The following is a 101,022-nucleotide window of genomic DNA, read 5'->3' as shown; positions in this document are numbered from 1 at the left end:
GTTTTGAGGATGGTTTTAAAAAAGGCGAGGATGTGGGCAGCTTTGATGTGAGCTGGGAGTGAAGTTCTGTTGGCCAAAAAGGCGACATGCCGCCAGAAGCATTGCAGCACCTTATGGACAAACTGGCGATATCATAGATGTAAATGTATTGCAAATTTGTGAATTTATTACTATTATATGCATATAATATATAGTTTTTATATACTGTATGCAAAGGGACCGCAAAAGGAAATGAGCTTATGTAAATCTGGAAAGCAAAGCATCTTTACTCTATATATAAAGTAATTCAACAATAAGAGCAGAGGGTAACATTGAGGGCAGAATCCCCGGAACAGTTTGGTGTTCAGAGCACATCACTCACTAGTGTTGGTGGATGCCATATAACAACCCTTGATTTATACTTGGTTGTGCGACGTCACGTGTGGCAAAATAGACGATCTACAAGCGTGCTGGTGTCATGCAGTGCGACAACAGGTCGCACTGCATGACACCAGCACGCAGCTAAGTATATATCACCCTTAACTGTGGCACACACCTCTCACCAGTCGCCATACTACAGTATCCATCAGTCTCAGTTTTACCATTACTGTACCTGGTTGCTGATCAGGAGGATCTTTGGGTAATGTAAGTCCAACCAATCCCTCCTCTACTGGGATCCCTCCGGATGACTTCCTTTGCTGAACCTCTGGAGGATTGTCACTGTTGGGAGTCGGTGAGAGGTTGACACCTGGGTGTGGGCCCGGCATGAGCATGGCTGAGGCACCAGGGTCTGAAGCCGCTGTGTCTGGAGTTTCTGCCTCCGGGCTGACCTCAGAAAAAGATGACAGGTCAGGGTATAATTTTTCACCATAGCTGCCATCTGCCCGTTGCTGTATGGCAGGGCCAAAGTGGGGCATGAGTGTGAGGAGAGTGGCAGGGGTGATGGATGACACAGCCATCACTTTGGGACAAGTAAGCGCTTGGGGAGATGATGACGACCAGTGTTCGAGGCTCGGGTAAAGTGAGGTAACTGCTGGCTGTTGTGTGTTGGCGCTGTGGCTCCCAGTCTGGTCTGCTGAAACCATCCATGTCAAGTTGGAAGTAAGGACACAGTCATCAGAGGGTGAGGGTGTTGGGGGAGTCAGAGTGCACACATCATTGTGGTGTTCCTGGGGCTGAAGGTGTGTTGCCTGGGCATCGTGTGTGGGACTTGCAGTAGTACTCTGGCACGGCTCCCCAGGAGACCCGCTGGCTATTGGATGTGGCTGAACTGGAAGGAAGGCCCCAGAGGCACTGTCCGAGCCTGAAATGCCAGCACTGGAAATGGAAGAGGTAGTTCCCTGCACAAAGAAACAGGCGTAAGTCCAGCTTTGATTGTGACAGAACTGGACTCTTTGAGACATACTTTTTAAACCTAATGTTTTATTTGTTTAGGTAGTGGCTCATACCCCGATGCATTGCGCGAACATGCAGAGCAGAGCCAACATGAATCCTGGTTGTGTTAAATATTTGCATTTAGGCATTATCTTAGAGATGGTTAAGTGTAGGTATGTGTTTGGTGTGTGTGGTTAGGGGTTTGGAAGGGCTGTTAGCCAATGAGATTGCATGATCACAAACTTCAGGATTCAGGGCTAGTTGAAATTGAAAATTGACACTGGTTCAGAAGCCACAAGTTTTTATTTATGTCAGTGGCATGGGGAAGTAGTTGCAAAGAGGATAACGGTCCCTTAGAGTATATTCAGAAACTCACACACACCATTTCTAAAACACTATCTGAATGATATAATTAAACAGATACTTAATGAGATACACAAACAACACAAATGCCCACTTACACTTCAATCTGGGCTATATTTTGAATAGCTCTTACCTGAATGTCAGCCATGATTTGCCGATTTGAGGGATTATACAAGTGAGTCTTCTCTCCTTAGCACGTCAATCCCATAGCAACAGTTATCACCTTCGCAGAATTGCCAGCAATTTCATCAATCAATAATCTGTCAGTAACAAGGTTCCAAAAGACCCCTCTTGTCCTGATGCATCTTTTAACCAAGGACATCTATTCTGTCACCACAAATCGATCTTTGCTCCAGCTATTTTTCATTTCGTCACTTTTTCTCTGTACCTGCACACCCTCCCCTCCAACACTTCGTCCTTGCATTATCCTGCCACTATACTCCCACTCTTCCTTCTACCAGGACTCCTTCATCTCTCTACTGTGATCATGGTCTGTGGTAAAGGGCCGTAATGGATACGCGTGTCCTTGTCATCTGGGACCCATGAAATATGCATGGTGATAATAGTAAGCCTGGGTCAGAGTTTAACAACAGAGGGTAATATATACCACGATAATGGGTCACTCCCATCCACAGGTACCCACTCAACCTCATACTGTACACATAATGTACAGGCTGGCACACATACACAGAGGAGAGTGAGACAGAGCGCCTGTACATGAACACAGCTACAGTATGTGTGCAGACAATAAATATATACCTGCAAGCAAATACAATATGCTTGAAATGTATACCAAATTATCACACCACATCCCTATTGTAAAAACAAAGACGCCTAATTGTGTGGGTGTGTATATCTGTGTGTGTGTGTGTCATGTTTCCCCCAGCAAGGATATTTGTTCATCCTATCACGTTACAGTATGGTATGGTGTTGCCAGCAGGTATGGCTGCCCAGTAACTGTAGCGCTTTCCTCATCTACATCTTCATCTACAACTGCTCCAACGTGCACACACACACACCGTTTGGGAGGCATCATCCCCCTGTTCACTTGCATATCGATTTCCAATCCTTGTTGTAAAGCTGAGCCATTGGTTCCTCCCAGCTATCGAAACTCTGCCAGTGTTCAAATTTCAACATTAAATAGTGTATTGCTTTATATTGCCATAGCAGCCAAGGGAGTGTGGATTTTGTTTCAGTGATGAGGATAAGTAAGGATGGCACGTTAGGTACACATGCAGTACATGTATACTGTATACACACACATACGGTATACTGTACAGTATGTTAATTTTGTGGAAAATCCCATTCATCTGGCACTGAAGTCTTTTACAACAATTATATTTTAGGACATTTTATCAATTTCACTCTATATGGTGTTGTCAACTAGGGTCTCAAAGTAAGATAATATAAGATAGAACTTTATTCACAGAGGGCAATGCAGGTGTCATAACAGCGACAGCAGAGAGAATGAAACAGGAGAGGTGCAGTACAGTAAGAGTAAGAGTCAAGAAACACAACAAAACATTTGAAAATAAAATACTGAACTGCTGGCCCAAGGTATACTGCACTGGATCTCTGAATGTGTGAATGAGTGAACATTATGTACAGTCTATCAATAAATATAAATGTACAGTGGAAATACATCTAGTGAATATATGAATGAATATCATGTACAATGAAAAATGAGTATACAGGTAGATATATGCATGGTCTATTGTCTATCACCACTGAGTATAAGAATGAATATGTACAATGAATATGAGAATTAATATTAATTTTCATATCAATTTAACATCAACTAATCACTTTCTGAGAGTAATTTCCAGTAAACATAATGCATAGCTCATTTGGGAATTAATAACTGGCACCAACACTGTGTGTGTGTGGCCATAATTAAATATATGGTGAAAGTGACTAGTTTGATTAATTATAGTATATAGTTTATTACCATGTACAATAATTGTTCTTTGTCTAACTGTTAATAAATCAAGTAATAAATCTAATGAAAATCTTTGCTCCAAAGTGGCAATGCCTTGACATACAAACATGCAATTGAATTAGAATACTATTCGCTGTCTGCCTGATGATTCTGTGTCTACTAATCCCCAAGGATTAAAAAATGTGGATTGAGATGCAGCCTTTTGGTGTTGTCTTTTTTTGCCTTGACAATGTCCCAGCCATCTGAGAAAGGCAGGCACGTACAAATGGATAATGCAATGCTGTTACAGCCAGGTTCACAAGAAACCACAACAGAAAGAAAGTCACACTCATTATATGTGCAGTCCCTCAGTTGATGTGCACTAGAGAGGCATAGATAGAGTCATCATATTCTCCCTCATCAGATCGTGCGCGCGCGCGCACACACACACACACACACACACACACACTTTCATATCCTAGCCATCTATCTTTATATGTCTGGCTGGTCACACAGCAAAATCCTCTGTGTCAATTTAAATTGTAGGATGTCAAACCTGACCCGAATGGAAACATGAGAGTTAGATTTAAGGCCCAGTACACTCATACAGGTATTTTCAGTTGCTCTTGTGAATACACCCAGGGTTCGATTTGCTAAATTTGCACAAAATCATAACTTACTTTCATCCACTGTCTGTATGTTGTGATATCAGTCCAACTGCTATCTTTTTATGTACGCCACGAGGCAACTGAAAAACTTTTTTTCAATGGTAGTGGATGGAGAGAGAGGATTTTTGTCCAACCAAGCAACAGCAACAAATGGGCACGAAGAGGGGCGGGAGAAATCGAATGTAAATTATCATGTATTTTCTCTGTATTCTACTTTTTCTGACTCACTCATTCATTCGTCCCTATGATTGTCAATATCGGTCCACCGACACCCACTCTCCTCCCGCACCTTTTCTGTGTCTCTCTCAACAGTGGAGAATCTTTATGAAGGCTTTACGGAATTCGATGTTGAAGGTGGTGTAAATGACAGGGTTGACAGCGCTGTTGAGGTAGCCCAGCCAGGTGACGGCACTGTAGAGCGAGGGGGAAATGCAGCAGCTTCCACAGTGAGCCTTCAGCACGTGGGTCAAGAAGAAAGGCAGCCAGCAGATGATGAACACGCCTGGGAGGGTGGGCACAAAGAACACACACAGTGGATTGAGTGATTAACCACTTTCAAACTGGGCGTCTCTATATTGGGCATGTCATTATAGGCAGCGGTGGAAAAAGTACTAAAATGTTTTACTTAAGTAAAAGTATCAATGCTGCAATGCAGAAATACTCTGCTACAAGTAAAAGTCCGGTGTTCAAAATTTACTTGAGTAAAAGTACAAAAGTATTGGCAAAATGTACTTAAAGTACCAAAAGTAAAAGTACTCATTATGCAGAATGTCCCATTTCCCAAGTGTTCAAAATGTATAAAAATCTTGCGTTGTGAGCTTGTAGATCGGTTATTTTCAAATAGCCAAAGTATATAGGGATAAAGTGGTTAATGCAAGTTTTAAAATAATTGTAGTGGAGTAAAAGTACAAAGGTACAGTACTTGAGTACATGTACTTAGTTACTTTCCACCACTGATTATAGGTGACAATCTCCAAAATGTCAACATTTAGCTAGCACTCAATTTTCAGAGGTTACTGTATTTTAGGATGAACTAATAAACAAACTAATACATTATTTCACAGTTCCCTCCATTCCTTTTATGCTGTTGATTTTCCTCACCCAGCACAATAGCCAGCATTTGCGTCGCCTTCCTCTCCTTCTGCTGTGACAACCGTCCTCTCACCCTCTCCTTGGTGATTCCCCCTTTGTCCCTGTCCCTGTGGCGATCCCTCCACCCCTCGCGGCCCCTCATGCCGTCCTCCAGGGTGGCGGGGCGAGGCGTTAGGGCCGATCTGGTCACAGTGGGGGGCGGGGCCGGGGTTGGCCCCACTGAGATGGACAGGGAGATTCTGGCCCGTCCCAAGTGGGAGGCCGGCGGGGGGGCCGGGAGAGGGGCCAGGCTATCCTCACCCTGGGGCAGGAGTCGCCCTGGCTCTATCTCCAGAGGGTGCACCACCGCCTCCTTCACCAGCGTCTGACAAGACCGGAACAGAAGGGAAGGCAATGAGGGGAGTGGGGGGGGGGGGGGGGGACAAAGGGGGCAGGGAAAGGTGAGGAGATCACCTTGGTGAGCGGAAGGACAAGTCAAAAGCAGAGCATCATGGAAAAAGGCATGCTCGTTTTGAATGAGCAGAAGAGGGAGAAGTGGCAGGCGTGGTAATCTTGCCCTTAGACTGAGTGTTACGTAACTAAAAGGTCTTTGGTGTAATCCCTCCAAGAAATCACATGTCCATTAACCACTTTCAACCTGGCATGGCACTATAGGTGAACATTTAAAAGAACGTCAATAAATAAATAAATAAAATACAATTAGAACCTCACAATGTATCACAGCACGACGTAGATAGGCTTGTAGATCGGTTATTTTCACTATTCATCATACGATGAAGTATAAAGGGCTTAAAGGAGGAGTTCACCCAAAAAATGACTTATTTTCTATCAATTGCACACCCTATGAAGCCTTGAATCCATGGATTCTTTTTTGTTTTTGTCGCATTCCTAAGCTAATAATTTGATTCCAGTCTCCTACCGGCTAATGTATCCGGTAGGAGACACAAAGTAGATTATTTGTGTCTCCTACCGGAAATACACACGGTCATCAAATCATTGTCTTAGGAATGCCACAAAAACTAAAATAAATCCATGAAATCAAGGCTTCATGGGGTGTGTAATCGATAGAAAATAAGTAATTTTATGGGTGAACTCCTCCCTTAAGGGGTTAAGAGCCATGTGTTCTTCCTTGAGCAAAACAATGAATGACTTACTTACTACTTATTCATTGTTATGGATAAGAGCATCAGTTAAAAGCATGTAAGAGAGTGAATGAATCGCCAATTAGCCATGAGCATGACTGTCCTCATCAGCTTCCTGACTCTATAGGCTCTGCTATCAAAATAAAGCAATGATTACATGTGTGTGTGTGTGTGTGTGTGCGCACTATTTAGTAATACCTTGCAACATATAATGCCATTATGATGTAGATTGGGAATACGCACACACACACACACACACACACACACACACACACACACACACACACACACACACACACACACACACACACACACACACACACACACACACACACACACACACACACACACACACACACACACACACACAATTCCAAGTGTATATAAGCTATATAAGGACTGGCCCCTCTCCTTTATACTGTATCTGTACACTATAATTATTCCTTTTTATTCCTTTGTAAAGCGATTTGTTTTCAGAGTGCGACAGCAGAAGAGTACTGTACACTCACCACTTTCTTGCGTTGCGGGGCAGCAGTGGGTGGTCTTAGAATCATAGTGCACAGCTTTACATCCTCTGGGTGTGTACACTTATTCTGACAGAGAAGAATAGGAGTGATGTTATGCATCTGCTCTACAGGGACCAAAACGTACAAGTCAACATGACACAATGGAAATGTGTCAAGAGAAAGGCTTACACAAAGTGATTTATTAACAGAGGTGGACAGTAACAAAGTACATTAAACTTGAGTACTGTACTTAATATATTCTTTGAGTATCTGTACTTTACTTGAGTATTTGTATTGTTGGATACTAATGACTTTCACTCAACTACATTTCAAAGACAAATATTGTACTTTTGACTCCACTCCAAGGACCTTATGAATAATCACTTATGCCCTATTTCAAATAGTTTAAATAGTTGTAGATCTGTATGTGCGTGTGTGTGTGTGTATATGCATGCATGCAGTGTATGTGTGTGAGAGAAACCCTTTACTGAATGAAATTTTGAAGAATCATCTAGGCTACCCTTGTTTGTAGGGGAATTTCCGGGGTCACTACCTTCCTGTGTCGTTGCCCCTCTGCTGCCTCTCCCTGTGGGTGCAGGCTGTGTCTGCGAGGTGGGGCAGTGCGTCGGCCACGCCTGCGCAGCACCACACAGATCTGTGCATAGACCAGCAATGTCACGATGAAGGGAACGTAGAATGAGGCCACAGACGAGTACACCACAAAGGCTGGGTCTGCGAGGCTGCATTTGGTACCCTCCCGGCTTGCTGGTAAAGAAGGAAACGAAGGAAAAATATGATAGTGACTTGTTAGGGAGAAATACACAGTACAGGTTAGCTGTGTGAGGTGAGGAGTTGGAACCCCTTATCTTCCTTCCTCCAGAGATGGGGGGGATGGAGAGCTATTGACTTTGAATGGCCATTTATGCTAAAAAGAAAAATAATTCCCCCAGGTTATTGTATACTCTGACTTTCCATCTTGCTCTGAAATAGATTGATTCGTCCCGAATCCATTCGTGTAATATGGCTTCTTCTTATAAATAAATCTCTCATTAACATTCAGTCAGGACTGACAGCTTGCTTTTTCCCTGACAGACTGCTGGAAAGTGGACTGATTAAAATGAACAAATTTAAGTAGGGAAAGTCGCCAATATTTATTGAATTGTGAAAAGTTACTCCATCATTAGTTGGGTCTTGATCAAAGACATTGCTTCTTAATTGATACCTGGAACGCATCTGTGTCACTTTAGATGTCTTTGGCTATTCAAAAATAGCAGATATACAAGCTCATAGCGCGGCACCGAGTGCCGCGCTATGAGCTTGTAGATCTGCTATTTTTGAAAAATCTTGAAAACATTTTTTTTTAGATTTTTTTCCAAAAACTGTTATGATTTTGATTTTTTTTAAAGAATCGCCTCAGGTCTTAATGGGTTAAGGTCTTACATGAAAGGGGTTGAAGGGAACAAATATTTGAAAGGCAGACAGGCTCTCAAGTCAAACAGCAGAACACTAGAAAGCTCATTAAACACATAGCCAATTCATTAGTACAGAATGTCTTGGCAGTCCACCTACTTCAAGAACTTCCTTTTACCGTACAGGTTATGGAGAAAGGTTCTTTTAACCACATGAACCCTAGCGTCCGCTATTCTGGGGAAAAGAAAGGAGCCTACTATAGATCCCTGGGGGACTTTGGTCAACCAAGTATAGGGTTTAAAAGATTAATTGCAGTCTTCAGAGGAGCTATTCCTTTTTCTCTCCAAAATTGTCGGAGCGAAAGCATCTTTGAATTGAATGAATTGTTTTTGGGTGTATGTATGAGTGAGATGAATATTACATCTCATATCATTTGCTAGCCACTTCAGATCAAGTGGTTGCTTTTCAGCTCGACACACACACACACACACACACACACACACACACACACACACACACACACACACACACACACACACACACACACACACACACACACACACACACACACACACACAGCAAGTGCCTTCATTAAGCAAGGGGCTTAGGCACTGAAAACCTCAGCTATCATTTGGTGCTTTGCGACACGACTCTTCAAGCGAGATGAGGTAAGTCAAGGATTATGTGTGCCCACTTGTCCACTGAGTCTCACAGACGCAGGAGCTGCTGCTACAGACAGGCATCACATGTCTTTCAGGGGACACCTGTTCTACTGGAAGGTGATGAGCAAAGCATATGGAGCCAAGATATGTTACTGAACACTCTCTGTGCTTAGAAACATCTATTATAGGGCTCTAATTTGCCACACAGGCATCTCGAGTGAACAGATGTATAGGATTGATTATTCATTTAGTCTCTCACCAACAGATGATAATCTAATTCAGGGCCAGCTGGGCCAGGATATTGTTGATGCCATGTGCATATCATGCCTGTGTGTGTTTGTGACTGAGTACATGTACGTGTCTCCAGTTTTATAAACACGTATAGTCTTGAATGCCAGGTCCTTTAAACTGCACATTAGTATTGTAGATCGGCTATTTTCGGCAAAGAGATTTAAAGATATTTTTGGGGCTTTTCTGCCTTTCATTGATAGTGTACAGTGGACAGGAAACAGGGAGACAGATTAATCAAAGGTGTACTTTTTATAAGTAACAGTGAACTTTTGCCTGTATGATTTCTTATTAATTCTGTTTGCCACCATAGATCCCTTTACATGACAATACTGAACTGAATATAATTGAATTAACTTAAACGGAATTGAATAAATTGTACAATATTGAAAAGAGGTGACCGGAATCCTGCAGGGGTCTATAATAGGTCCCCTCCTTTTTTCCCCTCTACACCTAACTAGCTAGTATCTTCGTCTACAGTATGTCGTCTTTTGGTGGAATGTTCATGTCAGTTGGGACTCCCTCTTTTCAGGGTGTTTTGACCAGGGACTGCCTTAACCTCACGAAAAATATGCCTAAACCTAACCTCAAAACCACGCCCGTCCCAGGCGAAACACCCTGAAAAGAGGGACTCCCATGCATGCAGGGATGTCGGCCGGATGGAGCTGCCATACCGGTGTTATTGAGTCCAAACAGTAGAGGGCAGGAGATGGCGAAGGAGAGGAACCACACCACAGCGATCATCACTGCCACTCTCCTCCTCGAGCTGTATCTGGTGTTATACAGCAAGGGCATGGCCACCGCTGTGTATCTGTAAGCGCACGCGCACGCGCACACGCACACACACACGCACACACACACACACACACACACACACACACACACACACACACAATACGTTTGTATTACTATTCTTGTGAGGACATCAACATTTTAGGATGGCATTTTTATGAATGGCATTTTTTTTAAATGTCGGCATTTTTAAAAGCTGACAAATAGCCACGTTGTGAGCTTGTAGATCGTTTATTTTCGGTGGATGACATCAGCACGTAACTAAGTATAACTCAGGCATATATCCAACACTAACCCCTAAACCTAAATATCTAATCCTAACCTGAATCTTTTCCTAATTGTAAGCCAGGATTTCAGAGGCAATTATGCGGGCTGCGGGTGAGCGGGTCAGCCGCTCTCACACGCAAAAAAAAGAAGAAAAACCATATGCTCTTGTTTTGTCTTTATTCCTAATAAGAATAAGAATAATAACAATAAAACAGTTTGAATACACTTGGGGTGTATACTTGAAGACTATTTTCTAACCTTGATTTTACAGAATTATAGGTACGACCCGCGGGGCTCAACCCGCCCCACGAGTTGAGCCATAGATTTATATATGGGTTCGCGGGGCATCACTACTAGAAATATATATTTTATACCATCAAACCATTTCTCTTGTGAGAACCAGGAAAATGGTGCTCACAATGTCTATTGATCAAATTCTACTATATACTTGTGGGGATATTTGACCCCCGGCAAGTACTGTACACACACACAAATCACACTCGCACACACACGACATGCACACAACATAACATACAGTACACATAGATAAACACATATGTATGTACAATATGTAAGCAAATACACAGGTAGAAGCATATACAGTACTGGCGTATATGCATACACTTACCCAGCACAAATTAACCCATTCAATCCGAGAATGCATCTGTGTCATTTTAAGATTTCTTTGGGTATTCAAAAAAAGCAGATATACAAGCTCATAGCCAGGCAGCGAGTGCCGCGCTATGAGCTTGTACGTAGATCTGCTATTTTTGAAAAATCTTGAAAATGTTTGCAAATCTTTGAATATTTATTTTTCAAAGCCAACATTTGTAACTCGAATCTTTGCGTCTGGGGGGTCCCTGGAATAAAATATTTTGAGATGGGGGTCCGTGGCCAAATACATATCTAAAAATGTTTTCTGAATCCTAACAGTGTGTTGCTATATCAGTGGTGCCCCAACTTTTCCATGTCAAGGACCCCCAAAATGATATGTATTTGACCGCGGTTCCAGGGACCCCCCCAGAAGCACAGATCGGAGTTAAAAATGTTCGCTTTAGAACATATATATATATTCAAAGATTTGAAAAAAAAAATCAAGATGTTTAAAAAAACATAAGATATACAAGCTCATAGCTTGTATATCTGCAATTTTTTTTATAGCCCAAAGAAATCTTAAAATGACACAGATGCGTTCCGGTCTTAATGGGTTAATGCACCATCAGACATTAGCCCCAGGGTTCACACATATTGAACCCAAACGTACAAATTGGCGCCGTCAGGCAGAAACCTTGTATCTCTACGTTTAATGGGTTTTGTCAAACAACAGTGTCACACAAAGGTAGCACTAGATTTTTACAAATTTCGAACCAATGAAAAGTATGAACAAGAACGTGTGACTAAATAATAATCAAAAGATCCATTGGAACACTCTTCCCCCCCTATTTTCTGAAAAGTAACGGTTCCTGGGTCATCTTGACCATATAGTGAAGACGCTGCAGGTGTCTTCACAACAAATGCCCATTACCGGCAGCAATGTGTCAAAGCAACAAATGCCCATTACCAGCAGCACCGTGTCAAAGAAAGCCTATTACCGCAAAATGTTCCCGTGGTAAAAGCACAGGTGTGAACAGTTCTCTGCAGGAACAGACACTTTAATGAGCAGGAGAAGGCAGAGGGGTAGGGACAGGGACAAACAAAGGGACAGAGTTAGGGGGGCTAATGGCTTTACCCAAGGGTCCATACTCATTCCACTCACTTTACCATTAGACAAAAGTCCTATTAACTCTTTGTTGGTACTGGGAATATGCATGAAGGCTGCAACAGTATTGCTTCATGGGTATTATTTGCTTAACATGGACTAAAAGGTCTGTGGATCACGTGAGGACCGAGTAGAGGAACAGAAGACTTCAAAGAAGATTTTTTTTTCTTAAAGATTTAAGAAACACAAATCACATTTGTCAAAATTCTTACCGAAGCAACAAACATACCAGAGCAGCAGTATTATAATATCAAACTGTCTCATCCCATGTAATTTCTATGCTTTGACCAAAGAAACAGCATACAATTACCCAGAATCAAACTAGAAAAGGGCGCTCCGCGGAGCACATATCTCTGCCAGGCTGGGTTGCCTAGCCAGGGCTGTGTAAGTTGTGAGTTGCAGCCATCAGGATGCAATTATGTTGGGGAGGGTAGCTCTCCATCAAATAAACTACTACAGATTACTACAGGTTCGAAGGTGTGAAAAAGAGTTGCTGAATGCACCTGAGAGCCGACACCGACAGACGGCTACTATGGTGCTAAAATAGCCTATGGCTTGATGTATTTTTCAACAACAGGCCCGCTGCTATCGGTCGGCTTTCGATGCTTCGCTACAACTTGCAACCCGACGCGACAGTGTACCCACCGCCCATTCAACAGCAGATTTTCGTCTACCGACGCTTTCCAACATTATCTTAAATTATCTTTGTTTGAGACCTGTCTGTGTCAGCAACACACTTTTGCGTGATCTACCAACATTGATCATAGGTCGTTTATGAGATCTGACCAGGCGTGGATCCAGAACGTCTTTGTGGGGAAGGCCTGGAGACCTCATGGTAGGCCCCAGGGGGGCCTAAATAAAATATTGATTTGTTTTTACACCTTTTAGCTTTAATATTAGGCTACAATACGCTTTGGGATGGATAACTTATAACTTCTCCAAACAAATGTTCAGGCTTTAAAGCATATATCAATCAGTGTGCCACTCAGGCAGGCTAGATGATGTAGCCTAGTAAGCCTACAGTACATACTTATACTACATAATACCTTTTACGAATTAAAAGATCAATCAACATACAACAGGCAATACAAATTTGCCTAGACAGGGTAAAAAACAACAACACTAAAACAATAATAGGCAATACAAAAAGTTGAAATCCCTGATAATGTAATCGCAATCCAAATAGTGTTCTTTTTCAAATGAGAAAAGTATCAAGTTCAAGCGACTAGTCGAAGTGATCTCAGGCGCGTCTGATTCTGTTTGTTGCGGAGAAAGTTCTCTCAACACAGCAGAATGTTAGTGGAGGATTATGACAGTAGTGGCACGTTTGGATTTTTCCCCGCAGGACAGATGTCCAGTAGGCTATTCAATTATTGTGGGGAGTTCATTCCTGATCCGTTCTCCGTTGTTGATGTTATCGATTAACCAAGCATGTTGTTCAGCTTCAGTGATTACAATCCCATACAAATCACATGGATGGACCATTTTGAAAGTTCTTCCATGCCAAAAGTGTTAAATCCAGGTAGAAAAGAGGCCAATGCTGTCATAATTCCATGGAATTATGAAGCAGCAACGGGTGCCTCTTCTATCTCTCCCAATGCGGGGTGGTGGTCTTAACTCTATGGTGGTGGTGTGTTGTCCCTCCACCTGGACAGCGGAGACGTTTTTTTTCCAGCGGCGGCATTGCGGTGTTGTTTCAAGAATCAAAAATCTAGAATGAGGGACCTTGTTGTTGTTTGCTGTTATACCGCGTGTGTCATAACATTGCAAAACAGGTTTGTGAATGGGGAGACGGCTAGACACCTTCGCACCTAATGACAAAAGAAGCTCAGAATACACAAAGACAAAGACACCCAAAAGATTCAAGACAATCCACCAGACAGCCGTCGGAGGCAACATGCAGGCTGTCTGTCGGCCTTGAGTCAAGGGGCTTTTATATCAAATACACAAACATCTGCCCATGGCTGAAGGAAGGCACAGCTTCACTCAGGTAAGGCCTGAGCCTTACTGTGCCTACAGTAGATCCTCGCCTGGATCAGACATAAAATTGTAGTCATGTAGGGTGACCACGCCCACTTATGAGACCACAAATGTGTACCATTTCGTACTAGTGGCGAGGCATGGTATCTCTTGGTAATCTTTGGTATGAATCTGCTGGGGATTGAACCCTGACCTTCCAGTCTCAGGGCATGTATACACTATAACCACAAGGCCACTGAGATAGTTTTATAGAGTTTTTTATTTATTTATAAAGGACGTGTTAAACATCTCATCTCAAACCCCCCAGCCCCCCGAAAAAGAAATGCAAGTTGAGAAGCCAATGCATCGGATGCGATTTCAAAATGTGGATGTGCGTGCAGTGCACACTACTGTATTATGCACGTTATCCCATTAAGATCTGAGGCCGTTTCTACAAATGCCTTCTAAATTCCTAAACAGTTTTCTGAAAAACGCATGTTGCAATATACTGTATATGACACAGATGCTTTCCCGGTTTTATGGGGTTGTTGTTTACTGAGTGTCCTGTGTCCATCGATCATTCTGGATTCTCAGCAAGAGACAATTACCAGCACCAATCAAGAGCCACATATTGGCCTGCCATCATATTAGTTATTATGGTCTTCCGTAAATCCTCTAATAGTGACCTCAATTCAATGACCTCTATTCAATTGAAAACCGGGCCTCTATTAATGACCGGGGACGTTGTTGAAAAAAGCAAATACAAGCCGGTCTGCTAATACAAGCCTTTTTTTAAGTCTCAAGAGGGCGCTCCTAGCGAGAATACAGTATATACTTCACCCCGCAACGGTATTGCGCGCAGAGAACAGCTGACATACAAGCTCACATCGCGTTGCGGATACAACCGTTGTGAGCTTGTAGGTCTGCTGTCCTTGGCCGTTCTCAGCACGCAACACGTTCGCACGGCGGAGCATAAATTAGGTTTTAGCTGATACAGCTGAGTGATCAAGCAGTCAAGGAAAATAAAGCAAAGGAAATCTACCCAACAGTGAGTAATGAAAAGTTAAAATGACCAGTGACCACCTGTAACTGACAGAAAATGTTGATTTATTCGTTCTGATCCGTTTGAAAAATAGAAATATAGGCCTCTCTCTTATACATGCCTCCTTTCAATAAAAGCCCGGTACCCACTACAGTTGAAACAAATACAAGCCCGGGTCACTATTAGAGGATTTAAAAAGTCAATTTGTCCTCTCTGAAGCCATTAATCATTGACAAAGATCTTGTCTTGCTGAGAGGAGTCTTTGAGGAGAGAAAGAGGTACAGGGATTAAGGGAGGGAGAGAGTGAAAAAGAGAAATAGAGAGAGAATATTTATTAGAGGATATAGTATACTGTGATGTATTAACCCATTTTGGGCGGGAACCCCTATTTGTAACTATACCTTTCAGGACCGGAACCCCTTTTGAAGTTCTTGTTGGTACAGTGCAACATACATTTGTTGTAATTTTTGAAGTTTCTCAGAAAACTTAGGTCAGGATTTTTAGAATCGGCCCCAGGTCTAAAAGGGTTAAAAAGAAAATAATTAATGAAACAAATGGTATCCAAAGCATTTTACAATGTGCATTACATTCACCTATTCTCACACACACACACACACACACACACACACACACACACACGCACACACACACGCGCACACACACACACACACACACACACACACACGAAGGCCCCAACCTTTTTTTTACAGCAAACTATTAATAAAGTATTCAATCAATTCAATCAATCAAGCAATCCTGCTCATCAGGAGCAGTTAGGGGTTCAGTGTCTTGCTCAAGGACACTTCGACAACGCCAGGGAGGAGCCGAGGATCAACACAACCAATCGATAAAAAACAATAAAAGCTGAGATGAGATGAGAAGAGGAAGAAAAGATGATGAACAATGACCCAGAGCCATGATGCATACCTGTCGATGCTGATGGCACAGAGGTTGAGGATACTGGCCGTGCACATCATGACATCCAAGGTCAACAGGATGTCACAGTGGATGAGGCTGAAGCGCCACTCCCCCACCACCTACAACAAACCAACAACACCCGCCATGAAACCAGGATGTTGTGTGAAACGCATGGCATTCCATTTCCAAACGATAATACAATTTTGATTTATGGGTAAACACTAAACCAGGGGTCTTCAACAGGGGATCCGGGACCCCTAGGGGTTACTCCAGGGGGTCCGCCAAATCTTTGTGATAGGATTTTTTACATTAACCATTTGAACCCTAGCATCTCTATTCTGAGGAACATTAGCCGAAAATAGCAGATCTTGTGCACTTGTAGATTTTCGGTAAAGAGGTTTGGCGTAGGGGGGGAAAATGAGCAAATCAAGTACCAAGTATTGAAGGTGATTAAATGCCTGAAATGAACAAAATAACATTAATTTACACTGATGATAGTCAATAAAGCTATATATGAAATCTGTGAAAAAGTGTAATCTGCAACACAATTGTATGCAATGTAGTGGGTGGGGGGGGGGGGTTCCAGCTTCATCTCTCTCTCAGCTAGGGGGTCCTTGGGCTGAAAAACGTTGAAGACCCCTGCACTAAACAGTACCTCAGGGCTAAACACCTGTAATTGAGAAATGGACGACGCATTGTACTAATCATAACGCATCAATCTTACTGTAATAATAATGTGAAATGACAATCGATTCCCAAACATTTAAACGTCAAGAAATGATTGCATGAATTTTACTTTACCATTCCTACTGCTGTGCGTGCATGTGTTGTGTTATATACACCCACACAAAAATACACAGATATGCAAAACGTGTACACAAAACAAACCCACACACCTCTAGGTAGACGCCCCAGGGCATGACGAGAGTGGCCAGCAGCAGGTCCGAGACGGCCAGCGAGACGATGAGGTAGTTGGTGGTGGTCTGCAGGGCACGCTCCCGCGACACCGCAACGCACACCAACACGTTGCCAAACACCACGCAGAAGATGAGCAGCACCAGCAGCACCGCATAGAAGTTGTACGGGGGCGAGGGCAGAGGCGGCGCGCCGGAGCAGTTGGACAAGGAGGAGGCAGAGAAGGAGAGAGGGGAGGAAGAGGATAGGGAAGGTGGCTCGTGGGCGAGGAAGACGGACAGGTTGGGCTCCAGGGGGGAGAAGGGAAAGGTCCCGTCTGTCTCGTTGAGCAAAGACATGGCTTCGCTCCCATGGACTGGAACACTGTGGAAGGTGACACCGCAGGACAGAAAAGGAGAGAGGAACTGTAATGATGCCCCAGTCATCCATTTGAAAGTTTGGCAGTTGAAATACTTGACAGCATAACTTTCAAACTGTCAAGCTATTCCATCATTTCACTTTTTCTTTTCTTTTTATTCCAACCTCTATTTATGTGCGGTTGTCCTTTTGACACCCAGGGTCTCATGTCTATGACCTGGTCAAGCTAGCTAGCACTTTTAGTATACTATACACTGTATAGTAGTATGATATACACTGTATAGTATACTATAAACGTAAAGTATACTATACACTGTATAGTATAATATATTATACACTGTATAGCATACATCAATTCTTCATTTCATAAGGATGAGATAACTAGACAAGAATAAGTGAGAGTAGAACAAAGGAGACAAGTGGCAAAATATATCCATATCCATATTTGGGTATCTGCACTCGCGGCCCACCCATCTGACCACTTAACACAGCAGCCGATATTGATTTTAATGGTCAATCAGCTGATTGTGTTCCGGCTTGGATCAATGGAAGGTCACAGCACTATCACAATAGTGTTTTGACAATTATTTAGGGGGCCGCTTGCAATACCCTCGTGGCTCACCAGTGGGCCCCGACCCACAGGTTGTGAATCACTGCTGTAGCCTAGCGTTCTTCAGTAGAAAAGCAGTGCAAAAACAACAAAAAACTACTGCCAACTTGGGCAGGGGATATAACTAAACTGCTGAGGCTAACTGTAAAGTACAGCTGCAGGAAAAAAAAATAACAACTTAAACAGGAATTACTCCCACAAGCAATGAGAGGCAACATATGATCATTAGGTTAGAGCGTTATCTGGTCAATGATTTTCCAGGATTCCGTAACAATGACAGGGGAGACACATAGCACAGCTGATCATAATGAAGGCATGACTGATGAAGAATTATCTCATCTTCCCCAATTGGTCATGCATTCCCACTCTCGGTAATCCAACATGCCAGCGGGACAGATGGTGTCCACCAACTCCAGGATCAGCACACCGGAGAGCGACATTGGTCTTCAACCTTACTTTGTCGTACGACAAATAGTGAAGAAATTAGATCTACAAGCTCACTCTGAGCTTGTGATTCTGGTGTAAGCTCCAACATGAACAATATGGAGACGCTTCACTGACAACTGAATTCAATCGTTTCAACTTTCTCATCCATAGTACTGTACATGATATATTAATACATTTTTAGCCTATGTTTTTTTGTTTGCTTACAGTATGGATTTTCAACTGTTTTTAATTTTTTTTAATGGAGCTGTATATTGGCATATCCTGGTTATGGGAAACAATAGTAATTGTTCTCTGTGACGGTATTGGATATACAAATTACTAAGGGATCGATGACTGTTGGTCAACTGTAGTCCAATTGATTTTCTTGGGTCTTGAGTCACATCAAATCGCATTGAACATTCTGTTACAGTACATGCTTACATGCTTCTGATTTTACAACAAGCACTTTCTATTGGGCCCGGGAGTTCACTGAAACACCATTGACTTTGTTACATCAGCTACAGTGTCACCTCTTAATCTGTGTCTTTATCTGGAATAAGTTTTTAAGGAGCTGGCAATTGCAGTGTTGCTTCTTCCATTTTATATACAGAATGTGGAGGTTTTAAGGTAAATGTGCTTGCTGAGTATAACTGTATTGCTTGCCATTCTTCAAAGATAATCAAGGTGAATTAGAGGTTGAGGGATGACACAGGATTTTAATTGCTATCTGTTCATCAGCATGGTCCTTCACCTCTATTCTGCCAGTACCATGCAAGCAGAATAAAAACAAAGATTTTAGAGATAAAGAGTCATTTTTGGGGCATCATGACAATCATTTCACTATTATGTTGTAAATGTCAATACGTGTTCCTTCTGACGAAAAAGAAGGAACGAAACGAAAGTTTCGGACCAAACTAGTTCGGAGTGTCAGGACATCTGGGGGTGTGAGAGTTGTGAGACCGACCGCCCATCAGAAGTTATGAATTACGTCAATTTGTAGTTACATCACCTCCCTTTCCAAAAACTTCAGGAGGAGCATGTATTGTAATGTATAGCATGTACCCGCACATACATCTGTTATTCTACAGTACATCTTCCTTCCTGAGATATACCATTTGTGTAATTTTGTCCATGACCTGGATTTTGACTCTCTGACCCCTTGACCCCATCTGTTTTTGCTAACAGACAGTCGGACAGAACCAATTACAATACCATGTGGGCAAGGTAATGCATGAAGCCATTACCTTATTACCATATTGATTGTAAGTTTGTACGTCAGACTGAATGATTGGCTTCATTTCGGGACTCTAGCGATGAGATATCAATTCAATTTCACACATGGCTGCAAAGGCTAAGCTACATAAACTCATCTACATAGATACACCTCTTCACTACCTGAAATGACATTTGAATAGGACATCTGTTACTGCATTTTCTTCATTCCCAAGGGAAGACAGACTATGCATCCACTGCACACAAAATGTGGTGGAAACAGAGCTACACTTTCTAACTAAACGCATGCCCACTATAAGACACCCGAGACACATACTTCCCACAGATTACATACACTCAAAGTGAGTTTGAAAACATGACCAACGACAAAAAACTCCCATACCTACTGAGAGAAATACAACAATGTGCGAACACAGCAGCAAGATTTGTGAACTGTTGCGATAAAAGAAGGTTAGCCAATCCCAACTAATACAAACGCAAAGTGGTTGGACTTCCGGGTCATCTGGGTAGGACCCTCATCTGGGTAGGACCCTACATTGTAGCTATGTTCTACTAGCAGACCACGTGTCCAATTTCCTACACATTTCGCCTAAAATTTGGGCCATATTTCGGCTCAGTAGCGAACCACTCTGATGTCACGCATATTGTCGCCCCGGAAGGGAAAACAGCCCGCCCCTCCTGTTTGTCGCCATTAGCGATAGCACGCTAGCGCAAACCACTAACATGGGGTTTCTCATAGATGATGATAACTGGTTGTAAATCGACATGAAAATATGAGATAAATGCATTAATGTGTAACTGAAATCAATCCGAGAGATCGCAGAGAGCAAGCCAAAATAGCTAATAGTAAGCTAATCATTTTGCACTTACTATCTCTTTGCAGTCAATCGCGGTAATGTCCGTACTCCATTACTTAACGGCCCGAGTCACGTTAATATTTCCGTACTTTTCGTGTCATGTACATCCCAAAGAAAAAAATATTAAAAACGTTATTGTGTTATAATGACTTGATTTATAAAACAACATTTTTGGAAAGGGGATACGTTCCGCTAAATTTCTTTCTTCTTGTAAAAAGTTGAGTCTGTCTAGCTTCCGATCTGTGATTGGCTAGGGCTGATCAGGGGTTGGAAGTGCATCCTTCAGTTACACCACATTTGGTTACCTATTGAATTTAGTTTACGTTCCGTCGCGTCCAGACATTAGAAATTCAAATTATATTATCCTATGGGCTATAAAGGTGAACGAAAACCACAGGTGATGTGATGTGAATCAATGTAAAGTAGGCACCTCCTCTGGAGATACCTCAGTCAGATGGATGGATGAGGGACAGACATGGTCTGGAGCCAGGCTAGGACAAACAGCCCGCACATATATTTAAAATCCTCGCCCCATAATAATAGAATATAGCCTATATTCTAGGCTACTAGATGTGAGGGCCGCGTAGCGGCTAGTGGAATACAACCACCCTAAGGATTACTAACCATTGAGTGTCCCTCACTATCTGTACTGAGTAGACCTCTAGATCTACTGCACATATAAACAGAGCTGCTTTTTGTATACTATTTAAATAGTTTTGAGATAAAATGCTGCTAATTGCCCCAAAGTGACTGCAAAAGATTGCTGCTATTAGTTTCAAAAAGCTTTATACCCTGATCATGTATATAACGACACAATGTGACATAGCTCTGTTTAACACAATGCTGTAACCCCCCCAACTGTATATACTTTCCCCATTTTCTTAAACGGTTTTCTTTTTATAATATTACTTTCCCCATTTTCTTAAACGGTTTTCTTTTTATAATATTGCTTTGGCAATGTAAACGTATGTTTTCTCATGCCAATAAAGCTCCTTTGAATTGAATTGAAAACATACATTATATGCACATTTGCACATACTGTACCCTACTACAGGAAAATCTTTGAACACCATATAATAATGATACAACAAAATGTTGGCTTTGCATAGAAAGTAAATGAATGTAATTAGAGGTGCAACAGTTAACACAAACAATTGATTAATCTGTCTCAATAGAAGACTATAAGTTTATATTTGGCAAAAGAAAAGAAAAACAGAAACTGCATCATTTGAATTACTGGCTTGCCCCTCTGGATGCAAAATGTCAGGAGGCAATTTAATGGAGCGATTCAAATATCTATTACAAATACCCTTTGTTAAGACCTATAGGTTAAAAACAACACAAGATTCCCCTTTAACGAGAAGTCAATACACAAGAATTCAGAGAAGACTTTCCAACCTACATACTGTGACATGGATTGATTCACCTTATTTACAACTTCCTCCCAAAACCATTTTGATTGTCTGAACCACACAGAAGATTCCCTCTCTAATTCGGTCTTATGTTGTTTTCTTTTCAAATTCAGAATGGAGAAAGCCTATCCTATACTGGCCTTTGATAATAGCACTTGCCTGTCCTTTTCTTCCCATTTTTCTTATCTATTTCTTACTTCATCTAATCTCCTATTGCTCCAATCTGGGGACTCTTGACAGGTCTATTACATCCGTGGCCTTGTCTGCCCCCAACGCTGTCTTTTTTTACATTTTGGCACAGCTACGCTCAAGGCACAAGCCCAAAGCGCCATAAATCTTTGAGTTCTTTCATTGAGAGGCATGTATAAATCTTGACCGCTGGGAATGATGGGCATATACTGAGGCAGTGATGGCACTGTGTAATCGGCACAGCTGCTGTGATTTGGTGGAAAAACAAGCATTCAGCATTGTCACGCATATCCATGTTTACCGTAACGCCTTCTCTTAAGCCTATTTTATCCTCCATTGCAATAGTGTAGCCGATTTTCAAGCCAACAATGCGACACATCACTTGAACATCAGTTGTATATTCATCTCTATAACATTCAAACGTACAATCAAGTCACTTACAGGGATGCTTTGTAAAGCATGACTCACACACTGTCCCAGTAAGAGTTACACTGATTGCCCAATTAATCATGAATGGTTAGACTATAATCAATCAAGTTAATGTTGTTTGTACATACTGTAGATGCATTCCTCTGCTCTCTGGAAAGTGGTACTTCTAGTGAACAGGGACTAATTTATACTTAGTGGCATGACTGTGTAGATTGACAAAATTTGAAAATCAGTTATTGTTGTCCAGAAAAATGGTCATACAACAAACATGAATTGAAGCCAATTGGTTAAGTGAACTGAACGCTTAAAACTCTTAAAATGCCACTTTTGTTAACCACTTGCACCCCAGCATCCATATTCTGGGGTGAACATTAGCCAAAAATAGTGGATCTACAGTTCACGACAACGCAATGCAACGCAACGTGTTATGAGCTTGTAGATCTGTTATTTTTGGCAAAGACATTTGGTGTAGATGGAAAAAAGCAGAAAAAAAAGAGCCAACACAGGTCCAGTGTATGACGGACAATTTCACAATAAATTTAAATCTCTGCGATATGATTATTGTGAGCATTTTTTTTATCGCGATAAACAATAATAACGATTATCGTCCCATCCCTATACAAGATAACTTGTACAGCAATGTTTTGGTTTACATTAAGGTAACCTACATTATACCTTACACCCACTGTATGGGAGAACAGGGTAAACTGACTCAGTGGGTAAGTTGACCCACCCCATGTATCTAAAAAACTGTACACATGTTTTGTCCTGAGACCTTAAATTTAGTAAGCAGTGCACCCATCATTTCTAGCTGGCTGTGAAGTTGGGATGCACATTGGGAAGGAAAGCGTTTTTTTTACACAAAGTATTTTTCTTTTTGCCTGTCAAAGCACATTTTCTGTCAGGTATAATGACTGTCATGTCAAAGCAAATGTATCCAGGTCTAAAAATGTTTTATACATGTTGGTGATGTATTTACATATGAATCACTTAGCAAAAAAATTGCCTGAAATATGATACTAAAATAGTCTAAAATAGTGGCTGTGGGGCAAAATGAGCCAATGGTTCAACTTACCCCTAATATTAATCACTATTTTTATTTGTATGTCTTTCACTGAATATCAAACTTTATTTGGTTGGTTTTATATTGTTTAAAGTTACCTTTAAGAAAATAAATAAGACATTTAGAAATTTAGATATTTAGAAATGGGAAATATGTTGTTAAATTATGTTTGATAAATGAGTACAATATATATATTTTTTAAAGTTTAAACTTGAAACATTTGAATATCAGAGGGGTCAACTTACCCCTGGACCTGGATCAACTTGAGCCAGAAGCCATATTTTTACGCATGGACAGAAGACATCCTGAAATAAGGGTAGATGTTTAGATTTTACTTCTGTCTCATTTTTCCTTGCCTCAAGGACAACTTAGTAAAACGTGGCTCATCTTACCCCACTCTCAGTCTCCCCTAATATAGTCTGTACTAATAGGCTAAATGAGTAATCAAATCAACCCATGTTAAAATAAAATGCATAAAAAAATGTTAATATTATTCTCTAGATCATCAGTGAAAAAAGACAAACACAATCATAATAGGACATCCGTGGATCCAACAATAAGAATGCCACTTACCCTCACTCAATAGTGGTGGTGACGGGTTGGGGTTCCCATTCCCTCATAAGGACAACGATGAATAACCAATCGGGGTCAGCTGTCTGTCTGTAGCACATCCACCTCAGACTCAATGTAGTATGGGTTAACGGGCAGCACACTTCGCTGCCTGCGCTTCAAAAGAGCAGCCCCCCCCCTCACACACACCCTCTCCCTCGACGTCTCTGTGTGGTTGGCGGTGCTCGGGGGGTCAGAGCAACTGAACAGCAGCAGACTGAACAGCAGCAGTCTGATTGACGAGCACTGGCCGGCGAGCCGTACATTAAAACTAGGGGAAAGCAAGAAGGGGGGGCTAATCCATCACGGTAGCACACTTGTCCTGCAAACCCATTACAAGACAGAGAGGGTAGAAGAGAGTGTACTGTATCTGTGAAAGAGTCAGAGATAGAGAGGTGCATGTTCAAAACAGTGTGTCCTGCTCTCTTTTCAATTTACATGTTACCCCCTTGGCTCACTATGTGCTCAGACGTCATAACTTAAGCTTCCATTCCCATGCCGATGATACTCAGCTTTCATTTCCATGAAGTAAACCTCTCCACGCCTGTCCTCCTTCCCTATTATTCTTTTTTCCCCCTAATCCCAGCACCTGAAGAGCAGAGGCCCCAGTGGCTCAGCACAAAACAGGAGGAGCAATAAATTAGAAATGCAATGAGAATGCTAGGGATGCAAGATGGGTGTTCAAAAGTGGCTCTTGGGCAAGAGAAACCAAAATAGAAACACAGGACTGTCTGATAAAAAACCTCTTTAATTTGATTAACAATAAGAAGGCTGAGACACTTCCATCTGACAAACCACTTTCAGACTGCCTCCATTGAGCATTTTGGAAAGCAAAACACTGTGATCCTCACAGCTGTTGTGCCTAGTTCTGTAGCTGATAAACAAAAATAAAATAGAAAGTGCAAACTATTAGTCTATCAAACTCTACTAATAGTACTTTTAACACATGGCCACTCACGGTGACACCTTTCACTTGACTTACTGCTGCTCTCTTAATAGTGTGCCCACTAAACAAGGAGTCTCATCAGTGGCTGTAGCCGTCATCACAGGTCATTGGAGTTATTCATTTTGAGCCAGACCCTGAGATAGCAGGAGAGCAACGCCAGACTGCAGCCCAGAAAGCAAAGCGTTTTGAAAAGTCCTGAATAAAAGAGTATGAGCTTTGATTATGGAGCCAAAATGAAAAGACTACAGCATACTGGCTGGGGTTGTTCTTTGGCTATGCACCATCTTTTTTAAATGAATAATTTATTACAAATGGACTGTCTTGTTAAATATTGAAAGATTTAAGTACATCCCCATTACTTACAGGAAGTTTTTCTCGTGTCCTTTAATCGTGGCATTACAGTTGACGAGAGCTTAAAATGACTGTACGTCTCAATTGAAAAAAAAATGATAGAAAATAGTTTTCAATTGATTCTGGTACCTCTAGGCATGCTTACGAACATTTTTAGTATGTTAGTTAGCATTCCAATAATACCAGGATCCATTAAAAAACATTTGGTATCAATCCGTTTGGGGTTAAACCATATATTGACCCGTCTACTTGGGGAATTCAGTCTGTAGTGTGAATCCAATACTCCTCTTCTCAGATTAAGTGGTCCCTCTCCCTTACTCGTTTCAAGGGATTCACCACCTCAGTGTCATGAAGCCCCAGCCAACATCATGTTCTGTGGCACTTAAAACTCCTGGCTACCGTAGACTTTTCATCCTTTGGTTTTACAATTCAAAAAGATAAACTACATACGTAGTTCTACTGTACATGATATCCTCTCCCTGATATATTTTTTCCTGTGCGAGTCTCCTTTAATCATGGCATTACATTTGACACGGTTATTCCAGGGAATTCCCTGGTGGACTATAAATGCTGAGGGTGATCTTTGATTATCTGGCAACGTGAGGTTATGCTGGGGTTGTATACATATATCATTTCTTACCAACATAACTCATTATTATTAGCATTTTTATTAGCAAAAGTGGGACCAGTTAAAAGGCATTTCCCATCGCATGAAGTACATCAAAGTAAGTGCCAATGTTTCTCAACTATGTGCTTGGTATACTGAGAGAAAGATGAAAATGTGGTGGACAATACAATCAATTAATCACTCGGAGGGTAGGAAGACTTTCAGTTAAGGAGAATAGTTCTATGCCCTTGGCTTGTCTTCTACAAACCCGGTACTACAAATTCTCTTCAGTCTCAAAAGTTGACAGTACAGTAACCCTCTTTTCAAGCTAGATGGAAGATAAGAGCATGATAAGACTATCCATAGAAATGCCCCGTTTATGAAGGTAAAACGCATTTCAAATCTAAAATAATTATTGGTAGCAATCCTACCACCAACCCAGCGGGAGCGGACTGGTTCTCTCCCAACAACACCATATAATATTAGAGGCCTCCAAATCCTCTTTGTGGGGTACATTTGTGTAAACACTTCATGGTGCATAAAATAAATGTCTTATGCCGCGTTCACACCGGCGTGAAGCTGAACAATTAATTGGCTTATATTTTCAATGTTATCTCTATGCAAATTGGCGTTTAAAAAAATGTCATGAGCGTTTAAACGCCTAAATGGAAAGGCGTGCTTTTTTTCTCCCTAGACCCGAGGTTTGAAGCTTTTTTTTAAAGCTTTGAAACTGTAGCCGTTTTAAAGCTCAATTCTAGCCAATCAGAGCACAGCATGATCTGAGTAGGCGGGGATATTATGGATATTTAACTGTATCGAGTGAGGAAAGTCTGCAGCATACTGGCTGAGCTTCTTTCTGGCTATGCACCTAAGAATTAAGAGCTGATGACAAATGGACTGTCTTGTTAAATATTGATAGCTTTAACCACCCAAACCCTATATACTTCATTGACCGGCATATCCCAGGGGTCTGTACTTTTCCCCTCTATACCAAATCGCGAATATAGCCGATCTACAAGCTCACAACGAGACACATTGCAAGCTTGTAGATCTGCCATTTTCTCACCCATTATGACATGCTCAAAATAGGGATGCTAGCGTTCATGTGCAAAGGAGCCAGCCAGGTTTAAAGATGGGATTAAAATCCCCATGTTTTAACAGCTGCTGACAAAGTAGGCTACTGTCAGCACAAATACTGTGTCCTGGCGAAAAGGAGTCGGACACGTTTATATTAACTAGTTAGTTTGCTACTGTTTGCTTCCTATTAAGGTTGAAGCTCAGGTGACCTGACCCAGCACTAATAATCTCTCCTAAAGCAACCATAGAAAAAAACTGCATCCTTGGTGCAGTGCATGTAAGTTTTGAAGATACAAGTTGCATTTCTTGAGTTTGTAGCTTGGCCAGAAGTAGAAATGTATTATATTTATTATTATATTATATTCTATATCAAATGAAGACAGGAGATATGCATGTATGAACTACAGTATAACTTTATTGCTTCAACTGAGTAATTCAACTGGATGTGAATTGGGAAAACATAACAAAAAAAACACCCATAAAAAATAGTTTATGGCTTTCCCCTTTCCTTGTATCATACTGTACTGTATGTATGTATGTTTGTTTGTGTGTGTGTGTGCACTTCTAGTGTTCAAGGGACAACAGAGTATGGCTGATAGGGCAGCATCTTTTGTCGATCATTGACTGCATAAATCCATGTCGGTTTGACAAAACACAAATTGCCATTCTCCATCAGTGCCTGCAAATGAAAAAGGGATAAACATGATAGTGATGTGAACATACACACACACACACACACACACTTTGTCTGAACAAATGAACCGTTTAATTTGGACGTTAAGTAAAACCTCAAACCAATTAACCCCTTCGCTGTTAGCCTGGGGAGCGTATAGACTACCAAGTGCCTCCTTCGATACATCTGATTATCTTCTCCTGACAGTGAGGAGTTTCACCGAGAGCGTAATGGCACCGGTTGATGCCATCTCCCCCACTAGCGGTCTTCATGGGTCCAAAATGATGGACCCACACCCTAGTTTGTTCCAAGATCCAGATGGTTCTGATATATTCTTTAAATGACGAACCCAAACCGTAACACCCGGGAAATTCGTTCAGTTATCAGATTGGATCCGATATTTTTTATTACCATCCCGGTAGATGTCGGAGTGGATTCAGAGAGATTACTGGGATGATTTCAGTTTTGTATCAATCCCTTTCCCAAAATCCCCAATTTTTTTTTTACAACTAACCAAAACAGGTAAGTTCACATGGACTTTCAGTAATGCAGCGTAATGCATTCCAAGTAATGCAGCGACGCAATCCCACACCAGCTTCCCACCCAAGAAAACACTATGCATCAACTTACATCTTCAAAGGAGTCATGCCATCCTTCGCTGGTCAACACAAACTGCACTTTTTCATTCATGTACTCCTCCACCGTCCTGGAGGGGACACAATGACCAGAATGAGAGAGTATAGAACAGTAGCCTTATGTGTTTGTCAATATAACATTTAACTACTAATCAATGTACACTGTACAGGGAGGTGACAATGACAACTTTCTGACAGCATTTCCTTGATAATATTTTTTGGCTTCAAAGTGAGCTGCAGTTGTTCTGCAAAGAAAACCTCAAACGTCCTCACCCGTTGAATGCGACGATGTACCGTAGAAGGAGGCGTCTCTCATTGTTTGGGAACTTGCCGTAAAGGAAAAAATGTTTTCCTGTCAGGAAGACTGAAATGAACAAAAAAAAAAATACATAAATGGGGGTAGAGTGGTACAGTGAGAATAAGACTAGGTGTACTGTACAACGAAGAAAGGTATTTAAGAAAGGGGGAAGCGGGCTAGAGAAAACGGATAATTCTACACATTTGACCTTTAGGCTGCATGTCTAGCCACCAATTACATGCACACACACACACACACACACACACACACACACACACACAGTGCCTGCATTAACTGCTGTAGCTACTATCATCAGCTGTCCTTAAACTATTGCCTCGTGTGTACATAATACAGAAAGGGTCCATAGCATCTGTATTCTATCAAATTTTGTCCATAGTTAGTTTTTTGTATCATTTAAATCTGTCTTTATTTTTTATCTATATTTCTGAGAACTTGCTGTGCAATCATTTTTTTTTGCTGTTATTCATTGAAATTCTGCCGTTATGTATGCACAGTATGCATTGGCGATGTAGTAAAGTTTGGTCAGTCGGTACTTCAGGTGATTATACATGAGATATCATGTGCTCACACAGTGTCAACAGTAATGTATTACTCTCTAATGCACAACATTAGACATATCATTAGGCCTGTCACAATTATTACATAATCGTCTAATCGCAATTATTTCATATAATCGCAATTATCTTTGCATAATCGTCATAATCAATTCCATGTAAAAAAAAATCATATTTTCAAATAAATTCAAAAATTGTGGAAATAGCAGATCTACAAGCTCAAAACGCGTCGCGATGCGACGCGGTTTTAATTATCAACGACAGAAACAATTAAATCGTTAATCGCAATTATTTGAGTGATAATTAATCGTCAACTTAAATTTGTAATCGTGACAGCCCTACATATCATGTAAACACATACAGTGTATATGTTACAGTATGATTGGAGAACCAGTACGATTGAAGAAAGCGCGCTCGTTTTTACCACCCACCCAGCACTAGAGGGAGCCACAAGCCAGGCTTGTGCACAAACATATATGGCCACACACACACACACACAGTCACACACACACACACACACACGCGCACGCGCACGCGCTCATGCTTTTTTTGGTTTATTGAAAGCAGGACTGTTTAGATACTTTTATTGTGTTCTGGCTTTTGTTTTACTTTCTCCCTGACACACACACACACACACACACACACACACACACACACACACACACACACACACACACACACACACACACACACAGTGATCCATGAAAAGAACTATTATGTCCCTATCGGTTTACAAATCAAACGGCGCTGAGTCGACTAGTGGAGCGTCGGCAGGTCAGCGCGGGCACTCGCGCCTGGAGGCGCGAGGGCGCGCTTCCTCTGCCTCAAGCTCCACTAAATCGGCGCGCCTCCGTCATGGACAAGCGTGTGCGTGTGAACGCGTGTTCAGCGTTCCCCTCATAGATATAATGGTTCCCCTAGCGTAGCTTCCTGGTTGCTATGTGGGGGGGAACAACAAAAGACAGGTCCGCTCGGCGCATCAAAGCCCCGCCTCTCCGCGTTCTCCTTCTCCTCCTCGGAGGAGGAGGAGAAGGAGAGAAGGAGAGGACGGGACGGTTTATTACGCGAGGAGGAGGAGGAGGAGGAGGCTCCTCTTCCTCGCGAGCCTCGCGTAATAAACCCATGCCTCGCAGTGCCGCGTCCTCCTTCTCCTCCTCACGAGCCTCGCTAATAAACCCTGTCTCGAAAAGCCCCGCCTCGCCCCGAAGGAGCCCCGTGCCTAAAAACGAGCGCTCTGTCTTCAATCGTACTGGTTCTCCAAACGTACTGTGACATATACACTGTATATATTATCTATACAATATAACAACTTAAATATAAGACCTGGTAACTCTGGGATGGGGTAGTCCACCTCTGCCTCTGCGTCTGTGTTCTCATCCGTCGATCCCCCGTATGGATCCTCTTCTTTCACTCTGTGTTTTCCAGTCTCTGCTTTCTTGTGTCTGCTCTCAGTCTCAACTCTGTCAGGTAGACAAAGACAAGGACACTTAAGTGCTTCAGTTCTAAACGGTCACAAATTTCTAAAATATTTAACTGATGTTATTTCCTATATACAAAAACCATGGATTCTAGAATGTCACAATTTTTAAAGCTGAGAACTTGACAAATATTAAAATTTTCCACATCAGCAAGGTGACATTGTATTAAATGTGGACATCTCACTTTGACATTAAAGTTGGTTTTATCCAAAAGGTATCTTTGAGAACACATGCAGCATGGGGCTACCTTGAGTAAAGGAGCCTAGAATTGACAGGGCCTGTTTGAGTGATATTTGACACTTGCCAACCCCATTCCTATTTCTGTACTGCCACTCTCCGCTGTATAATGTAATAGCGCTCAACTGCCTCAAAATATGATGTACGTATTGCAAATAAAGACTGAAACAATTTATCTAGAGTTTAATGTCAATATGCACAGTCACTCAGCCACCAAAACCAGGCTTACAAACCACCAGGATGAGGTGGGTGCTATGTGGATTTTCAGCATGCAGCTTTTTATTATAGCCATATTTGGGTCACCTTGTGTCCATCTCTAGGGTTGCGTGATATTGTTACGATAATATATTGTGACTAAAATATTTTTGGGTACTTTTACTTGCAACAATGTTGTAAAATGTTACTTTTTTTTCCACCACTGCATATTACGATATCTAGTCTCATATCACAATATCGATTTATTGCCTAGCCTGCTCTACTACAACTCTACTAACAGCACCAGCATTGACATGAACCATAAGACCAAATCCTGACATCAGTTGCAATCTCTAGGTTTCTGTCAGTTAAGTTTAGTTTATCACCACCAACATTTTTCCACTAGTAATAAACTTTCAAGAGATTTATTTTTTATTGTTGCACCCATTCAAAATAGGCTACTGGTGGAAAGACAACCACTAACAATACTAGATGGGAAATTACAGTGACTGACACTTCTGGAGATAACTGAAGGCCAAAGGGAATCTATTCATGGCCAGTTTGAGCACACAACCCAATGAACCCATCACAATCAATATTAGAGACATTTGAATTTGTCTTGTTACCTCTTCAGCTCGTCCTCTGTGTCCATGGCAGAGTCATCATCGTCTCCTGGGAAATTGAGTGTTCATTTGTAATTAACAAGGAAGTTAAGCCATCTTACAATGTGTTGGGGGCAATATCAGGTCTCAACATTGCTTTGTACTTAAGAGCCTAATTATTGAAATTACAATCACTGCACTCTAGCCCAAACCACAAAACTAATGAGTAAATTGATCAAACTGATGCATAATTCCAACTTTACTGATCTCTGTGGCCTCCATCACATAAATACATGTGCTTTAAACTAAAGCTTACTCCCTTCAAACAGATCTTTCTCCAATGGGTGTTAATATATTTCAAATAAAGGTATCAGTAACAACTGCATGGCTGCATCACCTTGGTAGCTCTGACTGTTACGCAAACATGTTTTGGTGAGCAATGCAAAGTTGGGCTGATACTTAAACCCAACATTTTACCACTATATTGAACTACTATAGAGCACCGAAGTCTGACGTAATTTACGCATCCTACCTGGGTCACGTTTTTTTTCCTCACATTCAGAATTCCCATAGACTCATTTAATATTGCGTCAAATAAGAACTGTGTTACAAGAATCAACGAATGAGCCTGGCGGTTTGACTCGTATGGATATGAAGCATCAGCTGACGGCGAGAAAATGCTAATGTTACTGCTGCCAAATTAGTTACATTTTCGTCCGAAACAGACTGTATCAAATATGAGTGACTGACTATCGTAAACGATACAGAGCCAACTCCCTGACGATATCGCCGGGACAATTCGTTTATTTTTGGACCACAATTCTTATATGAGACGATTCTAAGATGACCCAAAGTTATTCTCCATAGAGAAATTACTTCCGTGACCCAAGGGGTTCATCCCGTCAGGACTTCGGTACTCCATATGCATGCTCAGTTTCATCATATGAGTATCCTTGCACAGAAGTGCACATTGTTTGCAGTAGCAGAAATGTATTAAATGTGGTCTTGGGGAAAGAGCCTGAAGTGGTGGCCTATCTTCTCATGTGCCCACTGCCTGTGGTCACATTTAGCAGTGGCACATAAGAGGGGGAGAGAACCATAAAGTAGGTACTCCATTTCAATCAAACAATCAGACATATTAAGGGCTTAACCCATTCAATCCGCAAAAGCATCTCTATCATTTTAGATTTCTTTGGCTATTTTTGAAAAATCGTGAAAATGTGTGCAAATATTTATATATTTTTTAAATGGAACATTTGTAACTGTCAAATGTCTCAACAAATGTCTTGATTTTTCTGAAAAACTGTTGTTATATCAGTGGTGTTTTTCCCAATCAAAATATGTTGTTCCAGGGACCCCCCAGAAGCAAAGATTTGAGTTAAAAAAAATTGAAACAATTTCTCAAAAATAGCAGATCTACAAGCAAGATCTTGCAGATCTGCTATTTTTGGATAGCCAAAGAATAAAAAATAATGGTTATACTGTAGCTAAAATCCAAAATGACACAGATGTGTTCCCGGAAAGAATGGGTTAAAGGACAGAGGTCTATCGATAGCTCCTTGTAAGACCATTATGCTTCCATCCTATTTTATTCAAGGAAAGTGAAGCAAGACAATGAATGCTCTCTGTAAGTATATCAATCCTTATTGAGGCTGACTGGGATGGAAATGGGTTCCAGCCATTTGTACGCAAGTGCTGTCATGTTGCCTTACTAACGCACCTTGCCACTTTACTCCTGGCCTCACATTAACATAGAAATGAGAATCATGCACAAGTCCCTTCACGGTGATTGTGCCTCGGCTAACCTTCATTCCTCCGTTCCTCTTAAACGTCATCACGTGTTCCGTTTCCTTTTCCTGGTAGTGCCATCAATCCATCCAGCTCTGCCAGACCTTCATAAAAAGTAGTCTCTCTCTCCTCCAATCCCTTCACTCTCAAACATGTGCCTTTGCCCCACTGAATTCATTTATGTACTTAAGCTTTTTCGATACAGTATGCCCTCCCTTCCTCTAAGTTATTTGAGTCTACAGCGGCACAATCACTACCCAAGCCTCACAGCCATGTACAAAGAATCATTACCAATATGAAAACAGTCAACTTGTTTTCTTATGTAAGTACAGCAACACACAATTAGTGGGCAGAAGGTTTTGAAGGTTGTTGTGAAGAGTCAAGGTTTCACATTTTCTCAAAGTTTCTGTCAAATTTTGGAAAGAAATAGCAGGTTAAAACAAGACATGACTCAGTCATGTATACCAGCTTGCTTTCTGTTTTCTCTGATTTGTCTCGCAGAATCTGGCAACACTGCTAGTGGCACCCCATTGGCTTAGAGCTGTTGCTTATTTGTTATAGAGGCGTGTCTAGTACCATAGCTTGGGAGGACGAGACCGCCCGTTCAGAGTATGGGAATGCATCACCATTGGCTTAAAGGACAGCCAATGATGAAAAAGTGTCGAGAAAGTGTTGACTAGACTCAGTCTCTTCTTAGACCAGCGTCCTTTGCAAGCTGGTAAAAAGAAGGCAGCAAGAACATGGCAAACGCCAATATTCCACAAAGAGCACATGGTATCACCTAACCATAGGGAGTTGCACTGTTGACACTACTGTATTGCCCATCTACTTGCACTGCAGCTGAACTCTTATCTTGGCAGTCAATCCTTCAAGTTGTGCTACTGTTGTCTTTCAAGGGTAAGTCTGTCCAGTTCTTTCTCTATTTGTTTTATCCTCTCAGGACTCAGGTTATCATTCAAGTGAAAAATACAATCAGAGGCTCTCAAAGCCCATTGTCTCCGTTTCCCCCAGCAAACCGACAGGGATTTCCAGTGCAACAGCCTTATAAGACAAGTCTGGACGGTCAATCTATAAATGAACCAAAGCTGTGAACTCACCTACGTAAGTTTCAATTACATAGACATGACCCCATTTACACCTGGGATTATCATCCGTGTCCTGGATGATCATGCAGCATTATTAACACATTGAGTGCCAGAGGTTTTTTAAAACAGGGTACAGCCAGTGCCAGTGTCTTTAACGATTTTTTAAAATCGTTAAAATAGTCACAAAATATTTTCCGTGATCACCGTCCTTACGGTGATCCCCTCATTATACACACACACAGGAGTCTCGTAGAATCGGAATATTAAAAAACTATAGCCGTTTTTGGCACTCAATTTGTTAATTAAGTGTAAATGGAATGTTTCTACAATATCTGCATACAACATGACTAAGAGTCTAAAAGCAGCACTAGCAATCCCTAGAGGCAGTGCTGCTCCAACACAAAACCGGACCAAAGCAGTTTGAAACAGCAACTCTGCCCTCCGCACTAGCATAAGACATTTAGCAAAACGTACATTTTCCTCTACGTTCGGGACTCTCAACCACACGCAAAACGGCGGCTGTTTTTGGGGCGGTGAAACCGCCCCTATATGTGAGGTTTGGACATCTGCACCCATTGCACCCAGTGGTGTGTTCTACCGTCAGATGCTGTGTACGCCGTATACCTTGAGATTTTTTTTCGTCGCCACCGTACACCTTCAAAAACTGTTCAAAACAGCGTATCTGTGACGCCTGATACGCTTTGATACGCTAACTGCCCAAGGCTGGGGGGCAGCATTCTTGTGTGGGCTAACTCTGAGTTGATGGCTTATCATGTGTGAAGCTATTGTCCTTCAGTCCTTGAGGTGATAAGTAATGGCTGCGACGGAATTCACACATTAACAACGACGCGAATACTAATGAAGTACTTTAATCAGGCAGTGATTAGAGTGCTTCATTAGTATTCGCGTATGTGCGTCATAGCACAGCATAAAAGGCAATGAAATGTTGTTTTAGTTCAGTCTGCTTCTGACTCTTGGAAACGAAGATGGGACCACCACGACCACCGCCAAAAAAGAAGCAGATATATTCAACCCAACAGAGTTTGTGAAAACATGGGTGACGAGGCATCGTTCTGCCACACAAGTAAGGAAGCCATGCACACCAAAGAAACCTATAGAAAGAAAAGTTTGGAAAGTTATGGGCATGTTGTAGTATTCCATCAAGCTTGTGGGTTAAAACACTATGCACAAGTATGCATAATTTGATGATGTTTAGTGCCATTTATGCTAGGGCACTTTTTTTTTTTGCAAATGCAAACATTTTTCTCACTGCTTGTTATTGCTGCTGAAATGTGTGAGGAGCCCATACAAAAGATACAAAGACAGATTTTTTTTTGAGTGTACATATGGGCCACTTTTTTTGCACATGCATTTTTTTCTTCAGTTATTCGTATTTCTTTATTATTGCTGCTAAACCAAAAATAAAATAATGTTAACTCTTATGTGGTTGTATGCAAGACTTACAATAAAAACAATCTTAAATCTTCAATACAGTTTGTGTCTTCTATGCCAAGTTAATACTATTCTGTAATAGATACATGAATGCTTGCTGTTAACACTGCTATTATGTCTGATAAGCCTAATCAGCAACTATTTATAGAAATCCTTGCCCACTTACATGGTAATAATCGTTGCGTTGCATTGAAAATGCATCTAAGCTTGGAAGTGGTTGAGCTCAGGTGATCAGACATCAGTAAGAAAAATCAGTACAAAAGAAAAATCAGTAGCCTACAAAGCATAAGCATATTATATTATTATTATTATTTAACTATTATTATTATGTCTCTGTCTCTTTCTCTCTCTCGCGGTCTGGGTCGAGTTGTCCGGTCAGGTCGACCCGCTTTCGACCCGCTTGGTGGAAAGCGGGCAAATTTTCACATTCAATATTTTTGTGGGCCACACGCGCGCGCGAGGCCGTGCGTGTGGGAGGCAGGGAATAAACATAGTATACCTTCATAAAAAAACTAGAACACAACACTGATTGCACCCCCCCAACCCTGCGCTGTGATTGGCCACCAGTGTACCCCCCTAACCCTGCACCGTGATTGGCCAATCACAGTCTATTCAGGACTGTGATTGGCTAGTGAAACATGACACATGTGCATAGCCCTATAAATAGGACTATGCACTTAAAAAAAACACATTTATGGTTTAAAAAAAACAAAACACATTTATGTTTTTTTTTAAGTTAGGGGTGTACAATGGTTGGTCCACAATATTACTTTTCTTTAAGTGAACTTCCATCACTGTGATGACCACTGTGACCACACCGCCCACTTCACACTGGTGTGATTTTTTTCTTCTTACTTACTTTCTACAGCTTGTGCCGAATTTAACAAAAAGGCGCATTCCTGCTGCTGATTAGTAGAAGTTATTGGGGGAGGAGCTCAATTAATTCAAACCTGGTTCATCTATGTCTGTGGAGCCGCCATACTCGTCTTCCTCAGCCACCTTTGGATTCTTCTTTGGGGTGGCTTTCCTCTCCTGCTCTGTTGGAGCCCGCTATTGGACAGGGCATAGGAAAAAAAAACAATGTTTCGGTTTTACCCATTCAATCCGGGAACGCACCCGTGTCATTTTAGATTTGAGCTATAACCATTATTTTATACTTTGGCTATTCAAATGATCTACAAGCTCATAGCGTGGCACCGACTGCCGCGCTACGAGCTTGTAGATCTGCTTTTTTTTTATCGTGAACATTTTTGCAAATCTTTGAATATATATATATTTTTAAAGCGAACATTTGTAACTCAAATCTTTGCTTCTGGAACAACATATTTTACAAATGTTTGCTTTAGAAACATATATATATATTCAAACATTTGCACTCATTTTCAAAAATAGTAAATCTACACGCGTAGCACTTGGTGCCGCGGTATGAGCTTGTATATCTGCTATTTTTTTATAAAAAGAAATCTAAAACGACACAGATGTTTTCCCCGGTCTTAATGGGTTAGTTAATCCTTACTTTTCAGCTAAATAACAAATGAAGCTAAAATAGCACATTTACCCTGGTGTCTCTCTCTTCTTCGCTCTGTTCATCCATCTCCATCTCACTCTCTGAGCTGGACTCTGCTCCATCCATCAAATACCTGGTGTTAAGGTAAAAGATAGACAGATGAACAAACATCAACGAGAAAAACACTGTATCTTGCTATCTTGTCTTAAGATAATGTCAAAAGGTTAAGACAGTGGTGTGCACACAAGGTCTCAGTTATCAATATGTTTATTTGACAACCCTATACCTCAGAAAAAGTTATACTGCACAGTTTCTCTGGAAAAAATAAATCAATCCCGCAGAAAGATTGCATGAATGCTAATTTCACATCTGTTGCCGTCTATTACAGCAACACTAGAGTGAGAACTAGCTGCCAGTCCATTAAAGTCAGGTAGGTAGCTGTTGGTTAAAAGGAATCCATGGTTACATTAATGTTGATTTATTTAACCTGGTTAAACTGGTTTCTGAAAAACGCATGTTGCTATATCAGTGGTGCTCAAACTTTTTCATGTCAAGGACCACTCAAAATGATATTTGGCTGCGGACCCCCTTCTCAAAATATTTTTGTTCATATCATGGTAACCGGAAGAGTGGGCACCAAAGAAGAGTGGGCAGTAGTGATGCGCGGGTTGACCCGTGACCGCGGCGCGGGTGGGTCGAGTCAGAATTTCAGAGGCAATTATGCGGGTTGCGGGTGTTGCGGGTCATCAACACCACTCTCACACGCAAATAAAAATCACATTTAAGCCTATTATTAATATTTGGATAAAACTACCATTAAAACCCATCATAATTATTTAAAGTTTTTATCATGATCTGACAATGTCAGTGTGGTGCTGCTGTGTCTTACAGCGCTGCAGTTATCCGATAGATCAGCCTATTCTTCGTACAACACCACCATACGGCGAAGCACAAATTAAGCTTTACACGGCTGCATCTCCTCCTAATCAGCGCTGCGTACGGGAGGTTCGCTTGGGTGTAATGATAAACAGAACCGGGGTCCCGAAGTGATAGAATATGAACCAAGCCGGACCCACTTGACGATAATAAAACCCGTTAAAACCAGAACTCGTATGGGTCGTAGATATTATGCAAGCAAGCACAGTGACTGTCTGTCTGCAATGGATAAAGTGTTAGTGGCGAAAGTTGGTGACACATTGCAGGCAGCCAGGCAACTAAGGCAAGTAACCTCCCTTGCGCCATGATCATTCATGTATAACATTAACAAAACTAAACACAAGTTGTAGGTTTTGCATATTAAGGTTGCTAGATGTAAAGGCCAAAACATATATTAATTTGTTTATACTGATGTGCGATGTAGGCTACGGTGTCGCGCAGCAGTTCACTCACACTCACTCATGATTATCTTTTTTTTTCATCGCGGGTCGCGGGGCGGGTTGAGTCGTTGATTTATACACTGAGGCGGGTCGCGGGTTGAGGCGGGTTCGGTTCCGGGGCGGGGCGGGTCATGAAAAAACCCGACCCGCGCATCACTAGTGGGCAGTCTAGGCACCTTAATATTGGTTAAATTAGATTTGGAAAATGGTCGTAGGTAATGTAAAGCATACATCATAAAAGTAGAACATGATTAAACATTCGCTAGTTAAGGCCTAATATTTCTACAATTAATTAAGACCATTTTCTTTATTTTTTTACATATAGAAAAAAAAAAAAAATTTACATTGAGGTGCCCACTCTTCCTGTATCCATCACCACCCGTCACATTGTAGGGAGAAATTAACAGACCCATGCTTATCTAGTATCTCACATGTTGCGGCCAAAAGGAAATTGGAAAATGAAAAAGGAGAGGTTGTTCTTTGGTAGAGTGCAGACACTGTTGCCCGTGGCAACAGAGGCTTATACCTACAAAGCAGACAGACAAGCATGATCTGCTCTAGTGTCAATCACCTGGGTGAATGACTTTAGTATGAAGTGTCCAATTACTGGGAAAGATGCTGTGGTGGTGTGCACAGTCATCGTCAGTGAAACATCTCCAGGCTTGTCACTTGGTAGGTGATGGATTTGTATTTTGCAGCAACAAAAAAAAATCATATCTCATCTGCCCATAATGATTTTTCTTCACTATTTATTATTTGTGAGAGCAACGCAAGTCCAATTGCTCCTACGTGAACATACCCGGCAGTCAATAAAAGCTTCAGGAGAAACCATTCACAGATCTACATTGAGCGAGGTAAATTCAATTTGTGGCACAATGACCCTTTCCTGCCATAGAAAAAAAATAAGCAACAGTAAAAACCACTGTATGTGAAAATTACTGAGCACATAAACTTGATATTGTAATCATTGTTGAATGGCCTAGCTAGAGATGCCATTAAAGCACACAGTGGCTTCTTATGAGTCCAGTAACCTAGAACCAAGGTTAAGATCAGATCCTTTATCACTTGGGAAAAAAGTACAGTCTTTCTTCTCGTCGTGTATGACTCTACACTCTTGAGTTTATTCTAGACATTTCTACAAGGCCAAATACAGACTAGAGAAGAATGAGAATTGGGGGGGGGGGGGGGGGGGGAGTTTATGAAACGTCAACAGCGTTGCGTAACCAACGGCTAACTTTACTTCCCCCATATCGAACAAGCTTTTGAAGTACATCACTATCAATCATGTTTTTAGTTCAAACGGTTATCATCACAGTTGGCAGGCGCATCTGCTCCCTGTGAGATTGCCAAAATGCGAATGTGAAATGTTTTCACCATGCTCTCTGAATGCTACAACAGACTCTTCACATTTTAATGAGAAATGTGTTTACTCTACACGACTTGAGTGGAACGTGGAAGCCAGAGACACTTTTCCCTTCTACTCATTTCAGTCCCCAGGTTTTCTCTGATTGGATAAAGACTATTGAGAGAGCATTACGGAGGTGCTTAGCTGATGACGAAATACCATAAAAATAGATAACATATGAAGAAGCATTGTGCCCGACACAAAGGCATTATTTGCACTGGTCCACCATGAGTGAGGTTGTGCATTTACATACAAATGTGTGTGAAGGAGCGACAGAGAGAGTGAGTGTGTGTGTGTGTTCCATGTCTGTGTGTGTGTGTGTGGGTACTTGTCATCATCAAAGTAAGTGGCTGGTTTAATTACACATGGCAGATGCAGCTTTTAAATAAGGGATAAATCATCAAAGCTGCGCTCTTGCACAATAGAGAGGCTAGGCGATGGCCTGAGTTCGTCTGGCTGGGGGAATGAGAGAGGGGAGGAGAGAACGACAGATAAGGGGGTCTCTGTACAATCAGATAATGACTTCAGGAAATGGGAGAGAGAAGACAATACACTGCTTATTGCTACACTGGTCTTTCATGACATTTATTGATATATGGACTTTAGATATGATCTTTCTTTTATGAGCCCAGATGACTGTATGCTGCCCACCCATATGCTTGCGTTCATTGAACAGTTGGCCGACATTAGTTCATTGAGTTATTATTGAATTTTGGCGCGGGCAGATTTAGCCGTTATATCTTTTTTTGTTCAGTTTTTCTGGCTTTTCTTGCCTTTATTAATAGACCAGAGTGTAGAGAGACAGGAAAAAGGGAGTAAAGTGCATCATGCAGCTGGGCCCGGGAATCGAACCCGGGACTTGCTGTCACTCGGCTCCTGGTGTCCCCAGAGTTGCTGTTCAAACACCATTTCCAACATTTATATCACATATTTATTGTTTATGGTAATGCTAAATTATAACAAGCACTTTTTTTCACTTTATTAGAATTCCAATCATTTAAAATCTGTTAATCTGCCTTTAATGCTTCCAGCCCACAGCTAAACTAAGTGACAAGGAATATAAACTAATCTTATGTGTACAGTATGTGGATGATGACATACATGTGCCACAAACCATACTGTAGGTGAATAATCAATACTGTAGTCCGACAATCTATATGGATACAACTATTTTTCAATGTATTTGTTCCTTTTATTTAGATCCCTTTACTTGTCCTTTGTCAAGGACAAGTAACGACATGCATAGTGTCTGTAGTTAAATTTCTAAGTTGACTTGATATCGTACTGTATACAGGAAAAATTGAAAAGGGGGAATTTTTGTCACAGTACATTTTGTACATACGTGAAATTTGGCCTCTGCATTGGTTAGGTTTGGTAACCTTGGGTAAGCCAAAAATGAGTAACACCTAAGGCATGGGGAAATCTCACTCCTCAAGACAGATGGCATAAAGTGAAAACCACAATTACAAAGCCAATAGTTTTTTTAAAAGAGGAGGGGGGAAACAAATACCCTTCAAATTAACTCGAGCCTTGATCGGGCCAAGATGTGTACTATCCTTCATTATTTAGGAGATACAGATTCATAAATGGCTTGGCAGGGCCTTGGCAAAGCTCACACTTTAATTAGACATACTGAACTCCTGGAGGTCATCTGGGACTGAATGTGGAGATCAGTGGCACGCATCAACCACTTATTAAGGAAGGTCCCAGTCATCTCAATGTGAGTCAAGGACAAGGATCAAGATCACATTGCTGTCACTGCTGAGGTTTCTTCAGCTTTGCGTTTACATGTGTCAAGTTAACAAAGCATATTTTCTGACAGTTTATACGAATTGGAATAATAATATCAATTATAACTGTTATCATTAATACAAATATATCAATAATAGTAAAAAAAAAAAAGAAGTGGAGTCAAAAGTACAATATTTGTCCTTCAAATGTAGTAGAGTGAAAGTCAAAGGTATCCAAAAATACAAATACTCTCAAGTACAGATGTACTTTAATATAATAAGTACTCGAGTAAATGTGCTTATTGTCCACCACTACCTATAAGGAGTGAGGACTATATATGGATATTACGGTACTTCAAAAACCCTATGTAGTGTAAGTAGAGCAAGTGACTTCTACAGTAATAGAGGAGTCAGCACTTTTCATGCTACTGGCAAACCCGTGTTTAAGTGCAGCGTGTGCAATATCAATAACCCCTTTTGTTTTGGTTTAGTTTTTCTTTTCTTTTCTTCTTGTATTGGGCTATGAGTAAGTTATAAAGTTGTTGATGATAACAAGGCGCTTTCTTTTTTTTTATTTGTGGGAAAGTGATGTTTTTCCACACACACAGCTTTACCGTTTAAAGGAGATCCTCTGTTTCCTTTTATGGCAGTCCATCACCCATTCCTTCCGTACAATGATGCCCCCTGCTGACTTCACTTGGCTGTACTTGGGGGTGTTGGCAAAGGCACAGCTAGACACAGATAGACCGAAACAAGACACAATCAAAATGACATTACCGTAGACTAGAGACGTCAGAGCTGAGATGTAGACATATAGGACGCCAGAGAGACAACATTTTGTAGCAGCAGGCATTTGTCAACTCAGGAAGTTGTGTGTCATATTATGCATTTTACAAGCGCAGTTACAAATATTGTAGCAACTAGGGGTGGAAGTGTATTTTCACTGTCACTCACATAAGGTGTGTGGCGTCAGGGGTCCAATCAGGACGGTACTTTGCTCCCATGGCCAGTGCCTTGTCCCTCATCTCCCCTCTGAAGGGGTTCTGGAAGCCACTGAGGACAAACACCACGCCCTGCATGATCTGGTTGAGAGGCACCTGCTCAGGGCTCTGTGGTTTGGCTTTGTGTGGTCTGGGTTTAGGCTCTGGCTTGGACTGGCTCTCTCGTTTCTTGTCAGTGGTCTTCTGAGCTGTTGAGGCTGAAGCACAAAGAGTATTGTATTAATAAAAAAGACTGAATAATAATGTGATTCTTCAATGTATATCCCTCAACTTTATATATGACATGCAGTATAGACAGTGGTTGGAGCGAGTCTAGTGCGTGTGTTGTGTGGGTCACCTTTAGCAGAGCTTGGGCTGGGGGTGCTGGCTGGGCTCGGTTTAGGCTTGGGTTTAGGAGTGGCAGCCTTCAACTCGGGTGACCCTGAGGGACTGGTCTTCTTTGAGATGGATGGTGCAGGTGAAGACAGGCGATCTTTACTGAACTCAAATTTTTTCTTTACCGGAGGCTACGAATTAACGGAGGATATAAAATAAGAATGTCATTTGTCCTTAGATTCATCAAGTCACAGAAAAGTGACAGAGGCAATTACGATAACACACAGCACAGAACATGCAAATGATTAGCCTTCACCTATTACTTTTTGTTCAGACTTTCCTAACAATCTGCAGGGGAAGTCTAAATATTGCGCCACTGTCTCATTTCATATGACTGCCTGACAGTGTGGGAGGTGTGATGTCAACTGTTAGTCGACGTTCACAAGTTAGTATTTACCACATTGGTTTGAAAGATGACCGCGTGATTTTGTTCTTCCAGTCCTAGGGGAGTAGACTGGCTATCAATTTGATGGATGATCAAGTCAAAGAGTCAGCCACAGACTGCAGACATTGCATAATACCACCCCAAATCTTCATCTCCAATCTGATACCCAGAGCTCTGGCAGCAGGATGGGGAAGCTTTGGCAATTTTGTGCTTTGAGGGGTGGCTGAAACGGTCTAAAACGCAATGGCAAATCTACGAGGAGTAAATTATAAAAGGTAAGAGAGAGATTGTCACAATCTATAAGGTCAGGGTAGGAGGCAACATTTTCAAAGCTTTAGTAGACTGTATGTATACAAAAAGGCACAAATGTCATACAAGGCGTCTTAACTCAGTTGGCTTCCGTTCAGTTGGGTCACGTAAACATTGACACAAGGCTTCTTGATTGTTGGTTTGGCACGCCTCAGAATGTCTCAATACAAACTAACCAAACAAACGGAAACCTCAAGAGTGTAGACTGTCCACTCCCACATTGGAAAGATCCCGACCTCTTGGTATAAAAACCCTTTCAGAAGTGCTGCTGTAGACTGTAATTCTGTACCTGTGATGAGGTGGTGCTAGAGGGGGAGGACAGTCCTGAGGGCAGGGAGGCACCACTAGACTGCAGGGTGGCAGCTGCGTAGCTCAGCTTCTCATTCTGAGGAGAAACTAAAAAGGAGATAGAGAGAGGAGAGAGAGGACACGTGACACAACACTCCAATTGTTTAAAATAAAGATGAAACTAACCGTGTTCTGCTGAAGACCTCTACACACCTGATACAGGCCCGATTGCCCGTTGCCGGGTAATCGGGCCATAGATTATCGTCTGTGCCGAAATCTTGGTTGTTTAATCCGCGGTGTATCACGCCATCGGTGGTAGTCGGGTATTAGCGGGGGCCGAGCACCCAATCAGTACGTTTAATTAGTGGGACATGTTTGTGAGGGAGAGCATTTCACTTGCATTTGCCCTAGTGCAAACTAGAAAAATAAGTGTTGTGATTGAGTGATTAGAAATGGGTTCTAAAATTCAGTTCTCCACAAAATAGTGCCCAGATCTCCCCCCCAAATATTAAAAGCTGTCTCATGTGCCCAGTTCTATGGGTTACAGCATGTGGAGGCCTTAACAAAAACACTACTCAATAAAGAGTGTTTAAAAAAAAAGAATTCAACCTACAAATAAAATATTATCACTGCAGGGTTTTTCATTCTCAATCACTGCTCATGTAATAGCCTCAACGGGAAAAAAGGTGGTGTTTTTACCTTTGGGGGTAGGGCTGGTTTTTGTTATGTTCTCCCGGTTGAAGAAAAGGTGGCCAGGCTGCAGACTGGGGCCTGCCGAGGGAGATTCATCCTTCACCTTAAACTGGCCCAGTTTCGTCAACTTCTGCCATGGGTGAAGAATTAGCCAGTTTGGTGTCAAAAATATGAGTCAGAGATATGTGTCTTAGTCTCTTGTAGCCAGACGACCAGATATCTCTGCCTATTGATACGTCTGGTGACATCTATAAGGTTGGAAACTTCAGAAATTCTAATAACAGGCTCAGCATCGCAGAACCAATGCAAAGACTATAGGGTGGTCGTTCAATTTATGATGCCGACGGTATAAGGATTGTTTTTAGGTGGGGGTCACCATTACTGAATCCTTGAGTGAATATTTGAGAGGTGAAAGACCCCTACTCAGTTCCCTGACGCTCGCAGCAGTGTCTTTTAATCACTTTTCTCAGTCGCACGCTCCACAGTTTAAATTCATTGAATACTATAGGCTTAGATTTCCCCAGGCGTATCAGTAGGCACTAGGCAGAGGTCTCTGATCGTTTGGCTACACAAGACCATTATGTGAATTGAAAGACCAAGCACCAATATCTTTCTCATAATATAAAAGCCCATATTTCAGTAACTCAGAGACTTTTCAATCATAAGCCAAGTTCAAATCCTTGAAAATCCTATCTGCCGTGCCATCCTACATTAATGGATGTATTGAAGATGGCCTACTGCCATTATTTTTAATTAGAAAACAGTCTCTCCACAAACCAAAACGTTTTTTCGCATATGATAACTTTTCCTTGACAATAGCAGAGGTCTGCATTTAACAACAATGACTATCATATGAAGCGAGAGTGTTGCGGGGATACATAAGTAAATAAGGCTTATTACTTAAGAGTCAAATGGAAAAGAGTGAGCCCTCCTTACCGGGGATGCTGCTGTTGGTGGATCATTTTTATCTGGTGGTGAATGAAACTTCACAAAGGCAACTCCATATGCTATGTTCTGATGAGTAAATGAAAAGAATAGCAGATAATAACAGCAACAACAATAATAATATCAAATTGTATCTGCAGGATAAAAGTAAGTAATACTTGCTTAAAAAGACACAAATCTGTTATAAAGATGTCATAGATTATCATTTGATAGACACCAAGTCTCTATAGTATAACTACATCATGGTGCGCTGGTCTAATACACTTGTCTTCTCAAAACTCGAATCTGAACACATCACCATTTTGAATGCTATTCAATGGTGTGTGAATGAATGCCAACAGATGCTGAATGTTTACATGTTAGTGTATTGTATAGTCATGGTCTAACAAAGTCCTTTTGCAGTGCACAGTATGTTAGGCCCTGCTATCACATGTACTGTACTATCACTGTGACATTACAAGCGATCAATGGGCCTCATTCACAACGTGTTGTGAACTTGTAGATCGGCTATTTTCAATATTTTTGATGATTGCCTCAGTCTAATCCTTTCGTTTTATTGTATTTAACCATTAGTTGTCTTCGATTTTCTTTTTGACTAGCAGTGGCAGGCGTTATGCGATTAGTACTGGCTCAGTTCCTTTTGTAGATTGCTGATCCAGTCTGGGTATAGGGCGGATACGGAAACGGTATGTACTTGTACAGTATGAGGGCCTGCAAATTATCCAATGTAGTCTCTAGACCAGATCAGACTGTTCTTTTGGAACAGAAACCAAGCTTTTCACAGATACTCTGTAAAGCCTGATAACGCAAGGTAATATGTGATAATTTTTCAAGCTGGAGCCATTTTTTCTAACCTACTGAAAAGAGGTAGAATATGCACAGCCCCACAGTTCATGGAAAACGTTGCTGGAATTATTCAAGTAAAAAGAAGGGAATGTCCGCACTTGATAAACTACAGCTCTCCCAAGCTTGATTTCATTAACAAACACGAACAACTATTGTCCATGCAAGGGCTTCATGTGGTGTGGACCTGATGAAGCAATAGATTGTTTAACAGACATCTTTTTTCTTTTCTTTTTTCGTTTTGACAAATGTTGGGCACAAACCTTTTGTTTAAGGTTGGCACTATTGTAATTGAATTACTTTTTTGCATTAAAAAGGTTTAAAATAAGTGTTAAATAGCTCTATATTCTGATAGTACTCATTGCTATAGAGTGTTTAAGGAGTCTCCCATGTCTCTCCAGCTCTTTATTAAACAGAAAATGCATTTTCAGTGCTCTCTCCTGATTGGCTTAAAAATGTGTCACCTACCTGAAAATGTACTATGTTCTGTTTAATAAAGAGCTGGAGAGACCCCTGTGACCGAACAAATGCTCTGTAGCAATGATTACTATCAGAATATAAGAATAAGGCATTTTAAATGACGTCTCAGATGTTTTCTGTCACGTACGAGTGTCTCAAAGCAGACGTGGGTTTCTGTGTACCCAAAGTAAGAAGAAGGATGGATCAGACTACGCTTGTGACAACACTTGTATGAACGATTTAGTAGTATCAAATCTGATCATACAAATGTTTCGCGAATGAGGCCCATTGTCTCTATGATTCAAATTTATTTCAATTTATGCAAACATACAAAGACAACCCTCAGGGTGAAACCTCACTCACCTTATTGTAAGGCTGACTGCACACAATCTTAACACGGTCCCACTTCTCCTGGGCTGTGGTCTTCTGCAGCTGGTTGGACCCAAAAAAACGCACCCGGTTTATGTTGGTGCTGTTGCGACTCTCCGTGGGAGACATGAAGGATGACGTAACCAGAAGAACCTGGAAAAATGGAAATGACCTTGAACTATAAAAATGACTGAGAGATCTTCTGACAAAGGATGCAGTCTTTATTAAAAGAGTACTTCTCCCCCAAAATGACTTTTTTTCTGTCAAATACTTTGAATTACCTACTATTTTTGTTCCATTCCTTTACGGTGAATGAAGGGAGTATAATACAAGTATTTTGTATCAACTCGTAACATCATTGCTTCAAAAACAGTTTTTTTTCTGAATATTTAACTTTTTATTTCACTATCAATTTGGGGCTCAGTTCACAGCCGTGCGTCATTCGCGGATGAAATGATTTAACCCGCAAGTAGGCTAATTTTAAACGATAAATATTCTGCAAAAAAGCAGTTTTTGAAGTAACGATCGATGATACTTGATTATACTCACCTGTATTAGCGTTTAAAAACAGTTTTTTGCTGTTGTTAACCATGTTCCCCTATATTGTTGTTCAATTCATAAAGTATTCTCTATTTTCTTCTCTCATTTTTTGATTCTTCATTCACCATAAAGGAAGTAAGGAACGCAACAAAAACAAAATGTCTCCATGTATTCAAGGCTTCACACAGAGTGAGTAATTGACAGGGATGGGTCATTTTGTTGGTGAAGTACTCCTTTAAATATGAGAATGATCACTGAGGTATATTGGTTTTCATACTAATTAATACCTCATAGTCCTGGTCTCTGACAGCTGATGAGTTTCCCACCAGCACCTCGATGAAAGCTGACCCTTCATTTCCGATATCTATGCTGTGCATTTGCTCCTCCTTCTCGAGCTGAGAATATGAAAACAACACAGATTTAAAGCATGTTCCAAGGTGTGGGCTATTCATTAAATGGCTCTTTATTTAATGGCTGAAAACTTCAGTTGACCGGCATGTTTTAACCCATTAAAACCGGGAAAGCATTCTGTGCCATTTTAGATTTGAGCTAAAAAGCATTATTTTATTCTTTTGGCCATTAAAAAATAGCAGATATACAAGCTCATAGCGTGTCACTTTGTGCCACGCTACGAGCTTGTAGTTCTGCCCTTTTTTTGAGAAAATGTGTGCAAATCTTTGAATATATATAGTATCGGCTACGATGTTTTAAAGAATAGGGAATTGACATACTCCAGACATATCAACTACAGGCTCTTTTTTTTTGTTGCACAAAAACATTTTCTAAACAAAAGCACAATCCTAGGCATAGGGGAATACCTGTAGAATGACTGAGGTTTGTTTCTCTCCAGGTCTTGCTGCCTTCCACTTCCTGTAGGTGTCAGAGCTCAGCAAGTTTTCAGCCTTGTGAGTCTGCAAAACAATACGATTGATAAAGAATGTGGCAAATGTGCATCAAATAGCTGTAAATAGTGAGAGAAAAAACGAAACAAAAAAAACAGTAGTTGTTGAAAATCTAACTAATTATGATTGAAAACACTTATTTTGGGTACGTGCATAAATACACAATTGTAGTGAAAGTAAAAGAATGACAACTTACAGTGTCCTCGCTGCTGCAGGACACGACGTGCTTGAGTTGGATTTCTGGCATTATGTTGTTGTTGACACTAATAAAGTAAAAAGGTAAAATAAATTACCTTAACTAAAATAGGGGCTTGCGTTTTTGTGCTGTATCACGATTGGCTTTATTAATTTTTAAATTTGAGTTAACTCTAGTTACTACAGGTTAATGTTGTAGTTACTAGTTAAGGTTTGCAGACAGCAATAAAGGCGAGCTAACGTTTCGCTAGCAAACAATGAGAGTAATGTGGCTAACTAGCTAGCTTGGTTAAAAGAACACGTCTAAAGAATCCTTTCATATGATCGTTTAGAAGAATTACGCATGTGGATCATATCTCATTGTTATCCTGGTAGCTTTGCATTTCAAGGAATACCAGAAAATATAAAAAACATACTTTAAATTAAAAAGAAAGCCAATGATAATACCAACTCAATTTCGCACCAAAACTGACGTTGACTGATGACGTAGTTTCCGTCTGTCGGTATTTTCAGCCAATTAGATTCAGCCGTTTTCTTCTTCGATAAGCCTGCTGGTGACAGTGTTGCCATATTTTGTGAGAGAAATAAGGAACGAGGTCTAGGAAAACAAGGCCAAAAGAAGCAACTAGGCCACATGAGCACTTTAAACCATCGGCTATTTGAAAACATTCATGAAAATATTTGAGAGCCATTGGTTATTTTTTTTATATATAGAAGCAAGCCTAAATAAGCAAGTAGCTTACACTTTAAAAACAAGACCAAAAACTGCAACCACCAATGTTTACAAGCAACTTTACAGAAAAATAAGCTCAAAGTTAGCCTGATCATCAGACTGAAGCTGCGTGGAGAGAGGCAGCCAGGCAGTCCACTCAGAGAGTGGGCGGGGTCTATGGTCTGGAACCAGGCTAGCCCAAAGTCGCTTATAATAAGCAGACATGGCAACGCTGGCTGGTGACGCGGGGTTTGTCGCCCCCTACCGAGTTTAAGCAGGAATTGCCTGGACACAACCTCCTGTCTGAAAATAAGTATTATCTCTCAATAGTGACACTGATGTCATTATTTTAAAACCAGAAAAAGATGATGAACTAGTGAAACAAAGTTACAGATTGGAAGTATCTGGATGAACATGCTCAACCTTTATAGGTCAGATCTCCAGAGCCTGAATTGTGGGATGAGAAGGGGACATAGAATCACCTCTTAAATTCTTTTGGTGTAGTGATTAACATCCGCTGTCATTTTCACTGCATCTCACAGTTTTTTTCTACTTGACTTTCTACTTCTGTTATCTATCTCAATAACATACAATCCTTTAATAATACTCAGGGGAGTGAACAGCCTTTCTTCTTTCTTGTTTCATGCAGCCTAATGAGGCTGCATGAAACAAAAGAGCAGTAAAAGATCATTTCTCCATTATAGCAGGAACTCATTTTACAATGGGTAAAGTGTACCGTACCATACAGTATGAAACAATGAATGGGATACTATGTAAACTCATACTAGTTGCAGCACTTCAATTCCTAAAAATGGAAATGGTTCAAGAGATACGAGTGTAGATATGCTATCAAAAATCTCAGACACACAGTACATTTTTGTAGAGAATTGTATTACAATTATCAAACCACAATAAACACACCAGTAGCAGGTGTAAGGGTCAGTCTGGCTGAAAGACACATCGCTGTTGATGAACACATTGATTGTTTTAGCCATCACGGATCCTCTGATGTAGCACTTTATTAAATTGTGATGTAGTAATAAGCACTTTAAACCAAAACAAGAACATTAACAAAGGGTAAATGTGTATTCATAGTTGGGTATGTGACATCTCCTGAGTGGGTCCGTCCGAGCTCAGAGTATCTCCAGGTAGATGGCCGTCTCAGTTTCAGGTGTAGTAGTGCTATGTGTCTCTCGCGTAGCTCTACCCCGGGAACCACCTTGTCTCACTCTTCTTTCTCCTCCTCTCCTCTCACCCACTCGTCTCTCCCCACCCCTTCTACCTATTGGGCGAGTCTGGATAAGGGACACATGTAATTAATCATCAGGGAGGCACAATTATGATTTTTCTCTATATGGCCTCTTTCTGCAGCCAGCTATAATGTAAGGTCAGCCATATACTGTACCTGTTTAGTGCGGACAAACAGAGGGGTGCAGTTCTGGTATACAAGCTGATAGCTGCCATTGGAGTAGATATGGGTCACTTCTGTGCAGTTAATGTAGAGGGGCATCCGATCCTGATAGATCCCCATTTCTCCTGGGTAGCCTGCTGGAGGTCTACTGAGGACATGTCTGAAAGGATCAATACAACCAATTCAATTCACAGCCCAAACCTGTGACAAATGAACTGTGATGTACTACAGTACAGTATTGCATAGCTCCTTACTTTCCAGGCTTCCTTCGGCAATACAACAGGACCAGAAATGAAATGAAGAATACGATCAGGCTGATGGCCACGGCTGCTATCACCAGCCACAACAAAGAGCCCATCACTGCACGTTGACAACAAAAGAAAAAGTGCACAGTGGATCAGCATGTTGTTGTCAGCATGTCTTTTTTTTTCTCAATATAATGTAGTTAAACTTGAAAAATATTTGTCTTCCCCATACATACAAGGTAGCCTACAGTATGGGTTGCCTGGCAAAAAAGTGCTAGAAAACAGTATTTAATGATATGGTTTAATTATTATTCTATAGGCTACAGATAGATAGATAGATTTTGACAAAGTGTTTGACTGTATGCTGTTTTTACATTTCTGTCAAATAAAATATTAGATAGATAGATTAGATAAATATGGGGCGGCCATAGCTGAGTGGTTAGTGAGCCCGCCTAGGGAACCAGAGGCCCTGGTTGCCCCAGGTTCGATTCCAGGCTATCCCAGCATATGTGCCGATGATATGAAATTTGTCCCTGAGCAAGACTCTTAACCCCAATTGCTCACAGGTTCTCATTGGAAACAAGACCGCAAGGACTTTCATGAACGACCTGTTAAAAGGAATTATCCTTATTTTATAGATAGATAGATAGATAGATAGATAGATAGATGAACACACCTTCTTCTCCCTGCAACAGGGCGAGAGAGTCATTGCCCAACGCATTCACTGCAAAGCACACCACCCTCACAGGTTGGTCCACGTGGCCCCTCAGTGTGGCTGTTTGAGTTCCATGATCAGATGTCACTGACATGTTGTAACCACTAGGGGGCACACTCCCATTAACACTCCAGGTGACCGCTGGCCTGGGATAGGAGTCAACTGAACACCGACATTGCACCTCCAACCCTTCTACAGCACAGGTGGATGACGGATGGAGGATGACTGGCTTGTCTGGGAAGAGAAAGTACATGAGAAAGAGGGTGTTGTAATTAGCTCAAAACTGCCCTAAAGAAACACCTTCAGGAGGCCGCTATTCCAAACTGGCCCCTGTCAAAGTCTTAACCTAACCCACTACACCCCCCCCCCCCCCCTCCCCGAACTCTTTTCTTTTTTTTCTTGTACATATTTCTTATTTTTCATACCAGTAACATGTAAGCTGATTGTATGACGTTCTGTATAGTAGTGTATATCTGTCTGTCTCTTACTATACAGTATGTCATCATGATTTGTGTGCGTGGGGATCTCATTTTAAACAAGGTTAGTGCTTTATGAGTTATCCAGTTTAGTAGACCTTGTATTGTGAATTGTACTTCAATGTACTGTTTATCATGTCTCACTAAATAAAGTACCAAAAAGTACCCAGTATCAATCAATCAATCAGTTGTCACTGATGGGGGAAATATATTGCTTTAATCAGAGGTCTTCAACGTTTTTCAGGCCAAGGACCCCTTAGTTGAGAAAGAGATGAAGCAGGGACTCCTGACTACATTTTGTATAAAATGGTGTTGCAGATTAAACTTTTGTTGAATTCTGTATTTTCACACATTTAACCACTTACACCCTCAATACTTAGTAAACTTGACCTTTCACTCTGTATTTGGTCTGCTCTTTTTTGTTTTTTCCCTCTACACCAAACTGCAAGGCGTTGTGAGCTGGTAGATCTGCTATTTTCGTCAAACGTTTTCGTCAGTATCGGGATTCTATAGGGTTAAAGTGGTTAATGTAAAAAAAAGAAATCCTATCACACAAAGATTTGGCGGCCCCCCTTTAAGTAACTCGGAGGACCCCCTAGGGATCCCGGACCCCCTGTTGAAGACCCCTGCTTTAAGTGATGCCCACCACACCCTCTAAAAAGAACCAGCCTCAGTAAAAACATTTTTTTCAAGTTTACTGCACTTGAATCATAGGAAGTGATGAAAAGCTGTGTCACTTGAAATCATCCGGAATCAGTTTGTGTTTGGTGTCACCCCACTTTGTGAGCCACTGATTTACTTGAAAGCCCTGTTGGAAATATTAAAAAGGTACATGGAGGCTTATGTGACTTATTGAACTGTATCGTTAGCCTCATAGCATAATTGCCTAAGTCATATTTTTTTGGTTTTCAAGACAGAATCTAGTTGACTTATGCAATCATGAGAAAAAAACAAAATGTATATCTGCCTTTATTTATATCTGCCTAATAACTCTACTCTCCTAACACAGCTGATTCATCCTGCCTTATTGTCTCCGCCAGGCCGAAAGGCATGGCGAGAGAGTATGTTTTACCCCCTGTCCGTCCGTCCGTCCGTCCGTCCGTCCGTCCGTCCGTCCGTCCGTCTGTGTGTCCGTGTGTCCATCTGTCTGCGGCCAGCTAATCTCCGAAACTGTGCACACAGACTCCCTGGATGCCAATTCAGAACCTCTGCCCCACATTTTTCACATGGGCCTGTTATAGCGCCACCAGGAGGCCGATTTGTGCAAAACACATTTTTGGATATTACTCATACAGATTTTATCCAAACATCACGCAAATCGGTACACAGTATCTCTATAGTCATGTGATCAACACGGATCTGTCCGATTTTCCATTTTCGATCTTGATTGGCTAAAAATGGCTTCCAAAGTTTGCAGGAGTGCTCCGTTTTGAACAAAATGCCTCAAATCATGAACACAGCATGCAATTCCGATTCGTGTTTTTACCTATAACTGCACCGATCTGTATAAAACTTTCTATGCACATTCCCTAGAGGTCAAGGAAAAACCTTTGCCCTGCATTTTTAACATCTGCCTTTTATAGCGCCACCAGGAGGCCGACTTATGTAAAACAATTCTTTTTATATTATTCTTTCCGATTTTATCCAAATTTCAAGCAAATCGGTACACATGATCTCTATAGTCATGTGATCAATACGGATGTGTTTGATTTTTCATATTCCATCCTGATTGGCTAAGATTGACATTTAAAGTTTGCAGTAGTGGCTTGTTTTGAACAAAATGCCGCAAATCATGAACGCAGCGTCCTATTGCGGTCAAACTTTGCACGCACATTCACACTATGTTCAGGAACAAATGCCACCCTTTTAACATTGGCCTGTTATAGCGCCACCAGCAGGTCTAATTTAGCAAACCAACAGAACGCCTCAAATCATGAATGCAGTGTCCAATTGCCGTGCCAGGCCTAAGAAGAAATGGCACCCTTTTCACATTGGCCTATTATAGCGCCACCAGGAGGCCACAATAACCTACTTGACCTGGCGGAGACTTGTGCTCCGAGGAGCACTTTTTCTAGTTGCCAATGTTCTCTGCCTAATAGAATGCTTGTTACATTAAAAAATAAATTACATAAGTTGACTTAAAAGCACTTTCTGCCTAAAGTCATGTAACAAACAATAAGGCACAATGAAGCAGCAGTGTTAGGAGAGTAGAGTTAAGGGCCATTCACACTGAGCACTATAACTATAACTATAAAAATATAGTTTTAAAATCATTCTAAGTCAAGTGGATGGCAGCGTTCACCGACTATAAAATGGTGAACTCACTGTACGATATACAGGCAGTTATTATCTTTATTGTTATGGTGTTCAGTGTGAATGGCACTTTATGCAGAAATGTCAATTTGGCCCAAAAATGAATCATGCTATGAGGCTAACGGTACGTAACCAAGGTACTTACATTGCACGTTCAACGGTGTAGGATGGGACTCTCCTTGACCAATCATGTTTCGAGCTGAGCAGCGGACCCTTATGTCCCGGGTCACGTTGTACAAGCGGACCATGTGTGTGCGCCGGTGAAGCTTCACAGTGACACCATGCTGGGTGTAGGACCAGTGGTAGTCTGACGCAGGGGGGTCAGCTTTACAGGAGCAGCTCAGCAATGCTGTGGCGCCCTCCAGGACTGTCAAGGTCTGAACCTGAACCTTCACATCTTTCGGAGGAACTAGAGAGTATGCAGAGGTATTGTATAAATTCAAAAAAATATGTATATATATTTTCTTTTTTTATTAACTGCAAATGTAAAGTTATCTGCAATAATATTTTACACAAATTAATTGATAAAATTACACAAAATAGTAATCAAAATGTTTACATGTTATGTGAAGATCCTTTAAAGATGATTTTATGTTGTTGCCAGGGTAGGTGGCCTCACAGCGGAGCCTGGGTTTTACCTGGTATGAGGCGATAAAGGACAAAGAAGCCACTATCATAGGATTGGGCAACTTTTCCCCATGATCACTGCTATTTCCCTGCGGGACTCCTCTTTCCCAGTGCCACAAGAGTGCTGGAGGTTTCATAGGACAATAATTGCTGACGGTGCAGTTCAGGGTCACCAACTGTCCTTCTGTGGCTGATTCCACGCCATTGATGACAGGAGGCTCTGGGGTTTCTGTCCATGACCAGATTGATTCCATTATTTTCATATTATTATTCTATTATCTATTTAAGGTTAAATTCATTGCACAGCAATTACTTAAAAAGACAGGGTTGACTCAGGGAACAGTGGGAATGCATACGCACTGAATTTCAGGTATGAATGCATAACTAATAAACATGCTCAGCTGTAACAGAGAATTTACAACAGGCTACCACTTCAATGGTCATTTTCTGCCCATTGTTTATTTAACATGTTTATGCATAACATTTTATTGTAATCATATATTGTTTTTTTTTCATGCTGCAAAGCCAATTTGTCTTTTTTTCTTTGATTAAACTGTGTGTGTGCGTGTGTGCGCGTGCGTGCGTGCGTGTGTGTGTGTGTGTGGCGGGGGGGGGGGGGCTTTCTCCCACTCACCTGAAACTTCCAAGATGAAGTTACTTGGCCGCCCCCAGAGCAAGTCACCTCTTTCTTTCAGTGCTACCTCAAAGGGGCGAGAGTCATCCAGGCTGACCCTTTCTATCTTCAGAGAGCAGTCTCCATCCGCCATGCGTCCGTAAAGGGCTGTGCGGCCCTGGAAGTCCCTGCTCATTAGACTTCTGTCCTCACTGTTGAAAGCTGTGCTGCGGAGAGGGTATAAGAAGCTGCCACCTTTGAACCTCATCCTGACATCCACCCTCCCCCTGGCAGGGTAAGGAGCTAGAGGAGTAAAGGAGCAGGGTATGACCACGCAGGAGCCCACCAGGGCATGCACACGCTCAGGGACAGAGGGTTTCTGGGACAAAGCCTGGGCGCCTGTCCAAAAGGCTGCTGCTATGACAGAGAGGAGACAACCATAATAAATGTAATGTTTGTATGACAATAAAGTGGACATGGACACATAGTACATGGAAGTACTATCACATGGACATGAAGCAGATTAACACTACTTGACAATTTGACTCATTAATTTAACCGCTTAAGCCCTTACATTTTATACTTGATGGTGTCATATGAAAATAGCTATTACAATGTGTGAGTGTGTATACAGTAAACTATTATACATAAAATAGGGCTTAAGCGGTTAAATTAATGGGTCAAATTGTCAAGTAGTGTTAATCTAATGTGACACAATGAAATGTTTCACAACAGATGTATTTTTAGAAAGGAGAAACAGCATCCTCTTGACTATGTGATTCGGCAGCAACTTTAGCATGCATGTTTTGTTTTTTTACACTGGGTTATGTGCAGTGCCTTATTCTTTATCAAAATAAAAATAATTCTCTTTGAAAAAAGAATAATCGGATAAGTTAATTAATTAATAATATTATCTTAATAAAGAAACAAGTGTGGACCTATCCAATGAGCAGAGTGTACCATACCTGTGGATATACTTAAAAAACCTACATCAAATAATTAACATTCTAGCTTAGACAAAAATACATTATTCCCCTACATCTCTTACAGTACATTTCATTGTAGCATGATTTGTATCTGTTGTAGTATACAGTTAAGGACAGTTAATAATCGGCATTTTCAAATTGGTTCTTTCAGACTGACACAAAGAATATCCAATTTAATTTAAATATTTTAAAATTAAAAACCAATAGGTTGAACACACTCACCAAAAATCACAGGACATACAAGAAACATTGTGTCCAGATGCATGACTGCAACACCACTCAGCCGACAGACAGGGAAGGATACAAAGACGCTAGAAGAGGAAGTTGGATTGGTTTCATTTGCCTCTGTGGATAGGTATCTTCTGGCCTGTTCATCTGTCCTCTTACACTTGGAGTGTAATGTACATACATTATTTAGATTATTTAGAAATTAATTCACCTAATTTAGACAGCATTTTCCCTTCTTTTCAAGGTCAGTATTTCAATTGATAGAATTATCCAAGGTAACAGTTTGCAACTGAAAGACAGACTACAGCAGAAATGTGAGATAACTCATGACACATGAATGAGTCATTCTCATGCCAAGGTTTTTCCTACTTGCCCAGCTATTAGCAATTTCTGTGACTGAATCCCTCTATCGAAAACCTAACTGCTAGTTGTGTGACATTCATTCTGCTGAAAATATTTTATTTATGACTTTTCAAAAGTCTCTTGTGCAGAATTTCTGCTTTTGTCTTTACAACCACTATTTATTACGGTATGTAGGATGTTTAAAAAAAAACAATATTAATGCAAAATATTAAAAAAGGTCATGACATAAGTGTATAATGGCATTGTATGCTATCTGGCGAATTAAACAAATGACCCAATGAAAGACTGTATAATCAGGGTCATACAGTACATACTGTAACATATTTGAACTATGGACTCTAAACCATTGTTGAATTGGTGTCCAAGCCTTGACACTCCTCCTTCCAGCACAGAATAAATAATCTCTACTACAAGCAAGACAGGCAAGTAGCACACATAATATGGGAGAAGTGGATGCATTACCTTTTCTAGTTAAGTATGTTAAACACATTATTCATTTGTGTTTTCTCCTTTATTTATGGTAGAGATTACATTCAGGGTGTATGTCTGTAATGAGGTTAAAAGTTTTACAAAGCCTCCGACAGTTTAGTTCTGCAAGAGATTACTGCCTATAATAGAGGGACTCTGTAGCAGATTATGATGCAAAGCAAGTTTATTCCTATTTCTTTATGTGTGGGTTTTACTTATTAGCCTAAACTTCTTCAAGCAGCAGATTGTGCCATTTTGAGTAAATTTGTTACAATGTAGACAAATCTCTCCCACGGGAGACAAAATAAAGTAACCTTGAACCTTGTAATCAACGTTCATTCTTGACAGTGACAGCGTTCCTATAAGCCATGAGCTCAACCCAGCAGCTACTCCGGTCTCAGAGAGACTTGCTGCTGAACTGGACCCGTGACCACCCGGCACCATTGCTGCGTTGGCTACGCGACGCCGACGTGCTCTCCTCCGGTCTCTACCTGTCCCTGCTGGAGCGGTCTCCTTCAAACGCTGTGGCGCAGGCCCTGGAGGCAGTGTGTGCCAGCGAGGAGAGCAGCCAACGTTTCTTACAAGTGCTGAGGGAGGTGCAGGATTATTACTGCGAGGACCTTCAGGCCTGGGTGGAGAGACACTGCAGAGATGAGACAGACAGGAAGCCGGAGCCTGTTCCTGTTCAACTTGAAGGTACAGTAAGGCTGCATGAGTAAGATCTATTTATGATCTCTGCACCTATTAGGAAAAATGTACAATGTATATGTTACGTTTTAACACAAAGACAAATAGTAATGTTTTTCAGAGCCAAGCAATCAGGACACAGACTAAGGGATTGGAATTGAGCCCAGGATTTACTGCATGAGCAGAAGAAGGTAAATTATTGACAGAATACAATTCATAAACACTCTGATGTCTTGCCAATTTCTCTGCCATAAACCCAGCAAAGGCGTTATTGAGTTTGTGCACTATGCACCTACAGTCTCTGGATCAGATATTGACTAAGGTAGTTTTCATTATGAACAACAATGATATAATACAGGGTCACATATTCTTGAGTCTTATCAAGAAAATCAGGTTAAGTCCCTCACCTATTGTACAGTAACACCCAAGAACCACCTTTTAGGTGTTGGCTAGCACTTGTACTTGAGCAAACATAAAATAGGCTCCAAAATAGGATCACTAACATTAGAGGCAATCAATGGTAAGTAAAAAATCGCACCCTGTGTGAAGTGGGCGGTGTCTTGCTAGCTAATCACAATACTGAATGGAGTCAACCAATCATGTACAAAAGATAAATACATTTATTGAAACACTCTTTATGAAACACTCTTTATGATGGACGAAACCATAACTTTAATCGTTTCTTATATAGGGCTATGCACATGTGTCATGTGACACTGGCCAATCACAGTCCTGAATAGATTGTGATTGGCCAATCACAGCGCAGGATAATTGCACAAATTTCCAAACCTCACTTATAGGGGCGGTTTCACTGCCCAAGATAATTGTACAAATTTCCAAACCTCACTTATAGGGGCGGTTTCACCGCCCAAAAATAAGTTCTACAGTACAAGGGTAATTGTCATAATGCCTAAACGATGTTTCTCTGATCTGAGAATGATCATGTAGGAAAAAAGCTCCAGGACAAATTAAGATAAAAGCCATGAAAAGGGATAGAAGGACATTGAAATGTATACGTCAAGATTAAGGAAGATACATTCCTGGGTTCTTCTGACCCATTTGGTTCATGCATGTCAATCTCAGAGGGATATTGCATGTGAGGTTTTGAATTATACAAGCATACTGTACATGTTTATAATGGCAGCTTAAGGTCCCTGCATCTTATTTCCTTAATATTTTACTGCAACATAGTTATTTAATGATTCAAAGATTTTTTTTATAATTTCATAAGCATACAACATCCATTCCACAGACAAAAGATCTACAGGCCTAATTTCTAAGCTATTCAAGGGGAAGAAGAGTAAAGGTTTCACCGTAACCACTGAAGGTAAATTTACTTTCTCATCAAAACCATCATGGAAGATTGGTTCCTAGTACCACTATACAACATAACTAATGCAAGACAATTCAGATATATATGTATAAATGAATTCTTCATATTTATAGAAGAAATTTATTAAATATTGAATTAATTATTTAGAATTACATTTAGCATTTTTGCTTTTGTATAATGCAGTTAAAAAAGAGCTGAAACCTGGCAGGAGCATAAAGTCAGCCAATATCAGAGGTATGTAAATATATTTTTCTCCCAATATTGTCTTTGATCAGAACTGCTTGGTAAACTAAATGTGAAAAATGTTCCCTTGACAAAATTTGCTTGTGATTTTGTGTTGTCAATTACAGTTCCAATTTCTGCCCACAAAACGACTCTTCTGAAACGCACAGAGCAACTAAAATGCTACTCTGAGGGCGAGGGAGATGCTTCAAACTCTGCATCTCATATTGAGATCCGCTATACAGACCTCTTTGTGACAGAAGACTATGAATTAATTGACAGCAGCCAACATGAGTACTTTGACCTAGCCAGTCGACGAGCGCGCATCTATGTCCACCAGGCCTGCCAGCGCATCCGGCCATGTCACCTCTTTAGCCCCCAAGAAACAACAGGAAGGCCACCGAAAAGGGTTAAAGTGAAAGGCATTGCTGGCATCGGAAAGAGTGTAGCAGTGCAGAGACTGGCCTATGAGTGGGCATTGGGGAAGAACATGCGCAATTTCACCTGCGTCTTTGACCTGCGCTTCAGAGAGCTAAATCTGACAAATGACAACCTCTTTGTGCTGTCCTTCATCCCCCTCTATTGCTACATCATCTGCACGGCTATGGCCGAGTTTTTCACCTCGGGGAAACAAGATTGCGCTGATTCAAAGTGTCTGGAGCTGAACCCACCCAGAACAGTCAGTGAAGTTTACTTCTGCTACCTGTTTACAGCCGTGAAGCACCATGCGCTGAAGGGGAGGGCAGAGAGGAGCACCCCAAAATCAGAGGTCCTGTCACTGGCTAGGCAACAACTGACCAGCCTTGGAAAATTGGCTTATGAAAACCTTCTCAACAGAAAGATCCTGTTTGACAGGGCAGATCTGGAGAAATACGGTATTGCACCTGCTGAAGTACAGAGCACCTTCCTCAACATCCTACAGCCTCTTAAAGGAGCACTTCACCCCTGGAAGAAGTTCCAGGGGTGACCACAGGGGGGACCACAGGGGGGACCACAGCGTATCACTGCCTATAACTTCAACTCCCAGAATGCTTTGGTGCCTTGTGGCAGGGGAGGTTCCATGTGGGTGTGATCTCCAACAATAACATCCAAACAGCATGCCAGTGTCGCCATGTCTGCTTATTATAAGCGGCTTCTTTCTAAAATGTAGTTGATATTTGGGCTTGTTTCCAAATGTTTTGATTGCTGTTTAAACCAGTGGTTCTCAAACATGTTCATGTATTTTTCCACAGACCCCCATCTGAAATTATAATTTGTGGCAGGGAGCCCCTAACAAATATGTGTCAAAAATATTCCACATTTTGAAAAGCAAATAAAAATATTTTGCAAAAAATCCACATTTTGGACTTTTTCCCCCTCAAGATTTTTTTGTAAATAGCAGATCTACAAGCTCACAATGGGTTGCGAAGCGTTGTGAGCTTGTAGATCAGCAATTTTCAAATATATAATATCCCATGTCTAGGTAAAGTGCTCTTGGCATAGTTATTTTTCTTTTGGGCTTGTTTTCATAGACCTGGCTGCTTATTTCTCTCACAATATCTGGCAACACTGGCTGTCCTCGCAAACGTTCATCAAGTTACATATATGTCCAAGGATTCGTTAGTGATGTCATATCACTGGGACATATAAGTATCTTCATGCAGTTTCACTTCCGTGTCGCATAGTATTGACATCACTGTCACATCCTTGGTATTATGATCCTAGCCTTTCGTGACGGTGTTTGTTTACCAGCGCTGCTACTCCACGCTGTATTTTTTTTTTCAAGCTTGCGCTTATGAAACACTACACAGGATTATTATTTCATGTCAACATTCAAGTACAACTATCAGAAGATAACTCAGGTAAAGTAATGCCTCACTATACAAGGGCCGCTGGCCGCAGCTAATGGGAGTGGCCGAGTGGCGAAAGAAGGTTGAACAAAGTGTTACGGACACCCCATTGGGGCTGTCTTTTGAGATGGTCTGACTGAGACACGCCGAGACATGTAGTGCGGAAAGGAATGAGACCAATCTCTCATGATGCAAATAACGTCACGAATATTGCGAAGATTACTAGATATCTAAAAACACAGATTATTCACAAAAAAAACCCAGGATCTTGTTTCTTGACTCCTAAACTTCATTAAAAGACCGAAAACTTCTTCCAGGGGTGAAGTGCTCCTTTAAAGAAGAGACAGCTGAGATGTTTTCCTTCTTTCACTTGACTGTACAGGAGCATCTGGCTGCCCTTTACTGTGCAATCAACCTTCACAACCAGGAAGATATAATCCAGGCTCTGGATTTCTGGTGTTTTGGTGAATCACCCCCCACTGCCGTACCTCTACTAAACAAAGACCTGGATGTGGACAAGCTGGAGAGCCTGCACATGTTCACACGTTTCTTCATGGGTCTTCTCCGTGCAAGGCTGGCAGGTCAGCTGGAGGGGTTGGCCCTTACCCCCATGGGGCAACAGGACGGCCTCCCCAAGAAGCTAGGTTTATGGTTCCAGGCCCAGTTTAAAGGCAGGGTACTGGAAAACCAAACTGCCCTGAATCTTCTCCACTGTCTAATGGAGTTTCACATGGAGGAAGCTACAAGCACTGCAGCACCTGAGATCAAGAAACTGAACCTGTTTAAAATGAAGCTGAGTGTGGTGGACTGTGCAGCAATGCATTACGTGCTGCAGTTCTCCCCGCACAAGTTAGAGGAGCTCAACGTAGGCTACTCAAACATCGGAAACAGAGGACTCAACAGACTGGGTCCAATCCTTCATCGCTGTGAATCTCTCTAGTAAGTGTGATGATACAATATACAATCATATCATATAATGTGTGATTATACAATATGCATGACAAAAATACAAAGATAATAACTAACTTTTACACCACATGAAACACATTCTGAAATGGATGACTTACTGTAGGTAACACAGATGATCTCTTTCAGTTTGAGATACAACTGCCTTGACAGACAAGCAGCCATTTTAGAATCTGCCGTTTTGAAATCAACCGAATGCCAGGTGAAGAAGCTGTTGTAAGTAACATTAAGTAATATTGAATGCAAAGTAAATTTATCAAGCAGCCTGAAATATACTTGACTGAAGCATTAATTGCTGTGCTGTTATTGAATAGAATTACTTTGGTCCTGCAGTATGTGTGGCAATAATCTGGGTCCAGAAGGGGCTTTGCAGCTGTGGAATGCTCTGGAACACAACACCACAGTGGAGGAACTTTACCTTGACATCACTGGCATCACTGAGATGGGCACAGAGAATATTGTCAACTGCCTCGGCAAGAACACCTCTCTTAAGACACTGACGTAAGTACAAAGACTCACATACATTGTTCACAGCTTTCAGAAACATGATCACACTGCCATGCCATCTACTGGAGTGTGGGGTGAATGACATGTCCATCGTTTTGTTTGTGTTTGATCAGCATTGCGGGGAATGACATCGGAGAGGGAGGAAGGAGAAGGCTGAGGGAGCTAGAGCGACGAAGGCCGGATCTCCGGATTATTGGAAACTTTGTAGATGACCTTGGTTTACTTCAGGCCTACCTGGACTGGGTGGAAGAGATCCGGGCTGACCGGGACCAGATGGACTCGGTGAAGAACGCTGATGCCTTGCGGTCTGTCCTGAAAGGTCTGCAGGTAATAGAGGAGGGAGAGAATGCAGTAAAGGCCAGGGAGCTGAAGACCAAGATTCTGGAGTTGCTGAAGCCTTCTATTGTTTGAGCTGGTGGAAAATGACCATATGATTATATGTATATTTAGGGGGTGCAGTTCGACCTAAAGCAGTAAGCTTGAGAAAAACAACAATGAAATAAATAAAAAAAAAAGTTGTTAATATGTCACATGTGCTGATGACTTATCTTTCCTATTAATATGTTGGTTCATGTTAATGTGTATTTTCAGACCTTTAACCATAATCCCTCAATACTTAGTAAACTTGAACTTTGTACTTTGTCTGCTCTTTTTTCCCTTCTACACCAAACCTCTTTTCGGAAAATAGCCAATCTACAAGCTCGAAACACCTCGCAGCGTGAGGCGTTGCGAGCTTGTAGATCTGTTATTTGCAGCTAATGTTCCCCTTAGAATAGGGATTTAGGGTTAAAGTGGATAATGTAAAAGAATTCTGAAGTTCCTAATCACACAAAGATTTGGCGGCCCCCTTGTAGTAACTCTGAGGACCCCCTGTTGAGGACCCCTGCAGTAAGGACTAAAAGACTCCACTTTCCTTCATCCCAAGTGCTATTGATACTGTATGCTTAATGAAAGATAGCACTTTGATAGCTTTCCTTGCACAAACTTGTATATTGCACACTTGTTTTCATTTCCCTGTATGGCACATTTGTACTTGGTATGAATTAACTCCATTTGCCTGTACTTGTTCTGTTTAAATATTTGATGTTATTCTTTTTCTATGCAATCATGTTTTTTATGTGAACCCTGGCTGCAAAACATTTCCCCCCTAGGGGACTATAAACAATCCTGTCCATTGGGATATATTTCATATGGCCTTTGCACAGAGGACCATAGCTTAAGCTACACCACTGTGAAACATGTTCATTTTAATAAGGTCTTGACATCCTATTTTTTTTTTTTAACATTTACAATTTAATAAGTCATAAACATAGTTGAAAATATAATTTGATGTAACATTTTGAAAATCAGACATGTTGCGCCAACTATACATTTGCATACATTACATGTAGGTAGGCTATGTTGGAAATGTCAAACCTTTTCAATTGAATGCATTGAATTCAGCTCCCCCCTGATACAATGAACTTTCATGGTATCAAGGCTCTTTGCCTCATGATTCATTTTCAAACATTAAGTAATCTCAGTTATGGAAACAGGCACTCCGATCCAAGGAATTCAGACAGTACAATTCAGTGCCGTCTAGCCTACCAGATGCAGTCTGATTATATCAGGAGAGTTTTTGCTCAAACGTTCAACAAATCTAAATCATGCCAAAATAAAATGACAACTATTGATTACCGATTAGATATGAAAAAACAGTTTAGTTTATTGTCATGGAAGGTATCTGTACAATCTACACAGAATCGAGGCGCTTGTGGTAAAAGGTAAGCTTTACGTGTTTTCTTTTCTTCTTTTTCCTCTTGCTCGTACTGAGAGACACTATCTAGGCAGACCTGGTGCTCAGTTTCAATTATATTTAATAAAATATACAGACAAAGTCAGTAGACATGTCACTAATGCTCAAGTACATATTCAGATAAACATGTTTGGGTCCATATTTACATATACCATTTACACAAACTTACACAGCTTTATCATGTGATTACAGGTGTGCATGTAGGCAAACAGCTGAGACATGCCTAGTACCCCGAAAATAGGCCATCTACAAGCTCACAATGTGTCACAAAGCGACGCCCAGCGCGTTGTACTGTGACGCGTTGTGCGGTGGGTGAGCTTGTATATCGTCTATTTTCGGCATGTGACAACGTTGTACGATATAATTCAGACTTCAAGTCACTTAATGAAATTGCATTGTACTCATCATGGCAAAATGTATAGTGCAATACAAACAGGGACATGAATGAATGGCGTTTGAACGTATTGCATGGTAAGAATGTTGGTGCTCTGCACCAGGTTGTCTATAACTCCACACCACATTATACATGTACCATGTGATATAAAATGCACATAAAAGACGGGACTGGCCCTACGGGTCTGGAAGATGGCTGCTACAAGACAGTGTTTCTCAGTACTCCACCGAAGTGTACTTCTTGCCTGAACAACCGCTGGAGTCACAGTCTCAAACAGAGGGATTAGGTGGATAAATAGGCTTCCGCCGCAAGCAACCAGTCCTCAGGGTAAGCTTATTTAATGATGTCCATTTATTCACCCAGGACTCCTGCAAGCGAGAAAGAGAAGGGAGAAGGGCGATATGTCATCAGCACTCAGACATACAAGTTTTAACTGTAACATTTGAATTAGTTTAATCATGAAACAATAGACCATATTCACATGGCGGACACTTTACTATTCTATAGTCTCTTTTGATTACATGTCTCATCAACACCAGAAAGTAGGGATGCTATTAGGATTTTAGGACCTATCACTGATCGGGAAACCATTCGGTAAAAAAAAAACGGAAAGAAATTCCCCTTAGTTTTTGCCTCTGGGGGTCCCACCTCCTTTTTTGTGTAGAAACGGGAACTCGTGTGGCTCCTCCCCTTTCTTAGTCCCCTTTCTAGGTGCTTCGGTGTTTATTCCTACTAACAACACTACATGTTTAAGGCAGTGGTGCTCTTGAGAGATTACTGATCACCTGAAGCTGGATCGGCCAGTACCGATCACCGATTTGATCATGTGGGAGGGCAATATTTCTAAGAATGTATTTTCTTTCTTTCTTTACTTAGTTACCGTGTAGAATTATTTGACTATTTTGTAGCAATAACAGTAACTATTCCTATTGTTTAAAACAATGATAAAGACCAAAAAACTGGCAAAAATGTATAATTACCTGATTTAATAAAAGGTGTAGTCAACAAATAAAAGGCTGATTGATTTTATAATGGTTAGAGGTTGACTGCCATTAGAGTCACGCATGTAAAATAAAAAGCATACATTTAGTTATTGAAATAAACAGTTTCCTTAACTCTTTGACTGCCAGAGTATTTTCATAAAGTACTCCCCCATTGCCAGCAATTTGTGTTTTATTTTTATATTTTGAAAATTTTCATGAAAATAATTGATCAGACTGTTTTTTAAAGACGGCGCACAAATCCGCCACTAGAGAGCAGCACATGACAGCTAGATCAGCTGTCATGACAGCTCGCACTCCACACACAGTGTCAAAGAGATAAATACATGGTCCGTGGTCCATGTGGTCCCAGATTGTCCGATCGACAAAATTACGATGTGATACACGACGGCGATGACTGATCGTCACCCAGACCATAGATTATAGAAGAGAACCTGTCCGTTCGTTAGTTATACAGTGTGAAAAACCCTTTGTTTACCTAAACTGGACGAAAATGACCGGGGGAAAAGAATCAAAAAACGGAAACGGAACCCAGGTCATGAAACCGGATGCAGATGTGGGTGAAGTAAGTGGAACTCGAAAATAACATTGAATTTTAAGCAGCATAGTGCGATCAGAGATTAAACAATGAACGCGATTCCAACGCGTCAAAGGCGTGGGTGGATTAAGTAGTAATTGACGCGTTTTCGAGTCAATGGCGTTTATAGAGTTAAAGACACGACAAGATAGCAGCAGACTCATATTGTGGTTTGCCTGTCCCGATTTTAATCGGCCTGATCAAAAGCTACAATTCTTAAGATTGCAGACGCCAAAGTTATTGTACAGAACCTTCAAATGGCAAAGTTATTGTACAGAATAGAATAACACATGTGTTATTAGTTAAGATACTATACCTATGTTGTAATTATTTATTTTGGGACCGCAATGGAATTAAGTCTTCCAACTTTTTGTGCTATCCGGGTAACTCTACTGAACTATGCACCTTGGTGAATTGTAATCATGAATTTATCAAATAAATCAAAAAGAGTGCTGAACCGTGTTGTGATGCTCGGTCGCTGGGAAGAGGAGTGTTCCAGTGGGTCTTTACCATAGAAATGCACGGCAGAAAGGCACTGGCAGCTTAAAAACGCTTTCTGTGGACACGGCCCCTTAAACTCTCATATGCGTGCTGCATCTTACAACTGTAGGGGGCTGTGAGCCAATAACCGTGCAGAAGACAATGCACAATGACATACAGTTGTTGCCAACCTCTTGCAAACTCTGACATCTAATGTTTCTGACATGATTAGAAACCTTTTTAGGATTACGGTTAGGGAAAATTGAATTATTTTATGGACAATTTCCACCAGGCTGGTGAATCTGCAACTGATCTTACAATGGAAAGGTGAGAAGAAGGATAACAGGCAGTGTTGCTACTTGCTATCCTACATGGCACAAAAAGTTGGGACTCTCATCAAGTCTGAATCTGACTGGTCTGGTGTATCGCTGTACAGGTAAAGATTAATAATTTGTAAATTTGAAACATTTGGAGAAAAGAAAATTTACCGATTTTGAAAACTTGAAATATGCCATTCATAATGAGTACTTTTATTTAGGCATTTTAAGAATATTTTGAATACAAGCCTTTTACTTTTTCTACAATTTCTACATTGTGGTATTATTAAGTAAAACAAATCAGACTACTTTTTCCACCCCTGAATTATTTCTCACCATGAAGCCCTATGTGCTACAGTATGTATGATGGTATTGTGAGAGCTGTGTATAAGGCCAGTAGATCCTACTTTACCTAATCTAAAAAGCCACACAACATGTCATCAAGCCAGGTTGGAATAAGCATGTGAATACACATCATGCAGAAGCTATGGAGGCATTCAAGGCTTGGGTTCAGATAGGCCGAGATAGAGGCCTGCCCTGTAATAGATTAAGCTGACTAATGCAAGGTTCATTATGTTTGCAAACACGGCTGTTGACAGATTCTATGTTGTCCATAACTCTTGTTCCTGCCACCAGCCACCAAGGTCAAATCTGGCAAAGCTGGGAGTCTGGAGAAGTATAGCCTAGCCCTATTTGATTAGCTAGTGTGGTATCTAAAGTCATGGAAAGGATTCTAATTGGATCGGTTTCATGAATATAATAATGAACAAAACAGTTTGACTTCAAGGCTTCAACATGGTACTTATTTGTGTATTTGTTCCTTGACAGAAGTAGCTGAAACATAGAGATTAATTGGATTTATTGATGCTTGCTTCTAAGGCTTTAGACCGAGTAACCCATGAGAAGTTGTTTCAGAAATTGAGTCAAAGGGGCGTGCCTGATATTATGATAAGAATCCTGGCACACTGGTATGCCAACCAAAGCATGCAGGTCAGATGGGGCAACAGCGTTTGTGCCTCCTTTGGTGTTGGTAATAGAGTATGACGGGGGGGCTGGTGAAAATAGCCCCCCAGCTTTAATGTGTACATGAATTATTTATACGAGCAACTAAGAGGCTGCAAAATTGGTCGGTATCACCCTAATTAACCATCTTAAGTATGCGGATGATTTGGCTATTTTTTCTCCTAGCAGTGCTGGCTGGGTTTCAACAGCTGCTGAATATTATGCTCTGATTATGGGGTCAAACATGGTGTGTTATACAGTATAATGCTAAGAAGAGAGTTGTCATAACATGAAGTGCACAAAATAAACAAGAAAAAAAGTGGAACAAAATGTCACAACACAACCTTGTTTGTGTTGGATGTTTTTCTAATGGACTCAGAGTCTGAACTAATTAACAAGTTGTGATTTGCCAATGTGCGTGTACATTTACGACATTTAACCTCTACTTCGCAACAACATGAGTAAAGCTCCCGTCTGTCTATCAGTCCCACCCCCACATGCTCTGTAGTCTGCGCTCAGCTGAGAGGTTGAACCGAGAGTCATCTTTAATGTTTGACAGGACACATATTAGCCAACAGATCTGCAAGCTTTTTTCAGCAAGCAACGCTAGCACGACTAGGGGCGGGATGATAGAAGTAGCTCATGATACGATACTGTGACAATATTTGACCCCATGTCACGATATCCACGATAATAGATATATTGTAAGACATTTAATTTACGATATATCACGATATCTGCCTAAATGAAGAAAAAATAACCGTAAAAAGTATAACAATGTCTCCTCTATATCACAGTATCATGTTCCATTTAACATCATCTTATCTGATATCACCTTCACACTCCAAATAATACCCATAACGTTGACTATGGAGCAAAGAGCAATGTTATGGTGAGCAATGTTACAATATTACAAGAGATGCAAAGGAGACTGCCAGGTTTGTAATGAATCTCTGCCAGTCACCAATCAGTTATGTTGACTAGGGTTGGTAACACTAGGGAATGTCTGTTCCCCATCTTTTTCACCTTTATATTACGGAATCAGTCATCTTATTGCGTCTTGTAATAAAATATCGATACGTGGCAACAGCGTATTGATCGCGAAAGGAAGTACGATGTTGATTCTTTGTCCCACCCCTACGTTCCACAAAGTATAAATTAAGCATACGAATTTCATTGATTGCACAGATGGGACAGTGCCATTGAACGGGCTACTTAAGAAAACACTCGTGGCAGCAACTTAACAACTGTGCAGTCCGTGCAGTAAGTATCAAAAAGTCTAAAGAGCAAAGGCACTTCTCTTTGGAGGTGGTGAGGCTGTTGCAGCATTGTGTGTGTGTGTGTGTGTGTGTGTGTAAGAGAAAGGCTGTACATGTGTGTGTGTTAGAGAGGGAGAGAGTTCAGTGAGAATAAAAGTTGATGATGTAAGATGTGTACATACTGTATGCAGACTCACCCTTCTGATTTTTTCCTGTGCTCCCTTCTCAGCCTCTATATCGTCCCTGCTTCCTTGAGTTTGCTCACCAGGTCGTCTACCGTCTCCACCTTCACACCGGCCAGTCTCTGAGGAGGCGCATCCACTCTCACCGTCTCCAACCGTGACGTCATGTCAACGGCCAGGTCTGCTGGAGTCATTTTAGCAATCTTCTTCTTTTTGGCTTTCTAAGTAAGTAATGTAGAGAAAGAACATGAGTGAATCTTTGCTAAAACAATTTGCGTATACCGTTTTAACTGCTCATCTTTGGAGCATTCGTTCATGGTTGTGTAGTGGTGAGTAAACGCACAACACCAACACCAAGATGAACAAGATCTTTCTTACTTTATTAACTCATTGAGTGCCAATGACGTCTTTTGACGGCCGTTTTCAGTGTGCCATTAGTGCCAATGACGTCTTTTGACGTCACCTTTTTTTTGGGGGGGTATTTTTTTTTTTATATCTCAAAGGAACTAGGAGAAAACGATTTTCAAAAAGTTAATGCTCCATCCACTTCAATGTTAAAATGTAAACGGAGAAAAAAATCACATTTTTCAATTTTTCCTGCCTGTGGCATATCAACAAGCTTGAAATAAGCCTGGCAGTGAATGAGTTAACATGCTACTTCAATTTATTTCAAGAGTTGACAGATTTATGGGGATCACATCCCTGAAACACAATCAACTCTGTAACTTTAGTGTGTGTGGATGTCTGTACCATGATATTGGGAAGAGTGGCGTATCTGGGGGTATTGAGTCGTAGGTCTGCAGTCACCACTGCAGGCATGTTGATCTTAATGGTCTCCAGTCCACCATCGATTTCTCTCACCACTTTCACCTTACCATCTTCAAATGTCACCTCAGATGCAAAGGTACCCTGGAATAACAACACTGAGCCTCAATTCAAGAAATCGGGAAAAGCAACATTAACATGACATTATTTGGTTTAAGTCCCTGTAAATTATGTAAAATGTCTCCAGCATTAGCCCACGCTAGGAAAAGCAAGGCAGTTGTATTTGTATAGCAAATTCCAACAACAAGGCAATTCAACATGCTTTACACAGAACATCTAGCAGAGGAAACACAATTATAAAATTACATTAGGATACATAAAACAAAAGTAAAAATTAACAGATACAGTTACAGTGTAAGTCAAAGGCAACAGAAAATGCTACGGTCAAGGTTTTAATGTTTTCTTTTAAAGTAATAAGTAGGTGTGATTGTTTTTGATGATTGTGTTGCTCTTTGTCACATATCTAATTACTTTGGGACTGTCTGGGGTAGAGGCTTAAACTTTTTGTATGTCTATGTGTATTTTATTGTCTTATCTTGTCTTGTATACAGTGTATACTATGTTTCTTCCAGGGTTCCCACACATTTTTAACGATGAATTTTCAAAACTTTTCCATAACTTTTCCACTGTAAATTATATCCAAACATTTTCCAAAACATTTGTTTCATTTGAAACCTTTTCCAGGCCTGGAAACAGTTTTTTTGAATTTCAAAATATTTCCAGGAATGTCATGACCGTGGGAACCCTTTCTGTGCTAATGCATGTGATGACTAAATTTAGCTCTGGGGATCAATAAACTACCTACCATTTCTTTTCTTTTGCTTTTAGCATTTTATATTTTGTTCAGATAGCACAGTGAACAGTGAGACAGGAACGACAGGAGAGAGAGGGGGGATGACATGCAGCAAAGTACCTAAAGGACTATAGCCCCATTCATGTGGCATGCACTCCCACCCGGTGATCCACAGGGGTGCCCCACTACCTACTGACTTTACCACTTTTTGTCAAAACTAAGTATAGAAAGCACAACAGGGCCTAAACACAAATGTTGCAGACTGGCAAAGATTGTGCATTGTAATGACTCCTCAGTATCATAGCATAGTACGCATCTTCAATATCAACATCCGGCAGTCGTTAAGTATCAGGTTAAATATGGCAGTTTGTTGGCTTGCCATTTTAAAAGGCTTACTCTTAAACTTATGATTCCTCAAACCTTAGGATGTTATTGTTTATTAACAGGTAGAGTGCCTCCTCTGTTGGCTGAACAGAGCAACTACACCCTACATGGCCACTGATTCCAAGCAGCCTTTGACCTTCGGTGTAGGATTTGTGTAGCTCTGACTGACTCAAACTAGTATCCACCATACTTGATAAGACACTTGGGACAGTGACATAACGTCAACACAGTTTGCTCTTAGGTGCGAGTCAGTTTACTATGACTCAATCACCACATCACAGTTAAAACTCACTTGAGGCCAGTCCAACAAGGCAGCCGTCATCTGACCTGTCTGGTTGCAGTCACCATCAATGGCCTGTGGAGGGGGGGGGGAAAAGCAGGGAGTCATAAAATATTTCAGGAAAAGTACAATGAAGTGACAAGCTACCGAAACGACTTTGATGAGGTGGTAACCTGATGATATGCAGTCAAGTAGCCAATGTTCTGATGGGGATATAGATTGGTTGGTATTCAATAGTTTTATTGATATCCATCCAATAGTAATGTTCAAGCTGAAATTTTAATTCTACTACAGTGGTAGTTTTGCTTTCGGATATCTCAAACCTGTTTGCCGAGGATGACGAGTTGAGCCTCCTCCTTCTTTGCCAGAGCCGCAAAGATCTTGGAGACCTGCAGGGGTCCCATTGTACTGTAGACTTCTGCAGAGATTTCCACGTGGATGCCACGATCCGCCCCCATGGCAAGTGCAGTGCGGATGGTCTCCTAAATAAACGACATGCACTTGAGACACAGCTCTGAAAAGACAGAAAGAACAATGCAACCCTTCGCCGTTTTTTTGCCATTAGACAAGTTCTGCAATCCATGACTAAAAACACAGTATATTCTTTAGATGGTAGCAAAATGGTAGGTTTGGATGTGTTCTTTTGCTCAAAGACACATTTAAAAAATGCACAGAAGTTGAAACTCAAAGCACAGCGAGATAAGGAACCATTCAAGTGAAACAGCTCGGCTTTACATGACAGACACTTGGCACCACATTCAACTTGGCTTAATACTAACAGAGACTCCTGGGAACAGCAGTGAATCCTTATCTAGCAAGAGTTGTGACAGAAAGAAAAAGGTGGGAATGATTACCTTTACACAGCCATTTTCGGGGCAAATAAGGCCACTATAAAACGGAGATTTGTTCAATCAAACCTGGCTGTGACTGCAACAGTGCTGTTGGATAATCTGTTATTTGACTTATTTCTATTAACTCTTTCACTGCCAGAGTATTTTCATAAAGTACTCCCCCAGTGCCAGCAATTTTCGTGTTTTTTTATTTTTATATTTTGAATTTTTCTCATGAAAATAATTTAAGGGGACATAATGTAAAGACCCAGCACAAATCCGCCACTAGAGTGCAGCACATGACTGCTTGATCAGGTCGTTGGGTCTCTCTCAGCCTTCTTGATAGATTAGACAGGGAAAAACATGAAAACGGAAGTGACGTCGTCCCAGATTGTTTTGATCGCCAAAATGCCGTCGTGATACACGACGGCGATGACTGATCGTCACCCAGACCATAGATTATAGAAGAGAAACTGTCCGTTTGTCCGTCATACCGTGTGAAAGACCGTTTATTTACCCATTTTGGACGAAAATGACTGGGGAAAAGAATCAAAAACCGGAAACGGAATCCAGGTCATGAAACCGGATGCAGATGTCCGTGAAGTAAGTGGAACTCGAGAATAACATTGAATATTAAGCAGCATAGCGCAATCAGAGATTAAACAATGAACGCGCGTCCAGCGCGTCGACGGCCAACTGGACAAAGTAGCACTTGACGCGTTATCACGTCGTCCGCAGTCAAAGAGTTAACAATTTTGATTGTTTATTTTCCTCTACAAAAGGCAAGGAAGTCCACACCCTTAAGTGACTTCATTAATCAAGGGGTCCAATGAGTGATGTTTCGAGCTAAAGCTCTTCAGTCTGAAGAAGAGTGTTTGATCGAAATGCTTAATTTAAAAACTTAAGGGAGCTACAATGCAGGCTGTGTTTGCCTTTGATCTTTGCTAAATTTGGGTCCAGCACCCACCTTCAAAAGGTTTTTGGACGTGCAGCACTTCTTTTGATCTTGTTTCATGTTCAGATTTTAGACATGTTCTTTGAAAGAATATTATGCCATTTGATCAGATAAATGAATTTGAATCCTCTAGGCATGGCTCTCACTACCACCTCAGACGATCTACACTCGCCACCTTAAATCCCATGAAATGGTTGGGCAACAAATCTTTCTACGATATGGGCACTGCTCATGGCCTGGACAGAGGCTGCACACACACACACAATTATGTTAATATAAACATACGGTATTTAACATAGCTATTGGGGACGTAACAGTTAATCAATCTAATAGATTTTTTTTTTTTTCGATAATTAGAAATGTCATAATATAATTGCTTAGTAATCAATCCCTATTTTGGGAATGTCAGTAGAAAGAAATATAAAAAATTAAAAATATATATATAGTGAAAATAGCCGTCGCAGTGAATTGTGAGCTTGTAGATCTGCTACTTTCACAATTTTTGCATGACACAAACTTAAGTGGTTAATCGATTCGTTGATATATAAAACATAAAAATATATATTTAAAAATACACTACTCAATTATTCGATTAATCAGAAAGGTAATCGATAGAATAATCGATAGTTGCAGCACTAATAGCTCATAAACAAGCCTAACAAAACAATCCTACAGTAGCTAACATAAACATACCTCATACGCAAAACTCAAAAGAATGAACTATGCCTCGATTTTTATTCTGACCAGCGGACCACAGTGCCACAGTGCATGTCTAGAGGACATTGGTAAAAAGGCACTTGTGCATATTAAGGCCGGTCTGGGTTGTGGCCCTGAATATCGGAGTAGGGCCACAGTAGGTGGCTCTACAATTGTTACATGAATTTGTTCTGCAAATGTATTTGTAGCTGTGAAGAAATGCTTAATATTATTAGCCATGGATGAAGCATTTCAGTGTATGGCACTACTTTCATCTTTCAATGCATAAATCCTGCTTTACCCAGCACTTCAGAAGAGAATTGCTGACCACAGCGCATTTACAATCTATGGAAATGGTTATTTTTAGCATGGTTATCATCAACAAATGAAAACACGACAACATAACCAGACTCCACATGCACCTGCTCGGAGAATTAGTACTATATGGCTATTGGCTAATTCCCTGCATGTCTTTAACCCATTAAGATTGGAATGTGTCATTTTTAGATACAAGCTCATAGCACGACAGGTGCCGCGCTATGAGCTTGTAGATCTGCTATTTTTTAAATATTGTGAAAATGTATGCAAATCTTTGAATATATATATTTTTAAAGCAAACATTTTTAACTCAAATCTTTGCTTCTGGGGATTCTACAAATGTCTTCTAATTTATTTATTTTTAAATGTATGTTGTTATAATATAAGTGGTTCTCAAACTTTTTCATGTCAAGGACCACCCAAAATGATATGTGTTTGTTTAGCCACGGAACCCCATCTCAAGATATTTTGTTCCAGGGACCCCCACCAGAAGCAAAGATTTGAGTTACAAATGTTCGCTTTAAAAAATATATAATTCAAAGATTTGCACTAATGTTCAAGATTTTTTTTAAACAACAGATCTACAAGCTCAATAACAGATCTACTGGGTGCCACGCTATGAGCTTGTATATCTGCAATTTTGTAATACCCAAAGTATAAAACAATGGTTTAAGTGGTTACACAGATGTGTTCCTGGTCTTAACGGGTTTTAAGGACATCTGTAATGAGGCGGTGGTGCAGAGGCCTGGTGCTCCGTCACACCCACCTGTACTTGCTGCGGCCCGCAGCTGACAGCCACCACCTCCTTAATCAGCTTCTTCTCCTTGAGCTTGACCGCTTCCTCCACGGCGATCTCACAGAAGGGGTTCATTGAGTGCTTCACGCCATCCGTCACGACGCCCGAGTTGTCTGGCTTCACGCGAATCTGTAGGAGGAAGAAGAAAGCATTAGGACAGCCAAGAGTCACGACGGGGGCACAGCGTGATGAAAGGGACAAGTAGCCTAGATTCTCTAGGACAACCTGACAGACAGGGTGATGGAGAGCAACGAGAGAGAGGGAGGGTGCAGTGGTGCACAGAGGCAGAAAGCCAGGTTCGGTGCGTTGTGCTGAAAGGCAATAAAGCAAAGTGATGCACACTTCAGTGGCTTTGATCCATGCACTGTTTACAGTCATTATCCATTATTATTCATATAATATTTAAGGCCAATTGACGCCAACGGTTTGGATCTGTCTGTCATTGTTGCTTTTCACGGTTTGTCACCCCGTAGTGCAGCGGTTCTCCAACTTTGTTGGCTTCAGTACACCCTTTCTGATTCCTGAATCCAAATACCCCCCTTTACCCGACTACAACATTGTACCTAAGAAAACTACAATCGAAAACATAGCTGGCATATGATGCTATGAATGAATGATAACCCACCTTTTGAAGAATATAACATTACAAAAAAGAATTGGAGTGAATGAGTTGCAATTAGTGACTCCTGAGCAGATTTATTTTAAATTGTGGCCATAAAATTGTAAGCCCCGTTTTGGTGCCAATACGTTAGATAATAATGTGCAAATAAGTATTGCTCATTTCTATTAACTTACAATGTTTTATTCATTAAACATAACTGTAAAATATATTCTTCCATTTTCAATCCCTGTAGTACTTCTGCGTACCCCAAGGGTACACAACACGTTCCCCCCCATTGAGAAACATTGCTGTAGAGTATGCAGCAGGTCATCCTGTCAGTGTATGTGTCCATTTGTTAGCAAAATAACCGATTACAATGAAATTCAAGCAATGGTCCTTAGATGACCCTCTCCAGTTGACTAACTTTGGAATGTTGCTGCTGCTTCAGCACTGGGAGTGTGCAGGGTTTGCATCCACTTCCAGATGCTTTTGTTATTACCATTTTGTCTTTGGAATGCTAAGTAGCCTTCAAGAACTATCCTATACTGTGTGCATATTATATATAAAATGAAGATTGTATCAGTGACAATTTGTATATTTTACGAACATTTACGACTAAGTACATTTTAATCGACAAAAACGGTTATCTAAGCCTTGGACTAATCCTGGACTAATCCTTGACTGTTTCATAATAAAAAAAAGTGCCTACTCTCTAGTAGGAATCACTCTAGTTGTATCACTGTACAAATATACTGAAAGCCTGGCTGTAAGACAGATCCAGTTGAGTGCAGCTAAAGCAGGAGCACTCTGACTGCTGCAGAGAACAGCTGTAAACAGATACTCATATAACTGCCAACACTTGTGAATTTAGCAGGAGACTCCTGGATATTCACCTTATCTCCTCCTGTGATTCTGAATTATAATTTATCCTCTGAAAATATCCTAAATTTTTGACGACTCAACCCGAGACTCTGTGGTAAAAGTGAGCATGTCCAAGGGTGTTGTTACTCATCTCAATGACATGCAGCCGGGCCATAATGTAAGTCAGTGAATACTACAGTAAGTGAATACAAAGTCAGTGAATACTAAGTCTGTGAATACTAAGTCAGGCGCCCAACCAAAGAAATCTCCTAATTTTTCAGTTTAATGTTGGCAGGTATGCAGATACTGAAAAGGAAAAAAACTACTTAATCAATAATATTTTCTCTGTAAAGTCTGACAAAAGATTGGTTTGAGTGAGAGGCAATGCATTTATAAAAGCATTTTTGATCAAGCAAACCACCCTGATTATAATAGTTAAAATATCTTCTACAGGTACAGTAGCACTTTTTAATCAAATTGTATAGGCCGGGAGAAAAATAAAACGGGTTGATCTTTGCAGCAAGATGTATGGGAATTATCGATTAACTACAAAAAATAAATTGTTTACATTGCAGCAAGTGATCTGAGGAATTACTAACATTTGGCTTTTTGGTATGGGCTGACCAGCTTCAATACTAGCCCTAGAATGGCTGTGACATTACATACATTTCATGTATTACATATAATTTATGTAATATCACAGCCAATCTAGGGCTGTTTCAATACCAGACCTAGAATGGCTGATATTCCATTCTCGGGCTAATTCATTACAGATCTTTCACAACCTTATGACTTATGAGACTGGTTGGAGTCATTTGATTTTCACGTTAGGTGACGTAAAACTGTGTTAGCAATGCATTTTAACGACAGCCTTTTGCGATCAAGTTACTTACATTAGTTTTCCTACAATACACTGTAACGTGTCTACTTATGTGACACTGTCAGTCAGATAGTGATAGGGCTAACAGATTGCATAAAGACGAGCAAGAGGCTAGCAGGTCACAGCACCCCAAAGAGTACGAAAAATAGCATATTTCGCATGTTCTTGAAATTGTTTTTAAACAAGGACACAATACCTTGACTGCGTAGTCAATGACACGTTTAACTCCAACGAGAACTCGGCCAGACATTGCAGTTGTTGTTGTTGCAAGGTTAGCTAACTGGATTAGCCTCACAGGTAGCCAGTCACCGCAATGAACCTCAAGGAGAGGTCGGAAATTTTTAACAGTGATTCCGCCGAAAGGCGGAACTAAATGGGACCGCCCACCATCAGAGCCAATCAGAAGCTGCAAGTCATACAAGCCATCAATCATGTGTAATTTTTAGCCAATCACAGATCAGACTGTGGTGTGCTCCCGTCATCTCCGTCGCAAACGGAACCGTCGTAAAGAAACGTTCCGCTGCCGGTAAGTGGAGTAAAGTTCATGGCGGGTGACTGATGCGGTGGCATACATATAGGTCGATCAGTTCACACAGTTAATAAGCATTTATCCCCCCCTCACCCCAGGCAAACCTCATATTATTCAGACAACATAGATAGGCTACACATTGATATCAAAATGTGTCCATGGATCATCTCATCTGCATCGAGATATATCTCATGCCAATATAACTTTTAAATCACCCATTCAGACAACTCTGATTTTATTCAAGTAACGTAATCAGGCAACGTACGAGTATACTGTATGTCGTTTATTTTCGCAGTATGTGGAATGAAACCATCACCATGAAACAACAACACTAAAATGTGCCTTTAAAAATACATGGATGGGACATTGAAGAACATGCAGACAGTAAACACAGATACAACAATTCACAACTTAACAGAATAATAACACTAGTTATGTTAATATTTTAGGTATAGGTTCATTATCCATGCATGTTTGTCAAAGAGTATTTTTGGCCAGGAGATCAGATTAACTGCAAAATCCATAAACTCCATCTATGATTGAGTCAAACATTCTCCTGGAGGAAATTTACTCCGATTTTTTTCCATGCACTTTGCTAGTGAGTTATAGTTTCGCCATAAAATCTTCACTTGGGCAAAAAAAATAATAGGCTACCCTGTAATCACAATTTAGGCTAATTATATAGGCTATACATTCCTGTGATGGCTTGTCTGTCAAAAGGCTGGCTCAAATATATTAAGGTTGAATAAAATCATCTAGCCTACTATGCAATAACAGATTATGCAACAACAATATTATTAAGAAACACAATACAAGCCAGCATTTCACAGTACATCACATCCCTGTTTAGGATAAGAGTGGGTGGTTCTGGATCAATTCTACTGATGTCCCTGTTCCAGTGGAAAGATGTTTTGAAGTATAACGGTAACCGAGATTAGCGAAGCGTCATCGGACTTTAAGTTTCTTTACATATTTTGACGTATTAAACTTGTACAAGCATAGCTTTGAAGGGCTCGTGCGCTACTACTGAAGTTCCAATCAACACAAACAAGAATGCGACGGTCCAAATCGAGGCAGTGAACGCAGACCCGATCCAGATCCACTTCCAGCAGCGGTCTCCATTTTAACTCCCTGACCGATCACCATACCTCACGTGTCTTGGGGCTGTCAGTGTCTCCTCTCACATGACCCGAGTGTTTGTTCCCGTGATCAGCACTTCCATCTCCGCCTGTGTGACACAGAATATCACTTTTTATCACAACCCTGATGGATATGCTCGAACAGAGTCTGGACACCACAAGGTAATCCACTGCCAGCTAAGATGGCTATAACTGAAGCCCAGGCTAATGTTATTATGCGGCTAGCTGGTGACTGCTATAAGCACAGGCCTGGAAAACTATTAACTATAGTTTCAAAAGGAATGATATACTTATTGCAATACACTATTCAGCGAGAGAGAGTGGTGGAAAGTAACTAAGTACATGTACTCAAGTACAATTTTGGGGTACTTTTACTTTATTTGAGTATTTCCAATTTTCTGTACTTTTACCCCACTACATCTCAGAGGTAAATATTGTACTTTTTACACCACTACAATTATTTGACAGCTTTAGTTACTTTGTAGATTTTGATTATTATTACAAAACCTATTACATTAACCACTCCAGCCCTATAAACATTTCGGCCAATTGAAAATAGCCGATCTACAAGCTTGACACTTGAAGATCTGCTATTTTCAAATGATTTTTATACATTTTATACATTTGAACTTGTGAAACGGGACATATGCTACATAATGAGTACTTTCTACTTTTGGTACTTTTAAGTACATTTTGATGACAATACTTTTGTACTTTTACTCAAGTACATTTTGAATTCCGGACTTTTAATTGTAACAGAGTATTTCTACACTGCAGTATTGACACCTTTACATTAGTAAAAAAAAAAAGAGTACTTTTTCCACCACTGGAGAGAGAAGCAGTCCACTATATCTTAAAGGTTGAAACTAAAGCTGTTGCCAAGATGTTGAAAAGGCAACGGGAAGGCAGGAACATGAACATGTTCTTTCACTGTTGTATTGGGAGTACTTTTGGACGATGGTGACATTGTGCACGACAAACTGGCTGTATGTATCAAATTAGCTCAGCTGAAGTTAAGGATGACTTAAAACTAGGCAAGAGATACACTGTCAGTGCTTCAGCTTGCTGCCAATTTAGAGAACATAAGGTGATCATTACATTCAGCTAGTTTTTAAATTTGCTTTCCCTCCTGTTTTGCAGCCAAGAAAAGCAAGAAGAGGAGATTGTTCAGATATCTGAAGGTAAAGGACCCTGGTCGTGTTGTCTAATATATTAGACAAGGCATTATAATAATAATAATAATAATAATAATAATAATAAACTTTATTTAAATAGCACCTTTTTAAGTGCTTAACCACTTGAAATCAAACAGTAAATCATAAACAATGACCGAAACAAAAATAGCACAATATCCGTATCATCGACTGTTACTTTTTAACAGCATTCATGTGTAGAGTTGTTGTTGTTGTCTGTGTTTTCCTGCTCATCCTTAGTTATATTATGTATTGCTTGGTTCTAAAATAACAATACAAAGCAGTGTTATGTTGTCCTTCACAGCTGACTTGGGTCTTGGTAGGATCATTGCTTAGTTTCCCCCCCCCTCCTCCTCCTCCTCCTCCTCCTCCTTATACTGGCTTTTTACTCCCTTTCCTGGAGACGCAGCAGGGGGCGAGGAGCAGACAGCTGTTACAATAGCCAGCCTTCAGCAGGCTTCAGCATTCGGTGACCACAACATACAATACCAGTTCCGCACAGAGGGGGGCCAGGTACGTCTACAATGAGTGGGAAAATAACAAGTTCACATTGCAGCACAAGAGTCTTTTTCTTGGGTAATGCTATTCTACATTGGGGTAGACTAGAGAGTTCACACGAAAAAGCGGTGCTCGCACATTATTTTCATGTTTCATCAAATGAAAATGAAATATTAACCCATTAAGACCTGAGGCCGATTCTACAAATGCCTTCTTCTAAATCAGTAGTTCTCACACTTTCAAGATTTTCCCCAAATGGTCAAAAATAGCAGATGTACAATTACCCAGATCACACTTTGTCTGCATTTGGTGGAAAATGTATACTGGAAATGGAATAGATTAATCAATGTTTCCTACCATCCCTGCCATAGCCCTGATAGTTGGGGTCTGTTCGTTTGGGCCCCTCACTCGCTTGTGCCATTTTAGTGCACACACACACAAAAAAAACTACCTGTGTAATTACCATTACACATTAAATCCACATTGCATTTTGCTTTAGAGGGAGATTGGGCTACATTGTTCTGCCTTCAGCCTTACTAATTAACTTTTATCAGTGAGGGTAAATTTCTTGACATTGGCAGCAGACTGTTTCAAAATGAATACAGAGGAAACAAGGATTAATAGTTTATAGGTGATGCGTGTTGCTCATTTGGCATAAACAGCACTGGTGTGAGTGATCATGTGATTCCAGTCTGGACCAGGATTGGCATGCGGCCGTGTCACATGTCAGTCAGGCGGAGAGTCACATGATTACGGGTTACAAATACAGATTCTTTTGAACAAACAGGCTGATTTCTTTTTTTTTATTAAATCGACCACATTCTGAAGCATAAGCATAATGCCTGGGATTTTGACATGCTTAAATTTGAACAGTTGCGTCAGATGGTAGAATTGGCTGAACTGAAACTACTGGATACAATAAAGACATCTACATGGTAGGTAATGTTTACATTCATCAGTGGCTGGCTGATCTCTCTGTTTTCTTGTCTCACTCCATGGGTCTCTCATTTCTCTCTTTTGGTCTCTCTTTTTCTTTACTCTTTGTATCTTTCACTTTCATCATTTCACCCCCCTTTCTCTGTCTAACCCCCCTTTCTCAGGTGACGTACCGTGTCGTCCAGGTGACGGACCAGCAGCTGGAGGGGAGAGACGAAGGAGGAGGGTTGAGCGTGGTCTCCTCGGCCGCTTTCGCTGGCGCTCCTCAAGCAGTAGCACAGGTACCAGAACCCACAGCAACTTGGCAACAGTGTCCCGCAAACCTGGCTCCACTAAAGGCTAATTTATGCACATGGACAATGTGACGGTGTATAAATTAACCTTAAGATGAACAGAAATTATCCAGAAGCATGAACATTTTGAATGATAATTAATGTCTAGTCTAGTGAGCAAGAAGGCTCCAGTCAAAGAACCATTTTATGACTAAGTTGGCAGTAGCATTGATTCATTGTTTCCAACTGTGCCGTTGTTTACTATTCTGGGGGAATTGTTCTTATGTGACTAGTAGTTTTGTACTGCTACCGTAGAGCTATTGCATTGTGTGGATGCATGCAACCATGTATTTTATGCACAGAATGTCACATACTATGTACAGACCTCTCACCTGCCTCCTCTTATCTCCGCTAACAAGTCTCCCACTTGCCAAACTGCACCATTGCTTCTTTCAAAATGCCAGAAGACCCGGAGAACAGCCAAAATGTGTGTGTGTGTGTGTGTTTTGTGTGAGAGCAACAGAGGTGTGTTGCTTCTAGATAAAAACCCTCTCCCCTATGGCTTGATTTATACATGTTGTGAGCTTGTAGATCAGCTATTTTCGGCACACAAAGTCGGCGCCCAACTAAGTATAAATCAGGCTTATGTCTGTCTGTCTGTCTCTGTCACAGGCTGTGATCCAGAACCCCTTCAGTAATGGCGGGAGCCCAGCAGGGGAGGCAGTGGGAGGAGAGACACGCTTTGCTTACTTCCCCGCAACAGCGGTGAGCGACGGGACAGTGTCTGTGCAGGCCACTACGGATCCCACTCTCACACAGGCAGGGGGTGAGTCAAGACACTAAAATGTATTTACTGTGTACTTAGTTTGGTGCTGGACTGGTGTCGTACTCTGAAAATCTATCTATCAGATCTCTAAGCACACAACACGTCGCAGCTCGACATGTTGTGAGCTTATCATAGACTGTGATTGTGACATGGCACAGAATAAGATGAAGCCTCACAACAAGGCTCGGCTATGTGGGGGGAAAAACGGAACAATAATGAAATGACCTGAAATGACCAAAAGATATATGAGTGATGCCACTGTATATATGCCTAACTGAAACCAGAATCATATACTTCCCATTGTCTTTCTACTCTTCTGACTTCTCTCTTCACTTCCCCAGGTCAATTTTACGTGATGATGACCCCCCCTGATGTTATTCAGACAGGCACGCAACGAACCATAGCGCCACGCACACAGCCCTATCCTGCGTGAGTATCCGCTCCACTATGCTATCTACCTCCCCCTTGGGAAGGTGACACCACTGACGGTGCAGTCGCACCGGCACGACTGAATGAGCCAAAGCTGGCTCGGTGCTTGGAAGTACGGTATCGTCGTTATCTTTGAAGAAAGAAAAAGAAAGTCAGTTTGACTTTGGCCTCTTTTATTTTGCTGGGGAATAAGACATCAATTGCAGTCTTGCATTTTCGAGGAAATTTATTTTGCTGTTGAAAAGCAGAGAGAAATTTCTCTTTTGATGTTCACCGCTATAGAGCTACTATGCATGTATACTTTTCTAACTTGAGCCAGACTGTGTTTGTTTGCCTGCGGGGTCTCTCTCTCAGCTCTCCGCTGAGATTGGTGCTGAGCAGGGTGATGTAATCCTGGGGATCTTTATCTCTGCATGTCCTGCCTGACCTGGTTTCTCTTTTCTTCCTTCTTTATTCTGTTTACCTCGACAGCAGAACCGTGTGTGCATCGTAATGCTCTCGTCGAAACATTTAATCTGTTGATTGCAATCAGAGAGATAACAGACAATCAGGGTGCATTTAAATATAGCAAAAATTTACTTGTGGCTACATATTCCTTGTCAGAGGCTAGACGCATAGTACCTTAAACATATTAGCTATAACTTTCATTTAGAAATAGAGTATTCCAGTGTCCTTCCATACTGACTCAGAGTATGCTTATGTGCTCGACATGCTGTTGCTCATGAGTCTTATGGCTCAGAAATATAAAGCCATTTAAGGTTAAATTGTGTATTTTTTTCCCCCTCCTTTTGCATTTGGAGAAAAATGGATACACAGTCCTTTGCTTGTTTATCTGCCCAAGATGAGCACATGATCTATTTGGCAAATTAAATTATCTTGGAGCCGAGTGTATATTTCTGCCATTTCGCTCCACGCTTGCACTCTAAATATGACTACATTTTAGGCATTTGGCTGACACTCTTACTCAGAGCAGCTTACTATGAATGTGCAGGTAGTCCGCCAGTGTCTCGCTCAAGGACACAAACACGTGGCTGTTGAGGAACACACTTTACCATTGTCGGTTGTTATTTCTAAGCACTAGGCCTGTCTGCTGCCTCCACCTCACAAATGCTAAATGTGACTTTTTCACACTAATCTATTCAATGTAGTCTATATTTATAAATGGGCTTGTCATGTATGGTCTAGTTATCAAATGTCACCCCTGTGAATAGACACAAACAGAAAGACATTATTGATACTTATAATTGGACTTGATTTTGAATTTAAATGTAATTTAAATGATTGTATTTGGTCTGCCAGTACATGTGACTTTTGGAGTCACCTGGTTTGGAGTCACCAATTATTCAACTATCAAGTGTAACCATGTGGCTTAATATAATGTGGCGCACAACACATATAAACAGGTGAAACATGTATAGTTCTATTTTTCTTCTCTTAACACCAAGTTGGGGAGGCAGTAGCTTAGTGGGTAGACACGTCTCGTAATCAGAAAGTCACCGGTTCACGGCCCGCCTATGTCTATGTGTGGAAGTGTCCCTGAGCAAGACACTTAACTCCTAACAGCTGCCCTCCGAGCATTCATCACGACAATCTGAGCAGCCACCAGCTGGGTGAAGCTAAAACAGAATTTCCCCCATGTGATTAATAAAGGTCTACCAAGTCTAAAACTGTCTATTGCCAAATCACCCTCCTGTCTCGTTAAGCAGCATTCTCTGTTCCAGTCCATTCATGTGATTGGCTGAGCATTGTTCTGCGTGCTGGTCCATTCATGGTTCGATGCAAGAGATTTCAAGTAATGGGCCTTTTTCTACATTTGAGGTGCACTGAAGGGTGTTTCAGCTACCATTGATGGCAAATTCTGGCAGTTGCTGAGGTGGGATTAAAATTTCCAGGTGCATTCATGTGTGCACAATTTTAATTGAATTGGGATGTACAAAGATTACTTGTGTACAAGTCTATGATGGTTTTATAAATCTCAATGTTTTTGGGCGACCCATGTTTTTCTCATTTTGTCCGTACGCTCACTGATATGAATTCTACACAGAGTTTTATGCATGAGGCCCCTGGTGTGTGGATAGGATTAGAATATGAATCACAGGGGGTCCACAGCAGATTGCTTCTGCCTCTGTAACATTCAGCTAAGCATTTCTTTGAGTCACAGATCCTGACTCCATTTGGCATTACTGTTGGGCAGTATTATAGATGTGTGTGTGTGTGTGTGTGTGTGTGTGTGTGTGTGTGTTCTCAGAAGCAAATGGACTGTCTTGGATAACCCTAACCTACCACAGACCTCATTGCTGTCAGTTATGAGAACTGACATGTTTCATATGCCTGCACGTCTCTGTGCAGTATGTCAAAACAAGAAGCACTTTGTTCTCTCATCTGTCGGTCTGCCTATCTACACGTTCGTTTCTAATTATCTCCTCTGATACATTACTTATGATTCTCTTTATTTATTTTTCTCTGTGACAAAGGCAATGCCTGACATGAAAGTGTAACCTAATTACCACTGACAATGATGTGTTTGTGTAAAATGAATGCAAACTACCTGCCGTTCACAGAGATGAAAACGAGGTGCTGCAACATGACGGTTTAAACTGGTGAGGACAACTTCCACGACCCCTCCACCCTCACCACACACACGCACACACCTTTGCAGCCGACTAATAAAATTGGCCTAGATCACACAAAGAAGGATATGCAGCACACCAACCCATTCCCTCCAGTCTTCTCTGCTGGCTCCCTCCTGATTCTCCCTGCTCTTGATGTGTGGGGACACAGATATAGCATTTTCTTCAATGTTGTCCTTGATCCACTATTGTTAGTTACGCCTGTGGCAAAGTTGTTTTTCCATTAGGACTTTGGGAAATTGGGTTACTGTTATCCATTTAGAAATAGATGATATCTTCACTGTTATTCTGGTGTCGATTTTAAAAGACGTGCGTTCTCCTTCCTTCCTGTACTTTAATTTGGTCAGTAGTAATAAAAATGTATGAACGTATTGGGACAGCAGAGTAAAATCTGTAGTTCTAATCAAAAGATTGGAAAAGGATACTTAACTTTTATTAGCAGTTCCAGTCTGGCCATTTATCCATTGCAGAACAAATTTTTGCATGCAAATTGTTGGTGATCCATCATAATTACCAGTCTGTTTATCACCCAACAAGAGAATTGTCCTAGCCCAAGATTACGTCTTTTGTCTTGCGTCACATTTAGCAAAGATAGTAATCCACAGAGGACATGGATGAGTGTGTCTGACTCAGTTTCCAGGCCTTGAAATGGGGCATTGGGTGAAAACATTGCCAAAGTCTATTCCTCCAGATTGGTACAGTATAAGGGCATTGAAGCAATCAGGTTGTTCATGGCTAATCTTCTGGCCAAGTCATTCATACAATCATCCACATTTATCGCACCATACATACAATTACTGTGTGGCAGGATCCTTTTATACAGCTGAAATCCCATTAAGATGCATTGAGATACAACAGAGACTGCAGTTTCTAGCTTGGCTGACTCGAGCAGAGATGGAAACAGTGCTGAGCCATTGATAGGTCACAAGCTCAACACTAATATTGGTAATTAGTATGTATTAAGGGAAAATGGCTGTGTGAGTGACTTTGCATAACATTAATTAACTTTGCACACACACACACACACACACACACACACACACACAAACAAACTGCAAGCCCCCATTCACCTTCATTAAGGAAAGGGCTTAGGCTTATATGTGTTTATCCTTTATGTTTATATAGATAATTCCCATTATATGTAGGCTATACCATTTATTTATTTTTACTCTGAAGGATGTTTTGTTGAAACACAAATTCAGTAACTTTACAGCAAAAAGGAAATCTTAATTGTACCAATGATGTACCCTAAAAGCCCTAGTATGTTTTTGACACAGCCTGTATTTTCACATTAATTGGTTGAAATGCATTCCACTAGCAGGACAAAACCATGCTTGATATTTATAGTATATGCTAGCCTTGTCATTATGTATGTGTGCCATTGCCCTGTGCATAGCGTGGTGGGCAGCTGCATAACTCTCCCCGTCACGTCTCCGGAACTTAATTAACCAAATACCTAGGGGGAGAGACGGAGACAGTTGTGTCATTAGCCGTACGCCCAGACTCCAATAGACAGCATCTGTGTGTGTGCGTGCGTGCTTTTTTTTCTCAATGTTTTTATTTTTTTTAATTTATTTTTAAAGCACTGTAATTTTAACACATAATAAAACAGCAGGTTCCCTCAGGGCCACACCTGGGAAGAGGACAGCCAGATAGAATAAGAAATCTGCTACAGACATGACTCAATATTCCAGTCAGAGCATTTCCCCCAGTTCCCACCCTGGGGATGGTGTCATTACGGCATATGTTGCTTCATATGGATATAAATCAACATTGCTGCCAAAAGGCAACATGCAGCCTCTAATGCCCCTTGTCAAGTAGCACGGTGGTGGTGAGGGCTGTGATTACAGAAGTGGCCAATTGAAGGATAATGGAGAGAACGATTTTTAATTGGCACCAAATTTGATGGATGTGAGGCTTGGGGATTTTATGCAACTGAGAAAGAAGGTCGTGTATGAGAAGTGTTCTTAATTTGGCATTTGTCCACAGGAAAATGGATGGACCTCGAACGCCCCGTGATGAGAGGAGGAGAGCTCAACATAACGAAGGTGGGCATGCGGCTTCCGTTCGTGGCTTTGCGTTGTGGTCTGGCCCGCAAGTTTTAAGTTTTGCTGTCTGTATGTTGATGTCACCATATTTTTCATTAATTGGCCACTAGAGACTGCTGTTGTCATACTTCTTGAGAGAAGATACTGCGGTTGGGGTGGCGGGTGGGGGTGGGGGTAGGGTGGGGGAGCAGTGAATGAACAATATCTAAAAAAACTAATTCTCTATCTGTGGAGACTAGAATTCATTTTTCATTAATTTCTTCCGACATGATTTATTATGTCTAATGACCCGTTTTTATCTGTCTTTTTTCCCCAACCCATAAGTTGAGAGGAGGCGGAGAGACAAGATCAACAACTGGATCGTCACCCTCTCTAAAATCATCCCAGACTGCAACATGGACAGCACCAAGACGGGCGCAGTAAGGCCATTTAGCCTCGGTTTAACCCACCTGTGTACTGCTTTATGTCAACTACCATGTTAAAAAACCCCGTCCCCTGTCAACTTATAAACCGTGTGACATCACGTCTCTCTGTCCTCTAAGAGCAAAGGGGGCATCCTGTCCAAGGCATGTGACTACATCCGAGACCTAAGGCAGAGCAACCAACGGCTCCAGGAGAGTCTGAAGGAGGCAGAGAGGATACAGGTGGACAATGAGCTCTGCAGGCAGCAGGTAACCTGTCAAATATACAGTGTATATAAACAGATAGGATAGTCTCCCTTCTCGGTAATAGATTCCAGGAATGTTATGATATTATTATGTGATGATTATGATGAGATGTGGCACAAGTCACAGTATGTGGTGCAGTAGAGAGAGAGAGACGGAGAGAGAGGGGTGCTGGTGTGAATCATATCCTTTCTGTCGGTAAATACGCTCTCCAGACACTGCTTTGAATAAGAATGAAGGAGATAAGAAGATGATCTCTTCTTTAAGATCAAAAAGGTCAAATATGCTGATCAGTCAAACGTATGTCCTGATTTAATGGACTAAGCACTTTGTGTTTCTAAGCTTTCATGTTGAGATGTCGCCAACTAACAACTAAGTATGTGTGTGCACTTTCAGGATTTTTGTAGGTAGCTATAGATCTGATCAATACTGAAGATTTACTGTTTTTGGATATTTCTTGTAACTAAACAAATAATTCTGTAATAAAAAGGTTGCCCTCTTGGATATTTCTCTTAAAGGACCTTAACAGCATCATGTTATTGTCTATTCACAGCTTCAGTCATATGTTGTACATAAACAGACACATTTCCCATTTTCCCCCTCATTTTTAGATTTTATCTCCAAAGTCATTAAAACATTATCTCCTAAGTCATTAAAACAACCAATTACCTGAATAATTGAGCCAATGTTGGCTGAACATCATTTTGCGGTTAAATAGTTGTGGGTGTTTGAATTTCATGCGGAAATCAATATTCTTTCAGCTAGACTATCATATAATATCAAGCCTCACTTTAAAATGCAACAATAATATAACTGACAAAAACCAATCGCCCAATCATGTGTGTATGATTACCTATCTCAAGGAGGTTTCAAGTAGTAGACTGCAACGGACTGCTAAGGTTCACACAGGACCCAATACATATGAAATGAGGATAATGCTGAGATTAGGCTCGAGTCGCAGTATGCGCTTCAGTGGAGAGAGGTTGTGAGACACGGAGAGAAATACGTTTTACTCTACTGCGGTCGGTAGCGGGTGGTCGGCATCATCACTGTTGGATGAACCCAGGATCAAAAACTGCTTTTTAATATATCGTTATCTGGAAGAAACCTTGTAGGCCTATCACCATATTTCACCTTTTCTTATTTTTGACAGTTTATAGTTTATAAGTGACAGTTTCATGTATAAGAAGCGAAAATAGCCAAGCTACAAGCTCACAATGTGTCGCATGGAGCTTTTTGAAAAGTTTAGAAAATGTTCTCTATAATGACATACCCAAAATGGGGAAGCCAGGTTGAAAGTGTGTGAGGGCTAAGTATTAACAAGAGCTTGTGACTAAATAATAACTACATTGGATCCATTGGAACACAGCTTGTGTTTTCCATTTCCTAAAAGTAACTGTGTTGTGTGTCTGTATGTGTGCATTCAACACACTGGTTAGTCTCATTTCCATTAACTATGATGTAAACTAATCACCAGACATTAATCTTGTGTGGCCATCTCTGCCCTTTCTGTTGAGAAAGACGAAGGTCTGACAACGTGAGATTAAAATAATTGATAGGTCTTAAACACCCGACTTCAATGTTCAGAGCCACCTACAGTACTTTGGTGGAAGACCTGATGAAGCATGAATACCGTAACCAACACATAAACATAATGGAATAGATGCATAATTTGAGGCCCCCATGGATTGATTACTTCCTGTTCTATACATTTATTTCTATTAGTCATTTAACATTTTTGTTTGACAGATTTGAATTGAAAACATGTTTGTGGGCAGAAATGATCAACATCCAGGAGTGGGAGTGGGCAGCCTGAGCAGGGCTCTAGTCCCGGCGGCAAGTTTCCGTAGTCTGGATATGAACTATGCTAATGCAGAAAATAATGAAAACCCTGCAATTCTCATTAATGGCCTAGAGGGTTTGATTGATTGATTGATTGAATACTTTATTAAACAGAAATGCAAACAGCACGAATACAGTCATACACTTGGTCTAAAAGGATTTACACAAAAAAGTCAGAGTGGACTTGTTTCCATTGAGGTCCTATGTATTCAATTCATCAGCATAACATAAAAATAACACAAAATCTATATCATCACAAATATAAAACACTATGTACAGAGTAGGGAAAAAAAGGGGGGGGGGGGATGTGATCACCGTTCTAAGGAAAAGTGATAATTTACCTCCCGGAAATTCCAAGATGGTGGATTTGAATTGGCTGAAATAGTGGGTTCAAAACGGTTGTGTAGAAACCGATGGGTGACGTCACGGCTCCCTTTGTCCATATTATTGGACGCTAGTTGCTGCATGTTGATTATTATCAACATAATTAGTATAATTGTTGATTGTTATATTGAAATGTATGGATTACGATGGCTTCCTCAGAAGAAAACAAAACAAAAAACATATATTGTTTGGAAAACGGACAGCAGGAATGTCAAGTATATTGTGGGTCTAGTCAATGGGCTGAACATGTCAGACTGCAAATACAAAACTGCAAGACGTGTGAAAAAAAGCTGTGAATTTTAATGATGCGTAGTGTGAGCAAGTTCAGGCTGATACAGTCGAGAGCCTGCATCACTACGTGGGCAATGCATGTATGTGACGTGTCGGCTACACTGATGTGTCAAGCAGTCTATTTAATCTCATTCACTGTTTTTCCTCTTGCTGTCAGTGTCACTGAAGTGTGTTTGTTTGCTCCCACCACCACCACAACACCATCAGTGGGCTCTGCTTTCCCTAAGGGTTCTGTTTTCCCCTGGGAGGTTGGTTTTATATGTATAACTCCCTGCTCTTAAATGGTTGTCTTCTAAGGTGCTGAGCAGGGAGTAATGGGGAAAAGGGCCAATATAGCAGTGCCTGAACGCCAAGATATATACAGTAGCAGTGCCTGAACGGCAAGATATATACAGTAGCGGTGCTTAAACGCCAAGATATATACTGTATACAGTAGCAGTGCCTGAATGGCTAGATCAAATACAATGTTCACACTTGTATTTATATTTAATAAATGCGATGATTTCAGTCCATTAGTGAGTTATCTGACTGAACTGTTATTTTCTGTTATTGAGAAGTGTGCACACACACCCCTCCCCTTATTAGTATTCTCACTTCATTTTGACAGATGGTAGGGAAGCGCGAGGGGACATGCAGCTCAGCTGGCATTCAATCTGAGGCCAGTACAGCTGTACAATGTGGCTCCAGAGATGGCTCTCTTCACCACACTACCCCATCTCAGAGCACGGCAGGGCATATGTGCTTCATATCAACTAGATTAGACTCATTCACAGTGTACCGCAGTGCCTGCAACCCATCCCCGTATGTATTTTCTGTAATTTCTCTAAAACAACCCCCAACCCCCCCAAAGGTCCTAGCCTGCATAGTTTACCATCAGGCCCTGACAAAGAGTTTATGCTTCTACAACAAGAACTGCTACCTGAAACGAGCAGTGGGAGAGATAGGGGAGTTGTACTGTATGGGGTTGTGCAAGGACTTAACGGCATACTAATGCACTCAAAAGGTAATGTGAAACCTTACAGCTCAGAGGCTGTCACATTCCCCCGCTCAAACAAAGGCCCGCGAGGGCATTGACGGTAGATATATTCCCATTCCTACATTCAAAGCGCAATATCCGCTTGTCGAACCCGCAGCCTGAGCGACACAGCGCATTAGGGATTCACCCAAGGGAATGGAGCAAAGTGGACTTACCCTGAGAATTCATAAGCTAGTTGGTTGTGGGCAGGGGAGTCTTTGTGAAGTGCCGAGTGTGATACTGTTCAGTCGTAGGGACACTGTAGTCCCATGTGTACATCAAAAGCATGTGTGCAACACATCAAAGAGTAAAGTTTTGGCCCTGTATACTCACAGGGATGATGAAGATGGCGATGACAGTAATAGGATGTGTTTGTGTGTTTGTTTGTTTTTCAGATAGAGGAGCTGAAGAACGAGAATGCCTTGCTCCGAGCGCAACTCCAGCAACATGGCATTGAGATGGTCGGTGAGACGCCACTGCAGTGAAGGAGAGAGAGAACAAAAAAAGAACAAGGAGGAGTATCACCACTTGAATACATCACCAACTCGGAGAGAAGACAAAGAGTAGAGGGCAGACAAAATGACAGACAAATGAATGAACTTGTGAAGAATCACTTTCTTTTTTGCTTTTTTTTGCCGAACGCATTCTTTCTCCTGGGATCCCAGGCTGTGTTCCAGGAAACCCTGCTCTAGACTCTTCCACTCCTATTGAGATGACCACCATTTAGAAATGTGCTCTAAGGACAAAAACGCTCATCATCACCACCACTACAACTGCCACTATGACCACCACCATCACCACCACCACCACCAACAACAACGCTACCAGAGCCATTTACTAGCATTTAGAAAAGCAAAATCTCTGCTGACTCCTCTCTTGTTTTTGTACTTACGCAACCTCACTCATGGACTGTGATGTTGACCTTTTTGTCATTCACTTCCCTCCCCTTCTCCTGACAACTGCCTGACTTAGTTCATGCTTTTACTCCTTTGTGTGTGTGTGTGTGTGTGTGTGTGTGTGTGTGTGTGTGTGTGTGTTCGCGCACAATTTTGTTTCTGTATTAATATTTTGTTGTTTTTAGCTGTTGTGTGTTAATTTATTAGTCCGCTTGCTGTCAGAAACCCTGACGGAGACCAGTTACGTTGAAGCTGAAGAACCCTAGAGAATTTGATTGAAGTGCAAGTGGAAAATGGCAAATTATGCAAACCACTGTGATTTGGCACAGTGGGGAAATAATGTCTTCGTTTTATCCAAGTGACACAGATATCTGTGGTATTGTTACGACAGGCAAAGCAGAAGCTTTACTTTGATATATGTGACAGCTCTTGGTGCTAGGGTGAAATGTGTTTTGATACAACTTCCGGATGTTAGCGCAGATGTTTTAAGATGTTGGAGGAAGATTATGTTGCTGGTGTAAACATAGGAAAGAATGGTAATCAATAACTCATTAACTATGCTGGCCCTTTGTAATAATAACTATTAAGTGTAAGCAACCGTTACACTTCATTGCAGTAGTGTGTTGCTCTACAACATGGATTGTGGGGCATTTCATTGGCCAGAGAAATGGCCAATCTGTGAGCTTTTATCAAGTACATGAAATGTACAAGATTATAATTTCCTAAATGCTCTGTTTTGCAGATCGGGTGCAGTGTAGAATTCTAACTTTTGCCAAACTAAATATAGGCACTACATTATTATTATTATTATTATTTTTGGTCATCTTCTGTTCATGTGTGATTTTCTGGTGTCTCGATATATGTAAGAATATCCCACATGTGTTTCATTTGAAGCTGTTTGCACTATTCTGGTAATGCAACACCCTTCAAATGGAGTCCAATGCACAAGAGGAAGAGTACCCTGGAGAGAAACACTGAAGACTTTCAGCTCAATATAGTCAGACAACAGAGAATATTCTGTGTTGCACTTCTTAGCTGAGCAGAACTCACTCTCCAAGGTGGAAAAAAAAGAAAAGAAATGTCTTGCATATTTCTCCACCCACTCAGGTGAACAGTAACCAAGCTGTAATTGGTTGTACAAACTGAAAAACGAATATTAATCATGCTGATGATGATGTGTATGAATATACATGATGTATTTTTCTCCTGCTTTGGGCAATGTGGGTGAAATTGGAAGAGAGATATCAAGGTTTGGAGTCACTTATTGGAGTGTGATTGCGTTTCCCTGTGTCAACAGCTCAGGATCCAGCAAAGCAAAACCAACGCTGAGACCCCTGGCAAAATCGCACAGACTTTTATCACATTTGAATATCTCAGACTGTTAGTTAATGCCATGTGCTTTGGAAGTGATGTTCTGCTCTTGCTGCTGAATTCTAATTTATCTTGGATAGTGCAAGTATGCGAGCTTTCAAAAAGAAAACAAAGAGCCTAGCCAAAGTTGATAAAATATTTAGCAGTACTTTTATACACCTTGTAGTGAGGAGAGAACCGAAGGTCTGAGCACGAAGATGAGATTAATGCTTTAAGACAATGCTGTATGCAGATGAAAGGTCGTTTGTGGCAGTTTTAGTTCCACTTTTGTTTTTGGAAAGAAAACTTGAAAGCCTGTTTTTTTTTTAGCCCGCTCGGTAGCAGCCTTGCTGTTCTCAGGTTAGATTGTCTTTTCTAAGTAAAACAATGGAAAAATAAAACTTCACTGGCTAATAACCTTGATGGGCTGTGGTGCTGCGGCTCATTGTCTTTCCCCACAGTAGAGACGTTTCCCGTAACCCATTCCATTCATTGCTGTTCATGTAATTAATTGATAAATGCACTAGTGAAATGTTAATGAATAAATGGGTTGGAGAAATGGAGGGCACCTTGGGTGAAAAAGAGTTATGATGATTAAAAGGATCTTTGGAGTGAGAATGGGACCTCTATTCAAATGATTTTCTTCTATATTTGATTGGCATCACCTATTACAAGAACAGCACACAGCACTAGGCCTGCAGCAGATAATTGAATTTCCAATAATGTAATGACTGGCAATAACATATTTATTTTTTTTAATTCTTGATGTAATGAGTCGATAATCCAATAACTGAACATTTCTGAATACTTTTGTTTTACATAATGTAATGAGTTATTACATTATTGGCTGGGTATAAAGCAGCCAATAATGTAGTAACCGCAAATAATGTATCAACTGCCAATAACAATTTCATTGAAGGCCTAAGCCAATAATTTCCTTACATCACTATGTAAGTTTTATACATTGAGTATAAAGTATTGCTCTTCACAGTCAGAATGTATTTATTTGTTTGAGGTACTTGATGCTGAGCCTGATCTCCAGCCCTGCCTTTTACTGATGATCCATTTGTGGGGGAAAAGTGAGGTGAGCATGCCTTTGCAAACACAATTACTGTCATGTTGTATAATTATGAAATCTACATCTTTGAAGATGCAGCGTTCTCAAATATACAAGACCATTTCTTTACATTAATCTAAATCACCTTTTCAAGCAGAATGTTTCAAATACACTATTATTGCAATTCAACCCTCTTTAATCTTTATGTGAAGGCTATGACTCCTGCAATGTTACATGAAAATGTATTATCAAATCAGAATCATTGCCCTATTGCTCCATTCAAATAGCTAGGAATTTACCCCTGGCTGTTTGAACTAAACAATGAGAAGCTCAACAAAGAGTTGAAAACAGGTATTTATAGCTCATTCTTCAAGACAAGTATTTTCTTAAGCGGTGCACGAGACCAGTATGCTCCGAAAACGCTGCTTCTCCCAGGCAATCAGGTTTATGAACAACAGACACTATATGGGCCTGTCTGCCTACTACACACGCACACGCACACACACACACACACACACACACAGAGTTATTACATTATTGAAAGCTAGTACATTATCGACTGCTACAAGGCCCACTGCCAAACACTCAAAATACTTTTGATACAGCATTTAATTAATGATTCACACAGTGAATCAGATCCATTTGTATGGAGCTAGTGTTAATATGCAGAAACAAACTCAAGCATTAAGCAATATTTTATCCTGCACACGCATGGCCTATGCTTCCATAGACTTGCAGCATTGCCATTTCTCTTATGCTTGTCGAGTCGGGGCCAAATTTGGCATCACTTCTCACCCTCAACGGACAGTTCATCTGACAGTCTCCAGTCAAACGCAACTGAGTCCCTGTGTCTGTTTGAAATGGCTGATCTCTATGATCCCATGTATGCCACTGATCAGGAGATTCGGCACATAATTTCTCTCTCTCTTTTCATCTCTTACTCTGCTTTTGCCTCTCACCTCAGTGAGAGGTGAGAGACACCTCTCTCAATCCCACATTCATCTCTGAAGACATGAATCATCTCTGCGAAGATGAACGTGGGGTTAAAATGATGGCTGAAATGGAAATCCACAACTATGTCACTGTTTTGCTGTAGTAAGTAATGACATTTAATTGCTGAAATAATAGCCGCTAAAAAGCCTGTTGTCTAGCCTATCTCTGGTCAGTGTTGAATGTGTTTTCCCATTAGATCCTACCTGGAAGGGAGGGAGCAAGTGGTGGAAGTAAACGGCACCCAGTCCCCCCCCCCTCCCTGTGACTTGTGGTGTCCCACAAGGAAGTATACTAGGACCTTTACTGTTCCTGATATATGTGAATGACATGTCATCGGCCTGCGACTGCAAGCTGTTCCTGTTCGCAGATGACTCGGCCCTGCTAGTCTCGGACAGGGACAGGCTGCAGGTTGAGAAAACTCTCAGCTCCGAACTCAACAAGATCTGCATCTGGCTCTCTGACAACAAACTTTCATTACACCTGGGTAAAACTGAATCCATCCTCTTTGGGTCCAGTCCTAACCTTAGCAAGGCAGAGAGTTTCACGATCAAAGTGGGTGATGATGTCATCAAAAGAAAGGATGAAATTACCTACCTGGGCTCCATCTTGGAGGCAAACCTCTCTGGTAACAAAAACGCCGAAAAAGTGATCAAAAATGTCAACCAAACAACACGCTATTTGTGGAGGATTGATCGCCTAGTCAGTAAGAATACTCTGAAGATTCTTGCAGGGGCCCTCATTCAAGGTCATTATGATTATGCATGCACTTCATGGTATCACAACACCTCCAAGGCCTTAAAAACAAGGCTCCAAACATCCCAAAACAAACTTGTAAGGCTACTTCTTGGCCTCAATCACAGAACCCATCTAACCCCTGCTCATTTTGCTAGGATTGGATGGCTTAGGGTTGAGGACAGAGTACAGCAACTTGCTATGGGCCTGGTCTTCAAGATACACCACAACATTGGGATCCCCCTGTATTTGTCAAAATACTTCCAAAATGTTAATGCAGTCCATGATCATAACACCAGAGGCAGCTCCACAAATCATGTTCAACCCAGATTTGGCTCAACTAAGGGTATGAACTCGTTCTCATGCTATTCATCAAAAATGTGGAATGCCCTACCAAAAGGAGTAAAGGAGTGTAAAACCCTACTCACTTTCAAAACTGCCCTAAAGATACACCTTCAGGAGGCTGCAATTCGAAAATGGCCCCTGTCTAAGTCTTAACCTACCCCCCCTACCCCCCCCCCCTCCTTCATTTTCCTCTTTTGTATATATATATATTTTTTTTTCCTCTCGTCATACCAGTAACCTGAAAGCTGATTGTATGACATTCTGTATAGTAGTGTGTATATCTGCCTGCCTCTTATATTTCATCATGATTTGTGTGCATGGGGTTCTCATCTTTTTTTTTCTTTTTTTTTTTCTCTAAGCACCTTAACGTCCATATGTATATCATGCACAGTATAAGTATAACATGCACAGTATACATACATTGCTGCTATGCTCAGGCACCTTAGTTTTTTATTATCTCAGGTACTTTGTAAATATGTAGATAACTTGTCTGGCCTTCTGTTGCTCTCTTGTTTTGATCTCCTTCCCACTTGCCCCCCACCCCTCTTCTTCTCCCCCCCCCCCCCCTCTTCTTTCTATGGAAATTAACGTTGCGATGGGAACGATGTACAAAAACGAATTTCACCCACTTCTTTACCTTGTAAACCTGTGATGTGACAATAAAACTGATTCTGATTCTGATTCTGATTCTCATCTTAAACAAGCTTAGTGCTTAATGAGGGTTTCCAGTTTAGTAGACCTTGTATTGTGAATTTGTACTTCCATGTACTGTTATGTACTGTCATGTACTATTCTCATGTCTTTCTAAATAAACTACATCAATCAATCCATCTGACTGTTTTCTTTCTTTCTGTTTGTTTCTGATAATATGTCCCCACGGTAGGCAAAAACAGCAAACTTCAATTAATTAATCTGAATCTGAAAATCAGACCCTTTCTTTAAGTCCTGGGTTTACCTAGTTCTACCAGTTGCCGGTGTGCTGAATACTGTGCATGGTTGACCGGTTCTCATTGAATTTCAATACCCAAGGCCAACACAAGCCAGAAACTACACGGCCCACGTGCTTGTCTTCCCTTTGTGCTTTGAGCTATACTGGGTTTTAAAGAAATACAATGTCAGCAGCGGGTATTGTCCACTGCCTCAGCCTAATTCGCAGTGCCTCTCTCTTGGAGGTTGTTATTTGTCGAGCTGAAAGAGCTTTGTTCCGTCTTCTGCACAGTGCTCCTCACACCTTTGTATGGTACAAAGATATCACACAGAGTCTCATCTTCCTCAACGCCTACAGTAATCACTACACAGCGCTACCCTGTCTCACTCACAGTACCCCCACCACACGTATAAGCTACTCTTTGTTAATATAATGTAGCCCACATTCATCCAGATCCATAGGCTATATTTACTATACATTTATATTTATTGAAAGACTGTACATAATGTTCACTCATTCACTTATTCAGAGATCCAC

At 41.0% G+C, this 101,022-nt stretch overlaps 6 protein-coding genes across 11 annotated transcripts; 2 read left to right on the top strand and 4 right to left on the bottom strand.

The window, feature by feature from the left end:
* Positions 1-4,008: 4,008 nt before the first annotated feature.
* On the bottom strand, positions 4,009-18,461 carry drd2l (dopamine receptor D2 like; the record flags this gene model as incomplete). Its single annotated transcript, XM_080425850.1, has 8 exons — positions 4,009-4,804; positions 5,404-5,758; positions 7,046-7,129; positions 7,596-7,807; positions 10,077-10,213; positions 16,149-16,258; positions 17,036-17,417; positions 18,388-18,461. The coding sequence occupies 8 exons, from the start codon at positions 18,459-18,461 to the stop codon at positions 4,608-4,610; spliced, it is 1,551 nt and encodes a 516-aa protein (XP_080281976.1). The 3' UTR covers positions 4,009-4,607.
* A 9,154-nt stretch (positions 18,462-27,615) lies between these two features.
* xrcc1 (X-ray repair complementing defective repair in Chinese hamster cells 1) lies at positions 27,616-50,046 on the bottom strand. Its single transcript, XM_080427537.1, has 17 exons — positions 49,562-50,046; positions 49,282-49,374; positions 48,751-48,858; positions 47,918-48,076; positions 46,244-46,321; positions 45,314-45,437; positions 44,616-44,722; positions 43,595-43,763; positions 43,211-43,454; positions 42,871-42,987; positions 37,797-37,878; positions 37,189-37,288; positions 31,938-31,983; positions 30,725-30,861; positions 28,802-28,892; positions 28,524-28,599; positions 27,616-27,899 (listed from the first exon to the last, which is right to left on the bottom strand). The coding sequence occupies exons 1-17, from the start codon at positions 49,610-49,612 to the stop codon at positions 27,792-27,794; spliced, it is 1,890 nt and encodes a 629-aa protein (XP_080283663.1). The 5' UTR covers positions 49,613-50,046; the 3' UTR covers positions 27,616-27,791.
* Positions 50,047-51,169: 1,123 nt separating this feature from the next.
* Positions 51,170-58,025, bottom strand: LOC308084713 (B-cell receptor CD22). 3 transcript variants are annotated; one of them, XM_080427540.1, is made up of 8 exons: positions 57,881-58,025; positions 56,694-57,089; positions 55,992-56,288; positions 55,578-55,841; positions 52,605-52,877; positions 51,938-52,043; positions 51,678-51,843; positions 51,170-51,567 (listed from the first exon to the last, which is right to left on the bottom strand). In XM_080427540.1, exons 1-8 carry the CDS (start codon positions 57,921-57,923, stop codon positions 51,406-51,408), a joined length of 1,707 nt encoding a protein of 568 aa, XP_080283666.1. In that variant the 5' UTR covers positions 57,924-58,025; the 3' UTR covers positions 51,170-51,405. The 3 variants fall into 3 exon arrangements, with proteins under 3 accessions (XP_080283666.1, XP_080283667.1, XP_080283668.1); XM_080427541.1 differs by having other exon boundaries at positions 56,694-57,086; XM_080427542.1 differs by having other exon boundaries at positions 56,694-57,083.
* A 1,060-nt stretch (positions 58,026-59,085) lies between these two features.
* LOC308084722 (NLR family member X1-like) lies at positions 59,086-64,739 on the top strand (the record flags this gene model as incomplete). Its single annotated transcript, XM_080427557.1, has 8 exons — positions 59,086-59,413; positions 60,657-60,731; positions 60,921-60,971; positions 61,088-61,873; positions 63,106-63,727; positions 63,884-63,970; positions 64,088-64,255; positions 64,375-64,739. The coding sequence occupies 8 exons, from the start codon at positions 59,086-59,088 to the stop codon at positions 64,670-64,672; spliced, it is 2,415 nt and encodes an 804-aa protein (XP_080283683.1). The 3' UTR covers positions 64,673-64,739.
* Positions 64,740-65,941: 1,202 nt separating this feature from the next.
* Positions 65,942-79,834, bottom strand: etfb (electron transfer flavoprotein subunit beta). Its single transcript, XM_080427553.1, has 7 exons — positions 79,684-79,834; positions 77,116-77,274; positions 73,874-74,032; positions 73,563-73,625; positions 72,019-72,177; positions 71,284-71,489; positions 65,942-66,818 (listed from the first exon to the last, which is right to left on the bottom strand). Exons 1-6 carry the CDS (start codon positions 79,735-79,737, stop codon positions 71,319-71,321), a joined length of 765 nt encoding a protein of 254 aa, XP_080283679.1. The 5' UTR covers positions 79,738-79,834; the 3' UTR covers positions 65,942-66,818; positions 71,284-71,318.
* A 133-nt stretch (positions 79,835-79,967) lies between these two features.
* usf2l (upstream transcription factor 2, c-fos interacting-like) lies at positions 79,968-96,564 on the top strand. Of its 4 annotated transcripts, none has more exons than XM_080427551.1 (11): positions 79,968-81,317; positions 82,296-82,336; positions 82,761-82,861; positions 83,947-84,063; positions 84,727-84,880; positions 85,222-85,309; positions 87,871-87,909; positions 89,929-89,987; positions 90,312-90,406; positions 90,530-90,658; positions 94,580-96,564. In XM_080427551.1, exons 1-11 carry the CDS (start codon positions 81,283-81,285, stop codon positions 94,667-94,669), a joined length of 948 nt encoding a protein of 315 aa, XP_080283677.1. In that variant the 5' UTR covers positions 79,968-81,282; the 3' UTR covers positions 94,670-96,564. The 4 variants fall into 4 exon arrangements, with proteins under 4 accessions (XP_080283677.1, XP_080283676.1, XP_080283675.1 ...); XM_080427550.1 differs by having other exon boundaries at positions 82,758-82,861; XM_080427549.1 differs by having other exon boundaries at positions 82,752-82,861.
* The last annotated feature ends 4,458 nt before the right edge of the window (positions 96,565-101,022 follow it).

Source organism: Gymnoscopelus braueri (genome assembly GCF_963280865.1).
Source record: "Gymnoscopelus braueri genome assembly, chromosome: 4".
Lineage (NCBI taxonomy): Eukaryota > Metazoa > Chordata > Actinopteri > Myctophiformes > Myctophidae > Gymnoscopelus > Gymnoscopelus braueri.
This window is presented reverse-complemented; position numbering and strand designations above follow the sequence as displayed.

What these genes read in the sequence shown, in the direction of transcription:
- xrcc1 (XM_080427537.1), bottom strand. Translation starts at nt 49,612, where the DNA reads ATGCCAGAAATCCAACTCAAGCACGTCGTGTCCTGCAGCAGCGAGGAC. An exon ending in CAGAGGATCTCCTTTAAACG is followed by an intron (nt 37,879 to 42,870) that starts GTAAAGCTGTGT and finishes CCTTAACACCAG; the next exon opens with GTATTTGATGGATGGAGCAG. An exon ending in AAGAAGAGAGAGACACCAGG is followed by an intron (nt 37,289 to 37,796) that starts GTAAATGTGCTA and finishes CCTGTCCAATAG; the next exon opens with CGGGCTCCAACAGAGCAGGA.
- LOC308084713 (XM_080427540.1), bottom strand. Translation starts at nt 57,923, where the DNA reads ATGCATCTGGACACAATGTTTCTTGTATGTCCTGTGATTTTTG. An exon ending in TACACCGTTGAACGTGCAAT is followed by an intron (nt 52,878 to 55,577) that starts GTAAGTACCTTG and finishes TTCTCTTCCCAG; the next exon opens with ACAAGCCAGTCATCCTCCAT. An exon ending in CCTGTTGCAGGGAGAAGAAG is followed by an intron (nt 52,044 to 52,604) that starts GTGTGTTCATCT and finishes GTCAACGTGCAG; the next exon opens with TGATGGGCTCTTTGTTGTGG.
- etfb (XM_080427553.1), bottom strand. Translation starts at nt 79,737, where the DNA reads ATGTCTGGCCGAGTTCTCGTTGGAGTTAAACGTGTCATTGACTACGCA. An exon ending in GCGGGCCGCAGCAAGTACAG is followed by an intron (nt 74,033 to 77,115) that starts GTGGGTGTGACG and finishes TCGTTTATTTAG; the next exon opens with GAGACCATCCGCACTGCACT. An exon ending in CCACTCTTCCCAATATCATG is followed by an intron (nt 71,490 to 72,018) that starts GTACAGACATCC and finishes TTACTTACTTAG; the next exon opens with AAAGCCAAAAAGAAGAAGAT.
- usf2l (XM_080427549.1), top strand. Translation starts at nt 81,283, where the DNA reads ATGGATATGCTCGAACAGAGTCTGGACACCACAAG. An exon ending in CGCACACAGCCCTATCCTGC is followed by an intron (nt 85,310 to 87,870) that starts GTGAGTATCCGC and finishes TGCCGTTCACAG; the next exon opens with AGATGAAAACGAGGTGCTGC. An exon ending in GAGAGCTCAACATAACGAAG is followed by an intron (nt 89,988 to 90,311) that starts GTGGGCATGCGG and finishes CCAACCCATAAG; the next exon opens with TTGAGAGGAGGCGGAGAGAC.